Here is a 144179-nt window from a genome sequence, read left to right on the forward strand (position 1 = left end):
ACTGCATGTTTACATCTACATGTGACAAATAAAGCTAATATTTAGCTTTCTTTGTAAAATGTAGCTGATGACCTCTGTGCACAGAGTATGGCTAATTTTTATACATCGAAATAACTAACCAGAGGAAATGAAATTGCACACACCCATGGCTGGTAAATTAATAACGTGATAGGGAATTGCTGGGTCATTTATATAACCATATAACAATCACAGCACGGAAACAGGCCTAGTCCGTGCCGAACACTTAATCTCACCTAGTCCCACCTACCCGCACTCAGCCCATAACCCTCCACTCCTTTCCTGTCCATATACCTATCCAATTTTACCTTAAATGACACAGCTGAACTGGCCTCTACTACTTCTACAGGAAGCTCATTCCACACAGCTATCACTCTTTGAGTAAAGAAATACCCCCTCGTGTTTCCCTTAAACTTCTGCCCCCTAACTCTCAAATCATGTCCTCTAGTTTGAATCTCCCCTACTCTCAATGGAAACAGCCTGTTCACGTCAACTCTATCTATCCCTCTCAAAATTTTAAATACCTCGATCAAATCCCCCCTCAACCTTCTACGCTCCAATGAATAGAGACCTAACTTGTTCAACCTTTCTCTGTAACTTAATTGCTGAAACCCAGGTAACATCCTAGTAAATCGTCTCTGCACTCTCTCTAATTTATTGATATCTTTCCTATAATTTGGTGACCAGAACTGCGCACAATATTCCAAATTTGGCCTTACCAATGCCTTGTACAACTTTAGCATTACATCCCAACTTCTGTACTCAATGCTTTGATTTATAAAGGCCAGCGTTCCAAAAGCCCTCTTCACCATCCTATCTACACGAGACTCCACTTTCAGGGAACTATGCACAGTTATTCCTAGATCTCTCTGTTCCTCTGCATTCCTCAATGCCCTACCATTTACTCTGTATGTTCTATTTGGATTATTCCTGCCAAAATGTAGAACCTCACACTTCTCAGCATTAAACTCCATCTGCCAACGTTCAGCCCATTCTTCTAACCGGCATAAATCTCCCTACAAGCTTTGAAAATCCACCTCATTATCCACAACACCTCCTACCTTAGTATCATCAGCATACTTACTAATCCAATTTACCACCCCATCATCCAGATCATTTATGTATATTACAAACAACATTGGGCCCAAAACAGATCCCTGAGGCACCCCGCTAGTCACCGGCCTCCATCCCGATAAACATACGTTAAGATGTGGCTTTACTGTTAAATATTTCCATTCAGCTTTGCATGTCAAAAAAAAATCACAAGCCTAGGGGGCACTTATGCACCTAAAATTTCATTGAAACTGCATTGAGCAGCTGCAGATTCACTTTCCTCTGAGTAGCAACTTCTCATTCTAACAGCAAAATAAATGGAGGGGATGATCAAAGTTTGCAATGAATATTATACAAAAAAGGCAATTTAGTAGTTTTGAAATATTGTAACTGTTGCACATGAGTCAGCAAATGTGGGTATTGCAATGTTTCATGTTGGGTAACTACTAGAAGTTCTTAAAGCAATCATCAAACATATGAACAGCAGAATTAGGCCATTCAGCCCATCAAGTCTGCTCCACCATTCCATCATGGCTGATTTATTATACCTCTCAACCCCATTCTTCTGCCTTCTCCTCCTCACTAACCCTTAACACCTTTACTAATCAAGAAACCAATACACCTCCGCTCTGAATATACCCAATGACTTGGCCTCCACAGCTGTCTGTGGCAAAGAATTCCATAGATTTACCACACTCTGGCTAAAGAAATTCCTCTTCATCTGTTCTAAATAGACACCTCTATCTTGAAGCTGTACCCTCCGATCCTAGACTCCACTTTAGGAAATATCCTTTCCACATCCATTCTATCTATGCCTTGCAATATTCAATAGGTTTCAATGAGATCCCCCTCCCACATTATTCTTCTAAACTCCAATGAGTACCAGCCCAGACATTGTCAACTAGGAAACTATGATAAAAGAGAAGGCCCAGAGAAGTTAGAGTTAAGCCCAGTTGAAGACCCGATGGGATCTTGTCTCTTCGACCTTGAGGCATGCTAGATCATTTGAAAACTTGACCAATATAATAGTCAAGTTAAAGTAAATTTATTATCAAAGTATGCATATGTCACTATATTCCATCTTGAGATTCACTTCCTTGCAGGCCTTCACAGGACAATAAAATAACATTTATTAAACATTATACATAGACTGGCCAACAACCAATGTGCAAGACAAAACATGCAAATAATAAATTGAGAGCATGAGTTTTTGAAAGTGAGTCTACAGGTTGTAGTGTTGTGGTGAGTGAAGTTGTCCATTCCAATTCAGGAGCCTGATGCTGATAAGTGTAGGGCAGTAACAGTTTCTAATCTTGAGGGTGTAGGATTTAAGGCTCCGGTACCTCCTGCCCAATGGTAGCAGTTAAGAGACCATGAATGGATGTTGAAGGATAGAGCTTTCTTGTAACAGTCCTCAATGGTGGGGATGGCTTTGCCTGTGATAGACTGGGCTGTATCCACCACTTTCTATATGTAGACTTTTCCATACCTGGATATAGATATTTCCACACAAAGTCATGATACAACTGGTCAGGATTCTCTCCACTGTACATCTATACAAGTTTTAGATGACATGCTCAATCTATAGAGGCTTCTAAATAGATCCACTGTTTTAGAGAAAGGGTCAAAGAACACCTAAAAATGTAAGTTTTTACAGTGGCCAATTAACTTTCCAGCACATATTTGGGACCTGAAGGAAACAGTGGAAGACGTGAAACCTCATGACTTCTGGGAGATTGTGCAAAATCCAAACACTGGAGGTTAGGATCACACCCAGGTAGCTAGAGTTCAGAGGCACTGCAGTAAATTAGGCAGCACAGTTTTATACGATACAAGAACTTCAAGGACCTACCTCACTCAGCAGAAAGGCCAACAGTTGCACATTGATTAAAGAGTTGAAGAAAGCTTTCTTACACACAGTAAATAGGGGGGCCTTCATCTTACTGGAAGGGCAGTTCAAGTACACTGAAGAACCCAAATCCCACCTAATGTGCCAAACTCTACAAATCTACAAAGTAGAAAGAACAGTGGCATGGGTACAACAGGCTTGAACAGTCTCCCAAAAAAAGTTGGGTTTCTATGTTTGCTGCCTGGATTAGAGAGCATGCATACAAGTACAGGTTGACGGAGCTAGCATTTTGCGCCTTGGAGCAAAGGAGGATGAGAGGTGACTTTCTGGAGATGTAAAAACAAAGAGGCACTGATAGAGTGAATAGCCAGAAATATTTTTCCAGGGTGGAAATGGTCTATGTCAGGGGGCGTAATGTTAAGATGGTTGGAGGAAACTATACCATTAAGAGAACCACAACCTTGTCGTGGTTTGGAGGCTTGTATGCTTCAATGACCTGGAAAGATATGCTGACTTGAGTCAGGGCTTTATGCTTTGGCTTTTGGTAGGGTCACCCATGCCAAATAGGCCAATAAGTAGAGGGCAGACTAAGAGTAGTCCACTGATCCTCCAGGTTCAGCTCAGGGCCAACAACCCTGACTGGTCAAACTAACTGGTGTTACAGAAAAGGCAATAAAGAATCCTTGACATCTGTGTATGAAGATATTCCTGTGTCACACCTGGGACTTGCATGACTAAGAGGAAGCTACTGGCACAATGAAGGAAGCCATGAATACTGCCAGAGATGGAGGACATCATTGCTGCCCCAAATGCCAGTGGCATAATGGGCAAAAGAAGAAAGAATAAGGAAACTATAGGGGGGGGGGGGGTGTGAGTTAAGTTTGTCCATTTCCTTTTTTCCATATAAACACAGTGGTGAGTGCATGAAATGCCCTGCAGGGGTGGTGGTGAGGAAGATACATACACATTGGGGACGTTTAAAAAACTTGTATACACACATAGATGGTAGAAAAATGGAGGTGATCTAGGGAAGAAGGGTTAGATTGATCTTGAGTAGGTTAAAATGTCAGAACATTGAGGGCTGAAGGCTAATGTCCTATATTTAATCATAGCATGGGGTCAATTACACAGGACTTCAATCCAACATCTCTGCTGAAAGATGGTACTTCTGACATGCAGATGATGGGTCAACCTAAAACGTCAACTATTTCCTTTTCCAGATGCTGCATAACCCACTGAATTCCTCCAGCTCCTTTGTGTTTTGCTTCAGATTTCTAGCATTTGCAGTCTCTCATTGTCAATTACCTTCTGGAGGTCATTTATCGCAGGGGGGTGACTATCACATGACCTTGTTATGATAATTTTGGATTCAACAATTTTAAATGTCAGCTAACTAGATACAAACCCATTTAACCACACATGAAAATGAGCTTTTCTACAGTATGAAATTTATTGCTGACATGCAAGTAGATTTAATGAAGTACAAAAATATGTCATCTTTATTTTATATAAATTTGTATACAATGATCACAATTCCTTTCTACTGACATCTCATACAACCTACTTCAATTGCTACACCCAGAGGCAGCTTAAACACACAAATCATTCTCATGCACGGGCTGCTGCGCTGTTCCAGTCTGATTAGACAATCACTTATACCATAAACACATAATTAAAGGGAACAAAGGAAAACTTACTCAATAATATAGCAGATTCTGCAGGATGAACTAAAATCCATGGCTTTAATTATGACAGGTGGTTAACTGTCTTCACAAAATTAGTTTTCTTTTAATTATGTACAAGTTACAACCAAAAAAAAAATCTGGAGCAGCCAAACTAACGTAAGGCTCAGAAAATTCAGTCAAGAATGAGAAACATGTGAAAGGCAGATTTATTTTTTTAAGCTGTGTTTCTCTCAGCTAAACAGTGGAGATGGCCAGGATGTCACCCTTCAGCTGAAATATTTGTATAGGACTGGGAGAGAAGAGGCATAGGAAACAGTTCAAGATTATAATGGACAGGAGTGCTCCATTAAGCTGTTGTTTACTTATGAACAAGATCCAAGAGAAACAGTCAGCCTGCACTCTGTAACAGGGTCTTCGGCCAGTTCCTGCTGCCCCTTCCAACTCTATTCAGGTTGACATATTTATACTAAAATATTCTTCATAGGAGCTGTTGTGCTTTACCATGGCAATAGACCATTACAAAGCACAATTCCACACAGCTGACATGTTCAGGACCAACTGCTATAGATCCTGAGAGTTATAGTTGTGGCTGGGTGCATCACCAATTCCAAACACAAGGCTCCAACCAGCCCAAAGAAATAGTGACATGTTACAAATGGTGAACAAAGCTCATCAGTTAAGACCTCCATTTGAACACCTACAACCACACCATCTTTAGATGCAGAGTTAACTGGCCAGCAGATGTCAATCCTTACTTCAACAAGCCTCACATTCACCATTTATAAAGCTACCTTGGCCATAGAAGACCACTTCAATTTCTTAAAAATTATTTTAAAAAACCTTATGCACTTTAACCCATCCATTCTTGAGTCTTTTTGATTGCTGCTTTATATTCCACTTCAATTTATTAGCTCACAGGTATATATGGGATATATCTACTCAACAGATCCCTGATCAGACCAACAAACTCATCCTCGTGTGCAACTGAATGGACAGTTTGATCCATTGAAAGCTCAACTTGCTAATACAAGAAAACCTCTACAGAGTTAAGTATTTCCAACTCAGCACATCAGAAAGCACCTAGACCCAAACAAGTCCCATAACACTAATCCCTGAGGGCCCAAAAGTCTCCAAAATATTGCAAATCTTCAATCCAAACTCAAGACAATACATTGCCTTTGCTATCCCTTACCAACCCAAACATCTATGGATTGGGTTAGTCAACTGGATACAGCTTATTTCAGTTTAATATATATTATAGAAATAGTTCTGTCACACAAAAAAACAAATATTTCCATAATACATATTAAAATTACAAGTATTTGAATCTGTTTGATTTCTTTTATACAACTCTCCCCAGTTGATAAACATTTAAATGAACTCTTTGTATTGAAGATTTCTCAATCTGATGCTCAACAAAGGCTTTGCTCACTACTATAAAGGTTAAGGAACTATCTTTCAAACACAGGCCGAAGAAAATTAGAACCAGTTAGCAAACTTTTAGACTGGGAGAAGGAGGCAGAGAAGAGTCCACAAAAGTTATTCAAAAATGTGAAAAAAAACCTCAGACACCTGTACTCTTCTATCAGGCAACAATACATTTTCAATGAATTACTTGCATGCTTCAGTTCCTCAAAATAAGTACAACTCACTCCTTTATTTATCCCAAGCTTACAGGGAAAACAAGGACTAGCCTTACTTTTTATTCCCCACCATCCACAGTAACTAGCATTGCCTGTTCAAGGTGCACTGTACCTCCTACTACACAACCTTTTGTACAACAAAAGGTTCTGTAGGAACATTCTCTCTCCTTTAACTGATAGAGAACTGTATTTTCACAGGTTAACTATATTTAGGCAAGATAGGCATTTATTTAGGGTATTAATACCAAATTAAATTTCAAACAATATTAAAATCCAATGAAGCCCAAAACCTACCACAAAAAATATATATATACACACAAGATCTCAACATCATTGGTGACCACAGAGTAATTTTACATACCCTATTAAAATTAGGCCTAAGATAACTAAAGCCATACTGAAGTTTACTGAGGCAATATCTGGCTGGCATGATTGTGCTACAGTTGAACTACACTCCAAAGACCTCTTTAATATAAATCCTAGGATGTTAGATTATCAAACAGCATCCAAATCTAGGTCTTGAGAGGGTGAGCAATATAACAGTCTCAACCGTCCTTCAAAAGAGAAAAAAAAATGGTGGAGAATCCCATGTTTGATGGAATCTATTGCCCATTTTAGAGTCAATGGATATTCATCACTAGTTATGATGCTGGAGCTAGCAGGCGATGCTTAAAAAAAAACATATGTCAGATTGCCACATCATAGAGGAGTTTGATACATCCTCAAGTAACCAAGCTGGAAGCATTTTATTTAAGCAAGACCAACAAGGCGTCACCAAGAGGAGTTATACTAAATGCCATTGCCAGTAGCTAGTCACAGCCTTTATGTTATTAGATTCATTGCTGCAAGGAAAAAAAATCTGTCCCAACAAAGGAAAAGCTACAAACTGAAGTACACAGAGGTACATGATTACAACCAGACGTAACTTCCCTATCATCCATGTTCCTCCTCATTGCCCTACCAACTTCATTGAAGAACATTTCATAGTTGAAAACTCTGTGCATCACCTAGTAGCAAGGGGGCAAAAATGAAGGTGTCGATAGACTCACTGAACACACTATTGCAGCAACGTCATGGTTGTTACTAAATTTGTAGATACCGAATCAACGAAGTGCTACAACCAGTACACTGGTAACTATTATGGCCAGTTCACCTCAAATTTCTGCCAGCATCAACATGGGGTCTTCAAACACTGCTGATGGGTAATCCAAACACTCCGCCTGGACAAGTGGTGCATTGTTAAGCATAGAAACACCAACAAAATTTTCTATGCATCACTGAAGTCCATGTGAAGACACTAAATGTTGTCCCTGAGCTTGTTTAGAAATATAGAAATGACACTAGTGTTCTGCAGCTCAGTGAACTTGAAACTCCTGTGGCCATGGAATACAAACTGCTGTTGAAGTACTGTAGTTTAAAAAATATATCAAACTCCAAACTCCAGGTTAAAAGCTTTCAATACCACAATAAAAATAAAAGCAAAGCAAAAAAAAAAAATGGGGAAGGTTCGCTGAACCGATAACTGCAGATGCACACAGTATAAACAATTTTTCTGGGAATTAATCACATTAGTTTTCTTTCCTTCACATTTTCTTTTGATGGGCATTTTGTACCACACTGAATTTGACAAAAATAATTAACAAATGGGGAGGGATGGGCAGGTAGAAAAACAAAATAAGATTATTAGTTGATAGGTATTTTGGGCAAATTGGAACTCCACAGCAATGAACTTGCCCAATTCTTAATGCTCTTACAATCCCTCGCAGTACAAGTTCTTTACAGAGTCAAAACATAGGACAAATACCTCGGTCTAGTCTCTCAATATACAGTTCTGAGAAGTGTCGTGATTAAATGAATAAAGAGGTAGATTATATAAAGTAAAACTAAAATCTACTACTATCCCAGAAGATGCTGCAATATTGTCCTTTTTAAAGAGCCATCTTCAGTTGTCTCAAAACTACAGCTATCCTTTTGAGGAGATTGTATCCAATGCTACATATCTGTTACAGAATACTGTATTGCTCAGGATTGGTAGTACGTGGCACAATGAGTATTACTGTGCTGTTAAATTGGCACGCGGAGATTCCTGTCCTGTGTCTGCCCATCATTTCCGCAGGTAGCGCTGAGCAAGAATTGCTGCATCGAGAGGATTTATGGGCTGGGCATCATGGCCCAATCGCCTCACTGGCGGGATGTTGCTAAACTGTCTCTTTTGTGCAAAACTCTTCACCTCGTGCATAGTGTTTCCCTCAGCCAGCATTAACTGCTGCCGCATGTAGTTTTCAAATTCATACTGTGACGACTCTTCTGTGACTTTTGCCTGGATGAGAGAGAGAAAAAAAAATGGAGAGCATACATAGTTAGAGATATAACACTTTAGTCTTGCACTATTTTCAGTTAAGCTTCAGTGCATTTTCTAGCAATTCAAAATTAATGCACCAAATTAAAAAAAAATGTCAGTACACCACATTTCTTCCCAATGCATTTAGAGCAAAGATGTAAATACTATCACCATAAAAATTGGGATGGCCATTTTAAATTGCTTTGAGTAACAAATCCAAGGCCATATCACAACACAAGATCCTCCCAGGATCCTCATTTTTGAACTAGCTTTAAGTAAGCTGCATAGTAAAAACATGCAACTGAAATACTCTTAGTCCATAGGGCATAAAAGAAGCAGTTACTTGATCACAACCACAACTCTTCATACTACAGACAGCACAGGTCAGAAAGTAGTGAAGGTCAGCCCGAAGCAAATTGAGTCTTGTAAGTAGAATGCTTTTTCCATTTTGCTACTCAGTCATTCTCACCAAGTACAGTAGAGGTAGTACATGTGGAATCTTCTACTACTCTTCCTGATGTGCCTAAACACTAATACTCTGGGTGAGCCGATAATGTCCTACTTGCAAAGGATCTTATGCCTCTCTAAATAAAAGAGCCAATGAATGCTAAATTCAGTTAGTTTTACGTTGTATCTAGTGAATAGAAACCACCTACAATCATGTAATATCAGAACTTTTACTGCCAGGGAGAGGCAGCCTCAAACTGTAGCACTTGGCAATGCTAAACGCAAATGGCCAGAGATGAGGAGACTATTTATTTGTATATTGAGAATGTATGATTCTTGCTGAAAGTTCACCAATTATATTACTGCCTTACAATATTCTCCATAGCATCGTGAAATAAATGGCTAATTGCCAAATCTTCTGCCTCATATCAAACTGCTGAGCACTGGCATTAATGTGACAAGACATACTGCCTAACAGTTGCATCGAAGTAACATGTAATGAGTATGAGCAAATTCAATGGCAAAGCAGTTTAGTGTGCAAACCTTGGCTGGTTATTTTTAGGATAACCAATGAGAAACAGTAACAAAAGTCAAGGCAACTATGACTAGTGTATGGAAATGGGTTTCATGAGTTTCTTGTGGTTAACAACTATAAAGGCAAGTTCAATAAGAGTTCAGCACTAAACAACCAACTCTGACGCTTTTATGGCACAAATAACTACAGCAAATGCCTGTTAATGCCATACGTGAAGCATAAATGTATAACAGCAATTCAGTAATAATAAATTTGCCCTTTCCCCTATAAAGTTCTCTTAGGATCTCTACTGGGGATTATTAATCAGATCCATTAATGGCCTGAAGAAACAGAGTTACAGATCCATGTCAAGAGGGACCAAGTGGATGGGGTCAGAGAAATAAACAGTCAAAAGGAGTTGATAAAAATAATTACAGATTAATACGGCAACATATTGTGCTGGGTCAATAAAGATTCAAATATTCACTTTATGACAGTGTATTAGTATCATTAAGAATCATTTAGAAGTCATTTAAAACATTCCAAAAGCACTAAACATCATCATTGGATGTCAGTCATTACTTCAAGGGGGTTAGAAGTTAAAAGTATTAAGATTAATTCAATTTAAGGAAAAAAAAACATCTGAAGAGAAATACTCAGCTTTAGGCACCAATTCATAGAAATGAATTAGTCACAAGGGCGAGAAAATTCACAGTATCACGTTGGTGCCTGCAGCAGTCTTAAACTGACAAGATTATTACTCATACAGAGATTATATGAAAAGTAAGGTAATCAAGGTGCCAGAAATAAGAGAAAATCTGAAGATGCTGAAAATCAAAGTAATACACATAAAACCAGGAATCCTGGCAGCATAGAGTAAATGGTCAACATTTCAGGCCGAGACCCTTCATCAGGACTGGTGCTACAGTCTCACATCTGTAGGGACCTGGATGCCACCTATATGGAGGTTGTATGAATGTGCGATTAACACAAGTGATTGATGAGCAAAAGGACCTGATTCCATGTCACATCCTCCATGACTTCTTTGTGTGTTGTGGAATGACTTAATGTTTACAGATTAACTGAGTCCCCTCTCGGTTCTAGCTTGCTGGCAAGTTAAACAAGATAAATTATTCCTTGTTTAGATCAATGGGGGAAAAAAATCAAAGGGTAGTTAACAGGTGTACATGACAGAATAATGTACAAGGAAATAAGGATATAATCATATAACCTATAACAATTACAGCACGGAAACAGGCCATCTCATCCCCTTCTAGTCCGCGCCGAACATTTACTCTCACCTAGTCCCACCTACCTGCACTCAACCCATAACCCTCCATTCCTTTCCTGTCCATATACCTATCCAATTTTTTTTTTTAAACATAGGGATAGGGATATGGGGCTAACAAGAATGGTCCACTGCAAGGCAGCATAGATCAAAGGGACTAGAGTGTCATGTAAGAATTTGACGGAGATGAAGGGAGTGAATGACACTGGAATGGAAGTGAACTCTGTGTGTTCAATCAGAAGGTGGTTGCTCTGTACCTCAGCTCCATTTTACTGCCTTCCTTCTTAGTGAAGACAAAACCTTAATGACACTGTTTCAATGTACTGAGGTATGATATAAATGTAGATAAACAGCTTTCTTTGATCGGGTCAGCTTCCAGAACAGAGGGATAGAATCATATAATTAGACCAGGCTACTCATGAGTGAAGCCACAAAGGAGCTCCTCCACACAAATACTAGTGGGAATATGTAACAAACTCTAAATTGTGGATTCTTAGAGACCAATTCAAGATTTCAAGACCAAGATTGAAAGTTTTATTTTTGTTGACTAATGATAAGGCAGTAAAATGAGATAGGGAATGGACATAATCTACTTGAAAACACAAAAAGGTAAATAGTTCATTTCCATGTTAATGTTCTTTATTCCCTTCAACTATAGCCAGCAAGAGTTGCTGTTTCACAGTCCCAGAAACCAAGGTTAAATCCTGACCTTGGGGTGTTACCTGTGTGGAGTTTGCAAGTTAAAGTAGAGTTTTCTGTAGTATGTGCAAGTACATGTTGCCACAGGTACAATACAAAACTGTCGTTCTTGTAACTGTTTGGGTTTCCTCCCACATGCCAAAGGCTTGTAGAGTTAAGGACATCAGGCACTGGGCAAAAAAAAACTAAAAGTATACTCTTTGGTCTCTGCTGAATTTCAGGTGGTACCTTCACTGGCCTTACTAGTTAATCTAGTACGGAATGCAGACTCCACACTGCTGCATGTGAATGACTGTTGATGTGTGTGCATGAATGCAAGATGACACAGCACCTGCTTGATTACACTATGCACCACAGGGTTGGTTGTGAAACCCTGTAAACAATAGTATTTTGAACAGGTTGTATGAACAAACCAGTTTCAGGAGATACAAAACCAAAACTCAGCAGTCACGTCGAGTGAAGTGACATCAACTCCAAAAGAGACTGCAAGGCATGCTGGCTACACAGTCATTTGGGTGTACAAGCTGGCCAATTCCCAGTGCCAAAAAGCTTGCATGATTCATTGAATCTGAATCCAGGCATACAATGTTTAATTAGTAGTTGAAACAGCAGCATAACAAATGGAAGACAAGACTTTTTGAGAGCAAGTGAGTCATTTTCCTGCACTGCTTCTTTAAAGTTCAATCTAGTTAACAAAGCCAAATAAATATATTTGGATCATTGCACAAATACGAGTTGGGTGCTTCAAATCAGTGTAGCTATAGTGCTGAGACACAAAGATGAGGTCGCTATACGTTTGTACAACAGTATAATCCGAGGCAGACAACTCTTATAGATTTAAACTGTACTTAACTAAATTGTTACATTTACGCAGATTGATTTTTAATTCTACTGACAATAAACTGAATGATACATGATTATCAGCACAGAATCAACTTTGCAGCTTTCATACCTCCTGTAAGATTTCTGGATTGTTGACTTGGTCATCAATATCTGGCACCACCTGTAAAGGGCCACTAAGTGATGAAAGAGACTGCCTGCAAAAAGATCAAAGCATTTTGACCAAAATAAAACACACAATTTTTCCCCAAACAATATAGCAACATTATCCAGCAAATACTCTGGCAAATATTTGGCAACATTAATTGCATTTTGAAAATAAATGCAAGCAAGGTTCTTAAAACAGATAAAGGATCCAATTCACTTTTTCTATCTGTTTCAATACTTCCCAGTTCTCAGTAACTATCTGTCTGTAATAATTAGTCAACTCTCTTCTCTTCATTAACCTTACCTGATCTGTTGAGTACTCTAACCTGCACAACTTTCACAACTTTTTCTCCAGCTGCCTTCATTACGCCATCAAGTGGCGTTGTCAACAGTTTCTCATTATTGTAATCCCTGCTCCAACTTACAAGATATTTCTCTGTCCCAAAAATTCTTGATCCATCTTCCTGAAGCAACTTGACTTCTCTTTTCTCCCCAAATTCTGATGAAAGATATTTTACTGAGAACAAGAACTCTTTCTTTTTCCATAGATGCTACCTGACCTGGTTCAGTGTCTGCTTTCAGTTATGATTTCCAGCATTTGCCTTTAGTTGATTTCCAGGATTTAAAATGATGTGGCTAGGGGCAAAAGGCAGAGCATTTTCCTTCTACTGAATCATCATGGAAGACTGAATCATGTGCAATAAATAGATTGCCAAGGCAACAAGATCTCTTTGAAGAGAAAAAAAAACATCCAATATTTGTGAAAGGGAAAAGCTGAAAATGAAATGTCAAAGTGCTCTTTGGCTTAGATGATGACATCTTGAAACTGAAAATGCATGTATTATTCCAGCTTGTAAATAAACATAACTAAATTTGTTATGTTTCCAAGAGTCTTGAAAAACATTCATAATTATATTTAAATAATAGGGAAACAGGAGTAGCAGAATTTTCAGAAATGCATAACACTGTTCTAGTTAAGTTTATAACAGAGCTAACAGAAGCCCACGACGGATAGCAGATTATACTGACATTCACATTGAGGAAGAATGTGATCTAATGGAAGTGATCAACAAAAATATCCAGCATTCGAAAAAGTGGATGTAAAAGGAGGAAACAACCCACAACCTGATTTATAATTTTTGCAAACTTCAACTTGAGGCACAATGCTGGGGAAAGACAACTAATGTGACTGTTTATAAGAGAAGGGGATAGACCAAGTAACTGCAGAGCAGTCAGCTCAGAACAAATTACTGAAAATAATTTCTGAGGCACATAAATGATAATGACAAACAAATAATAATGAATAAATACATAAATAATGATAATAAATGATAAATGAAAATGCAGCAGGCTAATTTAATTTTATTTTATTTTGAGATACACACTACTCCAGCAACAAGCTGTGCTGCTCAATGTTAAATGTAACACTAGCCTAATCACAGGACAATTTACAATGACCAATTAACTGGTAGGTCTTTGGACTATGGGAAGAAATTGGAGCAACTAGAGGAAACCCATGTGTACATGGGAAGAATGTGCAATCTTTCTTACAGAGGACACCAGAACTGAACGCTGAACTTTGACACCCTGAGCTGTAATACCAGCTGAGGCCCAAATGCACATACCTGTGGTACCCCACCAATCACAGCCTGCCAACCTGAGATGGATCAGTTCATTCCTACTGTTTCCATTCTAATAACCAAATCTCAAGTCTATCATCACATCACCCCCATGTATAAGGAAGACTAAGATGACTTGGGTAGTTCTCTCAAAAAAAACACTATCTTTCATTTCCTTCAAATTACAAGAGGAATGGGCTAGACGAAGAGTGATGACCTATTTCCTCTGGCAGGTAAATAACTAAAGGTACAGTTGAAGTCAGAAGTTTACATACACCTTAGCCAAATGCATTTAAACTCATTTTTTCACAATTCCTGATATTTAATCCTAGAAAACATTCCCTGTCTTAGGTCAGTTAGGATCACTATTTTATTTTAAGACTGTGAAATGTCAGAATAATAGTAGAGAGAATGATTTATTTCAGCTTTTATTTCTTTTATCACATTCCCAGTGGGTTAGAAGTTTATATACACTTTGTTAGTATTTGGTAGTATTGCCTTTAAATTGTTTAACTTGGGTCAAACGTTTTGGGCAGCCTTCCGCAAGCTTCTCACAAAAAGATGTTGGAATTTTGTTCCTCCAGACAGAACAGGTGTAACTGAGTCAGATTTGTAGGCCTCTTTGCTCGCACACACTTTTTCAGTTCTGCCCACAAATTTTCTATCGGATTGAGGTCAGGGCTTTGTGATGGCCACTCCAATACCTTGACCTTGTTGTCCTTAAGCAATTTTGCCACAACTTTGGAGGTATGCTTGGGGTCAATGTCCATTTGGAAGAGCCATTTGTGACCGAGATTTAACTTCCTGGCTGATGTCTTGAGATGTTGCTTCAATAGATCCACATAATTTTCCTTCCTCATGATGCCATCTATTTTGTGAAGAGCCTCCTGCAGCAAAGCACTCCCACAACATGACGCTGCCACCCCCATGCTTCACGGTTGGGATGGTGTTCTTCCACTTGCAAGCCTCACCCTTTTCTCTCCAATATAACAAAGGTCATTATGGCCAAACAGTTCAATTTTTGTTTCATCAGACCAGATGGACATTTCTCCAAAAGTATGATCCTTGTCCCCATGTGCACTTGCAAACTATAGTCTGGCTTTTTTTATGACAGTTTTGGAGCAATGGCTTCTTCCCTGCTGAGCAGCCTTTCAGGTTATGTCGATTTTGTTATGTTTTCAGGTTATGTTGTTTTACTGTGGATATAGATACTCGTCTACCTGTTTCCTCCAGCATCTTCACAAAGTGTTTTGTTGTTGTTCTGGGATTGATTTGCACTTTTTGCACCAAAGTACTTTCATCTCTAGGAGACAGAATGCGTCTCCTTCCTGAGTGGTATGACAGCTGCATGGTCCCATGGTGTTTATACTTGCGTACTATTGTTTGTACAGATGAAAGTGGTACCTTCAGGCGTTTGGAAATTGCTCCCAAGGATGAACCAGACTTGTGGAGGTCCACAGTTTTCTTTCCCCTGAGGTCTTGGCTGATTTCTTTTGATTTTGTTTGTAAACTTCTGACCCACTGGAATTGTGATATAGTCAATTAAAAGTGAAATAATTTGTCTGTAAACAATTGTTGGAAAAATTACTTGTGTCATGCACAAAGTAGATGTCATCAACGCCCTGCCAAAACTATAGTTTGCTAATATGAAATCTGTGGAGTGGTTAAACAATGAGTTTTAATGTCTTCAACCTAATGTACACTTCCAACTCCAACTGTATATACTGAAGCAACTGAAATAACCTTCCTTCAGAAGGCACCACTGAAGCAATTACTTAACCTACCAAAGCGAAATGATAAATAGTTTTACAGAAAATTGACTTAACAAAAAAAGATCAAGCAAAGCATTTAGGGTCTGAAACGCAAAGCCTGAAAAGATGACAGAGGCTGGTGCGTCTGGGTCAACACCTGCAGGACGTTCACTTACAGACAGCTGGCAGATCAGCGTAACTGGAACTGTTCAATTTTTGTCCACATTACTTTGCAAAGCAATATATGATGCTCACTTCTTTATACTCATTTCCTAGCCCTAGAATTTAAGGGGTTACACTTGATTGTCTAAGTAAAGGCTTGTATGAAATTTTACAGAATCTACAGTTCCAACCACATAACTTAAATAGTAGAACCAAATGTTTCTTTATAGACATGAGGTTATAGGAATTTGAGGAGATTTGATATGTCACCAAAGACTAAATTTCTACAGATGTACCATGGAGAGCATTCTAACGGGTAGCATCAACATCTGACATGGAGGCTCCAAATGCACGATCGAAAAGAGCTGCAGAGGGTTGCAAAATCAGTTAGCTCCATCAATGGACACCAGTATCCCCAGCAGAGGACATCTTCAAAAAAGCCGCCTCAAAATAGTAGCATCCATCATTATGGACCCCCACCATCCAGGACATGCCCTCTTCTCATTATTACCATCAGAGAGGATGTACAGAAGCTTCAGGGGACACAATCAGGTTTTTAGGAACAGCTTCTTCCTCTGTCATTCAATTTCTGAACAGACAATGAACCCATGAATACTACCTCAGTATTTTTCCTCTTTTTTTTTGCACTACTTATCTAGTTTTTTTTAAATATACAGTGGATTTCGGTTAATTGGGGCAGCTACTTATTTCAGGCAACTCTTAAAGAACAAAAACTAATTGAGAAAATAGTCAGGATTCTTTTCACTAATTTGGGACACTATGCCACTTAATTGGGGCAGGGGACTGTGGCCAAACAGATTTTAATTAACGTCAGTCACCCACGCTTGAGTAGCCATTAGACACTACACCATGCTTAGCTTTAAATAGCGACAGTTGTAATATGCTGGTCTTCAACAAACAGATTCTTGGCACTGATAGTTGGTGAGAAAAAAGTAGCAAGACAATTCGGAACGGTTTTGCACATCGCAGTTTCAAGCATTCAGGTGAAAATGAAATGATTCCACTACTTCAACAAGTAAGGAACTATAAAGAATTTGAAGGTATCTACAATCATCTCGAATGTTATAATGAAGAATTGGAGAATGCAATCGTCGACAGCTTTCTATGAAAGCAGTCCATCATCGACACTCTGCTGATTTTGTTCATTGGATGAATTCCCCCATCAATAACTATTAGGAACTGCAGTACTATTGGTAGTGTTCTGTACTTCATTTAAATATACCATTTATTACTCAGTTTGTCTTTATACCTTTTTAACTACATCCGTGAAACTTCGGCTAATTGGGTCAAAATGTACTGATCCCAATTAACTGGAATCTTCTGTATATTTCTTGCATATTATAGTATATTTTATACATTGCACTGCACTGCTGCTATTAAACAGTGATATTAAACTTGATTCATCCTTTTCCAGCTGATGCTCTCAAACTGACCCCATAAAAAGATTAAAGGTCTGTGGTGGCGGCATAGGGAAGGAACAGAAAATCTGAAGGTTTACTGATGCAAATTTAGGGCAGTAAGGAATATGAAGCTCGTCTTTACTGCACACTGGACTTACCATGTAGCTATGATGGAGCTCAATGAATCCAGCACTTCAGTTGCCGTTAGCCTTTGCTGTGGATCCAGAAGTAGCAATTTCTGAATCAAACAAACTGTGTTTTCTGATACACGGCAGTCTCTGGCAGAAAGGGAAAAAATTATCAATCCCATTGAATCTGGCCTTTACAAAAGAACCCATAACATTAGACCAGCTGCACAATAAAAGTCTTTAAGTCTATTTCACAAAGCAATGCAAGCCCATGAGTCAGAAAGCAGCACACCCAAGACCTTAGCCAGAGGACAAGCAACAAGAAACTAGTGACTAATACTCACACAAAAACATAACTAATCCAACAGATTTGAGCAACAGTAAGACTCAAAAACAAACATTAAAAAGCTCAATGTTAGATTGGTAATGGAAACTAATTCTCAACACTGAAAGCTGTTTCTTTGCAAAGCAAAAACTCTAGATATCTTGCAGATGCTGGAAATCTAGAATAACACATTAAATGCTGGACAAATTGACCAGATCAGGTTTTTATCTCTGGACCCCGTCTTGTGCCTGAAACGTCAACTGTTTATTCCACTTCATGGATACTGCCTGAACTGATGAGTTTCTCAAACACTTTGTGTTTCTTTGCAAAACAATATTTGCAAAATGAACACAACAGTAAGGGAGAAACAAATCAAGGATCAACAGACTACACATTGTCCACCAAGAACCCGATTCTTTTTATTATATAACGGACTAGGATTGACCCACATCCTCAAGTGTTTGGGTTGGAAAAAAATTAATTGCAAATGTTTTACTCCTTGAAACAAAAAGTTAATGCAAAGGCAAGTCCTTGGGCTTAAACTCCCACTCAGAACTCAGTCAAACTGAAAATTCTCTTAAAGGTACTACAACATTAAACACTCCCTCAAAACTGAGTGCAACTAACATGCTCATCTGTCCTTTCTCCACACATTACATTTTTCCCAAACAAGTTCTGATAACGCTCCCCAAGAAAATGATCACATTTGTGAGTAGATTGAATCTCCCTGAAAGGGTCACACTCAGTTACATGCCTCAGTTATGCTTCACTCATTCTCACTCAAAAAAAGGTCAGAACAGGTTGACAATGATTTAACAAAAAAAAAACTCAGTATGTTTTGCAAGTCTAATTGCTCTCAGATCATAAACTGTTAGTATAAGCCAGTGATTCTGGCTTCTTCCCCCTTCCTTTCCAGTCCTGATGAAGGGTGTCAGCCTGAAACATTGACTGTTTATTCCTTTCCATAGAGATGCTGCCTGACCTGCTGAGTTCTTCCTGCATTTTGCCTGTTGGTAAGCCCAACTCTGGAACTTAGCTGAAATCTATAGATTATACTAGGTTAACCTCTGAAAACTTTACATTCTCAAATATTTCTGTTATTTTTTTCAGCCCTAAAAGCTAGCTGATTGTAGTAATGGGCAGGCAAAAGAAGGACACTCGGATGAGATCCCAGTAAACATGTTATGTTACAGGGAAGTCTCTGAATTTTAAGAAATTTGTGTACAGAATGCTTCTTGAGTTGTCTATAAAATAAAGGTTTTAAAAGTAATGCTAACAGCAAGTAACAAGTAGAATGCCCCAGGTATATCACCTACAGCAACAGCACATAAAGCACAGGAGGACATCAGCAGGTCAAGCAGCATCTATTGAGGAAACGGTCAACATTTCAAGCTGAGACCTTTCATCAGAACTGGCAAGGAAATGGTCAGAAGTCAGAATAAAATGGTGGGGAGTTTACACACTGTAAAATGAGGGGAGGAGGCAGGAGTATCTGGGAGAGAAAAATGGAATGACATGTGAATCTGGGAGCTGATTTGTTTTGCATTTGTCTCAATCAAGTCTAATTGCTCTCAGATCAAAACATGAGGTGTTGCTCCACCAACTGTATCTAACCTCAGCATTATAGTAGAGGAGGCCATCTGCACAGTGTTGTACTGGGATAGGGAATGAAAATGATTGATTGCCAGGAAATGCTGACATGTCCTTTTATCCCCTTCCACCACCTTCCAAGCCTTACCTCTCCCTCATCTGGATTTACCTGTCACCTGCCACATTGTGCTCTTCCCTCTCCCCCTACACCTTTTTATTCTAGCTTCTGTCCTCTTCCACTTCAGTCCCAATGAAGGGATTTGGCCTTAAGCATTGACTGTACATCGCCTCCATTTTCTCATGAAAAAATATCAGATAGACCTCAAGCTCTAAGAATATTATGTTTCACAGAAATCACCGCTCTTATTCCTCTAATCTCTAGAAAACTGATTGGTCTTTCCTGAAACCACTCTGGCCAATATTTATTGAAATACATCTACGGCAAATATATCCCCTTTCCAATAAGACCACTAGAACTACAGAAAATACTTCAGCTATGATCTTGGTAATACCCTATATAATTAAAGAAAAACATCTTTACTGCTGTACTCAAATCTTCTTGCAATAAAACCCAACTTATCACTTGCCTGCCTTAATTGCTAGTGGTACCTGGCTGCAAGTTTTCCAGTGACTACGCATTGGAAAATCTAAGTCCCTTTGAGCATGGTTTCAGAATCAGAGTTAATATCACTGGTATACATCATGAAATTTGTTAACTTTATGGCTGCAGTACAATGAGATATGATAAATGAAAATAAAATAAGTTACACTACATATATGACTATTAAATAGTTAAAATAAATAATGCAAAATAACTGAAAAAAAAAGTAGCTAAGGCACTGCTTCTTGAAGTAGTCTTGGATACGACAGAGGCTGGTACCCATGATAGAGCTGACTAATTTTACAAGTTTCTGCAACTTATTTTCATCTTGTGCAGTAGCCCCCACCCTGTCCCACCATAACTGACGGTGATGCAGACTGTCAGAACGGTACATTTGTAGAAGTTTGAGTGTTTTATTTGACAAACCATATTTTAAACTCCTAATGAAATATAACCCGCAGCAAACTATGAACCTCCTGGTTGATCCACAGCTTTTGGTTCGGGAATGTAAAATTTTTGCAGGCACACACTCATCCACACAGATTTTGATGCAGTCAGAGGCAACTGTAGCATACCCATCCAGGCCTGAAGATGACTCCCTGAACATTGTCCAGTCCACCGATTCAAAGCAGTCCCTCAAGCACTGCTGTGCCCCCTTTGTCCATATCTTCTTGGTCCTCACTACTGTTGTGTAGTCTTCAGTCTCTGCCAATGCTCCGAGTAGAAGTATAGCCAGGTGATCAGACTTACCAAAGTGTGGATAGCACCTCAGGTACTCTTGAACTTAGTGTAACAGTGGTCCAGTGTGTTATTTTCTCTGGTATTACAGATGATTTGTTGATAATTATTTAGTGACTTTATCAAGTAGGCCTGGTTAAAATCCCCCAAAATGATGGAGAAATCATCAGCATGTGCTGTTTCACACATGTGGATTACGTCACTCAGTTCATCTGGAGCCTGTTTGCATTAGCTTGGAGGAATGCACACTGCTACCAAAATTATCGCTAAAATCTCTTGCGACGTCACCGACACATTGGTACACCATGAGGAGTTGATCATGAACCATACACCTCCACCTCTGCTTTTGAAAGACTCAACCTCGTGATGATAGATTGTGAACCCATCTAATCAAATTGCTGTGCCTGGCATGGTTTCCCAATTTCTTAACATTTAAAATGGTGTCAGGGTTTCCATTTAAGCTGGTGGATAACATCATATACTTTCCAGACTGCATTTCATTGGCCACATTCCTTTCCATCTGTTTATCCTTTACATCGTTGACACTAATCTCATTCACACTCCATTTTGTATCATCAGCATTATTTGGAAATATTAGTACATTTGGTCCCATTAACCACATTTATAAATAACCCAAGGCCACACTGCCAGTCTGAGAAAGACCCGCTTATTTACTTTTTTTTTTTAAATCAGTTGGCCAACGCTCAGTCCACTTGAGTAATTAACACTCAGAGTCATGAGCTTTAACTTTGATCCTGTGATGAGTAACTTGTGCCATGTCATCTGTATATTTGTTCTCATGCTGCTTGGATCTGAACTGATCAACAGGTCCTCCACTGCCGAGACTGCCAAGCCTGTACCACATTGTTGCAGCATAGCCATGATGGGAGCCAGTTGCTAGCAGTTCAGCAGAGCCGACTGCGATGCGGTGGATAAAACACTAACTACAAACTAAATAATATAATAACTATTTGTCTTCTTCACAGCAGCCAATTCCTCCCAAATAATAGACGACTGTTATAATACATACTCCGATGGGAGGTTCTCAGCATGGGAACTGGCAAGCCTGCAGATCACCCACCGGAGCAGCTTAGGGAAACTGCTGCTGGTGATGCAAGGGCAAAAGATGCTGGCTTAGGCCATCATCCAAATTCTACACTGGGAATTCTGTGGAGATCGCCACAGTTCCAATACAAGGCTAGCATCCTTGTCTCCTGAACATCCTAACTGATACTTCAAAAACAGATAAATTTGCTTTTTTTGCCTTTAATATTAGGTCACTTTAAATTTGACTAGTTTTGTATTTTTCATAATTTAAACTGGTTTAAATACTGAATCATAAAACTCTACTAAGTCTAGTCCATTCACCAGGGCAGTTACAGTTACTAACCCAACTTCCAGATAATTCAGCAAATTTGCTTAGTTCAGCTTCCTCAAATGTCAAGTTCAGCAAAAATTTCCACATTACAAATCAGCATTTCACTTAATTTAGAATATTTGAATAATGAGTACATTTCATAAAAGCAATCAAAAGGGAAGAAACTCTGTTCTTCCATGTGATGCTGAGTGAATGGTTGATTAATACAAAGTAGTTCATAACTGACACTGCAATCAGAGAAATGGTAATGCCCTGAGTCACATGAGACAAAACGTGATACTGACTAATAGTCAAATGAAATCAAAGGTGAACAGGTCTCCTACTTAACTGACTGAGTCTATAATCAAAAACTACATCCAGTTCTGGTTAATATTGTACTTCAATCCTGGGCATGTCACAACAGTTCTCCAGTTAATCTGCCCAACCAAACCCTCACCTTTGCGCTTGTAGCCCTTGAAAAGATCCTCACTCTTGTGCTTTGATACAGCCCTCATCTTGGCTTTCAAGTCCATGGTACATAGACTCGGAATATTGTGGCAAACAATTGATTTATTCAATCACCACCTGATCTTGCTGGAACACCACTGGTTCTGCTCTCATCTGCTGAAACAATTATGCCAGGAATTATCCATAAATAAATGCCTAGCATTGCATTCTACAGCTTTGAGTTTTAAAACCCTCTGCACTCCTGCATTCTCAAACTTAAACTTTGCCGAGACTGAGCTTACTCAATAGTAAGGCATTTCCTGAATCAAATTGTAAAATGTTAAGGTTCACGCATTAGCTCTAGCTCTGAATCTTCTCCAATTTTTTTCCTCATTCACACTAGCCCACCGCCCATGTCTTTGCATAAAGACTAATACCTGTTCCCTTGACACTAACCATTAAAACTGATGGAACACACAACTTCTTTTCACATCTCCCAAGTATAATGATATTTACGTTCTCTACTCCATAGTACCACACTCTCCCAAGTACAACAGAACACTATTCTCTAGACTCTCTACTCTCACCAGCAACCACTGACCCTGATTAAGTACGGTCAGTGTAGAATTTGGTACTTAAACTGGCCATGGTAAATTACCTCAAATATTTGTGGTTGGCAGGAGCATAGTGGGAGGTGAGACAGGGTAAGTTATAGGGAAATTGTGAAAAAATTATAATGTTGGATTACTCTGACAAATGGTATAGAGTTGATGGGCCAAATATCACATGGAAATGAAATAAGAAACTGTCTCTCCAGAATCCTTTGAATATACTGACTGCCCCCCAAATGGGTGCCCAACACTCTCAGAACTCTGCTTAGCTCAATACAATCAAATTTCAAGCTTCTTACCTAAATAAAGCAATTCAAAGTCACAAACGAACATCTGTAGTTACTTTCCCTTTCCATTCCAGAAGAGAGATACTCAACCAATTATTACATTCTCCTCTATCCACTTATAGAGTGAATAGTGAACAATAGATTTTAAATTACCATTGAGAAACCCCAAGAGAATTTACCTTCTGCTCCTCGTATGCATCATCTACACTGCCTTCCCGTCTTTCACAATCACAAAGGTACACTCTACATGTACACCTGTGATAATAAGCTGAGTCTCAGCATCACCTCCCTCATTGTCTCTGAATTGTAACATTACTTGTCCGACTGCAAGTACTAGATAAGCAGAAATTTTCTCCTACCGAACAGGGAAGAAATCTCATCTGTGATGAAATACAGGAAAGACCAAAAAGCTCCATTATTTTCAGTTTTCACCTCAAACTACTTTTCCTAGCAACTGACATTCTCTATGCCTTAGCAACTGGCAGAAACAGAACTTCCAGATGCCAAGGCATCTAGTTCTAAAAATCCCATTTAAAACCTCTCTCCTGGTCTTTCCACATTAAAAACTCTGAGAAATCCCAGCAATGTGAGCAAGATTCTAGTCATCTACCCTAATAGGACAGAGCTTCCACTGATATCCAAGATAGATTTGTGGATATTGGTAGAAGTGTGCAATTTCAGTCCAAAGGTTGCAGCCCAATAGAGTGCTGGCGATTAAAGTTGTATGGTATGATCTGTACTCCTTACAGAATATAATCAGACAGCGTAAAGTTCCATATATCTCCCAACCCTTAGGGAGGGAAATCCATATACTCAACACTTACCAAAGTAACCCATCAAAAATACTGCAGTTCCATTTAAGTGAATGGGAGAAACCAGCTTCCATTAGCAAGGCAATAATTTAGTTTAAATGCTTGTACCTGTTGTGTGCTTGTGCTTTTAAAAATGTTAGGTATTTTGACTGGTCCTGAGTCAATGAGATTTGCAAACATAGATAAATGCCAGGTTTAACAGTCAGAAAAATGGGATGCTGGCAACATTATTCTTACCAGTAAAACCAGTTTATATAGTCTCATCATTGTACTGGGAGCCAGACCCCCAAAGGAAGACGGCAATGGGGTCCAAGATGCAGTCAACCAGCAACTTATCTAAAAAGCAGCCAAATCGAGGATACCTCACACCCCGGTCATTCCCTTTTCGCCTCCCCCAACCACCACCCATCCAGCAGAAGATAAAAGTTTGAGAATACATAACACAGGGCTAAAGGAAAGCTTCTATTCTCACCCCTTGTGCATTTAAATGTAACTCTTGATCTCCCAATCTACCTCTATGGCCTTGGCATTTTGTCTGCCTACATTTTCTTCTGTAACTATCACTCCATATTTGACATTTTTTCCCCTTTTATACTACCTCGATATACTTGTATATGGAATGATCAGACTGGATGGCAAGCAAAGCAAAGTTTTTCACTCTATCTCATTGCATGTGACAATAAGAAACCAACAGCCAATCTCCAGGGCGGTGGAAGATTTTCCTTTTGTTTTTTATTTAAATAACTGTCAAGCTTTTAGAGCATTTTACTACATTATAAAAGGTATAAAAATAGTTCAAAACTGTAAATTATAATATAATACAACTATAAATCTAATCCTACACAGCATTACTTAATCAGTCATTCCTACAAAGCCAACATAAGAATATCTTAAAAAAATACAGAGAAATCCAATGCACAATCCTTATGTAGCTTCCTACCTTTCCTTGATTAATTGATATCCAAGGTTAAAAATTTAAAGATTAAAGATTAGCTTTATTTGTCATGACACATTTAACCGTGTTTCAATGGACATGTTTATATCAAATCACACCAGCAAGTTATCACTCTGGGGGCAGCCTACAAATGTCACCACTCTTCAAGTGCCAACACAGCATGCCCACAACTGACTAACATAACCCATACGCCTTTGGAATATGGGAGGAAACCAGAACACCCGGAGGAAACAATGCAAAAAAAAACTCCTTATAGACAGCAGCAGAAATCATACTCCAATCAGTGATGGCTGTAACGTGATTACAGCAGTGATTGCTGTGAAGAAAAGCTACCATTTAACAACCACAAACTACAATATCACGTGTCTCAAGAGATGCCTGAAGATGAGAATGATCCTGTAAAAGAAGCACACAAACTTACTCAGGGATGGTATATTCTGCTGCTTTGATTTTCCTGAAAAGCTCCTGAGGTATGCTGTCATAAAATGGAAATTGCCCATAAAGCATTGTGAAGAGCACCACACCTAGTGCCCACATGTCACTGGGTTTGCCCCTATATGGCCGGCCTGGAAAACAAAAGACAAAACAATTTAGATAAAGCTATTGATTCAATGATATAAGACCCGTTGAAATATACAACAGGAACATTAAGATGTCTTTTATGCACATGGATGATCCAAAAAATCTGCTCCGATCCAGCATCTTGAAGGTATAAAGGCAGAGAATACTTTTTCTAACAATTTAGCCTCTCTGAAAATCACCTTCAATTCCACCTCACTAAGGACAGTCTCATAAAATCAGTGCAACCCATAAACATTTTAATCAACTCTCAGTTGTAAGGCATGGTATAAAGTTCCAGACTATTTATTGCATTACCTGCTCTTGTTTATACATTACTAAAGTGCAACATGAAAATACACCAAGAATGAAATATTTGCATTTAATGATTCATTACAATCTTAAATTATCTCACAGCACCTCATACATCATTTGAGAATGTGGATGGAAACACTAAATTTCTCCACACTTAGACAAACATGCTCATGTGCAATTTTGTTAGAATACTTTTGCTGTCAAATAGCAAAATTAATGTGCATTCAACCAATAAAACAGTAGACAAGCCAAATCAATTTGTGGTTAGGTAGTCCCAAAATATTGAATAATAAATTGAAAGGAGCAAGAAATCCCAGAACTTTAAGAACCTGGGAAAGAAATCATAGCCAATGTAACAAGGCTTGGGCGAACAGAATGATTAAACAGAGGAGTAATACAGAAAGTAGGACTGCACATTTCCTGCTTGAGTAAAAAGGAAGTAAAAAATCATGAAACTTGGAAGAAGGCACTAAGGCAGTCATACATCCCATTACATTAGTGCCAGTCCAAAATTGTTACTCATGCCAATATAAATTTCCAACGTAGTCAAAGGGCTTGCAGTTTTAAGCATTTCAAATACAAGGAAGGCATTTAGGTAGTTCGTTCCAAAATACTGTCTGGAGGCAAAAAAAATTACCATGAAAATTTCCTTCTATATAAGTCACTTCAAAGCCATGGCCGCTGAGCTTAGACCTCCTACATATATAGGTCCGCCTGCACTCTATTTGGGCCTGATAAATTTTATAAATTTTAAAACTCACCAAGCCTTTGAAAAAAAATCCAATAGCTTTAAGTTTTTCAGCCCCACCAATATTCTTGCAAATCTGCACTCTCTCTAATACAATCACATCCTTTCTGTGAAAACCAGAACAGTGAACTACACTAGCTGTCACCCAAACTTTTATAAAATTATAGCATAATTTCCTTGCTTTTAAATCTAATGCCTTGGCTAATAAAACATACCATGTTTTCTTAGCCACTCAGGTGGGATGTTTTATAGTCAAGGCATTTGATTTAAAAGATATTATGCTATCATATTACAAAACAGCTTGGGATGTTGGAGTTCAATACCAACACTGGATGGAATTTGAATCCTCTCTATAAACGTGTGGATTTCCTCTGGGTGCTCCAGTTTCCCCTCAACATTCCAAAGATGTACTAGCTAGTGGTTTAACTGGTCATTGTAAATTGTCCTGCGATTAGGCTAGGGTTATATAGGTGGGTTGCTAGTGGTATGGCTCACTGGGGTGGAAGAGCTTGTACCACTCTGTATCTCTTAAGTAAAATAAATAGAATAAAATAGAACTGTCTGTCTTGTTTTCTTTAGTGTTAAGTGGACACATACTCAAGGCTTTGTCCAATCCTCAAGACTTCCTATCATTTACTCAATGTTGTGTTACAGTGCTGATAGAAGGAAGATTGATGAAAGATGGTAAAGTCAAAGTTAAAGAAAAGCCAAGTAACTTCTACAAGTACCCTAGCACTTCAGGGTCATGATCAGGAACATATTTACACACACACATCAAGCAAACTAAAGAAAATGTAAAAATTAAAATAGTTATCTTTTGACCAGAATGATGGTAAAGAAATTGATTGTTAACTTACTTCTGAGAAAGCCCAATACATTTCTCAGTTGCAACATGACCACAAAGTTAAAAGCAAGAAAAGAAAGCTGAAAGGAGTGAGCTCAACAAGGATCTAACACAGCAAATAACACTCCTAACCAAATCAACCTTGCAAAGTCCTCAAACATTGGGAGATTGATGTCAAAATTCTGAGGAACTCCACAGGCTCCCAAGTATATTTAAAGAAAGCCACAAATAATGTGCCTACACCTTATCTGGATACACGTTCTCCCTCTGGCAAAACAAGGGGTGAGAAAACTGGTTTACAGACAAATGCACCCTTGAAACCCCATGGAGTCAAACAGCATCAGGCCAAAATCAGCAAGGAAATCTTCTCTGATACTTAGCTGAGTTAAGTCTCTCCACATTAAATAATGCATCACAGAAGGTCTGAAAGTATCAAAAATCACAATCTACATTGGGTGGGCATCACCAACACTTATCAAGATGGACAAAGTTTGAATCTGCTGCAGATACCTTGTGATTCAACAAGCCAAATAGACATAACTGGCTTCACCAACTGACATGTGGCACACCAGTAGAAATCAAAGTTCAAAGTAAATTTATTATCTAAGTACATACATGTCACTATATACTACCCTGAGATTCATTTTCTTGTGGGCATTCACAGCAAATATAAAGAAACAATAGAATCAATAAAAAATGCGCACAAAGACAAATAACCAATACATAAAAAACACTGAAAATACAAAATAATAATAAATAAGCAATAAATATCAAAAACATGAGTTGTAAAGTCCTTGAATGGGAGCCCACAGGTTGTAGAATGAGTTCAGTGTTGGGTGAGTGAAGTTATCCCTCCGGTTTAAGACTCTACTGGCTGAGGGGAAATCACTAGTGCATCACCCACCCTGAGAACTATGAATCAAAAAGCGGTGCCTCAAAAAGGTGACATCTGTCATTAAGGATCCTGACCATCTGGAACATGCCCCCTTCTCATTACTACCATCAGGGAAAAGGTACAGGAGCCTGAAGAGTCATGCTGGACAATTTAAGCACAGCCTCTTACTCTCCGAATGGCCCCTGAACCAATGAACACTGCTTCATTATTAGCAAGAGAAAATCTGCAGATGCTGGAAGAATAGAGTCAACATTTTGGGCCAAGAGAAAAAGATGAGGAGTCAGAGTGAGAAGTGGGGGGAGGCTCTCAGTCCGAAATGTTGACTGTACTCTTTTCCATAGACGCAGCCTGACCTGCTGACTTCCTCCAGCACTTTGTGTGTTGACTGCTTCATTATTACATCTTTTTCCACTAGTTATTCTGCAATTTATAGTGATTTTTAATGCCTCTGAGTTGTGCTGCTTCTGCAAAACAACAATTACATCATAAAAGTCAGTGATAATAAATCTGATTCAGACACATTGGGAAACAAAGTCAGGGAGGACACAGTTCATGTGGAGCATAAATAACAAAGGAAATCAGCTAAACCAAGCCCATTCCTGCACAGCAACCTTCATATAGTTAAATCCTCATCTATTCTTAGGTGGTAAATTCCTTTATTTTAAAAAATGTTTCCTGGAGTAGTTGTTGCCCTCTGATTACTTTGCTCAACTGAGCTTTTTGAAATATAGCTAGAAAACAAAGCTGCTCTTTTTAATACAAGGAGCAAAAGATGACCTCTTGCTTAGCCAATATCTCTTTGCTTACAGACATCATTCAATAATTCTGAGTAACTAAAATTTCCTTCACTCCAACCCACAAATGCAATGTCCTGACTTGAACCTTAGCTGGTATGTATTAAGCATACCACAAAATCAATTTTGAATCATAAGTTAACAATTTTTATAAAAAAAAACATTTCTGCACCAAGGGGAAGCTACAAATGAAGTCAAAAATATTTCTAACCACAAACATTTGCTTATTCAATATCTTATCACAAAAATCCACACCACCCAAGCTATGCTCTTCCATCTAAGCTCCCCATCACACAGGCTTTGCTTTTCCAAAGAACCTCACTGCCCAGGCCATGCTCTTTCATCAAAGATCCTCATCACCAAGGGCATGCTCTTTTCTCGCTGCTGCCACCAGGTAGAAGATACAACAGCCTTAGAATTCACACCACTAGGTTCAAGAACAGTTATTATCCCTCAAGCATCAGGCTCTTGAACTTCCTCATCTACTGATATATTCCCGCTACCAATGATTGCACTTTAAAGACTCCATCTTGTAATTTCATATTCCCATTATTTATTACTATTTACTTATATATGCATTTGTAGTTTGTCGTCTTTTACACTCTACTTGATCCTTCATTGCCTCTTTTATAGTTACTATTCTACGATTTGCTGAGTATGTCAGAAAGAATCTCAGGGTTCTATGTGGTGACAAATACGTACTCTAATAATAATACTTACTTTGGAAAATACACAAGGAGTTTGAGGGCAGAGGGTTGGAGAATAATGTTCAGCGACTTTGTCAGAAATTAGCCAGATTCACTAAATTTGCGTAAGAGTTGTTCCAGCTATTTTTTCAATCCCTTCCCCCCCCCCCACCCAGCAAATACCCCCTGCTCAGATATCAGTTGGATTTAAGTACTTGTGTAAAGTCCTACAGTCTTTCAGAGATCCGATGAAATTTCATTATTCAGATTCCTAAGTTTCTCACCATACATGCTGTCCAACCTGCTAAATATTTCCTGCACAGGTTTTTAAGGACAATATTGCACAGAATGATTAATAAAGGTGAATGATCATTTCTACATGCTTGCTAAGTACTGCTTATGTAACCTTGATTGTTCAGGGCTTGTTAACATTCCAGCTACCAAGAATACATAGCTAAACTTTCTTCTAGTTTGAGAATACTTTTCTGACTTTCAGCAGGATTTTATTCTTTAATGAAATTTCCTATTGTACATCAGAAGCCCAGGTTAAGAAACAGAGAGGTATCTTGCAACCAGCTTCTGACACATAAATGAATACAAGCTGATCACTGTTGAGAAAAAAATAGCAACCAATGACTAATGTGCAAGGTGCTCATGTTGCATATTTTCCATTACAGGTGGATTCCAGCTCTGACAATCAAGAACAGAGAGCAGGAACTAAAACAAAAAGAGCACAAACATTTCCACAAATAACTTCAGTTGAGATAAAGCAGTTGTTTTTTTATATATAAGAAGCTTCTCCACATCAGACATTTTAATTGAAATTTCACATTTCAAAATACAAACCCACAGTACTCAACCTTGAAAGTGTTGTTTCTTTGGCTGGCTCAGCTAGCCTAAACAATAATGACCTTCAAGGCATAGAAAGCAGGGAACTCTATTCTGAAGCCAATGAAGTAAGGAGTTTGCTTATTGTTGGCGATCATTCTGTTTTCAGATGACAAGGTCAGAATTATGGATAGTGTGAAGCAGAGCTGAGCTATGAAATGGCAGGTAGAGTTCAACCCAGGAAGTATGTATGATATATTTTTGAAAGGTCGAATTTGAAGGCAGTAGACTGGGTTAATGGCAGGATTCATAGTAGTGCAGAGCAACAGAGGGACCTTTGGGACCTGACAACCATAAAGAAGGTATTGGTGTGTTGGCCTTCAATAGTCAAGCAATTGAGCTCAACAGCTGCAATGTAATGCTACAGATTTATAAAATGCTGGTTAGACCACACTAAGAATGTTGTGTTCGGTTCCGGTCACCTCATTATATAAAGGATGTGGAAGTTTTAGAGATGGTGCAGAGAAGATTTACCAGGATGCTGCCTGGATTAGATGGCATGTCTTTTGAAGATAGGTTGAGCAAGCGATAGGTTGAACTTTCATCTTTGAGTGAAGGATGGTGATTTGACAAAGGTGTACAAAATGATTTAAAGCATAGATTGAATGCATGGCCAAATACTTCTTTCCCCAGGGCTGAAATAGCTGATACAATTGTACGGTGATTTGAGTAAAGTAGGCAGGGGGAGGGAATGGCAGAGGCAAGATCCTTACACATGATGGATGCATGGTATACCCTGCCAGGGGTGGTGGTAAAAGGCAGATGCATTAGGAGCATTTTTGAAAGTCTTATATAGGCATATCCATGATAGAAAATGAAGGGTTATATAGGAGGGAAGATTAGATTGGTGATAGAGTAGATTAAAAGGTCAGCACAAATCATGGCATGAAGAGCCTGTATTGTACTGTAACCTTCTATGTTCTTTTCCTACAGAATCTGGCATGGTAGATTTCATAATCTCAACTTAAATGAATCAACAAATAATCACACTTTCCAGAGAATAGTTACTGTATGCAATGATTTGACATATTGTGTCTCTTGCAACTCTCTATTAAAGCAACTCACTAGTTCATTCCCTGCCCCCCTCTGTATTGCCTTACATATTTTTCCTAATCAATATACTCACTCGTATTCCCTCTTTGACCATTAAGACCATAAAACAGGAGCAGAATTAGCTCATTTGGCCATTTAAGTCTAATACACTATTTCATCATAGCTGATCCATTTCCCTCTCAGCCCCAATTTCCTGTTTTCTCCCTGTAACCCTTCATTCCCTGACTGATCAAGAATCTATCATCCTGTCTTAATGCCTTAAATATACACATGACTTGGGCTTCCACAGCCACTTGCAGCAACAATTCTGCAGGTTCACTACTCTCTGGCTAAAGAAATTCCTCCTCAACTCCGTTCTAAATGGTCATCCCTCTAATCGCAGACTGTATCCTCTGGTCCTACACGCCCCACCATGGGAAAACATACTCTCCACATCCACTCAATCAAGGCCTTTCAACATTTGATCAGTTTCAATGAGATCTTTCTCCACCCCCCCCCCCGCCCCCACAATCCCTCTGAATTCCAGTGGATACAGGCTCAGAGGCATCAAACGCTCCTCATAAAATAAGCCTTTCAATCCCGGAATCATTTTCATGGAAACCCCTTTGAACTCTCTCAAACATCGGTACATCCTTTCTTAGATAAAGAGACAAAAACTGCTCACAATACTCCAAGTCAGGCCTCTCTAGTGCTTTATAAAGTCTCAACATTATATCTTTGCTTTTATATTCTAGCCCTCTCGAAATGAATGTTAACATTGCATTTGTCTTCCTCACCACCCACTCAACCTGCAAAATTAATCTTTTTGGCCTTCAAATTTCTTGAACGCCACAATGGAAACTCCAACTACCTGTCTTGCAGGCATATTGCCAATACACAGAGCATGAACATCAAATTGTTCTTCAGCCATTTCCCTAAAGAAAGCAGTACTTGTGTCACTAACCTTTCCTTTTCACTGTAGCACTTGACTACAGGAACAATTTTAGTAAATCTCCTCAGGATTCACTCTAATGCCCTCACAACTTTCACGTAATCTGCATCTAGTAGGAAGGTTTATTAAATCAATATGTAGATATCCCACTAAGAGGAGAGGGCTATACTGGCCGTGTTGTTGGAAAATGAACCTGGCCAGGTGACTGACCTGTCAATGGAGAACAGTGATCACAACCCCTTAAGTTGCAAATCAGCTATATAGATAAATATGGATCTTGCTTATTCATATGGACCTTAAGTATTGGAGCAGGGAAGCTACAAGAGTATGAGGCAGGAATTTGGAAGAGTTGATGGGAATCAGTTATTCTTGGACAAGTCCACATCTGACATGTGGACAGTGTCTAATGAATAACTGCAGAGCACAGGGGAACCCAAAAAAGAATTGTAGAAGGGATTTAGAAAAGACAGGAGAGTGCTATGAAGAGCTCTTGGCAAATAAGATTAAAGACATTCAATGTCTTCACGGCATTCGATACACACAAGAGGAAGAAGATAACTAGAGTATGGGCAAGACCATTCAAAGATAAAGGAGAGAACATGTGCTTGAGGCAGATGTTTGATAAGTTCCGATGACTATTTTGCATCAGTAATTTCAGAGGACGTGGAGGTATCCACCTCCAGACTTGTGCTTTTCAATAAACTTTTTGCAGAGTTGCTTGGAGTGTTCTTTTGTCTCCATGGTGTAGTTTATTGCCAGCATACAGAATACTGACTCACCAGCAGTTGGACCTTTCCAGGTACAGGTGTATTTTTGCTACAATGAATTGAAACACCTTGACTGCACACAGGAGATCTTAATTTAACTAATTATGTGACTTATAAAACCAAATGGCTACACCAGTGATGATTTGTGTGTAATATTAAAGGGGGTAAATACTTATGCAGCTAATTATTTTGTGTTTTATATTTGTTATTAATTTAGATCACATTATAGAGATCTGTTTTCACTTTGACACAGAAATCTTTTTCTGTTGATTAGTGTCAAAAAAGCCAAATTAAATCCACTGTGGTTCAAAATTGTAAAACAATAAAACATGAAAATTTCTGAGGAGGTGAATACCTTTCATAATATATAGATACTGTATATTCTATGTTCTATTATTCCCTCAGTAAACTTAAATATAGCCATTATCTTCCTTAGCTGAAGTTGCAGGTCCCGCCAGTGAAGGTAATCCCTTTCATCTCTCCTACCCCAGAAGTTATCAGGATCACTGAGCCCAACACAGTTTGGATGTTGAAGATGCTACTCTCAATACCGTTTATTTGCTGTACTGCAGACGCTAAGAGTTCTCCAAGGCCAAGACAGCATGTTTTATCCATTTTCACCACCCACACACCATCCCCAACATAAGCAAACTTCAGTGTACGCCTCCATATATTGGCATATTCAATGACTACCAGTATAAATTCGCACAATACTCTTCCGAGTTTAACAAAAAAACAATCAGATAATGATTCCTCTGTACTCAAGTGACATCACCACCAAATTGGTATTTTGTCTCTTTACATAACCCATCATGACTCTATTTCATCATCCTGGAAGATAACATTGTCCAAAATCTTTAACTGCGATGAAGTTCTTGTTTCAAGGACGAACTGGAACTCAACTGGAAACAAGGTGGGAAAATGGAAACCTGATTCGATGAAAACTAACCAATTAGGAGGGACAGACTACGGGGTTTCAAATACCACCGGACTAGACTTGCCCAGGCATTATCCCTGATGAAGATGCAGAGTTCGTCATCGAAAGATCAGTTATAATCGATACCTGTACTTAGCTAGAAACCCGAAGAGTTTATCCAGAAACCTAAACACTTACAACATAAAACACAATGACTATAAAAACAGATCAGAGGCGGGATTTTCTGGAGTGGTTCCCAAAAGACTTTCGACCATTTTGGAAACAAATAGTAAGAATATTCCTCATGGCCTGCATAAAACAAATCCTATTTTGTAAACATATATTAAAGTAGAAACTACTCTCCAAATTTGTAATCTAGACAAAAAACACAGGTTTTCCCACATCATTCTCGCAAGGTGACTGACTAATTTCTTACAGCAAATAGATCATTTAGATATAATCAAGATGCTGATGGATTTCACAAGGAGCTGAATGAAATAGACAATGCAAGAATAGTGTAGAAACTAGGAAAACCTTGTTTGTCTCACATGAACATACTCAGCAAGAAATAAAATAGGTTTGAATAGTGATTTTATCCATGCCTTTGCCAACAGTCCTAAGTAATGAGGAATGGGAACTCACCACTCAGTACATCAGGGCTGATGTAGGCAGGGCTTCCGCGCTGATCTTTGAGTAAATCATCTTCGCTAACTAGATGCTTTCCTAGGCAGAAGTTAGTGATGGTGATCCGATGGGTCCTGCAGGAAAACAAAAACAAAAGCACACACCTCAATATTTATTAGGCACTTGGGACGGAGAGTAGAAACTACAGAAATAAAGGAAATTCATTTTTCCACTGAAAGTGTTGACATTAAACATTGCCAGCTTTTAACAATTTGTACAGTTATTCCATGCATTGCTGACTCAATTCTTATTCCAGAAACCTGGGTCATTAAATAAATGAAAGTACAGTGCACTTTCCAGCTTATATTATGCATTGTAACAACCTTCATGCTGCACCACACAAGCACAGAACTGAAAAGCTGGGAAGGTGCTAAATTCCTGAGCTTCTAAATTAACAAGACTTTATTCTGTTAGAACCAACTTCCTCCCAGGATATAGAGTACCCAAAAGTAAAACTGTGCAAATAATAATTCTCTGAAGAGAATTTTTCTTCAAATATTCAAAAGTATCAGCATACATTATCAATTACCTGATCATCATAAACACACTCCATAACCATCACTAAGCATTAGATTTCACCATGACAAAAAGGGCTGTGCTTGCAATTAGCACCTCAAAAGATACTGGAAGTTATCAACAGATCAACAGGAAACCAGTTATTCGTGTACATCCTGAATAAATGACAGCAGGTCACTTCAAAAGTTAAAGTGTACAGGATCCCTCCATAAATAAAAAAGTTTCCATTCCCAGAAAATATCAGAATCAGATTTATTATCACCGGCAAGTGACGTGAAATTTGTTCACTGTGCAGCAGCAGTTTAATGCAATACATACTCTAGAAGAGAAAACAAATAAGAAATAAATCAATTGTGGTAGATGTATATTGAATAGATTTAAAGAACTTGGTCTGTGAGTTGTAACAAAGTAGTGTTACAATAACAATATTCACATGGATACTGGCTGATGTTAACCTGATGTCCAGAAACATTGTCAATGATGAGCAAGGATCTATTTATTTTTACACAATGTTGGTCAGTGGAGCGAAACAACAGTTTGATCTTAGAGGTACTGTAATGCCACCCATCCAGACCTTTTTGTTAGATCACCACTTCAGTTGAATACAACTATCACCAGAATCCACAGATTCTCCAAATGATAGACAGAGTTTTAACTTCTGTCATTACATCCTGGACCAAAATCAAAATAATCTGTAGCCACCCTAAAACCTGGAGCAGATTTTCCACTCCTCAAGATGTACCTTAGTGAGATCATCCTTCTCAAAAAAAAGGGCCATCTCATCTAAACGTTACAGAGAATATTTCCTGCCACTAAACTATGTGTCTTTGCTGACTTCCTTCACAACGGAATTTGCCAGGTTTGCACTTTTCTTGAAATATTCAAGTGAACTCTGGCAGTTCATTTAATATTTTACCATTTTTGAGACTCATCACCTTCCTCACATTCTTGCAAGTCTTGCCAAAAATGATAATTTTTTCCAGATCAAACTCAGATTCAACACCATGTTGAATCTGATTACACGTTACATACTTAACCCCTTTTCCATTCTTTGCATTACAACATTTCTGCCTTGATGCATAATCCACCTCCAATGATAACACTCTGGGCAGCAAGTTTTAGTTTGTTTGCAGTAATTATCGCTTAAACCATCAAAACAGTAAAAATTCATGAATGGCTCATATTATTCAGACATTCACTTTTACAATGTTCATTAATTATATTCACCATTGTATAAATATACAGAGCTTGCCATGATTTCTTGATAGACTTGCAATGTCAATATTGCTAGATATCTTCAAAGCTATTTTGCACTAAAGTATTACATCACAATAGCAAGCCAGTACACAATACTACAAGGACCCTTTCCTAACTAATTAACATTTAGATAGAGTTTTTAAAAAGATACTCACAAGCAACTCTCACCCATTTCAGATGCAGTGCTGCAGCCTGATGGCTTCAGCATTTCCCGTACAGGCAGCTCCGTTGAGTGTTTTAAAGGCAGAGGAGGGACACTATGTTTCATGATCGACTTATGGTGGTGCACAGGTGTGACAGTTCTGTCTCAGTCCTGCTCACCCAACCTGGAACATCCTGTGGTCAAGTGCTGTCCATTTGATCTGCCAAGGGAGTTTTCTGCCATCATCCTGGTAGCAGTGTACATTCTGCCTCAGGCAGGCACAGGAGAAGACAAGCACCATGACCAGAGTCACAATACAACTCACGCTGATGCCTTGTTCATCATTGTGGGGTACTTCAACCAGAAGTTGTCAGAATAACTACTACTAATATATCACCTATGGAACCACAAGAGCCAACACACTTGACCACTCGTACACCACCATCAAGAACACTTAGCGTTCCATCCCACGTCCACTCTTTGGAAAGTTTGATTGTCTGGCTGTACCTCTAATCTCTGCCTGTATGCCCAGATTAAAGACCACATCACCAGTGGTGAGGACTAAGGTATGGTCACGGGAGGCAAAGGAGCATTTAAAGGACTGCTTTGAGTCAGTGCACTAGGCAATATTCAGGGATTCATCTTTGAATCAGAATGAATACACTACAGTTGTCACTGACTTCATCAAGACCCATGTGATCTGAGAACATAAACCCAAACCAAAAACATGGATGAACCAGGAGTTTCATAGACTGCTGAGGGTTAGATCTGTGGCATTCAAGACCAGTGATCCAGAATTATACAAGTCTAGGTATGACCTAGGCTATCTTAAGAGCTTAAAAATATGATTAAAGTTAAGATAGAATCAAATGCACATGAGCTTTGGCAGTGTTTGCAGGCCATTACTTCCTAACATCAAGAATGGCTGTGATGCATCACTGTCAGGTGAGCCAAATATCTTTTATACACATTTTGAGAGGAAGAATGAAGCTACTACATCTGTGCAAATCCCTCCAGCATCTGGTGATCTAGTAATCTGTGTGGCCATGCACAGCTCAAACCCCACCTATAAAGTGGCCAATGACAGAATTGTTGTTGGTAGAATATTAAATGGTGACGAGAAGGTATATGGGAGTGAGATGCATACATCAGCTGGTTGAGTGATGTTGCAACAACAACCTCAATGTCAGCAAGACCAAGGAACTGATAGTGGACTTCAGGAAGGGGAAGTCAAGGGAACACACATCAGAACTCATTGGGGGATCAGTAGTGGAAAAGCAGAGCAGTTTCAAATTCATGGGTGTCAACATCTCTGAAGGTCTATCGTGGTACAACATACTCATGCAGTTACAAAGAAGGCAGAACAGTGACTATATTTCACTGGCGCTTCAGGAGATTTGGCATGTCACCAAAGACTCACTAATTTCTGCAAATGTACCACAGAGACATTTCTAACTGGTTGCATCTCTATTTCATATGGGGGGGGGGGGGGGTGCAACTGCACAGGGTAAGAAAAAGCTGCAGGAAGTTGCAAACTTAGCCAACTCCATCATGGGTACTAACCTCCGCAGCATTGAGGACATCTTCAAAAGGCAGCATCTGTCATTAAGGACCCCCATCACCTAGGACGTGCCCTCTTCTCATTGCTACTATCAAGGCAGTGGTACAGGAGCCTAAAGACACAAACTCAACATTTCAGGAACAGGTTCTTCCACTCTGCCATCAGATTTCTGAATGGTCAATGAACCCACGTACACTATCTCACTATTTTTTTCTTTTTTTGCACTTCTTGCACGAATAATTTTATAGACATAGTTCTAATTGTATTTTTTATTATATATTGCAAACTACTGCTGCTGCAAAACAATATTTCATATGCCAGAGATATTAATCTGATTCTCTAGAATTTTGACATTTACATGCCTTTTCAAATTCCTCTTATTCTCATTATAAAACTTAGTCTACTCTCGTGTTCCAATCCTCTTATATCTGCTCTCCTCTATTTTTGACACTCCTAATTCTAGTCTCTCACATATTTTTTTAATTTCCTCAAGTCATGGTACACAAAGGTACCAATGAAATTGGTACAAAAAGGGAGGAGGTCCTTTAGATGAATACAGAAAATTAGGTAGAAAGCTGAAAAACGGGACCCTCCAAGGTAGTAATCTCTGGACTGCTGCCTGTGCCACTTGCCAGTAAGGGGAAGGAGGGTTTGACAGATGAATGCATGGCTAAAGAAATGGTGCAGAGGACAGGGCTTCAGATTTCTGGATCATTGGGATCCCTTCTGGGGTAAGTATGACCTGGACCAAAAGGAAAAGTTACAACTGAAGCCAAGGGGGACCAATATCCTGGCTGACAGGTTTGTGGGAACTGTTGGGGAGGGTTTAAACTAATTTGGCAGGTGAATGGGAACCAGGGATAGGGATGATGGGGCAGTTGGTATATAACTAGCTGCTGTGTGTAGTGAGACTGGAGGACAGGCAAATGATGGAGCAAGGTTGCAGTCAGTCGGATGATTTAAAGTATAACATGGGGACAAAATAAAAAAGTATGAAGAATATGGGGCTGAAGGTATTATATTTGATTGGATACAATATACAGAATAAAGTAGATCTTGTAGTGCAGTTACAGACTGGCAGGTGTGATGTTGTGGACATCACTGACTCATAGCTGAAAGATGATCATAATTGGGAGCTTAACATCCAAGGAGACACACTGTATCAAAACAATAGACAGGTAGGCAGAGGGGATGCTGTGGTTCTGTTGGTTAAAATGAAATCAAATGTTTTGAAAGAGATGACATAGGATTGGAAAATGTTGAATCCTTGTTGGTAGAGTTATGAAACTGCAAGGATAAGACGACCCTGACAGGAGTTATATACGAGCCTCCAAACAGTAACCAAGATGAGGGCTACAAATTACAATAGCAGATAGAAAAAGGCATGCCAAAAATGGCAATGTTAAGATAATCATGCAAGATTTCAATATTTCAATATACAGGTAAATTGGAAAATTCAAGTTGGTGCTGGATCCCGAGAGATGGAATTTGTCGAATGCCTATGAGATGGCTTTTTAGAGCAGCTTGGGGTTGAACCCAGTAGGGGAGCAGGAATTACAGATTGGGTGTTATGTGATGACCCAGATTTGATTAGAGAGCTTAAAGTAAAGGAACCCTTAGGATAGCTTTCACCCTGCAGGTTGTGAGGAAGAATATTGGATGTATCAGTATTATAGTGGAATTAAAGGGAATTACAGAGTCATGAGAGGGATGCTAGCCAAAATTGATTGGAACGGACACTAGCAAAGAAGATGGCAGAACAGCAATGGCTGGAATTTCTGGGAGAAATTCAGAAGGCGCAGGGCAGATACATCCCAAAGATGAAGAAATATTCTAAAGAGTGAATGAGGCAACAATGGTTAACAAGAGAAGACAAAGACAACATAAAAACAAAAGAGAGAGCATATAATACAGCAAAAATTAATGGGAAGTTAGAGGACTGGAAAGCTTTAAAAAAATATAAGGCAAATAAAATGTCAGACAGAAATGATGAAATATGAAGGTAATAAGCTAATAATAACATACAGGAAGTTTTATAGAGTAAAAGAGGCGAGCATGGATATTGGACTGCTGGAAAATGACGCTGGAGGTAGTAAAGGGGGACAAAAATGGCGGACAAACTTAAGTATTTCACACCAGTCTTCACCGTGGAAGACAATAGCAGAATGCCAAAAATGAAAGACTGTCAGAAAGTAGAAGTGAGTGTCGTTGCTAACAAGCAGCTGCTTGGGAAGTTGAAAAACCTGAAGGTACACAAGTCCCCTGGACCAGATGGACTACACCCCAGGGTTCGGAAAGAGCTAGCTGAAGAGACTGTGGAAGCATTAGTTCAAAATCGTTCAAGACCACTGGATTCTGGAGGAATGGAAAATAGCAAATGTCACTCCATTCTTTAAGGAAGGAAGGAAGCAAGGAAGGAAGGCAGAAGAAAGGAAACTATGGTCTGGTTACCGACTTCAGTGGTTGGAAAGATGATGGTGTCTATTATTAATGAGGTTTCAGGGTATTTGGAGGCACATGACAAAATAGGCCAAAGTCAGCATGGTTTCCTTAATCCTGACAGATCTGCTGGAACTCTGAGGAAATAAGAGTTAGGAGAATCAAAGGAGAGTCAGTGGATGTTGTTTTCTTGAATTTTCACAAGGCCTTTAACATGGAGCCACACAAGAGGATGCTCAGCAAGATAAGAGCCCATGGTATTACAGGAAAGGTACTAGCTTGGATAGAGCATTGACTAATTGGCAGGACGCAAAGTTTGGGAATAGAACGAGCCTTTCTGGTTGGCTGCCAATGACTAGTGGTGTGCTACAGGGGTCGGATGCTGGGACTGCTTCTTTTCATGTTATATGTCAATGATATGGCTGAAGGAATTGATTGCTTTGTCGTCCAGTTTGTGGATGATACAAAGACAGGAGGGGTAGGTAGTACCGAGGAAGCAGAGTGCCTGCAGAAGGAATAAGACAGATTGGAAGAATAGGCAAAGAACTGTCAGATGGAATATAGTGGGACTATTTTCTAAATATGGAGAAAATTCAAATATCATAGGTGCAAAGGGACTTGGGAGTCCTCGTGCAGGATTCCCTGAAGCTGTAGGTTGAGTCAGTGATAAGGAAGGTAAATGCAAAGTTAGCATTCATTTTGACAGGCCTCATATGCAAAAGGATGTGATACTGAGGGTTTATACGGCATTGGTCAAACCACATGGAGTGCTGTGAGAAGCTTTGGGTCTCCTACCTAAGAAAAGATGTGCTGGCATTACAGAAGATCCATAGGAGGTTCACAAGAATTCATCCAGGAATGAAAGGGTTAACACATGAAGAGCACTTGATGGCTGTGGGCTTATAATTGCTGGAGTTTAGAAAAATGAGGTGGGAGATCTCATTTAAGCCTATGGAATACTGAAAAGGCCTAGACGGAAAAGATACAGAGGACGTCTCCCTTAATGGAGAAGTCTAGGACCAGAGGGCAGAGCCTTAAAATGGAGGGGCATCCATTTGGAAAAGATGACGAAAAATTTCTTGGGCCATAGGGTGGTGAATCTGTGGAATTCATTGTCACAGACGGCTGTGTGGGTCAAGGCATTGTGTATATTTAAGGCAGAAGTTGATATGCTCTTGATTAATCAGGGTGTCAAAGGTTTTGGGGAGAAGGCAGGAGAATGAGGTTGAGAGGGATAATAAATCAGCCATGACGGAATGGTGGAGCAGACTCGATGAGCCAAATGGCCTAATTCTACTCCAACCTCTTAGAGTCTGAATGAAAGTCCTGGCATTAGCTGCCTAAGCCATACATTCCCGAGTTCACTAAACATACCCTACTTATTACTTTAAGCTCACCTCTTATCAGGATTTGTGTCACTTGCTGTCCAGTGAAGGATCTTGAAATGCTAAGTATAGGAAAACTGCTGGGCAGATAAGCATCATTTTGAGGTGGCACTTGAAGACAAATGGACTAGCAAAACGGAAAATTCAGGCAGAAAATGCCAGTGCAAGGGATAGCTGAAGTTTCTGTCACTCATTATGGACTTGGGAAAGCTAGCTATAAAATGTTAAAAGGTCATCAAAATTGAATACTTTATAGTAAGGGCTTTGCACCATCTGTTTGGCAGATGGAAATGATACCGAGGAGAATTTCTAAACCAGGACGACGACTAGAATTAACATATTGAGAACAGGATCTGAAACTAAGAGGGTACCAAATTGCTGCTTCTTCAAGCTCATCTGTGGAAACAGCTTAAATTCCTCTCTTTAATGTCTCATTTTCCTTTTCAAGGTGGTTGAGATCCAATCGAATTCCCTCATCTGCAACAGCACTCAAACTGCGTTTTTTTCCACTGTGGGTCAGTTCCCGCACTTGGAGCATATGAATGTGCTCCAGCATTCTCCAGAAGTGGCCTGGAAGATGGCGCCTCCAGGGTGCAGCCTTGCACAGATTTGTGAACAACCAAATCCATGCTGGTGGTGCTGACAGAGACGTCGTGGGAAAAGAAACATTTAAGATTTCTCGGCAGCAAATGCTGCAGCCAGACGTCTCTGTAGCCAAGTGATCATTCTCTTTCTCTTGATGGTGGGGAGAATTTGCTGCCGATTCTCAAGTTGAAGAATCTTGGAATAAAACATGACGTGGTAGACTGTAACATTATAAAAGCCACTGTTTGTTAGTCTTCCTTTTTGCTGTGAAATGGGTGACAACTCTTAATGAGAGAGACAGCCAGTGGAATAGCAAACTGTTGGGTAAATAGTTGTTGTTGACCGCAGATCATGGTGTCTCTGTGGAGGATTAACTATTGGGTGGTGGGCACTGATGCTTTCTGTTGAAATAGGTGGGGGTTGATGCTTTGCTGCTGCCTATGCAAAGGCGTAGGGAAAGGGGGCTTTGAGGTTCTAACATTTTTCTGTTGTTCTTTTGGCTTCTCCTGGTCTTTATGGATGTATGCAAAGAATAAACATTTCAGGTTGTATACTCTGATAATAAATGGAATCACTTTCTTTCTTAGGGATTCCCTCGGGACTGAAGATTATTTACTTCCACTCCATTTACTTCTCACTTGTTTAATAAGACCACTATGGAATCAAAGATGGATCGGATGGCAGCAAGGAAAAAGGAAAAGCAATTAAATTGTTCTGCTGGGATGGGAAGAACAAAGGAAATATGTGCAAGAGGGAAAAGAACCAAAAAACCTAAATGCTAGTAATGCAGGATCATTAATTGTATTTGACCTGTCTGGATGAGGTAAATGGATGGTAATAAGAACAGTCAAGGGAAGGGAAATATTGCTAGAATATTTTGGATATAAAATAGTACATCTGCTTAAAATCTAAAGTAAAAAATGCTAGAGAGAAAAAGTCAGGCAGCATCTACGGAGAAAGAAAAATCAAAACCTTAAGATACTGGAGCAGAATGAGGCCATCTGGCCCATTGAGTCTTCTCCGCCATTCAACCGTGGCTGATCCTTTTTCCCTCCTCAACCCCAGTCCCCGGCCTTCTTGTAACCTTCGATGCCATGTCTGATCAAGATCATATCAAACCCTGCCTTAAATATACCCAATGACCTGGCCTCCACAGCTACACGTGGCAACAAATTCCACAAATACACCACCCTCTGGCTAAAGAAATTTCTCCACATCTGTTTTAAAAGCAGCCCCTCTATCCTGAGACTGTGCCCTCTTGTCCCAGACTCTCCCATCATGGGGAACATTCTTTCCACATCTACTGTCTAGGCCTTTCAACATTCAAAAGGTTTCAATGAGATTCCCCCTCATCCTTCTAAATTCTAGCGAGTACAGACCCAGGGCCATCAAATGTTCCTCATATTATAACCCTTTCGTTCCTGGAATAATCCTTGTGAACCTACTCTGGACCCTCTCCAATGCCAGCATATCTCTTCTAGGATGAAGAGCCCAAAACTGTATACAATACTCAAGGTGAGGCCTCACCAGTGCCTTATAAGCCTCAGCATCACATCCTTGCTCTTGTATTCTAGACCTCTTGAAATGAATGCTAACATGAAGCCAATATTCCAGGTCATTTTGAATAACTTTTCAACATGCAGATTTTAGCACATTTTTGCAGTTCATGAAAAGTCAGGAACTAAGTGACATCAACTAGGAAATAGGAATGTTGGGAACTGAGTTCAAACAGGAATTAATAAATTTGAGACGTGAAATAGATCTGCTATAACTGATGTACTCCACAAATAGGGAAAAGAGCAAAGCCAAACATGGACCACATTACAGTGGGAAGCAGAAAGAAGCAGAGGAACAAAATATTCATTTAAGGTCTCAGTGCACAGCCACATTGACGTACATGGCATAAACACAGATTATAAAGAACCTCAGTTGATCAGAGCTTGGTGACAAAAGACACAGCAATGAAGCAGTCATTGAGAAAGACCACAAATTTTGGCAAGGAGAAACCACTGACATGTTGGCATTCATCCAGAATCATCCAGTCAACACTCAGGGAGAAGTCCCCGAGTTGGAATGAATAACAGAACATACTTTTCCATCGTTTGATGATTGAAATCCAACTTATTTCCAAATACATTAATAGGATTACCAAACTGTTTGGGATAGTCAGTCAAACTAAGAAAATGCCCAGCAACTCAAAGGGATCACTTATTCCCTATTTTAGCTCTAATTCTTGAAAACTGTTGACAATTTGTACAAGTATGATTCTTGTTAAAAATACATGTTTTCAATTATCACAGAGAAACAGATGTATGCTTGCTTATAGCCCCTTACAAGAATGAAAACCTCAGTCTTTATAGGTCTTTTTAATCTTTCTCAATTCTCCATTAAAATAGCACTGCAAAAACAATCTTAACAATGACTTCCCTAGCATGACTTCTGAATCAAAGTATTCATAATAGCATTTTAAAGTGACAACTGTAATAATGTAAAATAATATACAGAACTATTACATTGAGTGCATGGTTTTCTGGCACCTAGCGAACTGGCATTTGAGGGAAAGAGCCAACATCAAGGTAACTGGAATATTTGATTTCCTGGTGTCCGTCACATTTGGAATGCGTCAGATAACAGAGTTTTCACTATAACACATCATAAAGCAGCAGTTGCACAAATTCCACAAAGATCCTGCTTTAAGCTAGCTTCCCTCTTCAATTGTTGGCCATTTTCCTGTTCAAGTTCCCTGCTAACAGAAGAAATCTTTTGGGGGAAATGTTAATTACTGGGCCTGAAGAAATACAAGTTCAAAAACAATGCATTAAAAAGTGAAAGTCTAGATACACAAGTGAGGGCAGTACAACAAGCTGTTGCCAATGTAGCAAGCTCTTCCTCTTCATGCATCTGAAGAACCCAAAGGAACAGGAGAGACCATTATAGTTTGGCTCAGCAGCATCACTGAAGGAGAAAATAAGTATTCAAATATATAACACTGTAAATGCTTCAATTAGCAAAACATTTTCAAAGAAAACAGACGTATGACCTCTTTGTAAACACTTATGGGGAACATGTTATTGGGCTAAATCCAGATTCAAGATTTTAAATCCCACCAAGGCAACAAGGAACTTAAATTAATTAAATATGGAGTTAAAAAAACCTATTAGCAGTAATAACACTGAAACTTTCTTTAGAGAAAATGTCTAATTTTAAATCTAGCCCAACCTCTCAAGCAACTTCAAGTCCACAGTAATGCAGTTGACTCACTGTCTCTGAAATGACATGGAAACTCAATTTGAGGACCATAAGGGATGGCAACAATACAATCACTTCCAATGTTGGCCATATTACAAACTAATGAAAAATTTAAGTTCTTTCATATCTGGTTTCACTGATAAGTGGTATTACAAGAACTAATGTCTATATCCACAAAGCTTTAAAAGGGAAAAATCATTCTCCGCCCAAAATGTTGGCTCTTCTTTATTCTTTACCAAAGATGCTGCCTGATCTGCTGAATACCTCTAGTGTTTTGTGTACATACTAATGACCCTTCCAATATCACTTCAAAGTTCAAAAAACATTATCCTAGTGTATATACATTATACAAAGTTGAGATCGATCTCCTTACATCAGCTACAAAACAAAGAAACCCAACAGAACTCATAAAAGACCAAACAGCCAATGTGCAGATAAAAAACAAATTGCACAAATAATAAAAGCAAGTTAATGAAGTTCACAAAAATGAGTCCACAGCTTCAGTTCAGTGCAGCGATGAGTAAACCTCATGGAGCAGCGAGCTGAACCGGCCCATCCTCCAGACCCTGACCTTTTCAATATGGCCTGATGCTTAAATTGTCCAAACTTCAAATTGTTCCTCGCTCTCAGACCTGGGTTCTGCCACTTCAATATGATATTGGGCTGGGCCCTGCTGCCTCAATTCAGCCCATACCCAACCTTTCCAATTTGGCCCAGCACTTAAATTGATCAAAACTTGATTCTTTCCTCGCTCTCGGGACATGGCGTGCCCTCTTTATTCGGCCCGTACATGCCACACTGCAACCGTCCTGCACCTTCAAGATATCAGTTCACACTGCAAAAATGCCAGGTCATGCAGGCGGTTCAAAAGCTCAGCTTTGAAAAGGAAGTTGCAGGCTACCGATTGCAGTGATCGTATCCATGAAAAAGTGTGATTACTACAGCAGTTTATAGATAGGTTTGTTACCAGTAAGTTGTCACTATGCTTTACCAGCACCATCTTAAACATGGTTATACACAAAATATGCTGTTGAGTTTTCATGGTTCCAAAACCAACGCAACGATACAATAGAAATTACCAGGTGACCCCTGTACCTTGAAAGGGTTATGTTTCTAAGCTGCCCATAGCATGATTTCCATAACAAAACCCCGATTTCCCATCTGGTCTCATGTTACAAGTAGGATTCTCTCTATGGTGATGAATAGCTCAGCTGCTAGTACCACAGCAGTGCGCACTTTAAGAGATTGCTTTGTCAGTTTCTTAAATCTCTTAAGTGGAGACACGCTTATCACATTCCACCCTTTAGTTTAAATAAAAACAAACATATCAAATATAGGTAAGATAGTTTCAAGATATAACTCACTAACTAATAATATGGTTTGCAACTTGCATTTAAACTTGCTGCCTTTCTTAACATCATAAGGGTAAATTATATGGAAAACTCAGGTGAAAAAAATATTGGTAAACAACAAAATGAATCTACTGCACAAAAATGTCACATTATCTGCACATGTATCAAAATATGCAAGTTGAAAAAAAGAAAATTCATTCTTTGGCACTTTTTCTTTTTAAATCACAAATATTTGAAGAGCAAATTTAATTTTGCATCTCAGATTTTTGGGCTATGATTTGTGAATTCCATAAGGGTGAATTATCATGAACTGAACATACATAACAGGGAAGTCACCAATTTCTTTACACCAAGTCCACAACACCAGCTCATCAAACATTTTCTCTGAGACAAGAAACATACTGAACTAATCTACACTTGTTTTTCTAAATACCCAACCCCACCCACAAGCTGGAATAGGTACAGATTACTATGGAACTAAACCCAGCAGTGGTTGTAATAAATGAGTCACCTTTTACTGATGCTATACCACAATAGTAACGTGCACTAAATATAGGGCAATGGCCCAAATTTAAATTTCTATTCCTACACACAACTCTTGTAAAGATGAATAATTTACAAAAGATTAAGGAAACTGCATTAAACTGTCAAAACAAGGCGTGACACAGTTATTTGAAAAGTTATTTACTTCTGTAAAAGACAGAAATTTGCACAAAAAATAATTAGCCTACAAAACCAGAAATAAATAGAAAAGCTGAAAGAGACAAACAGGAAAGACCAATACAGTATCCATATGCATGCATTTCCCAAAAACTTATTTTGTTAAAGCACAGTGTGGGTAGGGGAGAGAAGAAAGCCAAAAGCTGAAAACTGTATTTGAAAAAAGTCATTTTGGTGCTGCAGGAACACATAAAACAACAAAACATGTTTGAGGCAGGGAGACAAAATCCACAAACTCAACACAAACATTGGGATGTTACTAGTTATAAGAGCACAGCACAAAGCTTACTCAATACAATTCAGTTAAGGCTCAGTGTTTCCAGATCTATATTCTCACCAACATATCATTACATATAAATGACATACTGTACAGGAAAGACTGGAAGAATACACTCATGGTTGTGGCTTTACATAAGTATTTCAGTGATTTCTTCCAGAGGGTAAAAGAGGTGGAGGATCAGATTGAGGTTATACAGGAAGGAATGGAACGGTAGGTCTAATGACATCACTTCAGATAACCAGCAACATTTTACAAATTTTTAGACTAAGGTTTAAAAGAAAGTTTCAGCATTGTACTGACTCATAGATACAAGACAGGTAGTAGAGTTGTCAGAATTGGTCCATTTTTCCTAAAAAAAATGGCAGTGTTACACAATACAGGATTGGCTCCCTGCTCACTCACTCTTGATTGAAGCAACCACAGATTTGAACTTATTCACTGGATGTTTATTCCAGAGCTCCAGTTTAGTAACTGAGTAACATCTGCTTGAAAACTCCTATTCATTGAAGGTTTCAAAAAGTCAAGCCTTCTAGCTCAAAGAATAATCATGCAAGTTGATCCATGGAGAACTATGCCCCTCGTTTACTCACAATATCAACCCTACATCCTATCCCATATGGCTGAGGCAGAACAGAATGAAAAGAAAAATGTAGAATGCTTAAAGATTATATATCATTCATTAATACTGAAAACTTACCCTGTTAAATATTTTATAGCATTTACTGAACGGTGTAGTTATAAACATCTTCAGCTATGAATAGCCAACCTAATCATCCAATGGACTTTGCCTACTTTCTTTGATATGTAAGCATATTCAAAGATAATTTAAATTTCACATTTTCCAGTTTAAAAATACCTCCTGAAATAGAGATCCATTGTTTTTTCAGTGTTAAATGTATTGTACACTCTCTTATATGCTCTGACCACTTCATAATTTCCACAAGTAAAAGTGGAACTTTGGGGAAAATCCAAGATATTCTAAAAAGCCAGGGATAAAGTGAGCAAAGTAAAACAGCAATAAAATATTTTCCAACTAAGAGCTTAGCCTGCAACATTGACTACATCAAAGTCACCGAGACAAATTCAGTATGTGAAGCACTGAAATATATCAAGGCTCTGACAGGAAACTTCACATTCATGGGCCCACCCAAAAAAAACCCACAACAGAAACACATCGATAAAAATTGCTGTGTCAAGAAAAAAAACGTGTCACTGGGGTAACTTGGTGAATCATTAATGGAAACACAACACTTTTTGCTTTTGGAACATACACTTGAATCCATGCCAAAATTTTCTTCAAATTTTTAATGAGATAAACCAAGGCATTTTCAAATACTGGCCCCAGTCTGTGGTGCAATTTAAAACAAGAGGTTTCTTATACAGCTTCTTAGCCAGTGACCTACTTTGAACGCTAGCTACTTGTGACAGGAACTAGCTATTCCCTCATGCTTTTCAGTGTAAGGTGAGAAACAGTTTGTAATTCTTCATGAATTGAGGAATATTATGAGCCATGTCTTGTTGGCATATGAAGCCATATCATCCAACGCCTGTAAACTTTCCTTACTAGATCACTGGCAAACAATGACACATCATCTGAACAGCTTCCTACCTATCCAATGTGGAACTTCCCATGATATTAAATGCCCCAGTAAAATCTCACACTCCTCATCTTAAATGGTTCCCACCACCAGTAATCCAGGCAGCACCAATCTGTGGAATGAAAGGGGAGCATGTATTTGGTATATTCATGGAACCAAAAAAATGCTAAGGTCCTGGATTTTAATCTGCATCTCAGGCACATGGGTAAAAGGGAGCTCTGCCCTTGACAGATTGTAGTCATCAAAATTTCCCATGCTTTTCTTGCACTCTTCATGGAAACTTTTTGCCCCCAAATCAATAAATGTCACCAGAGACAAAATTCAGTGGCCAGAGATCAAGGGCAGGATTACAAAGGTTGTTCTTATTCTGCATTTACCCCTAAGAAAAGGGTGGCCATTTTCTGTACCTTCTGCAGAAGATACAAGTTGACTAAAATTGAACAACTGATAACTCAGGCTGGTTTAGGAGTGTATTGGAGGCTCAAGTAAGCAGAGAAATGAGGGACACCACATTTGATGCCATGTAACAAACTATATCAATGTGGATTAAGGACGGCAGGGGAAAATAAGAGCACTTTCTTTATAAATGAATAACTCGATATTTTTAAAATAAAAAGGGAAGTTGGAGTTTACAAATGTCACCTGTAATCTTGTCAAAACAAATTCAGTTTAATTATCATTCAAACCATGCATGGATACAGTCAAACAAGACAGCATTCCCCTAGGGCGGGGGTCGGCAACCTGCGGCTCCCGAGCCATTTGTGGCTCTTTCACCTCTGTGCTGCGGCTCCCTGTGGCTTTGGGAAATAATTGGTCAGTATTTAATTAAAATGTATTTTATGTTAGTTTGTTAGCTTTTGAAATGTAATTCTAAATTTGAAGATTATGGTGATCTTGTACAATCTAAGTGTGGCGACACATTTCCTGGCACATCCGAAACGGCTCACAATTAGCCAGCATTCCGGCTAAGGGAGATAGCCTACGGGGGTTTGTGAGTACGTGTCTTTTGCAGCATCTGCGTCCATGGGGGCTGGGTTGAGGGAGGCTTAAAAGCAAGGCTGTTTAGTTCGAATAAAGTTATTCGACTGCAGTTTACTGACTGCGTGAGCACACCGCTACAACGTGTTTTTATCGCTATTAATATACGTCACCACTACCAATACCTGACACCCGCCAGTGCGCGATTTCTTTAATTTTTCGATCCAAGGTAAGCCAACTATGGAGAATTCTAAAAAAAGAAAAGTGACTGAAGAAAACAGAACGTTTAATGATACGATAGATTCATTTGCTTTCACTGTTGACGAGACTGGTTTACCGGTATGCTTAATATGCAATGAGAAACTAGCAAACAACAAAAAGTCAAATGTCGCAAGGCATTTCCAGAATAAACACGCAGCCTTTGCTCAAAAATATCCGGATGGAGATGAGAGAAAAAAAGCCGTTTCGGAACTGATGCGGAAGGTTGATCTGAGCAAAAATCATTTCCAGAAATGGATGAAGTCTGGAAAATCAACGACATACGCCAGTTATATTGCCGCTCAGGAAATAGTCAGGCACGGGAAGCAGTTTACAGATGGTGAATATATAAAAGAATCTTTCATTAAGATTTCAGAACATCTATTCACGGACTTTAAAAACAAGAGTGAAATTGTGCAGAAAATCAAGGATATGCCCCTCTCTGCAAAGACTGTCAAAGACAGAACCATAAAAATGGCAGAAGACATCACAAGACAGCAAATTAAAGACATCAATTCAGCTGTGGCCTACTCGATTGCCTGTGACGAGTCTAAAGACAAAGGTGATATTGAACAAATAGCGTTGTTCTGCCGGTATGTAAACTCTGCCGGGCCACAGGAAGAACTGATTGAGTTGATACCTCTAAAAGACCAAACATGGGGGGAGGACATCTGTGAGGCTGTCTTGAATTGTTTAAGAGCCAAAGGAATAAAGACCACCCATCTGGTGTCAGTAGCTACTGATGGGGCACCGAATATGACGGGAACGCACAAGGGATTTGTGGCTTTACTGCAGAAGTCGCTGGACAGAAAGCTGCTGACTTTTCACTGCATCTTGCACCAAGAGGCACTGTGCGCTCAAACATTTCCTCCGGAATGCACAGAAGTAATGGATGTTGTCATTCAGATTGTCAATAAAATAATGGCAAAAAGTTTAAATCACCGTCAATTCCGTTTGTTACTGGACGAGCTGGAAAGCGCATATTCTGATCTCCTGCTGCACAACAAAGTCCGGTGGCTGTCCAAAGGGGAGGTGCTGAAACGCTTTGTCGCGTGTCTGGAAGAAGTGAAAACTTTCCGGGGCAGCAAAGGGCTCACCTTTCCTGAGCTGGAACAGCCAGAGTGGCTGGAAAAGCTACACTTCATGGTAGACATGACAGCGCACCTGAACACGCTGAACACAGCTCTTCAGGGGAAAGGACGCACAGCCCTGCACATGTTGGAGGATGTCTTGGCATTCGAGCGCAAGTTGACAGTGCTTGCCAGAGATTTACAGAAAGGCACTTTGTCTCACTTCCCCAATTTGAGAGAGTTCAAACAAGGTCACGACATGATAATTTCGGAGTATTTACATTCTGCAATCATCGCAATGCAAACATCGTTTGGGAAACGCTTCTGTGAGTTCAGAGAGGAAAAAAACACATTATCCTTCCCGGTCACTCCCTTAAGCATCGATCCTTCCCTACTGAATACGACTGCATTGGCAGGTGTGAGTCAACCTGATCTTGAGATGGAACTGGCCGACATAGCCGACAAAGACATATGGGTGTCCAAGTTTAGACGCTTGACAGCAGACCTTGAAGATGTTGCCCGTCAGAAGGCCGTTCTTGCTCAGAATCACAAATGGAGTGATATTGAAAACCTTCCAAAACCGGACAAACTTGTGTTCGAAACATGGAATGCTATGCCCGACATTTATGTAAACATGAAAAAGTATGCGCTTGGAGTCCTGTCGATCTTTGGATCCACATATGTATGTGAGCAGGTGTTCTCCAACATGAACTTTATTAAAAACAAACATCGCGCACGCCTCACAGATGACAGCTTGCGATCCTGTGTAAAGATGAAGGTGACGTCATACAGCCCTGATGTGCAGACGCTGTGCGCTGAGGTCCAGGAGCAGAAATCCCATTAACCAAGTATGATAAATATTTTAATTGCCTATTATTTTATGTATATTCATATTTTTTCATTGTTCAGTGAAATAGTCCTTTTATTTTTCAGGCTGACAGCTGGCTGATGTTATTTTTGGTTTGCTGCTGGCGGAAAATTTAAGTTCGGCGTTTTTCATAAATACAAGAAGGACTCAAATAGACATTGAGTATTTTACTTAAAAGTAACTTTCAACCCAACGTCTTTTTTTCGGAGTTCAAAATGTTTTTGTTGCATGCAGAAATGTAATTTCGTTTTCTCTGCAGGAGTTCATCAATTTCATAAATGCAACACATTATAGTTTGTTTATACATAGCATAAAGGCAAAAAAAAACGTTGTATGCAGTGTTATTTCATTTTAAATGTCAAACGGGTTTTGCGGCTCCCAGTGTTTTCTTTTCTGTGGGAAACGGGTCCAAGTGGCTCTTTCAGTGGTAAAGGTTGCTGACCCCTGCCCTAGGGCTAAGGTGCATTACATACATTCAAAATAGTGAGTGCAAGAGAGAGGAAAAAACACACTATGACATAAGAAAACACATGCATAGTCCAAGTTCCTCAGCAACATGCAAATTGATGGTGCAGCTCCCAGAAATCCAGCTTATCATCCCACCAGTTGAACATCCGAGGGCAGCACTGATGAGAGCCCAGCTCCCAACCAAACACAGACTATGCTACATCACCTCCAGCATTGTCTCACTAGGACTGCAGCAGCAGGCAAGCCCGCTTGAGGCCCAGTCCTTGCTACAACTGAGGCCACAGTGCAGCTTCATCACCTGTCTCACCACCAAACAAGGGAAACTGGTCTGCAGCATCTTACATTATCCATGTTCAATAGGGTCTTGCAATTGTAAGGAAACCTGCAAGACAGTCACTCACAGTTACTACAAGCTGCTTTTGTGCAACAACTCTGATGCCTTCAAGTAGCTAGCAGCTACATGGTCTGCACCCAGGTCAGCTCCTCTGAACCTAATCTGACCTGTGAGAGCTTTGCCTAATCCGAGACAGGCACTAGCTTCTCCTTCTCTAACTCGGCCGGCTGTTCCAAACAACAAACCGCTCACTGACGTGGTAAACCTGCTATACCCATTGCTGTTGATATTCAGTATAGTCTTATAATCATTTAAAAAAACACATTTTAATAAGAAAGGTGCACCTTTGGTTGGCTCCCGAGAGGCTGCTGCTTTGAATTGTGCCACCATCTTACCGGAAGTATCGTAACCTACTTTTGTAGGTTCAAAAATCTCCAGAATGTAGTAAGGAACAGAAATCATCACACTGGCACAGGGAAGTTTTCCTCCTCTGAAGAAAATGTTCCCCCTAAATTAGGCATGAAAGTATAGCACTGAAAGTTCCCATTACTATTATGCAAATAAAACACCTACACTACTTTCTGTCAAGACAGGATGTAGCCACAGCCTAAGAATTTTAAAGTACAGAAAGGTATCAAAGATATCAGCCAGGCTAATTTCAAATAATATGGTAGAACTTATAAAGATCGCAATGACAAGGGACAAAAGTGTTGGGAGAAAATCCGGGAGGTAAATGTAGACAAATTGTCAGGACCTAGTGGGTTTTAGAGGAAATGGTCACAGAGATACTTGACCCATCAGTTAAATGTTTTCCTAACATGGTAAACTGGGTACCAGAAGATTGGAACACCAATGTGACTTCCTTGTTCAAAAAAATAATCAAAGAGGAAACAGCTGATTATTTAGGAAAGCTGAATATAATTAAACCTAGTCAACATGTTTTTGTGAAAGGTAAATAATATTGACTCAATTTCTTGGAGAATGCAAATGCAATTTGGGCAAAAGGAACTTGTAGAGGTAGTATTCAGATTTCCAAAAGGCATTTGACAAAGCATCACATAGGGACCAGTACGTAAATTAAGAGTCCATGGTATCAGAGGAAGTGTGTTAGAATGGAGTGAAAACTGGCCATCTCATCAGAAAACAGTTGAAATTAATGGATTCTTTTCAGACTGGGAGATGGTAATTAGTGGAATAATACAGGGTTAGTTGTTGGCTTGTGATTTACACTAACGACCTAGGACAAAGAACAGCATGCAATGTTTCTAAATTTGCAGGTGATACAAAAACAGGTAGAAGAGCATGTCTCTAGAAAGAAGAGGATGTTTGATAGGATACTGCAAAATTTCCTTTACCTGAGCAGTCACAATGCAGCTACCTGCAATAATGCTGGCCATACAAAGGAGATTTACCTGTCTAATTCCTACGATGAGAGAGCATCCCACCAAGAGGGACTAAATAGTTCAGGTCTTTAACTCCTTGGAGGTAAAAATGAGAGATGACCATATTCAGCCTACATGTTGCGATGTCTTCGCTGGGGAGAGATTATCAAACAAGGAGTGATAACTACAAGAGGTATATAATTTAAAACAGAGCTACATGGAATTTCTACTTGCAGAAGGGGACAAATCTCTAGAATGCTTTAGAAATATTTTAAATAAGGTAGATAGTCAAAGGATAAAGAGAAATGTCAGATAAGTATAAACCAGTATTGATCGGCCACTATCATATTGAATGTTAGGGGAGGCTTGAAGGACATGACCCACTTCTGCTCCTATTTTCACGTTCTTGAGTATACAGCAAAACTGGCTAGCTATTGCAAGAATGGAATCTCCCCCAAAGCCACTGCACCCCCTCCCCACATGCTTAAAACAATCTTTGACATCGAGAATGCAAATTACTTTGTTTCTGCATCCCACACAGTTATTGTAACTGAAGGTTGTAGTTATATTACGGGAAAAAATGGCACAAACATGAACTATATTATGGTATATGCCAGACACACACTACTACTTTAATTATTCTGAATGCCACATTATCTAGAATTTTAACTTACAAGCAGGCCTCATCATGTCATGCATTTTCACTCCGAGTCACCCAAATATGATTCCTTCATTAAATCCTATTGCCTATATACAAGAAAGACTTCCACGGGAGGCATTCCTTTTACACAACAGTATGAACTGTAATTTCATCACTCCTACATGAAAAAAGCATTTTCTTTCCTGACTTTCTCTAGCCACCTTACTGCACAATAGTGCAATGCCATAGCAAATCACAACAATAAATTATAGAGTGGAACAATTACAAACTCTATTTCACGTTGTCCAAAAGATCACAGGCCTCCTACAATCTTATGAAATACAATGAACTTGTGTCAAGTTGAAATGGGTTGCAATAAACCATTCAAATATGTTTGATTAAAAGCTGAACACTCATCTTTGCACATAGTTTTCAATCTTTATGAATAAAATGTTTCCCTTTGTAAGACAAAACTGGTATTCATAGCAAGCAATTACTATCTATATAGAAATGTCAAAAGTAGAATTATTAATCCAACTTTTCATTATGTGTTCATTAAAAAAAATGACACAATATACTTAAAATCAGTTTTGCTTTAAAGGTGTCAGTCATATTCACTAAGCACTTAACTACTCCAAATGCAGCAGATTCTTCATTCCAATCAAACTTGATCATTTGAATACCTTATTAAACAACATCTTTAGCAAGAAAGAGAAGCTGCAGTTGGTTTTTTGGACCTTTCTGCCTGATCTGCAATGGATGATCGTTGGTTCAAAAAAAAATCTCATTCTTTCTTGCACTATTCCCATATACCTTAACCTCGAAAAATCTAATTTCTTAACTACAGAAGATTTTCACCATTCAGGTTCAATGTGTTTTAACCACACAAAATACATGCCCTTTAGACACTTACAAGGACTTGATATCTGGTATACGAAGTAGCAAAAATTTCACGTTCTTCCTATGGTATAATTGGGAGTGCCAGATAAAGAGTAGGAGGGGAGAATATCTGCCAAAATATCATTCAAGGAAATTCTATACACAAAATATAAAGTACATCTTTAATATTGGGTTGAATTTGGTAATATATCAACAGATGTAAAAATGATAAACAATGAACATTTTCAACTACAATTAACATACCAAGCTCTGTGATGGAACATTATACAACTTGTTTCCTCATTTTCCTTCTGCAATACAAATACAAGCAAGCAGCACATAGTTAGCAATAACGTGCTCACAGAAGTTCACACAAGGAAATCTGCAGATGCTGGAAATTCAAACACACACAAAATGCTGGTGGAACACAGCAGGCCAGGCAGCATCTATAAGGAGAAACACTGTCGACGTTTCGGGCCGAGACCCTTCGTCAGGGCTAACTGAAAGGAAAGATAGTAAGAGATTTGAAAGTAGTGGGGGGGGGGGGGGGAGAAATGCGAAATGATAGAAGACCAGAGGGGTGGGATGAAGCTAAGAGCTGGAAAGGTGATTGGCGAAAGTGATACACAGCTGGAGAAGGGAAAGGATCATGTGACAGGAGGCCTCGGGAGAAAGAAAGGGGTGGTGGGGGGAAGCACCAGAGGGAGATGGAGAACAGGCAAACAACTAAATAAAAAACACAGAAGCTCAGTTGGGTTTCACCCATGTCACTCAGTTCCTGACATCATTACAAGCTTAATCCAAAAATGGACAAAGGAACTGAAGGCTCAGAGGTCAAGTGAGAGCAATTCCCCAATATCAAAGCAGCATTTGATCAATTATGCCCCATGGAACCCTACAAATAGGGAGTCAATGGGAATTGTGGAAAATCCCTCCACTGGCTGAAATCATATCTAGCACAAAGAAAGATGGCTAAGGTGATTCGAGGCCAATGCTTTCAGCCACTGGACATCTATGCAGGAGTTCCTAAGGGTAGCGTCCAAGGTCCAACCATCTTCAACTACTTCTGGAATGACCTGCCTTCCTTCACTCATATGAAGTTCAGCATCATCTGTAAGTCCTTAAATAATAAAGCAGTCCACACCAAAAGCAGCAAGACCTAGATAACATGCAGACCTGGACTGATCGATGGCAAGTAACATTTGTGCAACACAAGTGCCAGGCAATGATGTTCAACTAAATCCAGGGTTAATGCCTGATATTTTATGATACTGCCTGCCATGACTGAATTCCTCACCAATGTCCTAAGGAGTTACCATCAATCAAAACAGAACAGAAATAGCACATACACAGTATAGCCCAAAGAATAAGTCAGAGGCAAGCATCTTGCAACAAGTAACTCACCTTCTAGCTCCCCAAGCATGCCCACTATCTACATGGCCCAAATCAAGAATGCTGTTGAAATACCACTCACTTGCTTAGATGAGGGCAACTTCAACAAAGCTCAAGTAGCTCAAGGTCCATTTAACTGACACCCACTCACAACCATTCATCCCACTACTGACACAGTGGCAGCAGAGCTGTAGGATCTACATGATACAGTGCAGGATCTCATCAAAACTCATTAGACAGCACCTTCTAACTCAAACTAGAAGGATCAAAGGCAGCAACCCTTGCTATTGTTAGGATGCCATGGAAGAATAGCAATTAGCACAATGCTATTACAGCTTGTGGCACTCCAAACTTGAGTTCAGTTCTAGAACTAGTTCTAGTAAGGAGTTTGTACATTCTCCCCGAGTGCAGTTTTCGTTGAGTGCCCTGGTTTCCTCCCACAGTCCAAAGACATACCAGTTAGTAGGTTAATTGGTCATTGTAAATTGTTTTGTGATGAGCCGAGTGTTCAATATATGGGTTGCTCGGAAGTGCAGCTCATTGGACCAGAAGGGCCTGTTCCACGTTGTATCACTAAATGAATAAATAATGAATACCCTTGTCTGGAATTTACTCTCCAATACATACACCATCCTGACATGGAAGTACAGCACTGTTGCTAGGTCAAAATCTTGGAACTTTGCCCCTGGTAGTATTCTTAGTATATCTACATCTCAAAGACTGCAACAGTTCAAGAAAGATCTTATCACTACCTTCTGAGTTTCTGAGGAGTAACTAAGAGCAGGCAATTAAATGGTAGCTTAGTCTATGAAGCCCATGTCCCTTAAATGAATACAAAATGAAAAAATGTCCATCATAAATGCAGCAAAAATATAGTGCTCAATGATTTCCTGTCATTAACACTAAAATCAGAGCCCAAATAACTGGAGCTATGTAGCAGTATTTAATTTTTTATTGTCAGGGCATCTCGTAGGAAAGGAAATGAACAGTACTGGCAAACTTAATCAATAATTTATAGCATAGGCATACTACAAATGTAAACCTGTGTTGTAATCTGTAATAGTGTGTAGGCCACCCAAGATAAAAATGGACAGATTAGAGGGTAACCACACAAAAAAAACTAACCCAACAAAATAAAAATCAGAAACGCTGTTAATACTCAGGTCAAGCAGTATCTGTGCAAATACAAGTAGAATTAGCATTTCAAGTCAATTACCTTCTGTCAAAATGTACTGATTATCTCAACCAATGTTTACTGAATGGTACGAGAGAGCTGATAGCGCTGTGGCTGGCATGAGACATTCTAGTAAATAAATAATCAAGCAATATTTCCAGCATCCACCCTTGCCTCCAAACCTACAATTCTTCAAAAGCCTGATTCTTGTTGACACCATAAAGATCTGAGAAACAAGTTTTCCTGGTGCTGAATTTTAAATAGAGAAATTAAGCAAAATGCATCTTCAGTGTGATTTCTCTGTTACACTTACTAATAATAATCAAGTAAAACAAAACAGAAGTGTTACAGCCTGATTTTATTAACTGGATTTATATAAATGGACAACATACACAAAATGCTGGTGGAACACAGCAGGCCAGGCAGCATCTTTAGGGAGAAGCGCTGTCGACGTTTCGGGCCAAGACCCTTTGTCAGGACGCGCTTCTCCCTATAGATGCTGCCTGGCCTGCTACGTTCCACCAGCATTTTGTGTGTGTTGTTGTTTGAATTTCCAGCATCTGCAGATTTCCTCGTGTTTGCTCATTATATAAACCGAAGTGTTATAATCCTATACAGGATTTATGAAACCTTAAGCTACAATAACTGTGCAGGACAATTTCTAATGATTCGACAGATCACAAAAAAAATTGGCTAGGCTTGTTTGTTATCACACCTTTAAATGTAAAAATTTCACAGGGTATCAGGTCCTGTAGCACAATCTCTACTTCATTTTCCCCCTTCTCTCCCTCACTAGTGGGTGAGGTGCTGTCACTGAGAAGCTAATAATTGCTCACTTTTTGCAACATTCAGCTATACAGCAGCAATGCTACTTTATTATTATCCAAATCCTTTTTGAGCATGTAGCACAGCTCAGCACATTGCAGAACCAGCCTCCTCTACACGGCCTCCATCTACACTTCTTATTGCCTCAGTAAATTAGCTAGCATAATCAAAGATCCCACACACCCTAGACATTCTCTCTTCTCCTCTCCCACCAGAATTCATGAAAGGTTCTGGCCCAAAACACTGATTGTTTATCCCCCTCCAGATATGAGACCTGACTTACTGAGCTCCTCCAGCATTTTGTGTGTGTTGATCTGGATGGAAAATGTGCAACACAGGTTTTTCCACTGTACTTCGATACATGTAACCAGAACAAACCAACGTACCAATTTACATAACTCAAATTACTGTATCATACAAAATTTCACTTCCAAGTTTCTGCTTACAGCTTGATAATCAGGAACTATAACATTGCCAAGTGATGAGTTGCTAATGCCTACTGGATGACTCAAACCATTTCTGGCGCAACTGGTTATTTTTGTCTGAGGAAATGCTTTAATTAAATACCTGTTCATGAACTGTGCAATTGGATCTAAATGTAAATGAGGTCCAGATTAAGAGGATCAAAGTTTGTTCAACAGTACTGTGAATTATTTTACTTAACTGTGTATCAATGAGCCTGGTGTATTGGTCTACAGTACAAACCTGACTGAATCCATAGCTGAATTAGTAATGACAAACAGGAAGACTGTGGGTACCACTGAGAGAAAAGGAATACAAGATTAGTGGGGGAACATGTGCACTCTTCTGAGACCATATGCATTGATGGATGAGAGGAAACAGCACAGCTCTACTATAATTAGTTCAGAACACCAAAGCTGATATCATTCTCTCAGTTAAATGTTCTGGTCCTTTGGATTAATAATGAACTGGAAAAGTACACAACATAATGTCAATAATTGAGAGAAATACATCTCAGCTTACCTTTTATTTAGCACCATGTTCCCGAGCTTCAGATCCCTATGCACAATATTCTTCTGCAGAAGAAAAATAAATTACTTTTTATGATTGAGCAAGCAGACACTGAACTAAAGATTATGACTGACAGTACATTAGTTTTATTTTGCCATGCAAAAGAAACAAATTGAAAAAAGATTTCTCAAAGACTCATTATAATCAGATGGACATGTCAGATGTGAATTGAATAGTAGAAGAATTCTTCCAAGATTCCTCTTCATTACATAGCTTTTTGGTGAAGTTGCTGGTAATGTGACAAAGTGACGAACAGTATGGGAATCAGAATAGTAAAATTTGCATAAAACTCAAATACCAAATGATCTAACATACATATTTTACAACTCTGAAAAACTTAATAGCATTGTTTTAATTAATAACGACTTTTTACTAGGCTAGGAGAGTCTGCTCAAACCCTGTAGCTGGCTCAAATGAACAAAATTTTCTTCATTACTTGATTTCAAAACAGAGAAAGTTTATGTACAATCCATTTGTCATACTGCTACACATCAAATTAGAGTGGGTGAGCACATACTGAACTATTGCATTCTGAAATATATGATGAATGGTTTTAACCAAATTATCATTGAACCTTACCCACTTATTCTGGAGGAAAAATAAAACAAATAGATGGAGAAGAAAAGCATAAGCAAATTAAACATTATATCCTAATGTTTCCACTTGTCTATGCTGGTTCATTGGGTATAATTAAAAGACCTACTGCAAGTCTTCAATCCATAGCAAAAGATCAACTTGGCTCAACTGTTTGCATTTGACGCCGTTTGCCCATCCTCAACATCACATTTGTAATTGTTGAAAGCTTCTGCTGATTGTAAATTTACAGTCTTGAAAAAGGTTATTAAAATCAACACTTCTGGTGAATACTGACAAGCAAATTTTAAAAAGGGGCTCCCAACTTGGGATCCATGGACCCCCTGTGAATGGTAGGGGTCCTGACACTTTTCCCACCCAGAACTGATCCAATCAATGAAATACAGCTATTTACTACAGGGGTTTTACACATTTAAGATAAATAGTTGTTTCACTGTTAATCTGTAGAGTTAAGCTCACTTTTCTCAGGCCATTAACTGGTCTGAACTGTTTGTTGATACAATTCACCTGCTTCCAGCTCATTGACAGTACTTGACAAAGGTATGAATATATTTTTGAAGTAATTCACTTTACTAAGGACTAGGTACTGACACCTGGGTGCTAAGAAATATTCCACATAATCCCATTATGATAGTAACCTCCCTGTTTGCTGGAGAAATTGTGGAAATCAAAATGCAAATCATTATCATATTTTTTGGGACTGCCCTATTATCAAAAACTATTGGAGGGGGATACACAATGCCCTACAAGACATCTTTAAATGAGAAATACCCTTGGAGAGTAAGACCATATATTTTGGATATATACCTAAAGAACGGTTGAAAAGAGATAAATATTTAATGAATATACTGTTGGTGGCTGGTAAAAAGACTTACTAGAAAATGGTTATCACAGGAGAGCCCAACTTTAAATACATGGATGGAAATTACAATGGACATTTACAAAATGGAGAAGATAACAGCATCTGTTAATCATAAGCTGGAGCAATTTGATTCATACTGGGAAAAATGGTTTAACTATATGCCTCATAGGCCTAATTTTATTCTCACAAATCAACGAATCTGTTGTTAAAAAAAAAGATCACTCCCTACTTGTACATAGTTCTTTCCTTTTGCTTGTTTTTTCTTTCCACTCTCCAAATATCCAAATACTTTGTGGAGATTTGTGATTTATATGGTATATATGTACAATGTCTGAAATACATCTTATGGAAATGTTTGTTTGATGAACTTCAATAAAAAAATAAATTACAAAAAATAGAAAAGCTTAAATACCTTCCATTACTATAATAAAAGGTTACTTTGATGACATTATTTTCTGCTGTAGAAATGAAACTGCAAATTTATCAGTATATCAAAAATTATTTTCATAAAGCAAATTTCATGAAGCAAAACTTCAGTTCCAAAACATGTGGTCATACTGGTTTGTGAAATTTTATGTGCTTACTGATATGCAAATCATTTTATGCAAAGTACGGAGAAACATCTCTGAAATCTCACAATTTTGGATTGAAACACCAACCATCTCGAAAATGGAAGCAACTTCTGCTGATGCAAGCAGATTTATTTACTCTATTTGTGAGGTAACTGACCTCTCTACTTTCAAATACTCAAACTTGAATAAAAATCATCTTAACTTTTGTCAGGTAATTAAAAATGTTGAATGATACGTTAAATCATACAGGGGATTAAACAGTTGATAACCACACAAAGGTTATTAATACAGTAGAAAGTTAAAAACTTAAATTACTACCATCAAAATTCTGACTGTGAAATAGATACTTAAGTTACATTAACAGTTGCTCCACAATAGTTCTCTTAGAAAAAATGGACTAGTTTTTATTTAATTAAATTTGAAGCTATTATTTTCTTTCTTTTTCAATCTTTTTATTGAATTTTTCAAAGACAAATACATAACGGTCATAATAGTATAAAGGGAGTGGGATTACATTGTTGGCAATTAACATATGAGTAAAAACTATAGGTAACACCAATATAATTGACCTCCCAAACCCTTGATATAAACAAGATACAAAAATAAAATAAAAAGATGGGAAAAAAACCCCAAATTGAGAAATCAAAAACAAAATAAACTAAACAAAGCTGGGCTATTCTGTCATATCAAGTAAAATCATTAGTGTCATCAACTCCACTCCTCTTCTCAAATTAATGAATGATATAAAGGAATCGGAAAAGGTCAATTTACATTCTATGAAAGTATTGAATAAAAGGCCTTCAAGTATCTTCAAATTTAACCAAGGGATCAAAGGTACCACTTCTAATTTTTTCTAAATTTAAACAGGATATGGTTTGAGAAAACCATTGAGATGTAGTTGGAGGATTCATCTCTTTCCAATTCAATAAAATAGATCTTCTAGCCATTAAAGTAGCAAATGCAAACTTCCGCCGAGCTGCAGAGGGCAAATCTATCATTGGTAAGCCAAAAACTGCAGTAATAGGGTGAGGTTGTAAATCAATGTGCAAAACTTTCCAAAATTTTTGAAGCTATTATTTTAAGTTGCATTATGATAAAGAGGGTAAGATACAGAATTATCTCCTCTACTGATAGGCTGTAAAAATAGACAATCTAAAAATTAAACCTGAGCCATTTGGCAATGAATTGAGGAAACTAGTTTTACATGCAAAGCAACTGAAATCTTTTGAATTCTATATCTCAGACAGTGATCTCAGTACCTTCTTAAATGTGGCTACCTATCCTGACAACTATCTGTGTACATGTATTCTTTGTTCATGTATTGATTATCCCTCCAGATACCCCACAATTCAATGTGCATTTACATTCTGTTTGCCTTCCTTCGTACTTGCCTAAACAAATCCCTAAGCCATCTTTCAACACTTCCAGTCAACTTACACTCAGTGGCCACTTCACTAGCTCCTCGGTAATTAATTATTGGCAACAACTCAATACATTAAAGCAGGTAGACATGGTCAAGAGGTTCAGTTGTCGTTCAGACTAAACATCAGAATGGGGAAGAAATGTGATCTAAGTGACTTTAACCATGGAATGATTATTGGTGCCAGACAGGGAGGTTTGAGTATCTCAGGAACTGCTTATCTCCTGGGATTTTCATGCACAGCCTCGAGAGTTTGCAAAGAATGGTGTGAGAAACACAAAATATCCAATGAGCAGCAGTTCTGTGGGCAAAATCGTCGTATTAATGAGAGAGGTCAGAGGAGAATGAGTTATTGTCACCTTGAACCAGTCTGGCCAAATAGCCACACATTACAACAATGGTGTACAGAAAAGCATCTCCAAGCTCATGACATGTCAAATCTTGAAGTGGATGGGCTACAGAAGACCACACCAGGTTCCATTCTATTTCTGTACCTAACAAAGTGCCCACAGAGTGTATATGGTCAAGTGGCTGCAGGGACAGTGAAGTAGTTCCCTCTTAGGCTTTCACCTTTACCCTTAATTTATGACATCGATTTCTAGTCTCACCCACCCTTAGTGGAAAAAGCCTGCTTGCTTTTGCCTCATCAATACCCCACATAATTTTGTGCACCTCTATCAAATCAACAACACACAAAATGCTGAAGGAGCTTAGCAGGTCAGGCAGCATTGAATATGATAAAAAAAACAATCAACATGTCTGGCCGAGACCCTTCATCAGGACTGGAAAGGAAGGGGGGAAATGGCAGAATAAAAAGTTTGGGGGGGGGGAGGAGGGAGGAGTCAAGTGGGGTGGGGGGAAAAGGTAAACTGCTGGAAAACAAGTAATCTGGTACTAGAGGAGAGTGAACCATGGGAGAAAGGGATGGAGAAGGTGCACTGGGGGAGGTGATAGGCAGGTGAGAAGAGATAACATGCCAGAGTGGGGAAACAGATGAGGGAAGGGGGAGGGGAAAAGGAGAAATCAATGTTTATGCAATCAGCTGGGAGGCTACCTGGACAGAAAATGAGGTGCTGCTCTTCCACCCTGAGGGAGAGGATGCCACAGACCAACATGTCAGAATGGGAATGCAGATTGGAATTAAAATAGTCAGTCACTGGTTTGTGGTGGATGTTTTCCATTTTTTTGACAAAGAAATCCCCCAATTTACATCACACATGACAAATGTAGAGGAGACCACACTGAGAGCACCAGATACAATAAACAATTCCCACAGATTCGCAGGTAAGTGTTGCCTCACCTGGAAGAACTGTTTTGGGGCCCCAAAAGGAGGCGAGGGCAGTGGTAAATGGATAGGCGTAGGATTTCTTACTTGCAGAGATAAGTTCCACGAAGGAGATTTGCGGGAAGGAACGGATAGCAAGGGAATCTTGAGGGGAGTGATCCCTGAGGAAAGTGGAGAGTGGGTGAGGGAAAGTAAAGATGTGTTTGCTAGTCGGGTCGCACTGAAGGTGACTGAAGTTGCAGAAACTGATGTGTTGGATGCAGAGGCTCATAGGGTGCCAAATCTGCAGCCTTTCTCCAATGCTTCAGAGAATAATGCCCTAACGTAAGCAACCTTTTCCTATAACTCGGGTCAAGTCCCAGCAACATTCTTGTAAATTTTCTTTGTACTCTTTCAATGTAATTTATCTTTCCTGTAGGTAGGTGACCAGAATTGCGAACAATACTGCAAATTTGAACTCACCAACTTCAATTTTATACAACTTCAACATGACATCACAACTCCTGTACTCAAAACTTTGATTTGTGAAGGCCAATGTGTCAAAAGCTTTCTTTAGGGCCTTATCTACCTGTGATGCCATTTCCAAGGAATTATGGGTCTGTATTCCCCAATCCCTTTGTTTGTCACACTCCTACTGCTCTACTGTTCTCTGTGCAAGTTTTGCCCTGGTTTGTTCTCTCAAAATGCAACACCTCACATTAGTCTGCATTAAATTCCATCTGCCATTTTTCAGCCATCTTTTCATCTGGTCCAGATCCCACTGCAAGCTTTGATAGCCTTTCTCACTGTCCACAATGTCCCCAATCTTGGTGTCATCTGCCAATTTGTTGATGCAGTTTACCACATTATCGTCTAAATTCTTAATACAGATAATACTGAGGATATATATACAGAAAGGTGCCAGAAAAAGGCTAGTAACATCATGAACATTCCCACCCACTCTACACAGACGGTCTGTCGCTCCCCCATCAGGGAGAAAGCATCATAACATCCACACCACCAGACTAAAAACTAGTAAGGTTTTCTCCAAACAGTAAAGCTGATCAACACCTCCGACCACTAACACCACCATTACATTATTAATTCCTGTCATTTACCTGATGTACAACCTAGCTTTACTTTAAATATATAACTTATTTTATGTATTTATATATAGCGTTTGACTTTTGTGCTTCATCAGATCTAGAGTAACAATTATTTCATTCTCCTTTACACGCGTGTACAGGGAATATTAAACAGTCCTGAATCTTGATAAGCAACGGATCCTGCACCAATCCTGCAGTACACCACAAGTCACAGGCCTTCAGTCAGAAAGTCAACCATCTACCGTAAATTCAGGACTATAAGCCGCTACTTTTTTCCCATGCTTTGAACACCGCGGCCTATACTACGGTGCGGCTAATGCATGTTTTTTTTTCATGCCGCCAAAAACATTTTGCCTCGTAACAGTAGACCAATGAAATTGTATGATAAATCAAGCGCACTTTCACAATTAAATTATTGTAAATCAGTCATTTGTACTCATCCTCATCAACATGGAAAACACCCGAAGAAAAGCATATGATGCAGCTTTTAAGTTAAAGGCGATCAAGCTGGCGGTTGAAGAAGGAAATCGAGCTGCTGCACATAATCTTGGCATAAATGAATCGATGTTGAGACGGTGGAGACGCCAGCGTGAAGAACTGAGTCAATGCAAAAAGACGACAAAAGCTTTCAGAGGTAATCATAGCAGATGGCCCGAACTTGAAAACTTTCTTGAAGACTGGGTTAACACACAGAGAGCAGGCGGCCGCGGTGTTTCCACCGTGCAGATCAGACTGAAGGCTAAAGCAATCGCCACCAAAATGAAAATCAAAGATTTTAGAGGTGGGCCATCGTGGTGTTTTAGATTTATGAGACGAAAAGGCCTGTCCGTCAGGGTACGCATGACTCTGTGTCAGCAGCTCCCTCCCGACCACGAGGAAAAGCTTGCTAACTTCCGCACATTCACTCAAACAAAGATAGCGGAGAATTCCATCGGGCCAGATGATATCATAAATATGGATGAAGTACCTTTGACGTTTGACCTGCCTCTCACTCGGACTGTTAATAAAAAAGGTGACTCGTCCATCACACTGAAAACAAGTGGCCATGAGAGAACGCATTTTACTTGTGTTCTGAGCTGCACAGCATCCGGACTAAAGCTTCCACCGATGGTGATTTTTAAGCGGCTGACAATGAAAGTTCAGTGAAAGCTGCCATCAAGAGTACAAACTCAATTCCAGCTGTGATTCCTGAAGTATTTGCAGCCACTGGACATCAGCGTGAACTGGGCATTTAAAGTGGCACTGCGCGTTGAGTGGGAGGCTTGGATGACGAGCGGCGAGAAATCCTTTACCAAAACAGGACGCATGCGAAGAGCATCTTTAACTCAAGTCTGCCAGTGGATCCTAAATGCGTGGAGCCGTGTCACAACATCCACCATCACCAACGGGTTTCGAAAGGCTGGACTGCTGCGTGATGAAGAGGACCGCGTGCGCTCAAGTGAGAGCGACAACGAAGAGACTGAAGTGAGTGACGAGATCCTGAGGTTATTCAATTCGGACACTGAAGGACTTTGATGGTTTTAGTGCGCAGGAGGAAGATGAAGAAGGCGATCAATAACTTTTCCTGGTAGGCTGCAGTATATATATTTTTTTACCAGTCGTTAGGAGATATTGGAATGTTGCTCGTGCACTGTTCAGTAAAAAAGTATACGCAACGTAATTTGTGTGTTACCGATACGTATGTATAGTTAAAAGTAGCTGTGTTACAGGCACTGTTCGAAAAAAAGCATTTGCAATATATATTTGTTTATGTTACCATACGGATTTAATTATAAGTTAAAAAATCCTCACGTGTAATATCTTTCTGTGTAAATATCTCATATTACAATGTGGGACACCTGCGGCTTAAAATCCGGTGCGGCTTGTACAAGTACAAAATTGATTTTCTTTCTAAAATTAGAGCGTGCGGCTTTTAATCAGGTGCGCTCTGTAGTCCAGAATCTACGGTACTCACATTCCCTGACTTCTCCTACTAAGCCAATTTTTAAATCCAGATTACTACTTCATCCTGAATACTAGGTTACTAAACCTTCTGGACCAGCTTTTCTTGTGGGAGTTTGTCAAAGGCCTTGCTAAAGTCCATGTAGACAGGTCCAGTCCCTTCCATCAACTTCCCTGGTAACCTCCTCGAAAAACTGGTTAGACACAACCTACCGTGCACAAGGCCATGTTGACCACCTCCAATTAGTCTGTTTATCCAAACAGTTACACATTATGTCCCTTACAGTATCTTCCAATAATTTACCCATTACTGACATCAAGTTCACTGGCCAATAATTTCCCACTTATTCTTAGAGCTTTTCTTGAACAATGATCTACATTAGCTCTTCTCCAGTCATCTGGCACCTCACACTAAGGACATGGCTAAGGACATCTTAAATACTTCAGCCAGAGCCCCTGCAATTTCTGGCCTCCCAGATCCGAAGGAACACCTTGCCAAGCCCTGAAGACTTAATTTGACTCAACACAGCAAGCACCTCCTCTTCTGTAATTTCGATAAAGTCCATGATCAGGGACACTTTTTCCCTTATTACGTTGAATAACAGGTGAACGAGTAGTCTTTGGGGTACTGCAAGTCTGTGTTTTTTCTGATGCTTTGCTGCACGCTTGAGTGCTCGGTAGGGGGTGCCGATGCTTGTTGCTGGTGGAGGGAGGGAGGGTCGTTGCTTTGTTGCTGCTTGTGCATGGGAGGGAGAGCTGGGGGGGCTTTGGGGTTCTAACATTTAACTGCCTTTCATTCTTTGAGGCACTCCTCAGTTTCTGAGGATGTTTGCAAGGAATTTCCTAATGTTGTATTGTATACATTTCTCTGACTTTAAATGTACCTATTGATCTCACTACTCTTTTGCCTTAGTTCTATAGACTGCATCTGTCTCCTGAGTAAATATAGATACAAAAAATCCATTTAAGATCGCCCACGTCTCTTCTAGATCAACGCACAGGTGACCCTACTGATTTTGTCCCTTGCTATCGTTTAGTTCTTAAACTATCTGTAGAAGCCCTTCAGCTTCTACAGAGAAACCTCATGTCTTCCTTTAGCCCTCCTGATTTTCCTCTTCTGTGTTCTGTTGCATTTCTCATACTTGTCAAGCAACTCATATTCCTTGTTGCCTATATCTGTTATACCCCTCCTCCTTTTTCTTAACCAGGGCCTCATCTTGTACAACCTTGGCAAATACTCAGTTTTCCACAAAACATTCAATCATTCAGGAACCAAAATTCAAGCTGATTTCTTAAAATTCTTATGCTTTTCTAAGAAATAATTCATATTGGTTACTTTTTTCGAACAATTTTCCCACCACCAATGTCAGGTTGTTTGCCCTGAAATTATTCTATTCTTTTCATGTTTTTAAAATAACAGTAGCGAACCAGCAGTCTACCAACACTCTCGCATCACCTCTACAACCATACAAGATTAGAATCTCAAAGACCTTACTCAGCTCCGATTTTCCCTGGTATGCTGCAACATACACAAAGGACTGTGGAAGCTGTTTTAACCTATACTCATGAAGAATTTATCCTACTGACCAGATCTAATATGACTACTGCAAATGTAAATAAATAAAAGCAGCCCCTTACCTTGTGTAAAGCTTCCACTACCCGTACCACATCATAAAATATTGCAATTGTTTCACGTTCACTGAGCCTCTTCTCTTTAATAACATAATGCTGTAGATTGATGAGATCAGCCGTCTTGTCACTGAAGTCATGAGCACAAAGGCAGTCAAGAACTAAACAGATTCTTTTCTTCATTCTCCGTACAAGCTTGTTTGATTCAAACTCTTCTACAACAGCTCTATCCTGTAAAAGAATAAACACTTTCAGAACCAGAAAAATTAATGTAATCCAATTTATTCTGAGACACTGGGTTTCTGCTTATAAATTGGTAATATTTGCAAACAAAAACAAGCTTCACAAATGCAAACTGGTAAGGAACAACTTAGTTTTAATTGAAAAACTTTTGAAACACTGGCTCTCCCACAAGACTTCAGAAAGTACACTCTAATTTCTAAAGTTAATACATTTACCACATGATGAAGAGCTAAATTTTAAACTACATCTCCTCCTAGATCCCCCTTCACAGCCATCATGCATTTGTTGGGCACCTGCCTAGTCCAGGAAATAAACACTAGAAAAAAAAACCTTGATTTGCTTCTTAAGGAAATATGTTATTTGGTATTTCAATGTATAATCTAGATTAAGGTTTATCGAACTTCATTCATACTTTACGTACCAGTGGATACTGCTATACTTTTAAAACTTTACTGCATGAAGCAACTTTCTCAAATTGATAGACTTAAAAAGAGAAGTAATTTGCAAGATAACTAAAGTTGATAGCAGGTATACCAAAAGCATGTAGATGATCATCAAGCCCTCTCAAAGTATTCAATATACTATGCTTTACCTGAAATAGACCATGGTGATGCACCACTCCATCTTGACTATGCAGCAAGGACAGAAGGGAGTACTCTGTATGTAAAAGCATCTTGCCTTGTCTTTCTTCCTGAGTTTCAATTCCTTCACCTTTATCCTCAAGAGTAAGAATCTAAACAGTGGTAAGGGTTAGGTAAGGCAGTGAAGTTAAAATTCAAATAATTCATATCAATCTGAATTCTATGATATTCATATCTTCTTGAATGTCTAAGTACTTATTGAATTACATGTGTCAATTAAATACAAAAATAACTGACCTATTAATACACAAAGTAAGCAAGCTCACTGACATGAGAAAGCATTTTTTTCTTGTACTTGTTTCATGTATGTCTACTAAAACAAATCATAAGTTCATCGCAGTATGTAACCTTTGGAATCAAGCTTATGCCAACTCAACACTAAAACAACCTATTTCAATCCTCCATGTACTATCTCAAACTAGTAAACCTATGGGGGGGGGGGGGGGAGAGAGAAAACTTTGCTTCACTCAATCCACTCAGCAATAACATTAAAAAAATAAGTTGCCCACCAGGGCCTTTGAGCCAAATGCTCTGACTAAAATGGGGGCTGATTAAAGATCTTAAGCCTTCTTTCCAGCATGATTGCCATCGCAACATTTATCTCTTGTGTTTATCATTTCACGTTCTTGATCTTTTTGCAAAGCAGTGGATGAAAGAAAACATGATAACTAACGTAGATACCTTAGTACATACCGCTGTGGAAAGGAAAAGTAGAGCATGACTCTATTAAATGCAAATGTGAAATGTGCAGTAAAACAAAGGACAAAGACAAAATCCAGGCAAGATTAGCTTGGGGCAACTGTAGTCAAGTGAGACTGCTGGTTATTACCAAACCAGCAGGAGTACCAGCAGGACTACAAGTGAGAGCAGGACCTCTGCATATTACAAGTAAGATAGGCTAGGGTGACTGTGACAGTGTGTACTCAAGCCAGACAAGTAAGGCCTCCAGATAGTGTGACTTTTCCAGAAATATCTTCCTAAAGCATAACATCTCTTTACACAGTGGGAGAGTGCCTGAGTCTGTCAAGATAGGGATAACCAAAGGATGCGAAGCATTCCCACAACTAAGGGTCAACTGCTTTACTAACATCAAAGTATCTGGTGTCAACTTGAAATTTTGATCGACTTTTAATACCTCTCTTCTGAGTACCGACTAATCTTGCAAATAAGGAATTCAAACATATACATTTGACCAAATGGTCAATATCCATAACTGATAAGTCAGTTCAGTATAAAAGTGGTTTCAGAAGTGTGGATGACAAGGGCCCATGCTGTTCTCCTTGTGCACAAGTATCATTAAAGGAATGCCTGAGCTGTAAAAGCTCGCGTGTTCTGGGCCCAGTTACTTAATTTTATCAGCAATAACTGCATGAACTTGCATTAAACACAGATTTTAGATATGGGATTAAGAGCTGGGAGACCAACTCAAGTTCAATACGATACTCTGCTTTTAAAACTGCAATCTATTTATAGATTTACCAGAGGAACTTGCATTCCAGTGTCCAAAGACATAGTCTCTCATCTCATTTCAATAGTCAATTATTCCACAGGACTGTTGGCAGGTGAACTCAGGCACAATCTTCAATTCTCAGTTATATATGGTTCAGATTTGGTGGAGATGGGCATGGGGCTGAGATGGAGGGGAGAAACAGTACATAAACTAGATGTAAAAGTTAATAAACAGAATGGACTTGTTAATTGCATTCAATGGTGTTTAATGACAAATAAATGCCAGTGAATGAAATAAAGCCAATTATTACCATCCCTTCTGGTCAAGGATTATAGAAGTTTAGCTGATAAAAGATTGTCATGGGCTTAAATTTCAACCTCCTTAAACACATTTAACAAATTTGGCTAATTACTTTTTGAAACAAATTAGCAAATGTGTTCTTAAATTCAATTGCCAATGCCAATGACAAATATGTAATACTTCACCATGAAAAAAATCTCTCTGAATACATGTGAAAGTTTGGAAACTTGGTGTGCAGCTGACCATTTCTACAGTTCAGGTAAATGGAATTTAAAAATTCACCACTCAATATGCAACAATTATTGGAGTGAAAATGAAGCTTTAGCCCAATGCCTCTGTTTACTGTGTAAATAAGACAACCTTTACTCACTTTTAATTGATAGAAGTCATCTGTTCCATCTTTTCTTGCCAAACATTGAACAATGCTCTGAACAGGTGAATTTCCTAAACGAGGACCTAACCAAAAAAATAAATTGTTTTAAAAAGAAAATGCATACACCAGAGATTCCTTTCAATTTAGTGGAAGACCGATGACTCACAATTGCATAAAAGACTTCCCTAACGTGTAGGACTTCTTACTCATTTTAAAATCAAGGTTATTGTGTATATTAAGTGCCTGCTGGGAACAGTTTGGTATGACTAATCCCTTGAGTCACTAAAAACCCCCATAAAAACAACACGCAGCTGACAAGTCCTAGTAGAGACTAAAATCGACAATTTTGAATCCTTGAGTACAATCCTTAAGACATAGCTAACCTAATGTGTCATTTATTTTAAACGTCTCAGGAAAGAATCCGAGTACAGAACAGGGTTTAAATAATTCAGGATAATTTTTTATAATGCATATGGTTTATCAGGTAATAGGCCTATCTCCAAATTAGGAGAGTCTCCGGGTTTCAAATGCTTCTCTACTACATTTGATATTCAAACCTCAGACCCACTCTTCCAGAAAGTTCCAGCAGAACTTTCTTAAAAACCCATCAGGAGCAGATGTCAAGACAATACTTGACCCTCCCTATCCCAGGAGCAATAGTTGGCATATATTTATAACAATTACAGGCAAAATTCTGCTAAATCACAGAGAATGAGGATCAAATTCATATCTTTCCAGCCAAAATGAGATCTGGATTGCAATAAGTTTTGCTGGCTCTCAGTCTTTAGAGTAGTGAGTTGGGAAGGGTACTTAGCACACACCCTATATGCAATTCAGCCTGAGCCACACCTTAAATCCCTCTGGTAATTGTGCTTACAGAATGGTGCTGAATAATGAGTGCCAACATTTAGTTTCAGCATCACAAGAGGAATAACATTACATTGACAAATCAGGAAATGCAGATAAACTTATAATTGCCATTCATCTGCTATCCTTGCCCTCCTTTCTACTCTAGGCTGTTGTCTTGGGAATTACTGTGAAAAAAGCCTTGATGAATAATGGCTGTATATTTTGCAGACTGCATACATTTCATTGATTACCAGTCAAGCATATATTTAGAATGTGTTACAGGATATTAATGAAGTCCTGACCAAGGAACTGATAAACAGAAGAAAATCTGTAGTTGCTAGAGATCCAAAGCTCTGCATTGATGCTGCAGAATGGGTAACAGAAATGAGCCAACATAGCCAAATGAGACAAGCTCAGGTAAACAACTTGACAGCATGGATGAAATGGGCCAAAGGGCCTGTATCTGCAACATCTAACTCTGACTTTACATATCAGTGATAAATACTGTTATTTAATCAGTTTCATTATGTGCATGATTGAATGAGCTTCTGGTCAATGGTGACCTTTTAAATGGCAAATCTCAGTAATTTTTCAGACAGTCATTGCCTGGGAATTACATGATAGGAATGTGACTTGTTATGTATCAATCCATGTTTAAATGCAATCTGGATATAACTGTAAGCAGACATGGAATGTATCATATCTAAGTTGCACATGAAGATGAATATTTTGCCAACATCTCCACTTCTTACCCAACAATGGAAAGCAATTGCTCGTACAGTTGAACATAGCTGTGGAATCTGCAGTGAGGTCTGTGTGGCCAATACCAACCATACCTTATTCTGACCCTATTAAGTGCATTTTCAGTGGCGGGGCTTTTTTCTCCCCACAAATTTCCCTGATTTGATTCTTGATGCCACACTCAGTCAAATGTTTCAACGTGAAGGACAGTAATTGTCATCTCACTTCTGGAGTTCAGCCTATCAATGTTTGGACCTAAACTTCAACGATGATCAGGTGATCCTGATGACACCCAACACAGCAAGTTATCAGTGATTTAGTCACACATGCTAACAGTATCAAAAAACTACTTCCATCATTTTGCTGATAGTCAAGATGCTAATTAACAAGACTAGCTTTGTTCTGCTTTTTGCATGCAAAGCCCATTTGGGGATTCTTCCATACTGGATTGGTACCAATGCTGTAACTGCCCTGGAATCATTAAGCAGGAGGTAAAGCTTGTCCCAACCACAAATATACATATAACAGTTCTAATATTGCTTGATTTCATAACCATTACTGAACCAACTGTCTGTGTAATTCTTGCTATAACAGGACTCAAATGAACCGCACACTGGCTTTTGCAATGATGGGGATCTCAGGAGCAAGGCAATATGAATCACCTACTTGGCACTTCTGACTGAAGACAGACACAAATACTTCAGCCTTGGCTTTAGTACTCACAGGCTAGATGCAGCCATCACTGATTAACCACTCTGATGAGTCATAATTTTTGTGTTTATTAAATCCATCATTTTGGAAAGAACATCCAGCTGAACCAGTTTCCCCATTCTCCATCTCACTGAAAACAATTTATGTACATACAAAATTCCACAAGCACCTTATTCAAATGCCCTCTGGTCAAGAAGCTGCAGAGTGGGTGCTGAAAGGACGTTATAACACTTCTCCATATGCTTTCAAATTTTTTCCCCCTACATCAGCCAGGGTAAAAACGCTTGCCACATTTTCTCATTATTTGCTTACAATTAATTAGCTTCCCAAATATCTCAAATGACAAAATATTTGGGACCTCAGCCACAGAAACAAAGAGCCCAGATTTGATCCTTTGAATGCTGAACTGATCTTAACCAAATACAATTAGTCTCAGTGCACCAGGCATGAATGAAATCTGTCCGTGCCATAAACTACTGAAATTAGCAGGAAAAAAAGTCCTATTCTTAAAAGCAATACAGCTCCAAAATGAGCGCATGACAGGTAAAATTTAGATGAAACACATCAGTAACTGGATGATTTTGCTAACTAATATCCACTTCCTAGCTTCAATCAGGGTAGGTACAAATAAGAGACAAAGAGTACTATGTACAAATTCAGAATGAGAGAAATAGCTCAGAAAAATATGCCATGGTTAAATAGCATTTTTCCTTTGAAATTTTCTAAGTTACGGAACTCACCAAGGATAAATGGCCCAGCTCTTTTACTGTTGCTCCCAGAGATCCCTGTACAAAGAGCTTTGGATTGTACCGAGGATTCACCAGCTCCTCTGTCTAGCACTCGCCTCTTCATCTTCCTCCTCCAATTCTAGAGAATACAAACAAGTATAATTATTGATTACACTCAGTTAATTCAACAGACAATAATTAACATTTTAAATGCCACCATCTAGACAGTTTAGCTACACAGGAATTAATATAGATATTGTGTAATTATTCCCCACAAGAAGGGAGTACCGTCACATACCAGCTTCTAAAAGTAGAGCCAGCGTGAGAAGTTATGGTTATGAAAATGATGCAAACAACAATTCCCAGTTATGGAAAACAAGTAGTGAGTAATCAGCACTGAACCTCCTTCATTTTCATGTGCACAAAGCTTTTGCATAGCTTTTTTTAAAAAACGCCCCAAGAATAAATTCTGTGTCATCATTAAGTAGGAGGGAGACATTGGCTTTCAATGAAAAAAATACTAAGCAGGTTACATATTTATATCAAAGCGCTTTCCTTTCAATTTCAAGATTCTTCATTACTAAAATTTTATCAACCCCCTTCATTGTCCATAAACAGCCAGCTCATTATACCAAGGTATAGATATAATAAATATTGCTAAGTAATTGGTAGTTTTAGAAAACAAAGAGCACCTTTTTACAACACCACTACATGTTACAGCTTCTGAAATAATATTTAAGTTCAGTGGTGGATTTAAGAATCTACATTGCACCGGGGGAGGGAAAAAAGGAAGAATAACTTAATGCTACGATTCTTCCACCTACTCCTCAGAAGTGAACTAAGATATTCTTTCCACTATTTTACTGCAAATTTGTCACCAGATCTGCATTTGGTTTCATTTACATTGATGTACAAATACCTATTGCTAATTCATCTGGAGTGAGAGTGAGTCTCCCTGACAATAGGAAAGGTTGGGCGGCAAAGATTTCATGGTCTACAGTTGCATTACAGCAAAATAGCTGTCAGTAAAGAAAAAAAAGTGAAGACAACAATACAGAAGAAAGGAAAGCAAAGATAAAGTAAACAGTATTATTGTGATGAGAGGAGAGAACTACTGAAAACAAAACAGGTGGTATCAATGCCCTGTCAAGTACAGAGGAGTGAAAATCAGTCAAGTAAAAAAAGACTTTAGCATTATGTGTGGAAAGTGGCAATATTAGAACAGATGGGAAAATTTGAAGAATGGAATGGAATCTCTACAAGTAGCAGAGTGTGGGGGTGTGTATTCAAGGCATTTGTGGGAGTAAAAGACAATGCAAGAGACTGGTCATTAACCTGTTCCCTCTAATGGAGATAGAGAAATTAAGAAAGAGAGAGGAAGCAGCAGTAATAGATCACATTTAAATAAGAGTAGCATGTAAAATGGCAGAAGAATTATGATTTTGTTTTGAGTTTTCTGCGAGTGTAAGAATCAGCACAAATATTCAATCAACCAGGAAAAGTTCAAAAAAGCCTGTGAAAGAATGAAAGAATACACTATACATCTCACAAAGAAACAGGAATAACTTATACACACAGATTCCCACCATTACACCTTTGATATGAAGGAAGTGAGTGTAATTAAAGGAGAAGTTATTCACCGTGAGAACAAATTAAACCAGGCAAAGGAAGTAAGTGGAGGCAAGGTATAGTCCAAGACTACATTCAAAATTACAATTTTGTGAACATGCCCATGAAAAGTCAAAAACCTCATTGCACCAATGAAAAGCATTGGTGTGAAGTAGCTTTTAAAATGAACCAGTCCTATGCCTTGTACTTTTTGAGCTAAAAATTCACCCAGACACTTGCACATTCAAAAACAAGGGGTTGCAAATAGAATTACAAATGTTTATACAACAATATAACCCCATAAAGTCTTGACCAACATAAATATACTCTTGGTAATGATGCTTTTCCTTTGCAGATGAGTATGGGTCTGACAAATGCACTAGATTTAATTTGTTCCATCATTTTCTTCTTAAACAACTTAGGATTAAAAATGATTTTCTTCCACTTCAGTTCATCAGATAATTGATGGGTCCATAAATAAGCAGGGCAGGTGGGTGGATAGTTTGTGAGGTGTGTTCTTTCTGCCATTTATGCTGGGCCCCTGTGTGCTTCTGATGAATGGGTGAGGTATCCAGTGTCATCACTTCTCCAAGTTGAGCCAGGGATTCCCAAGAGTCACGGGGGTCACAACATTTTAAAGGAGGCTTTGAGAATACCAGAAACCTTCTCTGGCAATGCTCATTTCAGAACTTGGAAATAAATTTGAGAGTTTGGTATGCTCAAACATGTACTATAGTACAAGATTCACTTGGGCTAACTACTGATCTGAATGATTTCCCAATTTGAGTTAAGTTTGTTAGGCATTGTTTGATCATTTACTTCACGGGGCAATGATGCTTAAACATTATTACTATCAACAATTCACCACCGACCTATTCACCCAAAATGATCACACAGGAGTTTTCATTCTAACCAATAGAAGTGGGAAAAAATTGAATTTTACCCACAAGACAAAAAACTCAAATAGAATTTGCTTTTATTCATTTATAGTTGCCTGACCTAAGATTGCAAACAATTACTAATGAAGCTGACTGTGAAAAAACACTCAAAATTCTGCAGTAATAAACAAGTACTAATCCTGATAAAAATAATCAAAGCACTTGATAATTTTGGCACCTGTCACTGTGGTGGGGGTAGTGGTGGTGGCAGCAGGGGCAGATGTGGGATAGGATGTAGATGGATTGGAAAAATGGTAAGGAATTCTTTATACTTTGCTCTTGAGTTATGAAGATTGAATCACCAATATTCAATACCAAAATTGATCTTTAGCCTACAACAGAGTGAGAGTTATGCGAACAGGGAGGAAAGTAGACCCAAGGTTAAGGCCAAATAAGAATAGACTTTAAGGGCCATATGCACAATTCATATATTAACACAGGACATTTCATCCCCATTCTAAGAAGTCAACTAAATGCTACTGTCATGTTCTGTGGAGTTTCGGATTCAGCAGAAAAACTCTTCCCTGAGAATGTGCCTTTCAAAGGGTCTTGCCAACTTGATCAATCAATCAATATCACAACAGTTTGGTTTTAACTTCAGCACCATTCTTCTCCATTAAACCATGTCACTTGATTCACTGAATACCTAAGAATCAACCTATCTCAATCTTGAATATGAAAGATAATTATGTCTCCACAGCTCTCTTGAAAAGCAAATACCAAGGAAGTATCAATCATCTCAGGAAAGAAATTCCTTCTCAATTGTCCTGAATGACCTACACTTCATTTGAGACTGTGGCCATTGGATCTAAACAACGAGACCAAGGAAATCTTCATCCATTTATCGGTCTTCTCTCATTTCATACACAAGATCTATATTTACATGAGGTTATGTTGTATCCTTCTAAACATTAGAGTATAGACCAGGCATGGGCAAACTACGGCCCGGGGGCCATATGCGGCCCATTAAGCTTTTTAATCCGGCCCGCAGAACTTGATGAAATTATATTAATAAACCTTCTTAACGTTTTTCCCCGCAATTCTGGCGTTTTCCCAATAGATGACGCACTCTATATACATTGACCTTTGTTGAGGTGCAGCGTATTACTCCACATTTGCGCTTTACTCTTTGTTCGGCTCGACCTATTTGTGTGAACAGGCGTTCAGCGTCATGAACATCAACAAAGCCAGCCACAGATCCAAGTTAACTGACCAACACCTCAGATCCATCCTGAGAATCGCCACAACAAAACTAAATCCAGACTTTGATGAGCTGGCTAAAAAGGGAGACCAACAACACTGTTCCCACTGAAATTAAAAATAAGTTTCTTCATTGTGTTATGTAAAAAATGCACTTGAAAATATTTTTTTCCAATAAGCCTTACATGTTACATGTCATTTCAGTTAAGTGATGGACATGAGTAGTGCGCAGGTGCACGGACGTTCTCAAAATAAAAAATGCGCTCCAGATCAAATAACACGCTCCTCATACTGGCGAGCTGTCACTGTTCTGTCCTTGTGCTGGTCGTTGTTGAGTTTTGGCACAGGAGACAATTGAATAAGAAGGAGCAGGACAAGTTGACCTGCATCTCCTACCGTTTTTGAAATAAAGACAGTCAGGAGGAGAGTGATGATGATAATATCTTGAAGGATAACAGAATTTTCAGTGCTTTAAAATAATAACTGTTACTATTAAAAAAAGCTGTATTTTATTCATTTAATTTTCAGTGTTTTAAAAGTCATTTCAATAAATAGCTAAATACCATGGGACTTCAGAGACAGATATTTTGTTGTAATGCATTTGTTCATTTTCAATTGAAATTAAAGCACATGTTTTCTACATATCCCATGATATTTTATTTTCTCTTATGAGGTGTATTACCAAAACACTCCGTCCATCTGCTCCTGGTCCGGCCCCCCTGTCAAATTTTAGAACCCTTTGTGCCCCACAAGTCAAAAAGTTTGCCCACCCCTGGTATAGACCCAGAATGTTTCACCCCATCCATATGGCAACATCTCCACTTTCCAGCAATCAATCTGAGGAACATTCTCTGTATTCCATTGAAAATATTCTCTTCTTTAGGTTGATAAACAAAGCTCATAAGAGAATTCCAAGCCAGATCTCATCAGATTCTACAAAGACATCTTTATTGCAAAATGATTCAAGGACAGGAATAAAGCCTAATTAATTTAACTAGGTACACCTGCTCATTAAAGCAAATATCAGACAATGCATAGAAACATGGAGACATGGTCACCAGGTTCAGTTGTTTTTTTTTAGTCCAAACATCAGAATGGGGAAGAAATGTGATCCAAGTGACTTTGACTGTGGAATGATCGTTGACGTCAGGTGGAGTGGTTATGTTAATGCTAATGTTGTCAGTACGATAATTTTCTAGCTCTGCCTATTACTATTATTTTCTAAATTCCTGAATATTTTCCTTCTTACTGACAGGAGACTAACTGGTCTGTAATTCCCCTCCCTTTTAAATTACACAGTTGCTTCACTGCCTTCCAATCTAAATGAAACTCACCAGAATACTTGCAACTTTGGAAGAAGCCACTCTTTAAAAATTTGGGATGACTCTTCACATTCTGGGGATTTCATTAGCTTTACGGTAAAGGTCAGCTGCACTAACTTAGACTGCTTTACCTGAAAATTTGACAGAAGTTGATTTTGTAAATTATATTTAAAGCATGCTGGGAAGGCAGTCAAAAAAGAGGAACTTGCTAGGTTATACACGATTAGGGACTTGGAACCGGGCAGAACTGCAAGCACAATGACAGTAGATCAAATGGCTTCTTTTTATTCCTTATAACCCTGTATGGATGGTCTTCTACAATATTATCAGAAAAAGGCACAAAAAACTAAGTACGACGAGACTATCCAGACATCTACCATATGCCTATCAATGATGGAAAAATATGCGTGAGAATTGGAGGTATGACTAGCTGCAAAAAAATACCAAGTTAAATACTGTATAAGTGATATGTTCAAATAGATACAGAGCTTATAAAAAGTTTTCGCACACCCCCAGAAGTTTTCAAGTTTGATTGTTTTACAACATTGAATCATGATGGATTTCATTTGGCTTATTTTAGACCCTGATCAACAGAAAAAGACTTTTTCATGGCAAAGTGAAAACAGATCTCTGCAAAGTGATCTAAATTAATTAGAAATATGAAACAAAAAATAATTACCTAAGTACTCACCCCCTTTAATACGACACACTAAATCATCACTGCTACAGCCAATTGGTTTTAAGAAGTCACAATTAATTAAATGGATTTCACCATGTGCAGTCAAGGTCTTTCAATTAATTGGGGTAAAAATACACCTGTATCTGGTGAGTCAGTATCCCGGCAAAAACTACACTAGACAAAAAGAACACTCCAAGCAACTCCGCAAAAAAAGATTATTGAAAAGCACAAGTCTGGAGATCAATACAAGAAAATTTCCAAGTAACTGAATATCCTTTGGAGTACAGTTAAATCAATCATCAAGAAATGGATAGAATATGGCACAGCTGTAAATATGCCTAGAGTGGGCCATCCTCAAAAACTGACTGACCATGCCAGAAGAGGATGAGTGACCAAGAGACCTATGACAACTCTGGAGGAGTTACAAGCTTCAGAGGCTGAGATGGGAGAGATAGTGCAACTGGTGCTTCACCAGTCACAGCTTTATGGGAGGGTGGCAAAGAGAAGGCCACTGTTGAAAAAAATTCACATGAAATCTCGGCTAGAGTTTGCCAGAAGGCATTTGGGAGACTCTGAAGTCAACTGGAAGAAGGTTCTGTGGGTCTGATGAAACAAAATTGAGCTTTATGGCCATCAGACTATGTTTGCAATCAGCCAAACACCACACAGCATCAAAAACACACCATCCTACTGTGAAGCATGGTGGTGACTGCATTATGCTTCACTACAAGCAGATCCTGGAAGCTGAAGGATAAAATGAATGCAGAAAAATACAAGGAAATCCTGAAGCAGTCTGTAAGAAAACTGCGACCTGAGAGAAGATTTGTTTTCCCGCAAAGCAATGACCCCACGTATAAAGCCAAAGGAATGGCTTAAAACAAAGTTAATGTCCTGGAGTGACCAGGTCAGAGCCCAGACCTCAATCCAATTGTGAATTTGTGGCTAGACTTGAAAGGGGCTGGTCACTGACGATCCCCATTCAATCTACCTGAGCTTGAGCAGTTTTGTAAGGAAGAATGGGGAAAATTTGCAGTGCCCAGATGTGCAAAGCTGACAGAGGCCTATCCACAAGGACCCAAGACTATAATTGCAGCCAAAGGTGCATCTACTAAATACTGACTTCAAGGGGATGAAAACTTAATGCAATCATTTTGTGTTTATATTTTAATTAATTTGGGTCACTTTGTAGAAATGTTTTCACTTTGACACGAAAAAGTCTTTTTTGTCCATCAGTGTCAAAAAAAAAAGCCGAAGTACATCCACTGTGATTCAATGTTGTTAAAAAATAAAACATGAAAACTTCCAAGGGGGTGAATACTTTAGTTAAATCAGCCAGCCCAGAATATTACTGAAGTAGATGAAAGCAAAAAATATAAAGGAAAACTAAATGAATCAAAAAAAAGCATTGCAAGGGAAAGAGATTACATTAGGAAATCATAACAACACAGAAAAAGCCCATTTAGACAACTGGGTTTTTGACTTTGCAGCCTCCACTGAGGCTTGGGTGCATCCCCACATTTTTGCAATGTGCAAAATGCGCTGAATTTTTTGGGAAATAAAGTCCCTAAACATACACAGGTTGAGCATCATAAATGCTTGGGGCTGAAAGTGCATTTATTTAAAGAGATAGCTTGGGGATGGAGCCCAAGTCTAAACACAAAATCCATTTACATTACATATACAGCTACACATATACACCTTGAAGGTAGTTTTACAAAATATTTTTAATAATTTTGTGCATTAAATAATAATATGTATATTGAACTAGCAGAAAGGCAAGCTATTACTATCTCGGCCGCCCAGGTGGACAGTCAACGACTGTTTGGGTATTGCTATCATTTCCGACTCTAAATTTACATGCTATCAGTAAGCAATCTGTGTCTTACATTTGTTCACCACATATGGAGTGATGGAGCCATTCAGCAGGTTAGATTTTCATCTGCGACGATCTTAGAAAACTCAATGAATTCCTCTGCTGCCGTGTGATCAGCAGGCACTTTATCACCACAGATCTTTAAAGCTGTAATGACATGCCTTTTCTTAAATTTCTGCCACCAACCTGTTGATTATTCACAATTACCTTCAATGTTCAGTTCGTCTTGATAGGTCTTTGCTTGTTTCATGATCAGTGTACCTTTAAGTGGCATATGTTCACTCCAACACTAATGAATTCATTCTTTCAATACACCACCAAGATCTTTGTTTTTCACTTCATGCAGTTTTTCTATTTTTCATTAACTTCTGTTCAATACACGAGGTCACTTCTCAGAACTGTCTATGGCACAGAGACCTGCGCATCACATGAGAACCTTCAAGCGCTTTATGGAATTTTCCATTTGTGACGTCATGTCACCAGTCAAAAAAAAATTTTCAGATTTTGAATGCTTTTGATTTTGGAATTTGGGCAAGGGGTACTCAACCTGTACCTGGAAATTTATTTTGTTGTACAAAGGTATGCTTGCCTCCGAAATTCTTTTTAAAATAAACCTAATTCCCTTTCAAATTAATTAATTGTTTTTTTTCTTACTAGCCTTTCAGGCAGTTCCTTCAGAAGAGAATACATTTCTGAATGTCATCCAGTCTTTTGGGTAAATCTAATGTGGAAAACTTTTTCTCCTATTGGACCACCTCTCCCAGTACCATTCCAGAACTCGAAGGAGCAGATCCTGCAACAAAAGCCAACACTTTTTCACAAAGGGATGACATAACAGCATTGCCATTAATGCTGCTGTCTCACAACTCCAGTGGCTAAGTTTGAATCCCAACTTACAGTACTACTTGTGCAGAGTTTTCACATCCTCCCTGCAACTACAAGGGACATGCAGACATGCAGGTTGACAGTTAACTGGCCATTGCAAATTGGTCCTACTGTCTAGATTAGTGGTCACCAACCTTTCTAAGCCCAAGATCCCCTACCTCGGCCTTAGTGAAAGGCAAGATGGACCCCAGATGGATTAGTCACACGCATACGCACCGGGGCAGAAAAGACCAGAAGTAAAACTCCGCAACTGGGAAGTAGAAATAAGGAGTCTCCACCATTTTTTGCACCGCGGATCAGTTTACAGCGATACTCAAAGCAGGTTCCTTATGTCCAGTCTATTCCACAATTTAGTTTTCACGGCTCTCGGAACTTAGCTTCTGTCCCACTTGCTCACACTTTTTTCCCGCTCAGAAAACTCAATGAGTTTGTCTTTAAGTGCTTGGACTCAGGGTGCCGAAGCAGTTTTAAGGACTTCATTGCCTCATGAGACAGCCTCCCGGCCTGAGCTGAAGCCTCCTGCCCGCCGCCAGCCACCTTGGCCAGGTGCGGCTGGTCATGGGTGGGGTGAGAGGACAAGGTCAGGGCCGGGGGGCCGTGGCAGTCGCAGTCCGGAGAGAGTGACCAAGCGAGTGAGGAGTGCGACAGGACGTGCGCCCACCCCCCCTTGAAGGATCTATTGGCCGACAAAAGTTTGTTTCACTAAATCGCAGCGCGGTAGCTGCTCTGCTACTTAAGAAACCTTGAGCCCAAATTAGGTCATCTGCGAATATTTTAGCATCGGGTTCCCCATGAACATTCGGTGTGCTAAAAAGGTTCAGAGGCGGCACCCATCTGTCCATGCTCCAGGCCAATAGCAATGGCACTTCCCACCGGCCGCGCGAGGCCAACCAGTGATCCCTGGCACAAGGGCATCACTGCGTTTAGGCGACTAATGACCTCGTGTGGGTTCAATTTCAACAGTGGACGTGACAGGGAATGAGAAAACGTGCAGCTGATTCATATTGTTCCCTCGCGGCCCTGTGGTTGGGGACCACCGAAGTACACTGTGTAGTACGGGGGAGCTACACGCATGCGCACTGCGCAGAAAGAATTGAACTAAAACCCCACAACCCGGAAACAATCTCTCAACAGTATTTGTGTATTTATTTTTCCTTTTTTCTCAGGATCTACTGGGAAAGTCTCAAAGATCGACCAGTCAATCGCGATTGATGGTTTGGCGACCACTAGTCTAGATGAACATCACAATCTGAAAGCTAGTGGGAAGGCTGTAAATTGATTAGTGTAGGATTAGAATAAATGTGTGCTTAATGGTTTGCACATTATCAGTGGGTTCAGGGGCATACCTCCATGCTGTACAACCAGGTTTTCCGAATTAATGGTTCTGTAAATTGTTTACAAAAATATCTGCAAATTTCATACTGCAAGGATGAAATCAAACATAAAAAATTGCTGGAGGTTGTTCTGGTCATGCAGAAAGATGGAGAGAAAAGTTAGGATTTCTTTGTTATGGGGAATTTGTGTTTCATTAATTGATTTGAGTTTTCCCCTGACATATAACAAGAGCATCAAAGAGCCAAATGTAATTAATGGAGTAACAGACTTTGATGAGGTCCTACATGGGAGACTAGTCTGAAAGATAGTCAGCCTATTGAATCCAAAGCAATTTGACAAATTGGTCAGAACGCTGGCCAAGAGGCAATTATGTGATTAATCTGTGACAAAGAGATCAGTGCTTAGACCCGTTACATCAGGCCACAATACAACCAGTCAATACACTCTCCAACACACATCTATAGTCCCCCTCAAGTTCCCCTGAGATATTTCACCTTTCACCCTTACCTGTAACCTCTAGTTCTAGACACAGCAGAACAAAACTATTACAGCTCGGGACACTAGCGTTTCAAAAGTCAATTCCAATGCCATCTGTAAGGAGTCCTCCATACGGAATGCATGAGTTTTCTCCAGCTGCTCCAATTTTCACCACAGCCCAAAGTCGTATTGGTTAGTAATTTAATTGGTCATTATAAACTGTCCCGTAATTAGGCTAGGGTTAAATCAGGGGTTGCAGGGTAGCGTAACTCAAAAGCTAGAATTATCTCACCAAATAAATCAATAAACCTCAGTGAAAAAACAGAACCACGTCAGCTTTGTCAGATTTTGACGAAAGACAGTACTGACAAGCTGGTTAAATTGTCAAGTACTTTATTCATTTAAAAAGTCAGATGCATTTTGAGAGGGCAAATAAAGCCAGTACACCATGTGTGGGAAGACTTATGGGAATTACAATGTAATACAAGGACGCTGGTGTACATGTCCAAGGATGCCTGAATACATAAGCTTGATAAGGGGGTTAAGGAGGCATTCAGGAAACAGGACAACTAAGAAAAATAAGGTTAATGAGTAACACCCAGTGGCACTAACATGCACCATATCATGAAGTGCTTCAAGAGAATGATCATTGCACACATCAACTCCAGTCTCCCACTACAACTCACTCACTGCCGAAACAGGTCTATGAAAAACAGCATCTTTCTGGCCTTAGACTCAACTGTGGAGCAAGTGGACAATAAGGACACCTACGCTAGACAAACGCTTAGTGCCTACAATCCCACCTTCAGCACTTCACTGCCGAGCAAACTCATCTCGTAATATCACGAAGGAAAATAGCAACATATCTGCCACAATTATTCTGAACATTGGTGACCCACAAGAATGAATCTACATCCCCCTATTCTATGCCCTGCACATTCACAACTGTGCGAGCAGATTCTGCTCTAACTCCATTTACAAAGTTACTGATGACACCAGTGGGCCAATCTTAACAACAGTGAATTGTAGTGGAATTAGGAGATAGAGATCCTAGTGACAAGGTGTCAAGACAATAATCTTTTCCTCAATGCCATCAGAACACCAAGAGCTGCCCATTGACTTCAGGAAGGGGCAGTATGCACACATTTCTATTTACATCAATGATTCAGAGGTTGAGGAGAGCAAGACAGAGGATCCAAGAGCAAGATTGCTAAATCAGAGGGAAGAAAAGAACTGTTGCTTTTTCTTTTTCACTGAGATATGGCTCAAACCCCCAAACTTTGGACAATGCACTCCAGCCGAAGAGGTTCTCAATCCACTGATAGACCCGATGGCATCAACAAAGAGCAAGATGGTGTCATCATTGTGGCACTTAAGACACAGAGATCTTATCTCACTCTTGTTGTCCTGACCACTTACCTACCAAGAAAGTTCTCCATTATGATCCTGACTGCAATTTACATACTGCTAAAGGCAGATGTTAAGCAAGCACATGATATATTGAGCCTCATGATTAACAAACAAGAAACTGCCTTCCCTGGTGCTTTCACATGCTTGCTTCAATCAGGCTAATTTGAAGAAATTTCTCCCCCAATTAGCATCACATCACCTGCAACAGAGGACACAACATACCCAATCACTACCATCAAGAAAGCCTACCATTTCATCCTTCAAACACATTTCAGGCAATCTGACCACCCACTGTCCTCCACCTACTTGCATAGAGGCAGAGACGACAGAACAAAGCACCAGAAGTAATGACAACAAAGCGGCAGTTGTGTGGCGGGGGTGGGGGCGGGCAGAGGACTGTTTTGAATCAGTGGACTGGTTCATGTTCAAGGACTCAGAGGGTTTGAATGAATTTACCCTGGTTGTCATGGGCTTAAGAAGACACTGAAGGACGAGTACGTCCACACGAAATCATTCAGGGTCTTCCCTAACTAGAAGCCCTGGATGAACCAAGTGATTTGAAATCCATTGAGGTGCTGACTGATTGGGAGCAATGAGGACTGGCAATCCAATATGGTGTACGAGGTCCAGGTATGACCTCCAGAAGGCCATATCACATGCAATTCCTGAGTATACCTGAGGGACGCTTAACAGCTATAGCAGAGCTTAAATGCAATCACCTCCTACAAAGCAAGACCAAGTAACGTAAATGACAAGATTTCACTCCAAGATGAGCTCAATGTTTTTAATAGTTGCTTTGGTCAACAGAACCATGGAGGCACCTTCATGTACCCCTTAAAGCCTGCGACAACACTGAGTTCAGTCCCCTAGGCTGACGTGAGTGCATCCTTCAAGACGGTGAACCACAGAAAGCATCTGGCCCAGAGTGTACCTGACCAAATAACTGTGCAAATCGTCTGGCTGGAATGTTTACATCTTCAACCTCTCACTTCAGCAGTCCGGGGTATCCACCTGCTTTGAGCAAGCTTCAAGAAGAATATAGTTAATTGCCTAAATGACTACTGTCCAATAGATGAAGTGTGAATAACATCACAGCAGATCAACAGCAGATGTTCTATTTCATTGGCCCTTGACTCAGTTCTTGACCAGCTGGACAGTGAACATGCATACATTAAAATGTTTTTTATTGGCTACATATCAGCATTCAAGACTAATCACTAAGTTTTTAAGAACAAAGCCTCAAAATCTCCTTGTGTAACTGGATCTTTGATCTCCTCACTTACAGACTGGCAACATCACCTCCACCATCAGCACAGAAACACCACAAGGCTGTGTGCTTAGCCCACTGTTCTATTCCTTTCATTCCTATAATTGCGTAGCTAAGTACAGCCTCAACGCCGTATTAAGTTTGCTGATGACACCACTGTTGTTGGCAGAATCAAAGGTGGTGACAAATCAGTATATCACAGGGAGATTGAAAATCTCTCAAAGTCAACAAAACCAAAGAAATGACTATTTTATTGCAAAAGCCTGCAAGAAAAGGAAACATAAAGCAGCATATGATAACATATATGTACTTTGATAACTGCTTTGAAAGGTTTGAGAGCTGCATGGTTCTGGGATTGAACATGCCAATAGCCTCTATTGGTCAAATCACAGTGGCACCATGGACAAAAAAATCCTCACCAGGACCTGCACTTCCTTAGAAAACTCAAGTAATTTGGCATTACCCCTTTGACCCTCACCAATTTTCACTGATGCACAACAGAAAGCATACAGTCCATTTACATCACAAATAGGGATGGCAAGAGCTCTGCCTATGCCCACAAGAAATTGCATCACAGCTATATTGCAGTGAATTGTGGACACAGACCAATCTATCATGAAAATCAGCCCCTCTTCCACTGGTTGTCTACACTTTGCTGCCTTGGAAAAGCAGCCAACGTAATCAAAACACCCATCCAATCTCTCTTCTCTGTCCTCCCAAAGGGCAGTTAGTACAAAAACCTGAAACTACTGAATGTTAAGATGTACTCACAAATGAGAAAATCTACAGATACCGGACAACCAAAGTAATACACACAAAATGCTGGAATTCAGCAGGTCAGACAGCATCTATGAAAAAGACCAAACAGTATGTTTCGGGCCAAAACCCTTCATCAGGACTCTGATGGACTCCTGACAACGTGGCCTTGCACTTCATTGTTTGCCTACTTTCTCTCATTAGTTGAGAACACGAGTCAGGAGTCTGAAATGTAATAGGAATGTGCAAAAAGAATTCAGATCATCTGATAGGTGTGCAACTGAAAGTGAGGGTTGGGATCCATAAAACCAGAAATCAGGAATACGGTAGGTTTATGGCTACAGCTAGGGTCCCAAACGCTTCCGTTTCCTGCTTTCTTTAAATTCAAGTTCACAATACCTCAAAGTCTCAGGGTAGTTTGTGCAACTCCTTTTTGCGCTAGTAGCAAAAGATGTGTGTGCAGCAAACACCTTAGAGGGAACATTGCTCCACAGCTGAATTAATTAACCTAAACAGGGAAAAGAATCTATAATCTTCACTTATTCGTTAACAGCATCACTGACATCTGCACATTATGTTTGCATATCACTAGCCCTAAGATGTGTTAAAATAATGTAAGATAAGCATCAGTCAAATAAGGATTTAAAATCATGCGGACACACTGAAGTATAACCCACTGAGACCAGAATTTGTAGGGTGAAAATGAAAATAAAAATCTTAGAAAACTCTTGCCATTAACAAAATCTCTAGCCTACCACAGACCTTGCCCAGCGTCTTCCCCACATGATATTAATGTAATCCCAAAGGCTGCACTTTTAGGACATTGAAGAGATCCGGTACATCCAAGACTCTTCGAAATTTCTATAGATGAACAGAGAAGAGTATTCTGACTGGTTGCATCACAGCCTGCCATGGAGGCTCCACAGCACCGGGTCACAAGGAGGCTGCAGAGGCTTGTAGTCATAAGCACAACCTTCCCAAGCACAACCTTCATAAGCACAACCTTCCCAGCTATTGAGAACATCTTCAAGAGGTGGTGCCTCCAGAAAGTAGCATCCATTACAATGGATTGTCAACATCTGGGACATGCCCTCTTATTACTGACATCGGGAGGTGGTACAGGAACCTGAAGACTCACATTCAATAATTTATAGACAGCTTCTTTCCCTCTATCAGATTTCTGAATGGCATATTATTCCTTTTATAGAGTTTTACAATTTATAGTCCTGAACTCCAAATTTATAACACTGTACTATTGCTATAAAAGGACAAATTTCATATTGTATGTCAATGATAAATCTGATTAAGTTGTCCAGTGCGTTACTTAACAGATATAAAAATGGCTTTGTCCACTTTCTTATATACAGCCTTGCCAGCAATCCCAAATGTGCTGGAATATTTTTTCAAATTACTGATGTACTGTCTTTGTAAGTGTTAGCTGGTTGAGCCCATCATCTTTACACTGATACAAGATCTTACTTACCACGAAATAATGAAACGTTTGAAGATGACTGAGAGTTTGGGGCTGTCACTGACTACTTCTGGTGATTATTCACAAGAAACTGAGCAGTATCACATAGCTGCAAATAACTGCAAGATTCACAAACAATCATGCAGCTGAATCTCTGATAATCTCACACAAAAATAGCCAACATTAAATTATAAAGTGAAAAATTATAAAAAATTAAACCGTGCTTTCAAATGAAAAGACCAGCAATCTTACCAGCCAGTCGAACTGCCATAAACTGTTATACTGTCACATTATATCAATTCACTTTATTTTAAAACAATGTTTCAGCTTAAGAGGAACGTAAAATACTTTTCTCCCCACAAAATAAAAAATACTATTCCTGAAATTGAAAGTGATCAAGACCAACTCACGGTATTATTCAATGTTACAGACGGAGACTGGGAGCTACTCATGTTAATTACAATAAATTAATAAGCATTAAGAGAAAGAGGTATTGGAAGAAGTGAATAAATAGAAATATAAAACAAAATTAGAAAGATTAAAACTATTTGAACGGAGGTTATTTGAAACAATAACCCAGATGGAGTTGCCCACACTTCTGAACAAACAATTATGATTTTATGCTTCAAACATAATCGACTCTGGTCAACCCACACAAATTTAAATCAACTATTTATATAAACTACAACTCAACCAGAGAACTAAAATTAAAATAAACACTTCCATTAATTCATCCCTTTTTTGTTCCTGTCTGGTTGGTACCTATTTAGTTACAAGGATAAAGATAAATATCCCCAAAGACTGGTCTCTCCCAATATTTTTTTCAAAAACCAAAAATAGACAAGATCAATTCACTCCTACTTTAAAAAGACAGGGGAAGATGGTCCTCCCTTTTCAGGAATGTACTAACTTCTCAATGCACCACTCAAATTATCTGAGCATTATCATAACGCTGTGTACGTAATTTTGCAACCAAATCCGGCATTTCAAACTTGGTAGTGAACTACATTAGAACATGCTGAGGTGCTACAAGGTACTATTTTCCCCCATGTAAAAATGGCAAGCACAAAGCCATCCATAAAAAATTATAGCTTCACATTTATATAGGGGTGTGTGTGTGTGCACGAGAGTGCAAGCGCAAGGGTGAGTGTATCTCAAAATATCTTAAGGCTTAATCTGAAAGACATTATGCAGCTATTCGGGAGATAACACTGGAATCTATTAATCATGTCATCAAATTTTCTGTAAAACTTGAATATGGGTATGTGAACTATTCACACTGCATATTTAAAATGTGAATACCCAGCAGCATTCTGCCCTTCTAAGCCTGCGTAACAACAAAGCAAGGTAGCTATAGCTGGAACTCTGGTACAGATAAAATCGTAAGGACAAAAGAAGCAGAAGCTGGAGTAGGTCATTCAGCTCTTTATGCATGCTCCAAAAAGGGATTTTTTACAATTCCATTGTATTCTACTATCCCATTGTCTCTCAATTATCTTATTACCTTAAAAGTCAATTAATCCTGTATTAAATATACAAACCTCTTTATACCAAACTGAATGACCTCACGTATTTCAACTTTACATTTTCATGGCACCAAACCATGTAGAAATGTGGAATGAAGAGGTGCTTCAAAGGGATAACAACAGTATGGAGAAAGGAATGGCAGATGGAATACAAGTTAAATATTTTGTATTTGCTACTATTTCTTTATTTTATTACCAGCCAAGTCCTCACACTTTCACTGAAGTTCTGTCCAATCTTATCACAACGTATTGGCAACTAGCTTTACATCAAAAACTTAACAGATTATACCTCCAGCCAAATCATTAAAATTGTGAAAAGCTGGAGCCCCAGCACCAGTCCTAGAGGTCACAGCACACCAACAAAAAAAATTTTAAATTGCTTTATTATTGCTGAAAGTACAGTTAAAGTGTTTTGTACACCATTCATGCAGATTATTTCATTACAATTCATTGAACTAGTACCGGGGAATAGAACAATTATAATAGAAGCAAAGTGGAGATCGGTAGCGAGCAACTTGCAATGAACCGTGATCAGAACTACTAATTTACAACAAGATCCTATTCAATTGTTCAGAAATCAGGATAGTCAGCACCTGATTCTGGAACTTCCTTCAAATTCACCAGGGCCCTCTTACTTGCACTGCCTTGAAATTCACTTACTTCTGTTTTCCATGCTTCCTTTAAACTTAATGGAGTCACTGAGAAATGTATTATATAGTTGTGTAAAGCTAAAATATAGCTTTACAGCTAATAAATATATATAGCTAAAATAAAATGAATTAAAAGATGTTTGAGTATCAATTGGAATCAACCAATAGTCTAGGCGTCTACCACCAAAATACCCAGCATGGCAGAGTGCTTGAGTTTTATGGTATTCCTACTTTCCTCATAATTAACTAATCCATGCCAATATCATTTGCTCTAATTAAATAATACCTTTGATTGCATCTTAAAGTGCTTCTTTAAGTTCTAAATGCACACAGCAATTGGTTGTGGTGACTTATCTGGCTGAAGAAATTCAGGACACTGGAGAAGATGGGGTAAGTCAGATCAGCCAACTCAGCCCAAAACACTGATGTTACCTTCCACCTGAAAACTAAACCTTGCAGTTAGCCATGCACTTGTGATCTGTAGTTAAGTATCCTGGCATCTTATCTGACTATGTACTATAAACACTGAAGAACAATACAAAAGTGATAGCATGAAAACTCAAATCTGCCACCTTGGACAGCAAAGATGTCATGTACTGCTTCGTTTACCCAGGTAAATCAGCAGAACAGTGCTGCTGCTCAATCTGCCCCAGGAGCTACATACAAACACAGCAAACACCTAATTGGTAAACAATGAGGACTAGCCCTGAAGCATTAGGACCAACACAGTTCAAATGACTTCTCAAGCTGACCCATCAAGATCCTCTTGACGTCTGCATTATTTGACCCATTAGACAGAAACACTGCTGGCTAACTGTCAATACGGCACTCCCACTGATCAAAGTAAGTATAAGGCACTCCCACTGATCAAAGAAACTATAAGGCACTCCCTCCCTCCGCTAGCCTGCAGGTCACCCTTAAGCAAGGCGTAGCACCTGCTTAACCCACCCCTCCCCACACTCACCCATCAGGGTCACATGAAGACATGGAAACAGTTGGCAGATGGTCATAGGAGCTGCTGGTGCATATCACAAGTCCTGTTTATGCAACCACTGATGCCAGGCAGACATCTCTGGAGAGTATTGATAATGGCTGGGGTCACCATCTTGTAAAGACACTGCCCAGAAGGCAATAGCAAACCACTTCAGTAGAAAAAGTAGACAAAAGCAATCATAGCCTTGGAAAGACCATGATTGTCTATGTCACATGACATGGCACATAACAAACGAATGAACTGATCAAAACTCCACATACTTATCTGAATTTACAAAGTCTCCACTGGAATACATTGTATACCCAAACTAATGACAATACTAACTCTCAATGGTTATAAATGTTGATCAACTGCAAATAACTGGTAACTGAACCAAGGAATCAAATCTCAGGGCTTTACACGTCAATGAAAAATCTAGACAATTCCTATATATTTCAGAAAAGGCATGAACATCTTTGGTTATCTGTAATAGAAATGGAACATAAACATCCCACCCGCAGACTTTTAATTTTCTTAAAGTAAATCTTTAATTTCCATTAATACACAACTGCTCTTTAAATGCTGGGGAAGGAAGATGGGGAGCAGAAGACATGAGGACATACCTCAATTAGAACCTTGGCCACCCACAAACTAAACTTCTGTTCTGAGATATTGACTCTTGGTAGCATCACACTGAAACTGGTGAAAGGTTTGCAACTATGGCTGCCTCCTCAGGCAAGTTAATGCAAATCGAAGCCAAGTCTGTCATTCTATTGGCTGTACTCCACAGAATAAATCAACACAATTTTAGAGGCACAGGAAATAATGTCTTCTTAAAGGATCCCAAAGGCAGTTATAAAATAGATAGGCTTATTTCTACAGAAGAGCAATGAAATGGGAACTCCCCTTAAAGCTATATTACTTGCCATCTAAAAGTACTTGGAAGCTCAGTGGGTTGAATATGCTACTTCAGAAGTCTTCAACCTGAAACATTAATTTATTTTCTTTTTCCCCACAGAAGATACCTCACCAGTTGGTTCCAGTATTATTTTAGACTTCCATCTACAGATTTTTGATCTCCTTTTAGCGATAAGTACATTATTTTCAACTGCCATCAATAAACATTCACTCTTAAAATGCTGAAGGAGGTGTTGGGGAGCAGAGAAAGGGAGCACATACATTAACCAGAACACCTTACATAATATATACAGTTCACGAGTTTATCACAAGATACTGCAGTACCTCCATTTTCACATTTAAAAAAATGTGCCAAAATCCACACACTAGTCCCTATTGCTGAATGAGTCCAATATCAAATTTTCAGCCTTCTTAAACAATCACAATAATAGTACATCACTGATTGTAATTCTAAATTAGTGAATATTCTGCTCCCAAAGGATTCTTTAATAGCAAAACAGAACTTAAAATTCAGTATGTTACTACAGAATTCTAAATCTGAGTATTTTCTAAGTTGTGAAGAAAGACCCAAGACTAAACCATGACCTTCCCTTTCTGCAGATGCAGCTGGATAGGCAGACAATTTTTTCTTATTTCAGAAGCAGCATCAGCAATTTTTGCATCTTTTCCCAACCTTGCTTTACAAATTTATTTTTTCATTTTCTTCTCACTGATTCCTATTGACCATTGTTGGTTTGGATCCAGCAGTTGCCCAATAGCTCGTCTAATAAAAATTAAAATTCTTTACATTTATATGGCTGATAAAGTCAAACAAATCTGGCATTGACTGAGGAAACAGTGAAAGAAACACCTCTGTGATTTGCCTGCAAAAATGTTCACACTACTGCTATTGCATAGTTCTGATGTACTGAGCCAAGAGAAACTATTCATCAAACCCAAGACCTTGTTACCCTGGGTTGAGTGTAGAAGTTGTGAACATACATTCGTGGAGCTTAGACACGTCTACCTCACTCACTCAGATCTACAGTACTGTTGCTCAAATGCTCAGACAAGTTGCTGCCACATCAGATTCAGGCACATTTACTTTATAAAGGCTTCATTATCAATAGTAGACTGTACAAATAGGAAATCGTGGATGCCAGAGTAAATAGGAAGCTGGCAATAAAAGTGGTTTTAACCATCACTTAGCCTGGTTGGCTCACAGTAGTAGTCATGTTTTCAGCTAACAGAAAGGAGAACAAGAGCTATAACCAGTATCTTGATCTATAAAAACAAAAGATTCTACAGATCATAAACACAAAATCTGAATGTGTTGGAAATCCAACGCAACACACACAAAATGCTGCCAGAACTCAGAAGGTTGGGCAGCATCTATAAAAATTAATAACCAGTCAATGTTTCAGGACGAGACCCTTCCCCAAGACTGGAAAGGAAGGGGAAGGCACCAGAATAAACGGTGGGGAGGGGAAGGAGAATAGCTAAAAGGTGATAGGTGAAGCCAGGTGGGTAGGAAAGTTAAAAGGACTGGAGAGGAAGGAATCTGATAGGAGCAAAGGAAGAAGGAGTAGACCCAGGGGAAGTTGATAGGCTGGTGAGAAGAGGTAAGAGGCTACAGTGGGGAATAGGAGAAGAGGGAAAGGGGAGGGGGGGAAAAGAAAAAGACAATTACTGAAAGGAGAAATCGATGTTTATGCCATCAGGTTGGAGGATACCTAAATGGAATTTGAAGTGTTGCTCCTCCATCCTGAAAGTGGTGTCATCATGACAAAAGAGGAAGCTATGGACTAATATGGCGGGAAGAAACTGTGGATAGGAATTAAAATGTTGGTCACCGGGAAATTCCGCTTTTGGCAGTTGGAGCAGAGATGCTCAACAATATAGTTCCCCGATTTACGGATGTAGTGGAGGCCACAAGGTAAACAACAGATACTATAGACAACCCCAACAGATTTGCAGGTGAAGTACTGCCTCACCTGGAAGGACTGTTTATATATGAGATCAACCAAAATACCTCTTCTCTGATTGCAGGTAAAGGAGGAGGTATTCTGGTCAATATGATATAGTTACTGTTAACATTAGTTATGCACAAGGAAAATACTCCAGTACCACATCTAAAAACAAAATGCTGGAACTGCATAGCTAATCAATCAACATATGAAGAGACATTTCCGACCCTTGGCCTTGTATTATCTCAAACTGGATACCTGGTCAAAATGTTACTGATCTCTTCAGATGCATGTTGTAGACGGGAAACCATTCTGGAACTTCCAGACATCATTGCTATATAAAAGACATCCTTGAAAATTAGTTGTACTGCAACAGAAACTTAAACTTACTGGTGCCTTCTAAAATGCAATGAACCTTTTGGAAAAGATTATCAGAACATGACAGCAGCAGTTATGATCAGGGTTGACCATTTGTAAACCTCTGCTCCGTCTGTGCCAGATTACCAAAGTGCTCAACCACTGATTGCAAAAAAAAATCTACCTACATTTTGAATACTTTAATGATATGGTTTCCACAGCTCTGGAGCAGAGAACTCCAGAGATTCACCCACTTCTCCTTAAAAAAAATAGTTCTGTAGCGGTGTGCTACATGCAGCGCTAAAATTACGACACGGAGTCGGTAACTGCAGTCGAAGGAAAAAACTTTATTCGAAAACTTCAGCCTCACTTTTAAGCCTCTGTCAACCGGCCCCCCATGGCGAAGAGGCTCCAAAGCTCTGTGCTCGCAAACCCCCGTAGGCTATCTAATTGTGAGTCGGTTCGGATACGCTAGGAAATGGGTCGCCACAGTTCCTCTTTTAACTGTTATCTTGTTTGAGGTTCTTCACTAGTCAATCTATCAACCATGTTGTTCCCACTTAGAATAAGAACAAAAATTAGTGAAAAACACTTCAACAATTCTAAATGACATCATGCAACTACATTCCCAGCTGATTAAGTACAAAGGAAATCTTCAGGACATCAGGAAGCAAAATAAACTCTTCAAAATTTAGGATGGGTTACTTTAACTGAAGGTTTTTTTTAAACTCTGTGATCTGATGGTATAGGAGGAAACTTCCAATTCAAGACCTGTGATCTTTCAAAAGCGTGGGACAGATGTTATAAGGTTCCAAACCAGTTATCTGTAAATAAATGTTCTAATGACTGACCTAATTAGCCTTAAAATTAAGCAATAAGTACCTTGGCAACTGGTATGAGTCACTGAGGTGACTTCATCTACATCATGGAAAGCAGTACAAGATTAAAAGTTTAGTAATGACAATGTAAACAGAACACAAAGCTCCATGGAGTCAGAAAAGGTAGTCTGAAACAGGGTTCTTTATCTGAAAATTCTATTCTAAATAAAATGAAAAAAGATTGCAAATAAAAACAGGAAAGCATTCAGCAAGTCAGAAGCATCCACAGGGAGAGAAACAATTCCCTAGGACTGACAAGCAATCAATGTCAAATGAAGACAAACTTTAGAAAAACAATTAATAAATACTGAGAACCAGTGTAGTGTCCTTGAAAGTGAGTCCATAGATTGTGCTATCAGGTCGGTGCTGGGTTAAGTTATTAACGCTGGTTCAGGAACCTGCTGGTTGAAGGGTCCTTGATTATGGATGCTGCTTTCTTATCAATGTTTTCAATGGTGGGGAGGACTTTTCCTGTGATGGACAGGGCTATATCCAGCACCTTCTAAAGGCTTTTCTGTTCTTTGGCATTAGTGAGAAACCTTAATCTGACAAACTTTTAACACTTTCAGCAAAATCTTTAAATGAAATAACCTCAAAGCATAATCTCTCAAAACCAGAATAAGGAAAAACTCAGCAAACTTGTATTAAAAGGTTCCAAAGCAAAAATTATCAATTCATGTGTTAAGCCAGATATTCCAATACTAACTCTACCACTCCAAACTAGAGCATGGAGGAGTTAAATTTCACATGACCCTTGATCTCAGCCACTACTAATTCAACGCAGTCTAGAACAATAGTTCCGAACCTGGGATCCATGGACATCTTGCTTAATGGTATTGGTCCATGGCGTAAAGGAGATTGGGAACCCATGGTCTAGAACAATCTCCTTCTCACTGACTATCAACACAAGCACACCTCAAGCTTAGCCTTCTGTTCCACTCTCTCTACACTCATGACTGTAGAGAGCTCAAACAACATCTATATGTAGCCCCCTGCTAAGCCTCAGGCTCGCTCAGCTCGCTTCAGTCTAGGGGAAGCAGCTGATTTGCTGATGACACCACTGATGGCAAAATCTCAGATGGCAGCAAGAAGGTGTATAAAAGTCAAACAGATTGGCTGGTTGAGCAGCATCACAATAACCTTGCACTCAACATCAGCAAGACCAAGAATTGACTGTGGACATCAGGAAGGGGAGTACAGGAGAACACACACTAGTCCTCATTAAAGAGTTATCAGTGGAAAGGGCAAGCTGCTTCAAGCATCCAAGTCCAACATATCGATGTAATAACAAGGGAGGCACACCAATGGTTATACTTCATGAGGAGTTTGAGGAGATTTGGTACATCACCAAACAAATTTCTACAGATGTGGAGAGCATTCTGACTGATTGCATCAGCACCTGGTACAGAAGCATATATGTGCAAGATTGAAAGAGGCTGCAGAGGGTTAGCCTATGCCAGCAATATCATGGGTACAAGCCTCCTACCAGAGGGCATCTTCAAGAAGGTAGCATCCATTATTAAGGCCCCTCACCATCAGGAACATGCCTTCTTTGCATTACTACCATCAGGGAGGCAGGTACAGGAGTCTGAATATGCATGCTCAACATTTCAAGAATAGCCTTTTCCCCATCACTAGAGTTCCAAACGGTCCGTAAACACTACCTCACTATTCCATTTTTGCTCAATTTACTTTACTTATATTGGAACGTGCTTTGTATTGTTGCCACAAAAACAAATTTCATGACATATTTCAGTGATCTTAACTGTTGTTGGGATTAGAATGGATAGACCAGAATTTAATGATCTGAAACAAGTCCCTTTGTTTGCAAGAGAACAGTATAATGCAACATTATTTACCCCTAAAGCACTTTATCATCAATGAAATATTTCTTCAGTGTTGCAACTGTTGTAACATAGGGAATATGGCATCTAATTAGAACAATCCAAGCTCATACAAACAGAAATGACTAAATAACATTTTGTGAAATTAAGGGATAAACAAGGCATTATTCCCTGATCCCCTCCTAAATAGTGCACAGGGAGTTTCATGTTCACCTGAAGGCAAGATGGTGCCTTGATTTAATTTCTTATCTGAGAAAGCAGAACTCCTACATTGCATCACTAACTTAGTTCTGCACTGCATCAGCTTAGATATGCTCAAATTTGAGAACCGAGACACGGAACCATTAGACTCAGAGAGTGAAGCCCTCCGTTAATCGGGGTCAACCATGGATATTGCTGTCTATGCAATATACAAGCCAGGGGAGTGCAATTTGGAGAGCAACTACTGCCCCCTCTCCATGCAGCTGATGAACCCACAGGAACAACAGAGACCTATTCAGATTGGCACCAGCAGCGCAACAGGAGTTACCAGTCAGCATTGAACTCATAGGACTGCCTTAGGGACTCCAGCTTCAGATTTTTACCTCAGGGTTTACTCCAAGCCCTTCCTATGAGTGGCACAGCACAAAGCAGCAGAGGTTTGAGATCAGTTTTCCTCTTCCTGACTGAGCTGCCAACCATAGCTGATGAGTTCCATCTGCCCAAAGCAACTGGTTTTAAGGTTCCTGTAACCCACCTTTGTCCCTTTTCCTTTCAGTAGAAATGCTTCCACCAGGCTAGTAGCTAAGCCACACGTGACGGCCAGAAGCTGGATTCAGTCGCCAGAGGCTATTTGAGAGGTACGTCACTGGGAGCTATCTCCATTTATCCCCACTACCTACCCAAGCTATGACAGCCATAAGCAACTTCAGACTCAGGTGAAAATTTTAGTACTTGAAACGAAGTTCAAGAATCAAGCATCAATTTAACCTGAATATTACTACCCCTCATCAAATAAAAAATGGCCAGTAATTAGCCGTGGAAGTCTCAACACAACGTGGCCAAAGAACCACACAAAGCTCAAAGAAATATGCATCTACATGTATGAATTGGGAGCTCAGCTTTCAAATAAACAACCAAAAGTAATTTTCTGTTCCATCTCCTAATAACAGTTCCTATCATTCAGCTGGTAGAAATATATCAATCAGTAGACTTTGAGACCAAGGTGCTGCTGGCTGCCCGGCCAATATTGCTTCTGGCACTAACCCCACTGACCTCTCATTATCCATCAACTCCCACCCACCACAAACTCACCTGGATCCACCTATTTCGTGGCAGCTCTTGCTCAACACCTTCCCTCCACTTTTATATATCAGTCACTTCCCCCATCTTTGAGTCCAGATGGATTTAACCCAAAACACTGACTGCCCACTTGCCTTCAGAGATGCTGCCTGTCCTGCTGAGTCCCACCTGTGTTGCTTTGAGTTCGAGTCCAATTCCAGAGGTATGTGCACAAATCACCAGCACATTAACAAGGTTATCAAGTTTTCATTTCTAAGATACGATCTCAAATCCGAAAAAAAATCTGCTCTCACAACAAAAATCAGCAGCACCATTTCGAAGAACTGAAACTTTGTTATCTCAATCAACACTATTAATGTCTATGAGCCCTAATCACACTGACATTGGTAAGAGGATGAAAGCCCAATTCAAACAGACAGGAAAATAATATTCATTGGCAGCTTCATATGATGAAGATAAATCCAAGCCTTTCATCCATCTGAAATCAATACTCATTAAGGGACAATCCAAGTTGAGAGGACAGTTTGAGAAAATCAGTTTGAGATAGCGAAGTATCACAACACCAGAAGATACTGAAAGCTCTCACAGTTCCAAATTCCAACTACCATAGCCAAAACATCAAAACGTTCATGAACCATTTGTGTGTGGGGGGGGGGTCAGACAGGGGCGCCGGGAGGGGGGAGGGTCAGACAGGGGCGCCGGGGGGGGGGGGGGGGGGGAGGGTCAGACAGGGGCGCCGGGGGGGGGGGGGGGGGAGGGTCAGACAGGGGCGCCGGGGGGGGGGGGGGGAGGGTCAGACAGGGGCGCCGGGGGGGGGGGGGGGGAGGGTCAGACAGGGGCGCCGGGGGGGGGGGGGAGGGTCAGACAGGGGCGCCGGGGGGGGGGGGAGGGTCAGACAGGGGCGCCGGGGGGGGGGAGGGTCAGACAGGGGCGCCGGGGGGGGGGAGGGTCAGACAGGGGCGCCGGGGGGGGGAGGGTCAGACAGGGGCGCCGGGGGGGGGAGGGTCAGACAGGGGCGCCGGGGGGGGGGGGAAGGGTCAGACAGAGGCGCTGGGGGGGGGGGGGTCAATAACCAGTGACTCTGCAAGTAACAAAAGGGGACACCCTCGGAGACTCTCCTTCCTGAGGCAGGGGCCTCCATGCACACTCCTCCCCCCCCACAGGGCAAATGGGCCTGTCCAGACCTCCCACAGCGCCGCCGTCTCAGTCGGTCTGGCAAGGCCGCAACTGCCTGCCCACCCTCCCCTCCCCAACCCAACCTACCGCCGGTCCCTGCCTCTCATGCCAGGCCCGCGGGTCCACCTATCGATTCGATCCGCCGGGCAGCCCTCTTTCACCGACCGCTCTGCAGTTATATCCCAGGGCAGCTGACTGACAGCAGACGCATCCCTGAAGGAGCCGGTTGACCGCGGAACGAGGCGAACGTCGCCGCGGCATCGGCAGCCGACTCCATCCCGTCAAAAGCCTCGCCCGCTGCACCCAACCAACGGAGCCCCCAACCTGACAACGGAAATGACGCACGTGCCAGCCGCAACCCGCCCCCCTCCGGCCCCTTGATTGACACGGGCGATCCCTCCTCTGATTAACCAGTGACGGCACGACACACAGAAAGGGGGCGTGTCCGTCTGCGCTAGAGATTGACAGCGGCTCAACCCAATCAGAAGTCGATGCCTGCAACGGGGAGGGGGTGGGCGGACACGTGCTACTCCCTATATAGAACTTGGAAAGCACATCTCCGCTCCGGAGATGCCCAGTGCATTTAAATCACTGTTTGCGCAGTGTTCAAGTTGTATTAAATGGTGCATCTACTCATTCCAACTGTTTGCAAAATGATATTTTATAGCACTATTCGCAATTTTGATGCACATCAAAACATTAAGTCAAATTGAGTTTCAGGGATTTATAAATTTCTCCTTGGACTCCCCTTTTGGTGTCTTAATATAGCAGTTAGCGAGGGATGCCATTTAGCAGCCGTGCCTGGAATAGAGACTGCATTTGACCCTTTTATTCTGGGAATCGGCATCTATAACAGTGCAATGGCAATGATTAAGATATAGTTAAGATTTTGTGCTAAAGTAACTTTGGATGGCTAGAGATATTTGCGATTCCGTTTAAAATCGATGTTTAATGTTTAGGTTTAGAGGATATTAGCCCGAGCTCCCGCGTCCTAAACTTAATCTTTCATTTTAAGGTTAATTTATTTTTTTTTAATACGTTCTGGCAAGCCCATTGAATGGGGTCGATTATGATGAAATAACAATTCGGTCACAATGAGGTCGTTGTGTTTTTTTTGGGAAACACTTCTGGCACGTTGCGGCGAAGCTCTCCTCAAACTTCTGTTTAACAAAAAACAGAATTCTCAAGGGGGAGGGGTATTCAGGATCCTTTCTCTGGATCTATACGTGTCCAAGTCCTTTTTAAAAGATGCTGTTTTAATTCGAAAACTTTCGAACGGAATCGCAACTTCGTTTATGCACGAGGGGTTGATAAAACATGCCGATTTTGGAGACAAAAAAAGTCACTTTCCAATTAACATCTGAGAACTCAGAACGTTACGTATTTTATAAATAACCTTGCACAATTTGAGCCTGTAGTGATATTTGCATATTAGTCAAATTCTTCCTCTCTCTCTCACACACACACACACACACACACACACACAAAGCGATGAAAGGTGTTCTTCCTACCACGGTAACTCCACACCCGCTCTGTTTTCTCGAGTCTAGACACAGAGATTTGACAGTGCTTCCATTTTCAGCGGTGCCTAGTGATCCACCAGCCTCTGCTGAGACTTAAAAAAGGTCGCAGATCTCTCTCTTGTGTTTGTGTGTGTGTGTGCGCGCTGCCGATCGAAGGCGCTCACGTTTCCTCTCTTCGTCCAGGTAGTTGCAAAGCGCGCACACGCTCCGCCGGCGGAAAAACCCAAAGGCCGTGCGCCAACAGGCAACTTAGCGACTGTGCATAGAGTCAACCAATCCAGTCAGCTGCCATACCATAATAACCAACACCTACTGCCCACCTCCACAAAGCAGGTATATCAAATAACCACTGGGTTAACAGCATGAAAGAAAAGGAAACCTGTTTGTACTGTAGGGCAGGCTGTGAGTAAGCCTGGGGACCAGGGGAGAGCTTGGGAATGTGCGCCGGCCCATTTTAAAATGCAGACTCGATATTATCTGATGGAGATTATTAGATATACTGTAGACACGAACGGCAGTCAAATCACCCCCGTCTATTTTTTTCAAAGTAAATTTATTATCAAACTACCTATGTGTCACCAAATGCTAAAGATCTGAGATTACATCAAATACTTGAGATTCGTTTTCTTGTGGGTATTCACTGTAGAACAATATTAAAAACTACAATTAAACAATTTGCAAATTAAGACAACTGTGCAAATACAAAATAATAATCATCATCATTTAAAAAGTCAATAAATAATACTGAGAACATGACAAACAGGATGCTGGAAATCCAAACCACACACACAAAACGCTGGAGGAACTCAGCAGGCCAAGCAGCATCTACGCAAAAGAGTAAGCCGTCGACGTTTGGAGCCAAGACCCCTCAACAAGACTGAGGTCCTGATGAAAGGTCTTGGCCTGAAACGTGGACTGTTTACTCTTTTCCATAGATGCTGCCTGTCCTGGTGAGTTCCTCCAGCATTTTGTGTGGGTTACTGAAAACAGGAGCTGCAGACTCTTTGAAAGTGAGTCCACAGGTTGTGGAATCAGTTCAGGGTTGAGGTGAGCAAAGGTGAACTTATCCACGCTGGTTGAGAAGCCTGATGTTCAAAATGTGGCAACTCATTTTCAAATCAGTGCTCTCTTGACTCCATTTATTTATATCATTGTTTGGTACTTTTTTTTTAATTGCATTTTTATGGTGCCTCTAATTTGGAGAAGTGTATTGTGCATTTCATGGGGTGACGTGAGGCAGTGACACAGCTGTCCAAATGATTGGCCCTTCGGTTGTTCTTCAACTGGAGAAGAGAAAAGTAACAAGGCAGAGAATAAGGGAGAACTTTCCAAAATTTAAGGATTTAGAAGTATTGGTAAGACGATGGAAGTCAGGAGATAAGCAAGAATAATTAAATCATAAGAAAGGTTGCATTTTCTTCAAGCATGTTTTGTTCCATTTCCAATAATTTTATTCTTCAGAATATATAACCAATTCCTGTTGACAGCCATTGTTGAAGCTTCTTTCACAATTCATTCAGAAAATGTATATGAGATTGGATCTGGTGCTTCCCCCAGCATATATGATGAATAAACTCTTCTCGGGCTTCCAGCCGGGAACAGGTATCAACCTCAACCGACATTCCGATGGCAGAGTTTGTTATCGAAACATCATTTGGAACCTGTGCCTGTACCTGGCTGGAAGCCTGAGGAGAATTCTTTTGTATTTGAGATTGTTACTTTAATGCTTGAAGATCATTACTTTCCTTGCATCTTACTTGTGTTCTTTGTCTATCTACCTTTAATTTATGGTGTCTGTCTGATGAATCATTTGAAAATGCAAACAACAAGTCTTTATTTACTTATCAAAACCCTTCACAATCCAAAACCACGTCAAATCTCCTTTCAGACATCTCTGCAAAAAGGGAACAACCTCAGCTTTTCCAGTCTATTTCTATTATTGATCTACCTCATGGCTGGAGCCTCTCTGGGGAATGTTCTCTGTTGTCTCCTTTTATAATCAACCTAAAGTGTGAGACCTAGAACTGGCCCCAATACACAGGTCATAGCCAAACCAGTGTTTTACAAGAATTCAAGATATTGTCCTTACTTTTGTTCAACTTGCCAATTCAATACCAGAATTTTACCGACTTACTTCATTTGGGCCCTGAGTCCTAAGCAGAGAATAGGCTATTGATGAGTTCCCATCTCCATCGCCCTCTGAAGCTGATGGTACGGTTGGAGGTCATGAACACTTCTGCAAACCATTGCATCCACTGTCCAGAAAGTGGCCTGTACAGCTTCACCAGACTCCCATTGGCCAGCAGTATCTGTTTCCATCTCTCACAACGGGGACGTTGAGAGGCATCAGAATTTTATCTTTAACTATTTCTTCCAGTTACTGTGTTACCTTCAAATGGATACGCACACAGATCACTGGATTTTCCTTGGTTCTGGCAAATTAAAAAGCCAGAAATGAAGGGGATCAGAGATCTCAGAATATCATAATTGTTGGTAGTCAGGAAAGTAAATGTAATGTTAGCATCCATTTTGAGAGGACTCGAGTATGAAAGCAACATGTAATGTTAAGGCTTTATAAGACATTGGTCAGACCATATTTGTGGTATTGTGAGCAGTTTTGGGCCCTTATCTGAGAAAGGAAATGCTGGCATTGGAGAGGGTCCAGAGGAGGTTCACTAGAATGATTCAGGGAATGAAAAATTTAATGTATGAGGAGCATTCGATGGTTCTGGGCTGCGTTCACTGGAGTTTAGAAGAATGAGGGGGGACTGCATTGAAACCTATCAAATATTAAATGGCCTAGATAGAGCGAACATTGAGAGGATGTTTTTGTACAATGTCCTGGGTATGTTACTCAAAATGGCCTCTTTGGTTTGTTACAAGTAGGAATGTTTCTTTGTCGGATAAGTGTTTCTCTAGCCGTTGTTTCACTTTAGAATGGCTGATATGGTAATTGTATTCATTTGTTAATCAATGGGGAATGTCATTGTGTCTTGTGATGCTGGGAACTTGGGGGAGGGGTTTTCGCGGGTTTTTGGGGGGGAGGCCGAAGAAGAGACTGGAGAAGGTGGACGTGTGCTGGACTGCTCGTAAGACCACCGGGGTGGTCCCAGGTGCGACGGCCGGATGGGTCGATTGGTTCGTTGATTGAGCTCCAACGATTGCACTAAACAGACTGAACTTTGATAAGTGGCGCCTTTTGTTTTTTTCCTTGTGTATATATATTGTATTGCTTACTACTCTTTTTAATTTTAGTAAACTCTTTAAAGTGTATTTCATAACGGTATTTGTTGTGGATTTGATACTGTTGGCGGGCTCGAGGCGTAAACTCGATTCTCACAGCACCTGCGTGTACGGGAGGTGGGTTGGAGAGTGGCTGGATCCCCTTTTTCCCCTAGACATATACCAGCCTGTTGGGTAAGGGTTACATTTCCAATAGTGCAGGAGACAAGGACCAGAGTGCACAGCCTCAGGATACAAAGATGCTCTCTTAGTACAGAGGTGAGGAGGTATTTCTTTAGCCAGAGGGTGGTGAATCTGTGAAATTCATTGCCACAGATGGATGTGGAGGCCAAGTCAAGGCGTATATTTGAAGTGGAGGCTGGTAGGCTCTTGATTAGTGAAAGCGTCAAAGGGTACAGGGAGAAGGCAGGGGTATGGGGTTGAGCGGGATCGTAAATCAGTCATGGTGGTATACAAGGGCAGACTGAATGGTCTAATTCTGCTCCTATATCTTATGGTCTTATAATCCTGGGACAGGAGATAATAAAAACTGTATAGAAAAATAACATATTGGAGTCACAAAACAAAAAAAGTAGACCAGTTCATTGCGCAACCAACTTCATATAAATGCATTTTAAGCTCATTTATTTGACTTGTTTCCAAATACCTTATTAATCTTTTTTAATTATCATTCAAGACATCCTCTCTTCTTATTACTACCATCAGAGCAGAGGTACAGGAGCCTCAGTGTTTTGGGAACAATTTCTTCCTTTTCAGTGTCAGATTTCTGAAAGGTCAGTGAACCAACCCTTGAACAATTTCTCGTCCTGACGAAGGGTCTCGGCCTAAAAAGTCAACAGTGCTTCTCCTTATTGATGCTGCCTGGCCTGCTGTGTTCCACCAGCATTTTGTGTATGTTGCTTGAATAATTTCTCACTGTCTTTTGCTCTCATTATTCACTACTTAATTAATTTAATTGTTTATATACTGTATACTGTATTTCCCATTGCAACCTATAGTACATTTTATGTATTGCACTGCAGCAGAAAACAAATTTCATGACATATGCCAGTGATATTAAACCTGATTCTGATTCAGCTGGAGACTTGACTTACAATGAATGCAAGTACAATTGCTTTTCAGGGGAAAAGCGAATTGGGCTCAGGTTGCAGATTTTCATTAATTTTGAAAAATGAAATCCTCTAAACTGTACAGCTGAATTGTAACTTCCAGGCCCCCCTCCTTTGTTCCGTATTTCTCACCAGAGGAAATAGCTTCTCTCTATCTTATCAGATTCTTTCATCATCCTGAGCACCTCAATCACATCACAACATGTGGCGATAAATGTCTGACTCACCAGCAATAACCAGATCCCTGAAACGTGGATAAATAACAAAAGAAAATCCTCCACAGAGTCTTCACCTCTTTCAGTCTTTGCCTTTAATGTCACAGATAAAAGACATTTATCCAGACCTACTTGACTCAGTGTCAATTTATAAAGTTTGAAAGCAACCTTTTATAAATTTGAGCACCATATTTCAGATATTAAATGTGCAATTTCTTGTAGAATTTTTGGGAGATAACATTGATGCTGCCTGGCCTGCCGAGTTCCTCCGGCGCTTTGTGTGTGATTTTCGAAGTTTCAGCATCTGAAATTTTCTCTTGTTTGTGGTAATCAAGTAGAGCTAGTTGAACCATAAGTTTCTTTCTTAGGTATGTTAATGCCACAGTTAGTGTGAGTATATGAACATGGAGTGCCGAGTTTTACTTGATCTCATACCTTCACAACTATGTTAAGGCACAGCTTACACGAGCTATCTTGCCCTATTTACATGCCAAGGGGTAAAGTCCTTTTTCAGAGTGGAGCTTTGAAATTGGTTGAATCACTCATCACAAGACACACACAAAGGCAACTGTTGGAACTCAGCAAGTCAGGCAGCATTTTTTGGAAGGAAATGGACAGTTGCCTTTTCAGATCGAGACCCTACATCTGGACAGAACCAAAGTGAACGTTTCCCTCCATAGATGCTGCCTGACATTCCCCCTCCCCACCCCCACCGTCCTGTGTTCCTCCAACACCTTTCTGTGTCGTTCCAGAGTTCCAGCATCTGCAGTCTGCCATTTCTCCAAATTACTCATAAAAGCTGTTTCACAAATACAAGACAGTAGAGACACACACAAATTCAAATGTGCAAGTTCTCTCTGTTATATTTTCCCTCACCACCATGGCAGCCTTTTAAGCTACGGCACTGTATTGCCATGGAGAGGGACCCACATCACATGCTTCTTAGCTGCAAATGTGTGGCGACCACTGATGAAGTTAGAGACTGAAGTTCAAGTTTGTTGTCATTGAACCATGCACATGTACACAGCTAAACAAAACAACATTCCTCTGGGACCAAGGTGCAAAACGGAGTACATATATCACATAAAATAATATTAAAATATTAACAGAGACAAATATGCAGATGTATAAGTTGACGTACTGTGCATATACAGCATGTAGTTAAATATAACTACAGCATAATGCCACTGGTGCTGTCATAAATAATTTGCACTGGTTGGTGGCAGGAAAGACAGAGGAGCCACAGTCTGGGGAAAGAAGCTGTTCCCCAGCCTCACAGTCCCCGTGCTGAGACTGCAGAACCTTCCGCCTATCGGCTGATTTAACACAGGAACAGGGTTGAAAATCATTCTGACAATTTTTAATTGCAGGTTTTCCCACCTTAGCAAGTCTGTGGGACTCTCCCATTTTGTGCAGCAGATAAGAGAGAGTTGTGAAGTTTAGGTATGAGGTTGATAAGTCTAGCTATGACTCTGTTGTAACAAAGACACACCACATGATTCCCCTTCCTCAGAGGCTGACACGTAGCTACACAGACACAATAGGTACAGAATGTGAGATTTTCAATTATGGAGAGAGAACATATAGAAGCTGTGCCCAAGCTCTTTGGTCAAACTAAGTGGCAGAGAAACATAGAGCTTCTGAGTAGAACTATGGATGGGAAAATAAACTGCTCACAGTGCTCACAGATCAAAAGTAACAGACACAGATACACACACACACACACACACACACACACACACACACACACACACACACAAAATGGGGGAGGAACTCAACAGGTCAGACAGTATCTATGGAGAGGAAAAAAGAGCTGACATTTTGGGCCAAGGCTCTTCATTAGGACTGGAAAAGAAGGGGGGAGAAGCCAGAATAAGAAGGTAGGAGGAGGAGAAGGAGTACAAGCTATAAGGTGGTAGTGGGAGTAGGGCTGATGAAAGAAAAAAGGATCAGCCAAGGTTGATGGGCCAATGGTCTGATTCTGCTCTTATGTCTTATGTTGATGGGTGAGACAAGCTAAGGGGGTAGGTAGATAGGGGAGGGGGGATGAGGTAAAAAATAGGGGGAATAGATGGAAAAGGTAAAGGGCAGAAGAAGAAGGAAACTGATAGGAGAGGAGAGTGGACAATGGGAGAAAGAGGAGGAGGGGCACCAAAGGGAGGTGATAGGCAGATGATGAGCAGAGAAAGGACAAGGGAGGAGCCAGAATGGGGAATGGAAAAAGAGAGGAGATGCTGAGGGGAGAAGTTACCAGAAATTAGGAATTGATGTTCACACCATCAAGTTGGAGGAGATCCAGATGGAATCTGGCTAGGATCTTTATGTCCTCGTTGTCCATGGGAATGGTACCGGAGGACTGGAGGGAGGCGAATGTTGTCCCCTTGTTCAAAAAAGGTAGTAGGCATAGTCCGGGTAATTACAGACCAGTGAGCCTTACGTCTGTGGTGGGAAATCTGTTGGAAAAGGTTCTTAGAGATAGGATCTATGGGCATTTAGAGAATCATGGTCTGATCAGGGACAGTCAGCATGGCTTTGTGAAAGGCAGATCATGCCTAACAAGCCTGATAGAGTTCTTTGAGGAGGTGACCAGGCATATAGATGAGGGTAGTGCAGTGGATGTGATCTACATGGATTTTAGTAAGGCATTTGACAAGGTTCCACATGGTAGGCTTATCCAGAAAGTCAGAAGGCATGGGATCCAGGGAAGTTTGGCCAGGTGGATTCAGAATTGGCTTGCCTGCAGAAGGCAGAGGGTGATTTTTATTAATGACATGGATGTAGGGGTAGAAGGGTGGGTTGGCAAGTTTGCAGATGACACAAAGATTGGTGATGTTGTAGATAGTGTAGAGGATTGTCGAAGATTGCAGAGAGACATTGATAGGATGCAGAAGTGGGCTGAGAAGTGGCAGATGGAGTTCAACCCGGAGAAGTGTGAGGTGGTACACTTTGGAAGGACAAACTCCAAGGCAGAGTACAAAGTAAATGGTAGGGTACTTGGTAGTGTGGAGGAGCAGAGAGATCTGGGGATACATGTCTACAAATCCCTGAAAGTTGCCTCACAGGTAGATAGGGTAGTTAAGAAAGCTTATGGGGTGTTAGCTTTCATAAGTCGAGGGATAGAGTTTAAGAGACGTGATGTAATGATGCAGCCCTATAAGACTCCAGTTAGGCCACACTTGGAGTACTGTGTCCAGTTCTGGTTGCCTCACTATAGGAAGGATGTGGAAGCATTGGAAAGGGTACAGAGGAGATTTACCAGGATGCTACCTGGTTTAGAGAGTATGGATTATGATCAGAGATTAAGGGAGCTAGGGCTTTACTCTTTGGAGAGAGGGAGGATGAGAGGAGACATGATAGAGGTGTACAAGATATTAAGAGGAATAGACAGAGTGGACAGCCAGCGCCTCTTCCCCAGGGCACCACTGCTCAGTACAAGAGGACATGGCTTTAAGGTAAGGGGAGGGAAGTTCAAGGGGGATATTAGAGGAAGGTTTTTCACTCAGAGAGTAGTTCGTGCGTGGAATGCACTGCCTGATTCAGTGGTGGAGGCAAATACACTAGTGAAATTTAAAAGACTACTAGGCAGGTATATGGAGGAATTTAAGGTGGGGGGTTATATGGGAGGCAGGGTTTGAGGGTCAGCACCACATCATGGGCCGAAGGGCCTGTAATGTGCTGTACTATTTTATGTTCTATGTTCTATGAATAAGTGGTGTTGCTCCTCCATCCTGAGAGTGGCCTCATTGTGGCAGTAGAGAAGGCTATGGACCGAGACATTGGAACGCAAATGAGCAGCAGAATTAAACTAGTTAGCCACTGGGAAGTCCAGCTCATTGCTGACAGAGCCAAGTTCCTCGACAAAGTGGTCAACTCAGCTTCACTCACCCCATCACTAAACTGTTCCCAAAACTCAGGGGCTCACTTTCAAGAACACTTCAACTCATATCCTTGATATTTATTGCTTATTTATTTGTTATTATAATTACTATATTTTTAAAATTTTTTCTGTACTTGCACAGTTTGCTGTCTTTTGCACGTTTGTTTGTCCATCGTGTTGAATGGGGTCTTTATTTGATTCTTTTGTGGGGGGGGGGGGGTTTGGATTTACTGTGAATTCCCACAAGAAAATTAATCTCAGGGTTGCATATGGTGACATATATGTCCTTTGATAATAAGTTTACTTTGAACTTTGAGCTCAGCCTGGTTGCGGGAAGCAGCACCGATGTAGTGCAGAAAGATCTGGGGAGCATCACCAGTAAAATAAAAAAGATTAGTCAGCGCATGCAAGAGGGCAAGGTATTACTTCCGGAAGGTTTCCTTCACAGGAATTCCACATCCCAAAGTGATGCAGTTCAATTGGGTAATTGGTCACTATAAATTGTCCCTAGTGTATGGGCGAGGTGTTTAGTACCAGGATGGGGGGAGAATAAAATGGCATTTGTGTGGGACTGGTGTAAATGGGTGTTTGATGGACATCACGGAATTCAAAGCGTCAAAGGATCCGTCCCATGACTCACTGACTCTGTGACTCTATTCGTTATTATCTCTAATAAGAGGATAAGCAAGTAATTTGGTAAGCTTTCCAAAAATAAAGAGAAAATGTACATTAAAAATAGAAAAGATTATCAGTGAGGTCATAGAAAGCCATTAGAAGAACTAATACATGTTGAAGTCATCAACCTGGTAACGTAGGAAGATGTGTAGGCTATTTAATCCTCATAGCTGCTCACCATTCAATACAATTATGATTGATCCTAGAATTAATACCAAATACATTTTTCCCATATTCATAACTCCAAATACTTTTTTTCCATATAAGAACATAAGAAATAGGAGCAGAAGTAGTCTATCTGGCCCTTGAGCCTGCCCTGCCATTCAGTAAGATCTTGGCTGATCTGACCATGGACTGATCTCCACCTACCTGCCTTTTCCCCATAACCCTTAGTTCACCTACTATGCAAAAATCACTGATACCAAAATTTATTAATCAAGAATTAAAATTAACAGTTACCTCACATAGATTGAAGGAAAGAATTCCTAATTTTCACCACCATCTGCATGTGGGGGTGTTCTTGACAACTTGTAAAATCCTAGGTTTTGATTGCAGACTCCGATTCCTACCTCAAGATGCACATCCAGTTTCTTTAAATCCACCCTATCGATTCGCTTTTTCCAAATTTGACAGAATGGAATTTTAGTTCATTCAATACCTGTCTGTAATTTCACTGTTGGAGTCCGGAAATTATTCTGCCACACTTCATCTAAGACTAATATATCATCTTTAAGAAGAGATATCTATAGCTCCTCACCATCTCTCCAGATATGAAGAATGACGTTCAGTAAATTTTACTTTTGATGCCCTAACATTGGACCTCTACTTTTTCTTGCATGTCACAATTTAGAAAATACCCTACTCTTTCCTTTAACTCTAAATTAACTAGCTTGATATTTGCTGTAATTATGTCTACTTGGTTCATCTTTCATATAATTCAATAATTTCAATTACAAAAAACAAATACTTGGTTGTTAAAGAAACATTTCTATCACTAATCAAAGAAAACTTGAACCAGAATTTAACACACCATCATCCATAATTTTCACCATTAAAAACCTGATGTTGTGAACACCCTTAAAATTCAACATAAAATTGCAAGTTAATGACTTTCCATTAACTTTAATTACATTGAAATAATTGTTATTTTCTTACATTCATATGTTAACCTACACAATGAATATAGCTCACTTGATCCTGCTTTCAAACTTCTAATGCATGGTTGTGCATAGTTACTTTACTAAAGTAACAAATTATCCATCAGCAGGATGAGTTAAATAGTTCAGGACAACATTCACTGGCCACTTTATTAGGCACACCTGCACGTCTGCTCGTTAATGCAAATATCCAATCAGTCAATCCTTTGACAGCAACTCAAGGCATAAAAGCATGCATATATCATCCAGAAGTTCATTTGCTGTCCAGACAAAACATCAGTATGGGGGTAAGAAATGTGATCTAAGTGACTTTGACTGTGGAATGACTGTTGGTGCCAGACAGGGTTGTTTGAGTATCTCAGAAAGTGCTGATCTCCTGGGATTTTCACACACAACAGTCTGTTGAATTTACAGAGAATGGTACAAAAACAGAAAAAACAAATCCAGTGAGTGACAATTCCGTGAGTGAAAATGCCCTCTGAATAAGGGAGGCCAGAGGAGAATTGCCAGACTCCTTCAAGCTGACAGGAAGGTGACTGTAACTCAAATAACCACTTGTTACAACAGTGATGTGAAAAACAGCGGAGGAGCTCTGAGCATACAACACATTGAACCTTGAAATGGATGGGCACTGGCAGCAGTAGACCGTGAACATAAGCAAGAACTTGTCGAAGGTACCTAATAAAGTGGCCACTAAATGCATATCATGTAGTTTCCTTTGTAACAGAGCAACTGAACGGTTTCTTGCCTATCACTCAGCAGTCTGACATGAGTATAACCATATAACAATTACAGCACGGAAGCAGGCCATCTCGGCCCTTCTAGTCCATGCCGAACGCTTACTCTCACCTAGTCCCACCGACCTGCACTCAGCCCATAACCCTCCATTCCTTTCCTGTCCATACACCTATCCAATTTTTTCTTAAATGACAATATCGAACCTGCCTCTACCACTTCTACTGGAAGCTTGTTCCACACAGCTACCACTCTCTGAGTAAAGAAGTTCCCCCTCGTGTTACCCCTAAACTTTTGCCCCTTAACTCTCAACTCATGTCCTCTTGTTTGAATCTCCCCTACTCTCAATGGAAAAAGCCTATCCACGTCAACTCTATCTATCCCCCTCATATTTTTAAATACCTCTATCAAGTCCCCCCTCAACCTTCTATGCTCCAAAGAATAAAGACCTAACTTGTTCAACCTTTCTCTGTAACTTAGGTGCTGAAACCCAGGTAACATTCTAGTAAACTCAAGGAAATCTGCAGATGCTGGAAATTCAAACAACACCTAGAACTGTATACAGTAGGGTAACAGAACTGGAAGAAATATACATAGTTCACAACCACTGGCATTGAGTTTCACGTTAAGAGACTGGTCTAATGTGATAGCACTTTTAGTAAAGCTTTTTAGCACAATTTTGTGTTTATGTCAGTACTTCCAGTTGAACTCTGTCTTTTTGTATGTTTCCCCCAGCTGTCAGTCTGTGGTTTTGTGTTGCCATGTGTTCCTGTCCCCACTCCTGCTCTACTCCAGCCCCTGTATCACCGAGTACTCCGTCTCTCACCTGTTTCTCATTATTACCTGTACTGTTGCCACCTGTGTCTCATTGTGCTCCACCTATCATCTGCCTTTCTGTATCCCCTGTCCGTTCCTTCTGAAACAGAAGGTAACTACATTCAAGAGTCTCTGGCTACAGGCGTCATCCGGCCGTCTTCCTCCCCTGCTGGTGCCAATTTTTTCTTCGTTGAAAAGGAGGACGGCTCCTTGCATCCATGCATTGATTACCGGGGACTGAATGAAGTCACTGTTAAGAACCGTTACCCTCTTCGGCTCATGACCTCAGCATTTGAACTACTACAAGGAGCCTCAGTTTTCCGCAAGCTTGATCTCCGTAATGCCTACCACCTTGTCTGCATCCGCAAAGGGGACAAGTGGAAGACGGCCTTCAACACCACCTCAGGCCATTACGAGTATCTGTTCATGCCATTTGGTCTCACTAGTGTCCCTGCCTATAACATCCTGGATCCCTCTCTCATCAGGGACTTTCATTGCCAGCACCTAGCCCTAGCACCTTGCCTGTGGGGGGGGCTACTGTCAGTACCTTCAGTTGAACTCTCAACTCTGTCTTTTTGTGTGTTTTCACTCTAGCTGTCAGTCTGTGGTTTTGTATTGCCACGTGCTCCTGTCCCCACTCCTGCTCCACTCCAGCCCCTGTATCACTGAGTACTCTGTCTCTCACCTGTTTCTCATTATTACCTGTATTGCTGCCACTTCTGTCTTATTGTGCTCCACCTATCATCTGCCTCTCTGTTTATTGCTCAGTGTATTTCAGTCCTGTGTTTTCACCCGTTTGTTGCCAGATTGTGCCAGTGAGTTTTCCTGAGCCTTTCTAGCATTTGTATCTGAACTCTGTCTGTCTGAATATCGACTCTGCCTGTTTCCCGATTCTGGTTTTTGGATTTCTCTGGATGTTTTGATCTCTGTCTGAACTTTGATGCCGACTTTGTTTGCACCTTGGGATTTGTTACTCAATTAATGTCATTGTGAGCACAGTACTGGGTCTGTGATTGGATCCCTGCTCCAGTGCCCTGACAGTTTAGGTTTTGGAGTTCAATAAAATGCGTTACGGGTTTCATTAAACATAAAACACCCCACTTTGATTTATTTGTGAAAACCTACATTGGTGACTCCAATGCTCCAGGACGATTCTGGAGTTATTGAACATGTCAGCAAATGCAGTCACTTTGAAACTGCTGGAGTTTTGGGGGCAAAATGCCGTCACTTGGTTTGTACAAGCTGAAACCCAGTTCACTCTGTGAGAAATCACCGCTGACAACATCGAATTCTACTGTGCGGCAGAGTCGCTCAGTAATTCCACGGCTGCGAGTATGATGAGTCTTCTAGAACACCTGCCTGAACATGATAAATATCAATCATTGAAGACTCCCCCTTTACGGACTTCTAGACTATCGGAGTCTGAGCGCGTGAAATGGTTGTTCTCCTTACCTGGTCTCGGCAATGCTAAGCAGTTGGAGCTAATGGGCTACGCACTGTCTCTCTTGGGAAATCACCATCCTTGTTTTTCTTTAAAGAACTTTTCATGCCGGATCAAGTTTGCATAGCCCTCGCCAATGCACTCGTGAAGGACTATAGGAAGCTGGCTAAAATAGCTGACAGTCTACACTCAGCTTGGCAGTGTGGCATCATTCCTCCTCCTTTCTTACCCTCAATAAGCCCAGCCAGCAAGGCCCCCAACGTAAGGACATCCCCGGCTATGAAAGAGACAACGCCTGTCCTGTGTTTTTAAAACGCTCACTTCTGTACAAATGCTAGAAAGTGCTGAATGCCTTGCAGCTTCGATAGTGCCTGCATGCCAGGACATCAGATGTCTGTGGACGCCGTGGGTTCCAGCTGCCAGGGACGTCCACTGTTCATTATGGACACTCTTTCAGGGCGACACTTCCTGTGTGACACAGATGCTCGAGTGAGTGAGCTGCCGGCATTGCTTATTGATGAGAAGGCAAAGAGCAATGAAACCTTGCCAGAGGCCGCGAACGACCGCGAACGCGAACTCCGCTTCAGTGGACGTTACACATGGGGCTTCATCCCGGCTGAAGTGGCTGGACCTTTGCTCAGTGCAGAGTTCCTGTGTGCCCAAGGACTGTTGGTCAATCTGCCACTTTCCAAGGAACCCGCAGCCATTACTACCGTCATCCCAGACTATGCTGTGGTGCTGTGCAGATACAGCTTGTCAGAGGCATGTGGGAGCCGCTCCCCCTTATTCAGCCGTCAGCTTCAACCCCACCCCCGGAAAGGAAGAACAGCATGTTCATCCCTGAGCTTCTTGGTCTTTATCAGTCTGCTTGCCATTTTTTGTTTTCTTCTGGAGGGCCACTATTTCACAGAGCTTGTTGACCACAAACCCCTCATACACTCTTAGCCAAATATCAGACGCTTGGTCTGTATGGCAGCAATGCCACCTGGTCTACAAATCCACGTTTACCACTGATATTCAACATATCAAGGGGAAAAGTAATGCCATGGCTGATTGCCTCTAATGGCCAGCCATTGAGGCCGTACACGTAGGGGTTCACTATGCCAGCATGGCAGCTGATCATCTTCCTGACCCAGAGGGTCAGGCTTACCAAACTGCCATCATGAGCCTGACGTTGGTTGGCATTAAGTTTGGAGAAGCTGGGGATGTCTCAGCTGATTGCCCTCGCCCCATCGTTTGTGCAAACTGGAGGCGGACTGTTTTTGACTCCATACGTGGCCTTTCACATCAGGACCGGAAGGCCTCACAGAAATTGATTGTGCTAAAGTTTGTGTGGCCTGACCTTAGAAAAGACGTGCGTGATTGGAGAGCAGCCAGAGGAGGGCAGAAATTAACCGTCATGTTCAGGCACAAATGGCACCTTTTGAGCAACTATCTGACCATGTTAATGTGTACCTTGTTTAGCTTCCCCCACCCCCCACCTCCCACGGTTTCACACACCTCCTTACCAAGTTGGACTGCACCTCCAGCTGGACAGTAGTTGTCCCTCAAGCATCGATGATGGCTGCGGGCATTCATCATCACCTGGGTGCTTGGTTTGGCACCCCGTCTGATATTTCCTCTGAGCGCAGTCCCCAATTCATTTCAGACCTCTGGGGTGTGATGGCCCGGAACGTCAGTGTTAGGCTACTGTACACCACAGCCTATCACCTGCAGTTCAATGGCCTATGCAAGCTGTTTCACCACTCCTTAAAGGCTGTTCTGACCGATGAGTGTTGACATGATCATCTCCCATGGGTCCTACAGGTGCTTGGAACTGCTCCAAAAAAGGACCTGCAGTCGACCGTGGCTTAGTTGGTATACAGACAGCCATTTTGAGTGCCAGGTGATTTCATTTCCGATGTCTTGACCACCTGATTGGTCTTCCCACAGCTTTCCATCCTCCTCAGTAAATTTAAATCCTTTTCACCTATTCCTACCTCCTATCATGGTGTACAGCACTCTTGGGTTCCCTTTGACCTCTATTCCACCTTGTTTATTTTCGTCCACTATGATGCACAGAACATCCCCTTGGGGCCCCTTATGATGGTCCAATCCACGTTTTGGAACAGAGAGAAAAGACTTCTATCGTAGATGAGAGGGGTAAACCTGAACAATGTTTGGTAGATCGCCTTAAGCTGGTCCACCAAGGTTTGGAGGATTCTGCTACTATACCTTTACCATCATGATGTTACCATGAGCGTTTCAATGCATCTCTGGACAAGCCAGAGGCATCTACAGTTCCTCCACCCCTGGAACAGTTCCAGACAGGCTTACAATTCAGGTTTTAGTGAATTCTTGGGGGGTGGTGGTGGTGGTGCCTGTGTAGGGTAACATAATTGGGAGAAATGTACATAATTCACAAGCATCGACATTGAGTTGGGGTTTCACTTTAAGAGGTTGGTCTGATGTGATGACGTTCTTACATAATTACTTTTAACGCGATTTTGTGTTTAGATTTCAGAGTTCAATAAAACATGTTACAGGTTTCATCAAACATAGAACGCCTGTCTTAATTTTAGTTGCAAAGAATCTACATATTAATTAAACCATTTTCTGTATTGGAATATCCGAATGCCACATTTGTACCCATTCACAAGAAATACGACAAGTGAAAGGAAGTCTCATGTGGACCCATTTCTTCCCGTCCCCTATCAGATTTATGAATGGGCCAAGGACATATACATATTTCTGATTGTAAGCTGTACTGTTCTGCTCCTTTAGCCTCCTAAACACTGTAAGCATTTAAGCTGTTCTATTAAGCCATAAAAATAAATTTCATGACATCTGTCAGTGTTAGTGAACCTGATTTTGAGTCAGCATTGCTTGGCTTCCTGTACATAAATAGATGTGGGGAATTACTGGCATAGAAGGTCCATTGGGATACAGATGCGGAACGGGCTTCAGATTACTAGAATTAACGTTTCGCCTCCGAATCTGCTGGGATTGTCTATTGTGTCCAGTGTTCCCAGTGCAGCCTCCTCTACATTGGTGAGACCCGTCATAAAATTGGGGGACCGCTTCACCCAGCACCTCTGCTCCATCCGCCGCCAAAAGTGGGACTTCCCAGCGCGTTCCCATTCCGACATGTCGGTCCATGGCCTCCTCTTTTGCCAAGAGGAGGACACCCTCAGAGTGGAGGAGCAACACCCTATATTCCATATGGGTAGCCTCCAAACTGATGGCCTGAACATCCAGTAAACTAATCCCCCCCATCCCCCACCACTCTACGCTTTTACTTCTTCTCACCTTCCCCCTGGGTTCCCTCCTCCTTCCCTTTTTCCAATAACCAGATTCCTTCTTCTCCAGCCCTTACCTTTCCCACCCACCTGGCTTCACCTATTGCCTTCCAGCTAGCCTCCTTCCCCTCCCCCCCCCACCATTTTATTCTGGCGTCTTCCCCCTTCATTCTCAGTCCCGAAGAAGGGTCTCGGCCTGAAATACCAACTATCTATACATTTCCATAGATACTGTCTGACCTGAGTTCCTGCAGCATTTTGTGTGTGTGCTGTTTTGGATTTCCAGCATCTGCAGACTTTCTCCTGTTTATAATTCTTTATTTTTACATAATTCTGGATTCTTCATAATGGCTGAACACTGCTGTATTTTGTTGCACAACACGTCCTGACCAACACACCTCAGCAAATTCCTAACACACGTAAATGTACCGATGCCAGTAAAGTTGACCGTTGATCCCCCTTGACCTAATGGGAAAGCTAGGGAGGACTTTGGCACAACCTGCCCTGCTAAAATACCTGAGGGAGCAGAAAACAAAGACATGATTCTCTAACTTTGACTGAATGTGACCTCAGCCAGTATAGAGTTAAATGGCACATTGCAAGTAAACTGTCACTTCAATCCACGATCTGTGCTGGATTACGTCATCCAGGTGGGCATGTTGATCAGCATATTACATCCTGCTCTGAGAGAGCTGAGGTAAAAATTAACAAGGATTCCTGCCACTGATTTTTACCCAGTCACTTGACAGTTTTATGCCATCTTACACTTCTACACGAAGACCCCAAAACACATTGTCACCAGTAAGTATTTTTGAAGAATCAATTTTGCAAGGACTTTTGCACACTGGTATGATAAGGGCCTCTTGTATGATAATGACCAAGATGATTGACGGGTAAACATCGGCAAAGCACAAGGAGAAATTCTGCCTGTTGAAATTGTGCCATGAAATGTTCTACATTTTCCAAAGACACCAAATACAACTTTAGTTTGTTGCTTTCAATGTAAGTTGCATCTCTTCTACAACATGACTCTTCCCTACTTCACTGGAATGTCAGCTAGATTTTCTGCTCAAGTCCTTCAATTGTGACTGGAATGCATTGCCTTCTGATTTAGAAACACTAGCCAAAATGCCTGTAACATGATACCTGCTGATTTACTAAAGTTGTAGTAAAACATAAAAGATAGTTTCCACATTCCTGTTCTCTGTTTCATTTGTAATCCAGACACCTACTGGAAGTGCATGCATCCTTGGACACTGAGTGAAGAAGCTGAATAAATAGATCCCTTGATGAGATGGTCATATGGATTCAGATGGGCTGAAGTGTTTAACAAGTAAATCCTGGAGCGGCTTGGGAAGGGAAATCAAATTTGGGTCTGGAGAAATGGCATTCTCAGCCAATAACTGGGCAGAATTTGGTCATTGCATAATACGCTCTCAGGCGTAGCCAGTTCCCATCTCCTCTGCCTCGGACGGAAAATCTTCTAGTTCATCTGGGGTGGTCCAAGATGGAGCAGGTCCAATGGCTCACGATGGGGGGAAAAGTGGACCCAATGTGGCCCTCATCTCGAGGACCACCTCTGTGTGTTACTGCACCGGATTGTGCATGGAGCCACATTACGTGGGTGACAAATGTTCCTATGTGTCCCTGTCTCTGGTGTTGTGGAGGAAGGTCCTGACCTCGTTACCAAGTCAGCTGGGTCCTGCCACACTTCCTCTCCTTTGTGGAAGAGTTCTTCCAAGCAAACACCTTTGACCACGTCAGTCAGGCAGTGGTTAGCACAGAAAGTCCCACAGTTACTGCAGAGTGGGAATGCTTTGGAAACTGTAGGTAGTTCTCCAAGTAAACTGTCCAAACCATCTGACAAATGTCTCATCACAAGGACTCACCAATGAGCACCAAGCTGTCATCTAGATGGCAACGAGAGATGCTCTCCTCATCAGAGCCTTCATACATAAACAAAATGCCACTTCTGATGCACACTGCCCGTAAGACAGTTGCAGTAGGAAAGATATGGTCACCTACCTCTTTGTAGAGTGCGGATTTGCAATGAGGACGTGGAGAAGGACATGGTGTCCCTTGCCTCAGTTCATACTGAGCAGCTGCATCAGATCTACGGGCTGCTCCCACGGTCACACATAGTGCTGCTGGATTGTCGTCGGCTTGATGTCCTTTTGGCCTGCTTGACATTTGCTGGTCTTCCAGCACAGTGAGATGCCTGTGAAGGACTGCTGCAGATAGACACAGTCCAGGCTACTGAAGGACGTGCTGAGGGATGCACTAAAGTTCATAACAGCCAACGCAAAGGCGCGGTTAGGAAGGGCCACAATCTAAGCTTCTTTTGCCACCAAGAAGGTGGGGGAAAACCCCCCCAAGCATTGAAATTGGAGCCAGGCAAGCAGCAATGTAATATGGTTTTAAATTTAATTATCATTCAACCATACACGAATGCCATGAACACAGCCAAATGAAACAGCGTTCCTCCAGTGCTAAGGTGCAAAACACAGCACCAAGCACGTAGAGCATGAGCTTACAGTCACACAAAAAATATACATAATCCTGTCACGGGCCGAATCAAAGGTGGGGATGAATCAGCATATAGGGGAGTATGAGGACCCTTCACCTCATGTTCTCGATTTTTGTTACTTATTTATTTATTTTTTTCTCTTTTAGTATTTACACAGTCTTTTTTTTCACATTTGTTCTCCATTTTGTTGGGTGCAATCTTTCATCGATTCTATTGTATTTCTTATATTTACTGTGATTGCCTGGTAGAAAATGAATCTCAGGGTTATGTATGGTGACATATGTGTACATTGATGATAAATAAATTAACTGAATGTTTAAGTTTCTGGCTGACATGTCCTGTACATGGGTGTTGTCGGCAAGAACAGGCAGTTCTCAGCATTCTGCAATCCAGCTTGATCTCCACCGGGTGAACACTGGGGAGCAGCACTGATGGGAGGGGCCAGCTCCTCCTCGCGCATGGATGCCGTGCCACGCTGCCTCCGGCATCTCCTTCCCGGAATGCAGCAACAGGTGAGATTGCGGCGGGTGGCCTACCACCAAGGCCGTGCAGCCCCCTGACAAACCAGTGTACCAGACTTGCCATATTTCACGTTACCAGTATCCAAACAGGGTCTTGCCTTCACAAGAAAAGCACCCAAGGCAGTCACTCTCTGTTAGGCTGCACACCACCTTCACACACCGACTTCCATGCCTCTCTGTAGCAGGCAGCAACACGGTCCGCACCAAATCCAGTTCCTTCAGTTGCTCTGCCACTGAGCGACCCACTGATGGGGTAGACCTGCGGAACTTGAAGTTATTAATGTCTCAATGTTAAAAAAAATACTGAGTACTACTGAATGATTGTTAAAGTGGTGCACTGTGTTTATTCCTTTTATATATTTCATATAAGGTATAAATCTTATTTTTAAAATGCATGTCTTATAGTCTAAATATTCCTTTCTCATTCCATTTTTGACTTGAAATAAGAAAAGCTGTACATTAACAAATAAGCAAAATTCAGCCTCGGGGACAAGGTGCAAACAAGATATCAAACCGTGTCGGGTATAATGATAATTGGTAATTACCATTACAGATTTAGGGACTGATATATTCTTACTCCTGCCAGATTATTATCATCTGAAAACAGACTAATATAAAAAGACAGCTAGGGACAGCTAGGGAATAAATGAGTTAGCCACACGTAGTTCGTAATCTTTGATAAGGGGAGCAGGGACATACACTTAGGCATTAAACACCGTCAGACACCCAAACTGAAAACCAAACTGGTCCAATCAGGCTCTGCAGCTTGGCACATTTTGGATGTGGGAGAGTTTCAGCCACATCTTAAGACCTCAGAATGTGTACAGTGACCTTTAAGCCCACTGAGATGGAGCTCAAAATGCTGCAGCATGCTGCTTATTATATGTTGTAACTCACCACAAATTAATGACTGGGAAACATGAATCATTAGTGAGGCTATTCTGCTGCTCCAGAAATACACCTACTTATTTTCATCCATCTTGCTTGCACTTATTGTCTTCTAGGCTCTCTTTTGCCGCTGAAGTGTTCTGAGAACCTTTCAATTTCCTCACAGGCCCAAAGCTGAATTGTATGTCGGGGCGGCTCTTATTGAAAGAAATGAATTTAGTGTTAGAAACTGCATCAGGCTACACTTCAAGGCAGAACAGAAAAGTTTCAGGAAGATGGGCATTCTTGTGATCAACCATGCTCTAGCCACCTCCTTGAGAAAATAACTTGAAAAATGTGCAGCCCGCTCCGTTGATGGTTGAGTTGAGCTGTTCTCTGAACTTGGCAATTAATCTGCAAATGTTTCATCACCACATGAGGAGACGTCAGCAGTACACTGTCATTTGTAATTGCACTGGAGATGCCTCCTCGTATGGTGACGGAACTTATACATGTGGATTGCCAAGATCAAAGAACAACACAACCCAACAATCTCCTCGAGGTTTTATCAGTCTAGAACACGAGTTCCCAACCGTTCTTATGCCATGGACCAATTTGATTAAGCAAGGGTCCGTGGACCCGAGATTGGGAATCCCTGGTTTAAGTCCAAGATCATGGAATGTGGAATATAGAACAGTGAAGCACAATGCAGCCCTTTTGGCCCACAATATAATGCCACTCTTTTAAATTTCTGTAAGACCAATCTAGCCCTTCCTCCCCTTATAGCCCCCCCATCTTTCTCTCATGTATCTACCTAAGAATTTCTTAAGTGCCCCTAATGTATCTACTTCTCCAACTACCCCTACGGTGTGTTCCATGCACTTACTGCCCTTTATTTAAAATGCCTACTTCTGACATCTCACTTTTTCCTCATGTTGGTTCACATGTGGTTCAATGACGTACTGGTCACCTCCCACCAGACAGCCCCCTCATGTGGACCTCTTCTAGGTACTTGAAAGATGCCAACATTTCCTTTCACTTACTATCTTAACCTTGACTTTGGAAGCCTTGTCTTTGCCCATCATTCAGAACATTATGGTGACAGACCATAGAGGCAATGGCAATCAAACTTAAAAAACGATACACTTTTGTGATACTTGGAATTCCAGTTCTGATGATCTTTTTAAAAATTCCTTGAGGTTCAGGATCTATATTACGCTGGGCAGGCTGGTATCAATTGACCATCCCTAAATGCCTTAGAAGAAGTGGTGGTAAGCTGTAGTTTGACACAGTACGTTCTTTCTGTTGAAGGTACTCTCCTCATGCTGCTGGGAAGGGAGTTCCAGGATTGAGGCCCAGCGACACTGGTGCACCATCAATAACTCACACTGAGACGTAAGGCGAGATATCGGCTTTTATTGACTGGAAGAAGGAACCAGGAGTGAGTGTCTATCATACAATGTCCTGGAGACTGAGGCCGAGCGTCAGGCCTCAGATCTCCTTTATACAGGGGCCTGTGGGAGGAGCCACAGGAGCAGTCAGCAGGGGGCGTGTCCAGACAGGCACATAGTTCACCACAGACACCGAAGAAAATACGATAGATTTTCAAGTCAAGTAGGCCTAGGCCTTCACGTTAGTGTCCCGCAAGTCTTCACAACAACAGCAATGTAAATGCAATCAAGGTAAAGTCAGGAACTACCTCTCCCTTAGAAAAGATACTTCTTCCCATAAAAGGTCGATCTCCGTTTGCAGGCCAGGATTTATGTGAGATTACCTCAGATTGTTTTAGGACTAAGGGGCTTCCTAAGTAATAGGTCAGACTTCTGTCTGCTCCCCAGTGACATTATTAATAAATCAGGTGTCTCTTCTATCAGATTCAGGTTGCTTTCAGATGAGAGTCGAACAATGCAGTGAATGTGGTGTTTGTGATAACAAGCAACACACCTGGGGCAGCCCACAAAGTGTAACCACACATTCTGGCACCAACATGCTAAGCCACAGTACCCGGCGGAACAACACAGAGCTCAACAAGCAACAAAGCAGCAACAGGAAAACCATCCCCTTTCCTCCCTCCCACCCAGACAGTCCTTCAAATCCAAGCCAGGCCTCCGGACTCCAGGCTTTGACCATCGGGCTCCGACTTCCAGACTTCCAAAGATCAGAGTCTCACCACTGCCTTTTCAATAAAATGCAGGCGTCACCTGAAACAACCGGTTCTCAGCCCAAAATAACAGCTGTTTATTCCTCTCTATAGATGCTGCCTGACCTGCTGAGTTCCTCCAGAAGTTTTTTTTTTGCTCTGGATTTCCAGCATCTGCAGAATCTGTTTTGTTTTCTCTGTTAGAGCTTGATCCAAAGAGCAAAAAGCCATGTTATTAAAAAATATCATCCCAGGACAATATCATACACTCAGTGGTCACTTTATTAGGTACATCCCTGAACCTGCTCGTTGTTGTTCAGACAAAACATCACAATGGGGAGGAAATATGATCTTGGTGACTTTGGCCATGGATTGATTGTCGGTGCCAGATTGGGTGGTTTGAGTATCTCAGAAACTGCTGATCTCCTGAGATTTTCATGCACAATAGGCTCTAGAGTTCACAGAGAATGGTGCGAATCACAAAATCAGCATCCAGTGAGCAGTAGTTCTGTGGGCAAAAACAGCTTGTTTATGACCGAGGTCAGGGGAGAAAGGTTTCAGCTGATAGGAAGGTGACAGTAAGACGAATAACCACAAGTTAAAACAGTGATGCACAAAAGATCATCTCTAAATGTAGAACATGTTGAACCTTTTAGTGGATAGGCTACAGCAGCAGAAGACTACACTGGGTTGCTCTCCTGTACCTAATAAAGTGGCCACTGAGAGTATGTCTTGCACATTGTTGACACAATGTTCTGTATTACACTTTCTGAGGGGTTGATGGAGGCAGAATAATGTCCCCAGTCACCTCACAGTGACTCTGGTGCAGGGAGACATTGGCCAAATAGGTGCCATGGTTCCTGCTGAACATTGAGGAATTATCCAATCCAGCACTTGGACTGCCAAGGCAAAGAGGACTGCAGAGCAAGTGTTGATAACTGAGATTATAATGGATCGGGACATGATAGTGAACATGGATATGATGGGCCAAAGTGCCTTTTACTGCACCATCACACTCTATAAAACAGATCACACAAGTGTGTGGGTGTCACCTTTATAAGTGCATTGTATGCATCATCCTCTGCTTAAGTTTTGTAGATTGTAATCAAGAATAACCCAGAGTACCTGTTTGATCCTAAAACTGAATTGGACTTGGAGAGCACGCTTACAACATGATCAATGTTGTGAATAATGATTGATCAGTATCAATGTTCAATTTAATAAAGATCTGACCCTTTGTCATCTGCACACTTGCCAGCAGGCATCCATCAGTAAGTTTAAGATCACCAACCCAGCAGCCATCACACTGCCACTTACCCCGTGAAATTCCATCGCTCCTTATTTGACCCCTTTGGTAACTTTGCCAAGTACTTCTCCTGCTCCCTGGAGTGGATGGGCCGTCCACACACTCCAACGAAGAAACAGGAATTCATCGCCTTTTGCTCACCAAACCTGGTAGTTGTGGCTCTCTAAGAGAGAGAATTATGCCCAAACCAGACAGAATTTAAAAACAAAACAAAGACAGGGTTAGGATTTGACATTTAGATGTAGAGCCATGGTGAATCATCGTCCCATGTTATATCTCTACTGATTCTCGTTATCTCTGTTTTTAATGTCGAATATTAAGATTATCTCTTCATTTTTAATGCACATTGAAAATAGACGATAAAACAGTATCATGCAGGAAAAGGCCCATCAGCCAGCCACGTCTGCACTGAGCGTAATGTTATTTTATTTAGAGATACAGCACAGTATTAGGCCCTTCCGGCTCAAGATGTGCTGCTGCCCAGTTAGGTTCATGTGACCATTAATCAACAACCCCATATACCTTTAGAATGCTAGGGGGAAGCTGGAGCACCCAGAAGAAACCCACATGGTCACAGAAAGAACTCCTTGCAGAGAGCTGTAGACTTAAACCTGGGTTGCTGGTGCTGTAATGGGCTGGCCGTTACGCCTCTGCTGTTTAGGGCAGTGATGAAGGTCCTTTATCTGCCTGTCCACAGATATAGGATTCTTCATTGCTGTTTCCCTAACAGTTTTTTTTTGGACCAAATCTGGAGGACAGGTGGACAACAGGTGGACGACTCTTGGTCTGACCTCTACTCTTTGACCTGAACAACATGGGTGACCCTACCAGGAGCCAAAGCACAGGGTCCTGACTCCAGCCAACATGGGTCATTGAGGCACGCAAGCCTGCAAACCCCATGACAAGGCTGTAGTTCTCTTGGAGTTGTGGTAAACTATGTATACCTGTCTGGACACACCCCTCTGCTGACTGCTCCTGCGGCTCTTCCCACAGACCCCTGTATAAAGGCGATGGGAGGCACTGCTCCTCCCTCAGTCTCCGAGATGCTGTGCTCCGTTTTGCTGCTAATGAAAGCCTATCGTTCGCCTCCCGTCTCCGAGAGCTATTGACGGTGCATCAGGAGTGTAGCGTTACACTAAACAGTATGCTACCATGCTAAATAATCCCACTGCCTGAACATGGTCCATATCCCTCTTTTCCATGCCTGCTCATATCCGTAAATGACTTCGAACCTTCCTAATGTACCTATTTCTACCATCTTCCCTGGCAGTGCATTCCAGACACCTATCACACCTCATACATCTCCTGGAAACTTTCCCTCTCTCACCTTAACCCTATGCTCCCCTAGTATTTGACTTTTCCACCCTGGGAAAGAGAACTTTCTGACTCTCTACCCTATTTATACCTTTCATAATTTTATAAACTTCTTTCAGGTTGTTCCTCAGCCTCTGACACTTGAGGGGAATAATCCAAGCTTATCCAACTTCTCCTTATTAACTAGTACACCCCCAATCCAGGGGACTTTCTGGTGAAAAAGGACTTCAGGATGCATATTTTTATACATCTCCCTGACATTAAATGTTCCTATTGAAACCTATTGAATCTTTTCCACACCCCTCCAAAGTCTCCACAGCAATTCCTACAGTGTGGCAACCAGACAGCACACACTTTTCCAAATGAGGCCAATTTAAAGTTTTACAACCGCAATGACTCACCAACTTTCATTCTCAGTGCTCCAACTAAGGAAGGCATGCGTGCTGTAGGCATAATCTTCAATGTCTATATTTATCTGTTAAATGTAAGTTTCTCAACCAGTGACAAGTTTGGAGACATAGACTTTTCTACCATTAAAATCCATCCACATGAGGAGATCTTTATTATGGGTCATGCTATGTGAAGGTTGGCTTACCAATGTCAACTGAGGTATCTGATTCTGAGTTAAGAGTGAAATAGCAGGGCCTTTTGCTCAACATTGTTGTACATAAGATCCTTTAAAGTACCAGTATCAGGTAGTGCATATTCTGATTAAAGTATCATTACTGTAACACAGTGATTCCAAACGGGGGCAGTTACATGTCCCAAGGCGGTTTTGGAGGAAATAGAAGTCGTTGGGGAGTGTTCCATGTCCTTGGTGCAGGAGTGGTAAATGGCACCCCAACTTGAGGCAAAAGACCTGACCGACCACTAGTAGAGCAGGTACTTTCAAAGAAAGGATGAGGCACTGGAACTCGGGGAGAAACACAGCTCTGCAGGCAGTGGGCACTCGTCATCACAACGCATCTGAAACTCAGCAAACTCGTCCAACTTTCCCAACCAAGCAGACATTATTGGGGATGCACAGATCAGCAACCAGTGTGCCAAACAGTTCTCACTGACTCGCAGCACGGGACAAGTTCATGCAATTTAACAGTTGGCAAGTCAAGTGCACCCTCTCAATTTTCTCTACAGATCTATGGAAAACAGATCGCACAATGATACAGCCAGAACCAAACGGTGAAATAGAGACAATCAGCGAAGCTGCTGATCCTGAAGATTCCCCTTGGGGTGTCCACAGCGACCTCAGCTTCGTATGTGCAATCAAGAACCATCTTTGGGGATTATGAGACTTAACGTGATTGGTAAATCATACTAACCGGAATAGTACAAAGGTAGCTTCCAATCTGATTCCTTGTCAACGTAATTTTCATTGTGGTGATCATCCTCATGTTTGCCTTGTCGTTCCTTTGCGTGCTGCTACCATCGTTTCATTCAGGTCAATTGCCAGCTGCCGTCAACATCCGATAGGCACGCCCAGTCTAGGTTAACTTTTTATTTTAATTTAGCTCCATTAATGATGGATAAGTACATAAGTCATGATTTCTAGGAGTATGAAAGCCTTGAATTTTAATCCCACTAACTACAGAAAACTACACAAAGTGCATCAATACAACGTTAATACCTGGAGTATGGTTTTATTCTGTCCCCATTTGTCTTATTTGTAATACTGTACTGTCTAATGAAGTCATGAAACCATCAAGACTGCAGGAACACTTCCGCAAAAGACACCCTGAAAAGGCTAATTACGGTATTACTCAGTTCCAGAAGATGAAGAAGCATTTGAAAAGCATTGCACACTCGAGTCATTTGCCAAGAAAGTTGAAAATGACCTTGACATTTGCAAAATGATAGCGATGTGTGGAGAGTCTCATACGATTGGTGATATATTAATACCTGCTGTATCAGAAATGGTCATCACTGTTCTCAAAATGGATACCATTATCTTAAAATCAATTCCTCTGAGTAATAACTCTATAGCTCGTCGTGTTGATGAAATGAGTGAAGACATTGAGTATCAACTATGCAGAGAGCTACAAAAAACAGAATTTAGGATACAACTGGATAAGTCGACTGTACGAGACAATGAGGCATTGCTAATGGCATCTGTAGTTTATCAAAAATGGAAAAGTTTATGAAGAGATTTTCTTTTGTAAATGTTTCCTGGTCTTTGGAGAAGAGCCAACTGCTCCTCATCGCATTCCCATCCTCCTACCTTGTTGAAAGAGGTTTCAGTGCTGTGAACCACATGCTTGCACAGAACAGAAACCGCTTGGACGTTGTTACACGTGGGCACTTAAGGACTTTGCTGTCACAACTGGAGCCAGATATTTCAATTCTTGCTAAAAACCATCAAGCTCAAGGATCACATTGATACTGAAGCTGCTGTACAGCACACAGGTACTGTGAAAGCTAGATTTAAAGACAAATAAAAATTTGAAGCAGAATTATTTTTCTCATGTTAGCACATGGTAGACATGATTCACACAATGGGGGCAGCAGAAAATGTATTGTGCCCAAGAGGGGTGTTGCAAATATGAAGATGCTTTGGGAGCTGTTGACAAGTATATGAAAGTGCTTTTGGATTAAAAAAGGTTAGGAAATGCTGCTCTTTCATTAAGTGATTTTTTTTAGGGACTTGCTGGGGCTTGAGGTTTTGAATTGGTTAGGACTTTATTCCTTGGAGTATAGGAGAATAAAGGGAGAGCTCTTGGAGATGTACAACATTATGTGGGGTACAGATAGAGTACATAACTGTAGGCTTTTTCCCTGAGCTTAGGTGAGATGAAATCTAGAGGCCGTAGATTTAGGGTGAAAAGTGAAATATTTACAGGGAACCTGAGGAAGAACTTCTTCACTCAGAGTGTGAGTATGGACCGAGCTGCCAGCGAATGCGTGTTCAATTGCAACATTTAAGGGAAGTTTGGAATGGAGTAATGGAGGGTTATTGTCCATGTTCAGGTTGATGGAACTAGACAGAATAATGGGTTGGCATGGACTGGATGGGCTGAAAGGCCTGTTTCTCTGTTTAGTGCTCTATGACTAACTAATTTAACACTGTGGGAGAGGGACAAAAATTTGCTTAGAAGCAGTAAAGGGGGTAAAATCACCTCCTTGCAGTAATCTCCTGCTATAATGCGGAAGGGATTGCATTAAAAGTTTAGTAAATTAAGCAATCCTTCTCTTGCCATTAATATGGGAATATGTTAGGAAGGAAGTTTTGACCGCCATTATGTCTAGGGCCGGCCACTCAGTCAGTGTGCTGGCTGGAACTAGCGGCTGGTCAGCAGATGTGGACCTGACCTTGGGCTCCTTCAACCTCTGATGCCATGCCTGAGCGCCATGCACTTTCAGAGTTCAAAGTTTATTCATTTCATCCACGGCCTGGAAGCTTTGTTTGACTTCTTCTCCCAATCACTCAGTTACCAGCACAACAAACTTCCCAGCCCACATTACCAGTAACCTTGCTTGTGGAAAGATGAAGGCTGATATAGTCACTAATTCTTGAAGTCTGGAAACATAAAATGCCCCACAGATGGTTATTAATCCCAGCTTGTACATACAGTGGTGCCTACTGAATTTTCTCTCTTTCTGCATAAATATGACCTGTAGTGTGATCAGATCTTCATGTAAGTCCTAAAACTAGATAAAGAAAACTCAATCAAATAAACAACATGGAAAACATTATACATGTTCATTTATTTATTGAGAAAAATGATCTAATATAACATGTATTTGTTGGAAAAAGTATGTGAACCCTGGGGTGTTGCCTGCGAAAGAAGCTGTTTGGAATCAGGTGTTCCAATCAATGAGATGAGATTGGAGGTGGGTTGTAGAGGTGCCTTGTTCTAGAAAAATGACACATAAAGTCAGGTTACTGACAGAGCCTGCTCTTCAGAAGAAAGATCTGTTTATGTGTGCCATGCCTCGATGAAAACAGCTTTCGGAGGCCCTTAGAGGAAGAATTGTAGAGATGCATGAAGCTGGAAAAGGCTACGAAAGCATTTCTAAAGTCCACAGTAAGAGAAATTGTCTACAAATGGAGGAAACTCAGTACTGTTGCTACTCTCCCTAGGAGTGGGCATCCTGCAAAGATCACACCAAGAGCACAACAGAAAATGCTGAAGGGGGTGAAAAAGACCCAAGCAAAAGACCTGCTGAAATCTCTAGAACTTTCTAAACTCTCTGTTCATGTGTCCACTAGAACAAAAGCATTGAACAAGAATGGTGTTTGTGGAAGGACACCATGGAGGAACCCACTGCTCTAAAAAAAATGTTGCCGCACATCTCAAGTTTGCAAAAGATCAGCTGGATGTTTTACAATGCTTCTAGGATAGATGAGACAGAAATGGAACCTTTTGGCAGAAATGCACATTGCTATGTTCGGAGGGAAAAGAGCAGTGCACCAAAACCTCATCCCAACTATGAAGCATGGTGGAAAGAGCACCGTGGTTTGAGGCTGCTTTGCTGCCTCAAGGCCTGGACAGCTTGCTGTATTTGAGGGAACAATGAATTCAAAATTGTATCAAGACATCTTACAGGAGAATGTCATGGTAGCAACCTGTCACCTGAAGCTTAATAGGCGTTGAATAATGCAACAAGACAATGATCCGAAAGACAAGAGTAAATCAACAACTGAATGGTTTAAAAAGAAGAAAACTTATGTTTTGGAATGGCCAAGTCAAAGTCCTGACCTTAATCCAATAGAAATGCTGTGGAAAGACCTGAAGAAAGCGGTTCATGCAGGGAAGCCCACCAACATCCCAAAGTTGAGGCAGTTTTGTACGAAGGAATGGCCTAAAATTCCTCCAAGCCGATATGCAGGACTGATCAACAGTTACCAGAAACATTTGGTTGAAGTTATTGCTGTACAAGGGGGTCACACCAGTTACTGAAGACAAAGCATCACATACTTTTTCCAACAAACGTATGTAATATTGGATCATTTCTCTCAATAAATAAATGAACAAGTATAATGTTTTTGTGTTATTTATTTTATTGACTTTTCTCTTCATCTTGCTTTAGGATTTACGTGAAGATCTGATCACATTTTAGGTCATATTTATGCAGAAATAGAGAAAATTCTACAGGGTTCACAAACTTTCAAGCACCACTGTATCTCTTTAAGCAATCAAAAGGCTTTTAAGGTCATCATTTCATTTCTCCTGTACCTTGGATATTTCTACCCTCAGCAGAAACACATGCAATATATTGCCTACTGCAATAAAATTACCCCAACTCTCTGACTCCTTCCTGACTGTAATTTGCCCTGCTTATCAGAAGCCTGAGGAACGTCAAGTGATACAAATGAAATCCAAATACATAAAAGATTACTGATTTCCGTCACTGCATTTGCACTTGCATTTAAAATGGATTTATTCTCCTTTGAATCACTCACCATCAGCTCCCTGGTTAAATATAATAATATTTGCATTAACACAGAGGTGTATCATACAATTTACATAGTGAATCATTAGCACAACAGATTCTGCGGATGCTGGGTCCTGATGAAGGGTCTCAGCCCTAAACATTAGCTGTTTATTCCTCTCCATAGATACTGCCTAACCTGCTAAGTTCCTCCAGCATTCTGTGTGCATGTTCAGTGACTAATGTTTAAGGAACTTCCAGTGTTAAGGTGGTTGTGTTCAATGGGAAGACATTGGATACAACAAACTGCTTCAGCTTTTCAATTGACCTTCCATCCTCAACACTGTCAACAGATGCTCTTTGTAACACATCCACCTTGCTTGCCTAGGAACACGGACTGAAGGCCTAGACTCCGGCCTGTCCTGTATCTCATAGACATTAGCTTTGTGGGAGAAGCCAGAGACTGGTAGTAGATGGTTGCCTCTATGACTGGAAGCCTGTGAATAGTGGAGTGCCACAGGGATCAGTGCTGGATATGTTGTTGTTTGTCATCTATATCAGCAGTCTGGATGATAACATGTTTAACTGGATCAGCGGATGACACCAAGACTGTAGGTGTAGTGGACAGTGAGGAAATCTGTCATGGCTTGCAGTGGGATCTGGTCCAGCTGGAAAAACGGACTGAAAAAATGGCAGATAGAATATAATTCAGACGTGTGAAGTGTTGCATTTTGGGAGGACCAACGGGGTAGGTCTTACAGAGTGAACAGTAGGGCACCAAGAAGTGGGGTAGAACAAAAGGAATACAGGTCCATAATTCATTGCAAGTGGTGGTCACGGGTTGATAAGGTTGTAAAGAAAGCTTTTGGCGCATTGGTCTTCATAAATCAAAGTACTGAGTACAGGAGAATGGATGTTATGTTGAAGTTGTACAAGACATTGATTGAGGCCTAATTTGGAGATTGTGTGCAGTTTTGGTCACCTACCTACAGGAAGGATGTTATTAAGGTTGAAAGAGTACAGAGAAAATTTGCAAGGATGTACTGGGACTGGAGGGCCTGAGTTATAAGGAAAGATTGGAAAGGTTAGGACTTCATTCCCTGCAATGAGGAAGATTGTGAAGAGATATGATAGAGGCAATCTAAAATTATGAGGGGCAATAATAGGGAAATGCAAGCAGTTTTTTTCCCACTGAGGTTGGGTGAGATTACAACTAGACATCATGGGTTAAGATTGAAAGGTGAACAGTTTAAGGGGAACATGAGTGAAACTTCGTTACTCAGATGGGCTGGGGCAATATGGAAGGAGCTGCCAGAGCAAGTGGTGCATGCAAGCTGGATTTCAATTTTTTAGAGATAGGTACATGGAGGTCTGCGGTCCCAAGCAGGTCAATGGGAGTAGGCTGTTTGAATAGATCAGAATGAACTGGATGGGCCAAAGGGATTGTTTCTGTGCTGCAGTTTTCTATGGCTCTATGACTTGTCCACATCCCTATCCCAAACCCTAACCTGACCCCCAGCTCCCCTCTCTGTTCACAAAACCACCCCCATGAACTGAGAACAACTCGCTCTGAGCCATGGCATTGACCGACTAACAAGTGGAAGCAACGAAGTTAACGCCATACATTCAACAATCACAGAAGATCACAAACAAGAGAAAGTCCGCAGATGCTGGAAATCCAAGCAACACACACAGAATGCTGGAGGAACACAACCAGTCGGCCTGCATCAACGGGAAAGAGTACGTTTGATGTTTCAGGCCGAGACCCTTCATCACGACCGGAGAAAGAAAAGAAGAGCTAGAGTTAGAAGGTAGGGAGAGCAGAGAAAGAAGCACAAGGTGATAGGGGAAACTGGGGGTGAAGTAAAGAGCTGGAAAGTTGATTGGTGAAAGATTTACAGGTCTGGAGAAGGGGGAATCTGATAGGAGGGGACAGAAGGTCATGGAAGAAAGAAAATAGGGGAAGAGCACCAGAAGGAGCAGATAAGGCAAGAGAGGGAAAGGGAATGGGGAATGGTGGTGGAGTGGGGAGAAGACATTCATGCCATCAGGTTGGAGACTACCCAGATGGAATATGAGGTTTTGCTCCTCCAACCCAAGTGTGGCTTCATCGCGACATTAGAGGAGGCCACGGACTGATACGTTGGAATGGGATGTGGAATTAAAATGGGTGGCCAGTGGGAGATCCTGCTGTTTCTGGTGGATGGAGCGTAAGTGCATGGTGAAGCGGTCTCCCAGTCTACGTCGGGTCTCACCGATAAAAGATCATTCATTGAAGAGATTTCTTATTGAGGGAAGTGCGCATAAACCCATTCAGGTATGTTTGGTGTGCTTAATTTGCTCCTCAAATTTAAATCCCCGCATAGATCCTTAGACATTGGAGAAATTTCAGTGCATCAGCAAACACTTCCCCGTCACCAAATGGCCAGGCCGTACTCCTAGCTGCCTTGAACTCACACCTTGCCTGGTTAGTGGAACAGGATTCGAGACAGAGAGAGGCCACATCACTTTCAGAGCTCCATCCGTTTCATATCTAGTCAAGTTCGACACACCTGCGTCAGATCTGGGTCTCGAGATCAGTAACACACTAAGGGCACGATGTGTGAATACACAATGCAGTGCAGATGTGTGAATACACCGTAGGCAGGAGTACAGTGGCAAGCCCGTGCAAAGATTTCTGTGTGGTCTGTTTACTTGGGGTTGGCATGGAGGGAGGAGGATAACGTTCTGGAAGCCAGAGCCCTCCCAGGGCGTTTGCAAGAAAGGCTGGTCACAGTCTGCCATGCCAGCAGCTATACCCCTGAGGTGGACTTGGCCGGCATCAATTTTGTCCCATTAGTACAAGTGTGGAGGAGGTGCGATTAGAGTTCTGATCAGATTAGATTTATCAGTTACTTGTTTCATCAAAACATACAGCGAAATGCATCGTCTTGCCTCAAATCCTATCAGTCAGGATCGTTCTGGGCTGCCCAGACGTGTTGCCACGTTTCCAGGGCCCACAACTCACTAGCCCTAACCTGTACATCTCTGGTGGTGGGAGGCAACCAGGGCTCATAGAGCAAAACCCACGTGCTAACAGGGAGAACGTACAAATTCCTTACATGCAGCCATGGGAACTGAACCCCAATCAGGATTACATTAGCCACTACATTACTCTCCCACTCTCTGTCAGTGCTGCCAGATGTCTATCAGGCAACTGGTGTGATCAAAGGTTCACAGGTCCAATTTAATGTCAGAGAAATGTATACGATATACATCCTGAAATGCTTTTTCTTCACAGACATCCATGAAAACAGAAGAGTGTCCCAAAGAATGAAACACTGTTAAATGTAGGAACACCAAAGTCCTCCCCAGCTCCCCTCAAGCAACGATTCCCCCCCCCCACCAGCAAAAAAAAGCATCGGCACTACCACTGAGCCCTCGAGCGTGAGCAAAGCTACAGCAAAGACACAGTCTTGCAGTTACCCCAAAGACTTTGCGTTTCACCCGGTATTCGACATACCACAGGTTCTCTTTCTCCCTAACAAAGGGGAAGGAGGTGTCTCCGTTTTCCCAGCAAGCGGGGAGACATAACAAACAACTCGCTGGTTTACGATGTTAGAAGTCCATTACGTCACTTTTTCCGAGCTCTGTTCCCAAAGATCTCAAAGATCCCGGGTGTCTGGGCACACAGCAGTAGATTTTCCGACTCCCCCGAGGACACGTGGGTCTCCTGCTGTAACACCGAGCCTCATTCCACCCATCTCCAGAGCCCTGAGATCTGAATCCATGTCGGACTCTCAGGGTGAACCCTTGCTGTGCCGAACAACGGCCGGTCCTGAAACCCTGAGACCGGGTCCCATTCCCACTAAGAACCGAAGTCAGTGTGTAACTCCAGGTCAGGGTCTTCAAAAGAACCCTGAAGGAGAATAAATAGAAACATTAAAGATGCAAATAGAGCTGTTTCCAAAGATACAAGCAAAGGGGTCGCCATTTAGCGCCATCTTAATTTCACTCTGCCTCCAGAATAACCTCCAGATCAGGCCTCAATGTCTCCGTCACTGCCTTGCTAAAAGCAAGTGCAGAAGATATATGTATTTCAGATATGTGTGGTTAACTAAAGACCTTATTCATAGTACCATCAGCAGTAATTAGGTTATGATTCAGATAGTAATTTGGAGTCAATGTGTCATCAGTGGTTGCCCTACATTCCTCACTTCTGAGGAGGGTTTTGACCAGCTGATACGTCTTACGGTTCCAAACTTGCTTCGCAGAGAAGCAGGCTGGGTTTTTTTCTCCGCCCTGCACTTTGGGAAGACCAAGTGCTGAATGAGAACAGAATCAAATTGGCAGCATTGACACAAAAGATGCTGGAAACCTTGAACAGCACACCGGAGGAGCCTGCAGGTCAGGCAGCGTTGCTGGAGGGAAGTAAGCGGTCAACAGTTCAGGCTGAGACCTTTCATTATGTGGGTGTTGCGTTGAGTCATTGAGTCATGTTGCCCATTGACCAGAAGAAGAAGAAAGCCCTTAACTCCTGGTGGAGTCTTCGGGGTGCCGTCTGGACAAGATATTTTTTGGTGATTGCTCATCATGTGGCATTTCTTTTTTTTTAACAAGGTCGAGTTGCTAGCTCGACACTCAACCCAGCACCTGGATGGAAAGCGTGCAAGGGAGCCAGCTGGATTTGAACTCGGGACCATTTGCTCCGGAGTCCGGCGCTGATGCCACTATGCCACCAGCCGGCCACTCATTGAGCAGGATCCTGAACAAAGAAGAGAGATTTGAAAAGGATGGATGCCTTGTCAAAAGGTGACCCTGTCCCAGCATGTAAATGAGGTCAAGATATGCTACTGGGTGTCAACTATTGATTCAGGTGCTACAGGTGCCCCTTTGTTTCTACTATGCTGTCTGGTGTATGCCTAGGCTTTGGGCCACTAAATCAGAGGGGAATTCTGCATGTGTAATAATGACCTTACCACTCATAGTCCACTGAGAAAGAAACAGAGAAGATGCAGCATGACATTCGATACTCATATATAACATCGGAAATGTCAATTAGCGATGTAGTTAATGCCATGCATGGAACAAACTCTAAGGTTCATTCGTTGGTAAGACTTCTCATTACACAATTTTTAGAGTAAAAATGGGACCTTTAGCCCACAAATTCTGTGCCGAACACAATCCTGAATTAGATTATTTATTTTATTTGCAGTGGGTTCTGGTTAATAGGGACACATTGGGACCAGTACATTTTCGACAAATTAAACATCTGCTTCAATTAGCCAGAGTTTCACGGAAATAGTTAGAAAGGTATAAAAACCACAAATTACCTTTTAACTAAGTGATAAGTCACGGCTTCAATGTTTCAATCATTCACTCCTTGGGGTTTCTTGTTTTGTAGTTGTTTGTGAAGAGTTGTAACTTCGGGTTGTACACTGTATACATTCTCTGATACTAAATGAACCTTTGAAGTTAGAATACTACCGATGCTACTACAGTACTGTAAAACTGTGCATTAATTCATAGTAGTTATTGACAGAGAAATTTAACCAGTTCACACAGCTATGTATGGGTGTCCAGTGAGGGGCAGCACCCTGGGGTGAAGGGGCTTGTCGTGTCCATTGCGGGGGCCTCTGACACACCTTTCGTCGCCGCCAGACACTCAGCTCTCACCTACGGCTCCAAGTAGCTGTTTGCATATGACAGCAGCCATATCCTGGTACACCGCTTCAACGGGTGGGCTAGGCCAAGCGAGAGTAGCTGGCAGGCCCCATACCCTGGTGAAGTAGGGACATGCCTGTCCTGGCATGTGAAGTCAGCTCTGGCTGACTGAGTGGGAGATCAACAATCAGATCCAACAGCCACAAAGGCAGTTCTGCAATGTGTTGTGGAGAGCGAAGGGTATGATAAAGCACAGAAGAAGTCATGGTTGTGCACAACAACTGAGGAAGATCCCAGTTTGTGATGACTGCTCATACCACTGGACCCGGACCTCCAAGGTCGAGAGAGTGGAATAGTCCTGGTGTGATGGCTTTTCCACTTTAAAAACTCTCCCGCAGTTTTACTGTTATTGTCAGATATGACTGACAACCAGCCAACTGCAGTATTATTTTGATTGACTGTAAGTGAACAAAATTAGCGCAGACACCTAGTGCAGATTGTGGACTGCCTTCATACAATGCTTTCGATGATTGCGTTCTCCAAATCTTCATTTTCATTGTAACATTCAAGATGATTATCGCTATCTTCAAATTCTTCACAGCTCCTTATCTGTTGAAGTAATAAAATAGTTTCAAATCCACTCCCTGCCATTTCTGGCAATTCCAAGCCTCAACAGTGAGCAAAATAATTCCAAATTATCTTACTGCTTATTTCTAGCCAGCTATCAGTGACAAAGATCACCGCCTTTTGAGCACGAGCACATGCAACTGACACTATTTAAAAAAGTGTTTGCTCCAAGCTCGGTGCATTGTCTAATGATCGCACAAGTTCGCACATTTGCCACGCGTTAGAGATTGTACGGCAATAGTCTCAATTAAGTGACAAGGTGCCCCAAATAAATGAAAAGAATCTTGGCTATTTTCTTGATTAGTTTTCATTCTTTAAGAGCAGTCCCAAATAAGTGGCTGCCCCAATTAACCGATGGCCCAATTAACCAGAATCCACAGTATCTTTATTTAGAGATCTCGCATGGTAAGGGGGCTTTCTGGCCATCAAGGTGGCACTGCTTAATTGCACCCACATGACTAAGTATCCTACTAGACCGGAGCACCCAGAGGAAATCCACCACACAGTCACAGGGAGAATGTACAATCTCCTTAAACTCTTTAGAGAAATTGGCAGAATGGAACCCAGGTTACTGTTTTGAGTCAATAAATGTTTAGCATCTCTGGACACTATTTTCAGAGTTGTTCAGCCAAACCTTGACAGTGAGGTGCTAGCTAACTACAGTCCCAGATCAAATCTTCCCTTTCTGGGCAAGGTTCTTGAGAAAGTCATTTTAAACCAATTTAGCAACCTTCCGAATGAGAACAACATTTCTTGAAAGCTTTCAGTCAGGTCTTAAAGCAAACCACAACATGGAGACAGTCCTTATCAAAATTGTCAATGACCTTGGGCTCAGCGCTGATATCAGCAGAGTCCCAGTTCTAAATCCTCTGGAACTTAGTGCTGCCATTGACACAAATGACCACAACCTTCTCATAAATCACCTTGAGAACTGGGTTAGTCTTTCTGGTAATGCCCTTAACTGGTTTCATTCATATATCTGACTGAGAAAAATATTTGTCTGTCATGGAGACCAATTTTCTAAGGGATACGATGTGCCTTTTGGTGTTGCTCAAGGAAGTTGTTTTGATCCCCAACTCTTCTCCTTTTACGTACTTCCCTTAGGAGACATCATTAAAGGGTATAAACTTGATTTCCACATTTATGTCAAATGATACACAATTGTATATCTCAGTTGAGTCTGGTGATGATAACATCCTATCTTCTCTGACTTCTGGTGTGACTGCAATAAACAAATGAATGAGCCGTAATTTACTAAAACAAAATGAAGATAAAACTGAAATAGTTTTACTTGGTCCTAAAGCCAAGAGCGATAAACTTTTAGATAAGCTTGGGAATTTGGCTCCTCTTGTAAAATCAGAAGTAACAAGCCTGGGTGGTATCCTTGACTCAGTTTTCATTTTAAATCCCACAGAAAGAAAGTGACAAGAGCAGTATTTCTACACTTAAGAAATATTGCAAAACTATGTCCTTTTCTGTCACGTAATGATGCTGAAAAACAAATTCATGCCTTTACATTTAATAGACTAGATTACTGCAATGCACTTTTTATGGGCTTTCCAAAACAATCTACTGGCAAACTTCAACTCATTCGGAACACCACTGCCAGGATTTTAACGAAAACCAGGATGAGGGAACATATCATTCCCATACTAGTTACTTTACATTGGCTTCCTGTATCTTTTAGAATTGATTTTAAAATTTCTGTGTGTTTTTAAAACTCTGAGACCGGAATTCATCACAGAAAATTTTTTCATTTCATAATCCTGCTCAAGATCGCAGATCTTCTTCTGCTGGTTTCTTAAGTTTAAAC

The 144179-nt window shown here is 40.7% G+C and overlaps 1 protein-coding gene across 4 annotated transcripts; it reads right to left on the minus strand.

The window, feature by feature from the left end:
• Positions 1-3973: 3973 nt before the first annotated feature.
• stk40 (serine/threonine kinase 40) lies at positions 3974-105686 on the minus strand. Of its 4 annotated transcripts, none has more exons than XM_059954326.1 (11): positions 104073-104089; positions 77228-77354; positions 74184-74269; positions 72015-72155; positions 71189-71410; positions 61744-61796; positions 35366-35481; positions 25750-25894; positions 17636-17755; positions 12490-12574; positions 3974-8568 (listed from the first exon to the last, which is right to left on the minus strand). In XM_059954326.1, exons 2-11 carry the CDS (start codon positions 77337-77339, stop codon positions 8353-8355), a joined length of 1296 nt encoding a protein of 431 aa, XP_059810309.1. In that variant the 5' UTR covers positions 77340-77354; positions 104073-104089; the 3' UTR covers positions 3974-8352. The 4 variants fall into 4 exon arrangements, with proteins under 4 accessions (XP_059810309.1, XP_059810307.1, XP_059810308.1 ...); XM_059954324.1 differs by lacking the exon at positions 104073-104089 and adding an exon at positions 85043-85170; XM_059954323.1 differs by lacking the exon at positions 104073-104089 and adding an exon at positions 105497-105686 and having other exon boundaries at positions 3975-8568.
• Positions 105687-144179: the final 38493 nt, after the last annotated feature.

The sequence above is a fragment of the Hypanus sabinus genome, chromosome 30, assembly GCF_030144855.1.
Source record: "Hypanus sabinus isolate sHypSab1 chromosome 30, sHypSab1.hap1, whole genome shotgun sequence".
NCBI classification, from domain to species: domain Eukaryota; kingdom Metazoa; phylum Chordata; class Chondrichthyes; order Myliobatiformes; family Dasyatidae; genus Hypanus; species Hypanus sabinus.

What these genes read in the sequence shown, in the direction of transcription:
- stk40 (XM_059954326.1), bottom strand. Translation starts at nt 77,339, where the DNA reads ATGAAGAGGCGAGTGCTAGACAGAGGAGCTGGTGAATCCTCGGTACAA. An exon ending in ATGACTTCTATCAATTAAAA is followed by an intron (nt 72,156 to 74,183) that starts GTGAGTAAAGGT and finishes ACCACTGTTTAG; the next exon opens with ATTCTTACTCTTGAGGATAA. An exon ending in TAGTGGAAGCTTTACACAAG is followed by an intron (nt 61,797 to 71,188) that starts GTAAGGGGCTGC and finishes TTTCTTCTGCAG; the next exon opens with AAGAATATTGTGCATAGGGA.